This window comes from Juglans microcarpa x Juglans regia, chromosome 1D, assembly GCF_004785595.1.
Source record: "Juglans microcarpa x Juglans regia isolate MS1-56 chromosome 1D, Jm3101_v1.0, whole genome shotgun sequence".
Lineage (NCBI taxonomy): Eukaryota > Viridiplantae > Streptophyta > Magnoliopsida > Fagales > Juglandaceae > Juglans > Juglans microcarpa x Juglans regia.
Genome location: NC_054594.1, coordinates 29883307 through 30027485, shown reverse-complemented (window position 1 = coordinate 30027485; position 144179 = coordinate 29883307). Strand labels below are relative to the sequence as shown.

Genomic DNA, 144179 nt, shown 5'->3' with positions numbered 1-144179 from the left:
TAATTTTTAAAAAACACTTTTGTATGGGCTTTCAAATTTTATGTTTTTTTTCAAAAATTACTATCTAAACTAAATAATTTACTTTTACTTCAATTTTACTAGAAACATAGCAAAAAATAAAACTAAATATAAGCAAGTAACATACTAAAATGCTTCAAAAAATTAGAAAAAAATTAAAACCATCCACACTCATCATCCACATCCATCATCCATCATAATAATATTTCCTTCCAACTATTCCAATAAAAATTTTCTAAGTTCTCCTTTTGACAACGAAAAAACCCAACAACAACAAAACAAATTTTTTGTGTCAACCAAATTAAATGTTCCCTCCAACAACAACAACAAAGACAAATGTTCCCAGCAAATGAATGAAAATAAATTAAATGTTCCAAGTGCCTTCCAACTTCCAAGTTGTGCGCGAAAAAAGGATGATAAGATTACCAACTAAAAACAACAATAACTTTCGAAACAGCTATCAAGAGAAGGGGGAAAGATCATTTAAATAATGATACTCTGCATACCAACTGTCAAGCAGATTTGAGCAATATTTGTAATCCTAAGAGTTTCCATTACTGATGCAAAAACAATGATACCCTGCATACTCAAGCTTAATTAGTATACGCTTAAGAGTAACTAAAAAGAAAGCAAATCACTTTATGGACAACTTTATAGTTCGTAATTCATGTTTAATCACGTGGAACCGTGGCTTTGTTGGTTGAACTTCCTAAATTCTTGGTTATTGCATTTTGAGAGCTTGCATTGTATTGATATTTTAAATAATACAATATGCTCTCTTGAGAACTCTCAGAGAGAGGTGTAACATGGTAGAACTTTTAAAAGCTCCAGGAATCATACACCCGTGTCTACCCTATGTACATGATAGAAATGATATTTTTGAATTAAATCATATAAATATAGATTTATTTGTATCAACAACCCTTTTATGAAAGTTGGTGGCATCTTTTAGGTAGGATGTGTTTCATTCACAAGGTGGAGAATGGAGATTCCATTATCAAGAAAGTAATCTACATGTAGTTTGTTTCTAATCGAGATCTGATCATAGATTATATTTTGAGAGCTTGCATTGTATTGATATTTTAAATAAATAAAAAGATGTTTTAAATAAACAAAAAACTTTTAACATGTTTTCCAACACAAGCACAAGAATTGTCAAGTAAGTCAATGACATATAATTGACTAATAAAACAGAACCTAAGCATAGAATAATCAAAACAAGTTCTATTTGTTTATTTAACAAAAATGATGAAACAAACAGTTTCACAAATGCACCTCAAACCTTAGGAAATATAACAAAGAGTCTAATGGTTCATTAGACTCTTCGATTATGGGAGCCTTGATAGGCTATTGTGGTACTGGTCCTTCTGGGCAAGATGCAGATGTGGATGTCGGAGTGCTTGTACCTTCACAGTTCATGATTTAAGAACTAAAAAAAAAATACAAACAAAATAGACAATTAATATAGCCCCAAAAACACAACACACATATATTAACTCAAATTGAGGTTGTTTTAGTGATTGTGGTCCACATTTCATACACAATCGAGACAAGCTCTGCATCAGTCCAGTACCGACTTGAACTTGAGGGGGAATGATAACATCTCATATTCACGCGTTTAATCTCTCCATCAATCTCTCCATGATGAAGTGCACTAAATGGCTGGATATATTTCCTTTATTCCCTCCCATATTCTCTCTCAATTGTATTTATGTTAGTTTACATTAGTTTCCATTTCAGGTGTATATTCCTTAGTTGTTCATTCTTTCATTAATTGTATATTGTAATCTATAAAATTTATATATATGGCAATATACAAGCCTAGCAATCTGCGGGCATTTACAAATTTTACAATATAATGTTGAAAAAGCATAATCCTGGAATCCCTCGCCCTTTTCTCAATTATTTCTTGGAAACCCAAAACTTTTCCGAGGGAAAATTTCATCAAGTCCAGTCCCAAGGGTGATGGGCTAAAATTTTCGGTCCATCATTTTTTTCGGATTGGACCAGATCGAACATTCATAGGGATTGGATCAAACTGGTAGCTATTGATCCGGACCAATTATTTTTTATTTTTTTCAAATAAATTAATAAAAAAATAATTTAAATTATGAAATTAAAATTAAGTGAATTATTAATGTAGATTATGTAACTAACTCATTAAAAAAATATTTTATATGGTCAATGATAATAAATTAGATAAAATTACATCATTAACTTATATAATTACTATATAAAAATAATATATTAAATTTTTAAAAATATTTTAAAAATATATATAGGAGTTTGGTCTAGTCCGATCCAGTCCAGTCCGATTTGGTCCAAAATTTATAGACCCTAGGACCCGATCGAATTTTTGCAGTCCACAATTTATGTGATCGAGACCGACAAGTCTGGAGTTCGGTTCGGTTTGGTCCAGACTGAACGGTTTGGTCGGTTCGAACCGAACTCCTTACACCCTTACCTCTGTAGTATATCACATTTGTTTGTAAAGCTCAAACTAGCCGAGTCAATGTAGAAGAAAATTGCAAATGTAAAACCACAAACAAAATATTAAAGAAAAGCAAGCCTCCAGTGAATGCATTTTGTGATAAAATCATATCCTGCAAGTTCAAAGCAAGAAAAATCCCATTCGACAATTTCCAAACACAAAGAAAAGAGATCCAGTTCACCGAATCACCAGATGTAACAGCCCACTAGAAATTCATTGGTGGAATTTCTATTGATTTTAGGAACCTCGTGAAAACCCCATAAGTTTTTACGAATCGACCAATCGCGCAGGTTTTAATTTGTCAGCATAGTCAGTGTTATCACTCACTATGATGCTAGCAATACGAGTTTAATTATTTGAGATAATTAGAAGTGTCAGAATGTGTTTTGGTTTACGCCATTAGACTCAGTTGATTATTTAGGATTTTATGGCGCAATAGTCAATTTTCATAATTTCGGACGAACAGCTGTTCGAAATTGTGAAATTATTTTTAGGGATACTTCGGGATTGAATTTCGGTAAGCGATTTTCACTATAGGTTAATATGAATATTTAGGATTTTTCAGCACTAAGTTTATTATGCATTTCTTCGGAGTGAATAGTAACTTCGATAAATGCACCCGGTGCAGTGTTTTTAAAATCATAGTGTGGAATGTCCAAATTAGGTTAGAGAAGTTGTATTTGGACACTTGGCAAGATCTTGGCTACACATAGTGAATGGTATTAGACACTTGGCACAAAGAGAAACCACTAGATAGATTTATGAAGGAAATCAAGGTGTAAGATAATGCCACCTTAGCAAAACTTTGTTTCATCTGTTCAACCAAATTGTGTCAAACCAAAGAGGGTTCAACCCTAAAAAAATCCTAAATGGTTGGAATCCAATTGAAACCCCAAAAGCCTAGTTGAAACCGAAACCCTAAACGATTTCACAAACCCTAAAGTTGGCCTCCAAACCCTTTCTAACCCGATTTCTAGCATTGTGTTTAATCACTTGATTAAATCACTTCCACATGCTATTAATTAATCAAATCCTTGTTATGACATCATTATCCAACCTTTTAAACCTTGAAAATTTGATTGGGCCAAGAAAAATTGGTTTTGAGCTTGATAGCACATCAAACCCTAACCAAACCCCTTTTAAACCCCAAATTGAAGCCTACTTAGTTGGGGCCCACCAAGGCCCACGAAATTGGCCACCTTGGCAAAGATTCTTGGAGAAGTTTCCTCCCCCACATGGAAGACCATCCACTGCCATTGGCTACACCCAATAGTGCCTTGATGTGAAGGAGAAATCCACTCTATCAACCTCCATCTCTCACAACTGCCGCAGGCAATCCATGCCTCTCACTATTCTCCACTTTATGTCACATAGCCAATTCCAATCAAGGGTCTTTCAAGCCCATAACTTCCCCCTATAGGAGTCTAAAGTCGTGCAAGACACACTTCTCTCCATTTTATCACTTCTTTCCCCTGTTCTTAGAGAGAAACCCAAAAACACTCTCTCAGGTAGATTTATGTGTCTTTTTGCGTGGCCATTTTCAATCATTTGTAAGTATTTTATCACGATGACTCCTTCATAAAAGTTGTTCGTCTCAATCCATGCTCATTTGATCGGCCAAAGTATTTTTAACCATGGAGAGGTCATTCTGGGCGTAAAACTAGAGAGTATGATATGTTTTGGAATTTTTGACTAAGCTAATGGACATATCTTGGTCCGAAAATTTTATGGAGTGTTTTTATCATATGTTTATGAATGTTCATTGAGATTTTGTTACATGGATAAAGCTTTCGATGATAGATTTTCTTAGATTTAGAAACTTGAAAACTGGAAGTGGAAAAGCAGTTTTTGTTTTGTGAAAGTTGCAATATTTCGTGGTTTGATCATATTCCAAAGGCTTTGATATTTTTATATGATGATCCTAAGCCTCTTATATACATTTTAGGATGTTATTTTGAAGATATTTAGTATTATTTTTAAAGGTATAATTTTTCTATGCAAGAGGATTTCGGTTAGGCCTAAGATTTGATGTTTTTGGGTTAGATCCATGTTTTATTGAGTTTTAGCCATGTGATTTTAAGTTTGAAGGTTGAATCTTCTTTAGGACACATTTTTAAACTATGAGATGTTTTAGTTTAAAGATCACTTTTGTGTAAGCCATGGATCAAGAGATTGATCAAAGTTAGTGGAGAGAAAAGTTTCTGTTTTGGACTAAGTTTAAAACCAAAAACTCCAAGTGTTATTTTGTGATTTTTGGTGGCTTTTGTTTGATGATTTAAAGCATGGTTAATCTTAGGATGATGTTATGAATGTGTTAGAAGTAAGATTTATTTTTTTGGAATTCTTGGAGATGTTTTTATTAAGGCCAAAACTTGTGATTAAAGGGTTTACTTTTTGTTAAAAAGTTTGGATCTTTTTACAAAAAGTTTGGTGTTGATGATTAGTTTTTCTTAATGGATATTTTAAGTGTATTTTTTTAAACTTAGGATAGGAAGATCCTAGTTACAAAATTTTGGTTTAATCATGGGTTTTGAATATTGAAGAAATTGCAACCAAAATCAAGAGAAATGACCTATGCATGTTTCGGCCATTGTGTGTTTTCCATAGTTGTAAATGGTTTTAAATTTTTCTGAGTTGATATTTGAATCTAGGACAAAATTTATATGAGAAATGTAAATTTTGGTAATTTCTAGAGTTAGAATGTGAAATCCTTAAGTTAGGAGTAAAATGATCATTTTTTCACATGTAGAAGATAAAATGGTAATTTTACTCTAAGTTGTCTCTTTTCACATTTCTAATTGTTAGTAATTAAAGTTCTAACTTTTAGTATACCCTCTTACAGTTCCTCGTATTTCGCGCTTTAATATCGTAAAACACAACGATCGAGGTAAGTTAACTCTTAACTTACTATCAGTTTACGGTGTATGTGTGATGGGTATGGGAACTACAATTTATGTTCGTATGTTGTTATATATGCCATGTCATCACATGTTTATCTATTACATGAATTATGCTGTCAAGAAAATCTTATCTGTTACACAATATATTCTGTCACATGTTACTATCTGTTATAAGTATGTCACATTATGTACGCCATTTGTTACATGTATATCATGTCACATAATATTCACTGTCACATGTTATGCCATGTTACGAAATATTGTCTGTTGCATGTATGCCATGTTATGAAATATTATTTGTTACATTTATGCCTCAAAGTATGTCATGTCTGTCGTCTTACGTTCATGTCACGTTACGCTATGTCAGGACTTCTGTTGTTTATATCACGTCACGTTATGAAATGTCATGTATGTCAGTTAAGTTATTCATGTTAATCACGACCCTAAGCGCTAGGGTGGGGTAATATCCTAGTAGAACTCCTTTGTTTACGCTGGAATGTCTAAATACGTGTGAAATTCTCTAGGTTGATGAAGTACAGTCAATAGGTTGTGAATGGGGCCTAACTAACTGGTTACCGGAGCGCACCAGACATTAACGCCGATGGAGCCACACATTATGTTACGTGTGTCCATAGCAAGTATGGCACAAACAATTCATGGGGCCACAACAACTGTGGAGCATGAAGTATGGGGCCACAACAACTGTGGAGCATACACTACGTGAGACATAACAATTGTGACACGTAGAATACGTAGGGCCACAACAACTGTGAAGTACGTATTAATGCACTCACAGCTGGTATAGACACCTGTGTTGTGATGTGATAATCGGCAGGGACACACGGCTCAAGGGGACCCGTGTAACACTGATATGGTCACTTTATTAATTAAGTCTATTGAATAAGATTCCAAGTTCATGTATTTCACGTTCAAGTCATGTTTCACGTCATGTTATGTTCAAGTTTACGTCCATGTCAAGTTTCAAGTTCATGTCAATCATGATAACCCCAAGAGACAAGAATATATTTCAAGTTCATTTTTATGTCATGTTATGTTCAAGTTCATGTCATGTTCGAGTTCACGTTTACGTTATGTCATGTTCACGTTCACGTTATGTTCCAAGTTCACATTCATGCTATGTTGCTAGTCCATGTCATGTTTTAAGTTCACATATATGCCATGTCACGTCAAGCTAAGTTTCAATTTTAGCTCAAGTTATGTCATTTATGCCATGTTGTGTATCAAGTTATGCTATGCTTAGTTATGACTTTGATTATGCATTCATGCTTTTACTGCCATGCATGCATCATTAACCTGTGTGGAAGTTTCTTGTTAACTTGTTGAGATTTGTAATCAAATCTCACCGTGGTAGTCCCAACTACCATTCCCCTAGAATGGTAGGTGATGTGTCAGGATCAGAGCAGGGAGCAGACACCGGCAGACTGGAGGAGGTTGACTAGACGCTGTAGATGCAACCCGGGGCTTGCAGCCTCCATAGCTAGGTCTTTGGATAGTATTTCGGCATCGTTAGTCGAGTTACGCGAGTTACTCAACGAACTAGCCCAATAGTATATTTTGGCAATGTAATTATGGCTTCGTTGTTTTGAGATTACAGTCTTCTGAGTCCTGTGCTGTAATCGTGGATGTTTTAAGTAAGCATGGTTTATGTTTTAACTATTTGGGATATTATAAGTTTGGTGCATAGTATTGCTAAAAAAAAAAATTATCCGCTGCGAATATTGCATAATGTTATATGCATGTTAGGAATATTGCATCTTATATGTCATGAACGGGGGCAAGTAACCTTGTGTTGCATGTCCCGATGCTTCAGATGTCCATCCGATCCCAAGCGGAATTTGGGGGCGTCACACCAGATCTATCCAAATTTTCATCTCAAAGAATTTGATGGGTAAAAAAAAAATAAAATTAGCACACACCGAAGATGAAGGTTTCATTACAGAGCATTCCAAATAGCCAAATTTTACTGGTTAAAAAAGTTTACCAAAAAATGCTAGCTCCAAAAGGCAAAAGCTCTCTTAAAAGATTTTTTTTTATTTAAAAAAAAAAACCATATTTTAAAAAAAGAGCAGATAAAGCAAAATATAATATCTATTCAAGTATGAGCACCACCAATCCTTTCCTACATGCCCACAGACCACGAGGTTTACATTCATTGTTCACAGATCGGGAAAAGAGAGAGACTTACAGAAAGGTCACCGGCAAGACAGACACGACAGTGAGAGAGAGGCGGCAACCGAAACTTGAAATAGAGTGACATGGCGGCTAGGGTTTCATGGTTTCACATGAGAGAGAGAGAGAGAGAGAGGTCTAAGTAGAGAAAGAAATTGCCTGGGGGGGGGGGATGGCAGAAATCCTATCCTTTAGATGATAGAGAAGATCATGCACGGGTGGAGAGTTTAAACGAAGACTTTATATACTATATAATATATACATATATATATCTGGGTACTAGATTTTAAATCTAGAACCTTGGTTTCATACCCGGACTCGGACCGTGTAGGTCCAAGTTTTACAATGCAAGTTCATGCCCGGATCAAATCCGAGCGAAAAATCATAACCGAAACTTGGTTATCTAGGTTCTAAATTGAGTCCAGAAAAAATCCGGCTTGGATGAACAATCTTAACAGTGATCAGAGGCAATCTAGAAATTAAATAGCATTAGTAGTTTTTGGGGTTCAATGCTGATTAATTTCTTTACAAAAATCTAAAAGGTGAGAAAGATCAAATATTTATGCAAGTTCTTTGTATGGTACGTTTGTATAGATGATTTGGAAGGGAGAATTTAGGTTTGGTCCTATAAAATCTAAATCTATAATTGGGAGTGCTGATGTAATTTCCAGCTATGCTTGCAGCGTGCCCTAACGACTTGCAACTAGAAAGGAAAATTCAAATAACCCAGTGGTGATGCCTTTGATGCTTAAGTTAGAGAGCAATTAACATTTTACAATGATTAATGAATCAATGAATATTTAGTACGTACCTGATAAGCTATTTATAAGAATTGGGATCTTTATAAGAATTAAATAGCTTAGTGGCCAATTTTGTATGTTACCTTTTAGGATGCAACTCGGTTGTTGATAGCATCCATTCGGTGTGGGTTTCTCACTCGATCTTATCTCTAATTCGTATCACGACGAGATATGGTTAATTGTGTTTCCATGTTAATGATGTCTTTCTAGAATTTATCTCTATGAATTAATCCCAATATTAGAGAGATACAAGTATTTGACTTTATCCCTGAACCCATACACTATGTTTGATGTAGTTTTATTCTTTAGTCTAAGACTGTTAAATTGGGCTGGGTTCCGGGTTCCGGCTCGGATTGAACCCGGGTTGGAAAATCTGGACCAATCCGGCCCCGATACGAGTTACAAACCCAGGTATCGGGTATCGGGTTTTAAACCCTGTACCTAGGTCCTTTTACGATTCCTAAACGAACCCCCTCCCCCCCCCCCCCCCGAGTCTGTCTTTCTCGCTCTCTCTCTCTCTCTCTCTCTCTCTCTCCTTTCTCTCTCGTTACGCAGCGTAAAGAAACCCTAAGTCCGTCCGTGCCTCCTCGCCGTTACCCCTTTGCCACCGCCGCATCTTTGTCGCCGCATCTCCATCGTCGTCGACCTTTTCCTAAGTCCCTGCCTCTATTGTGACCCCATGAGTCTGTCTCTCTCACTCTCTCTCTCTCTATCTCTATCTCCCTCTCTCTCTCTCCATTGGATTTCTGGGTTTGGCTTTCCAAGGGAGAAAAGTATCATTTCTGCTTATATATGATCTGGTAGCTGCAAGATAAAAATTGTTGTTCATAATCGTTAGTCTAGGACTCGGCTTGATCTGGGTTTGGGTTGATTTATAAACTGTTAAATCCTAACATTGTCTCACGTGTGGGCTTTCAAATCCTATAATTAATAAATTCCATGGGCATGTAAATTATGAATGCTACCTGAAATAATCCAATGCCTTCCAATTATCAGAGTTTCTGGGTGGTATAACTAGCACATTGCAAGAAGTTTTCTCTAGGCTCCCTCTTGAAAATTAGTTGAAGAGAAAAGTAATTTAAAGCATTTTGAGCTTGAAGAGAATGTGTGTATATATATTTATATATATAGCCTCAAGTAACTTTTTAATTATATAATTAGTAAGATTACTTATACATTTGGAATTATATAAAATCTTGGAAGTGGTATTTGAATAAAAATCTTTGTTGTTTTTATAAAGTCCATCCATCTGAGATACCTCTTTTGTGTCTTGTAGAATAATGTCTATCGATCTGGAATTAGATAATCTACCTGAACCTGGCCATGTTCACCTTGTAATGGGATAGCTGGTGTGGTGCTTTTCTGGGTTATAGAGAGATGTCTGATTAGGGAATAATGAATTAGGTACTGGAGGATGACCATTGTCTCCTCTTTTTGCTTATATGGTGTCATATATCCTTGTTGGCTATGCTCCCTTGTGCCATTGTGCAGGAAATATATGCTATATTTATTTGGGTTATTTTTCTAATACAAGTTGCACAGCTTATGCCAGTTTCTATCAACCAAATGAATTCTTGTCAGTTCCTTAGGCATATATAAACATACTACATACTATATATATTAGACCGATGAAAAAAAAAATTCATTGCTTCTATTTTGTTCTTAGTTTTGCTGCCTTTTGCCAACCTTACTTACTCTAAATTGGTTGGGATTGAACTCTAACCCCAGGAGACAAGAATATATTTCAAGTTCATTAATAGTCCTACTTTAGTCGTCCTCATTCACGTGAATCCCAAGTGACCATGGCCTTTAGTCACCAACTATTCCTTTCTCGCTCACTATGCCAGTGCGTTCATTCATCATTCTAACAAATAAGTTACAATCAATTTCAAATCCCTTCATTTTTAGAATTCATTAAAATAAAAAATTTTAAAACCAAGAGATTTGGATTCAAGAAATTTTAAACCTCTCGATTTAAATCCAAATCCAAGTTTATTAGTTTGAGGCACGATGTTACTCGGAATCTTGGGTCACAGAGAGGGAGTTGCAACATACAAGGAAAGACTCTCAAATAAGACCACATGTTAATGTTAACGTACAATGTGACTTTATGCTTTGTCACGAAGAAACGGAAAAAGTAATTCACTTCATGACTTATCCATTATCCAGAAATAATTTGTATCAATTTTAAATAGATAAGTCTCATATAAATATTTGTTAAAAAATAAAATTTATTTAAAAAAATATAAAAAAATTATCTTTTATTAATAAAATTAATTATTTAAAAAAAAAATTATATAAAACTTATCTATTGAAGACATGAAAGTAACATTCCTCTTGTCATAATACAGATGCTGCTTTTGGGAATGAGTTCTGTTTTACTTGCACTTCCAATCTGAAGTTGACATGGTGAAAAGGACATGATTCCATTCGTACAAGGCAACTTTAACTTTACACAATTGTCTTTGTTTGGCTATTAGAATATTCTCTTAATTATATTAAAAGGATGGGCGGCCATGTTTGGCTCCAAGAAAGTCCACTCAATTATATCAAAACGCATATCATGTTTGACTATAAAGAAATTTCTCTACATTTATGAGTTTGTTACAGTTTCGAGACTTCTCTTTCTAGATAAAAAAATATAAATATTGTAAAGATCTTTAAAAAAAAAAAATAGCTCTTTCAAATGTAAAAGGATCTGTGGCTGCCATATAAGGAAGCCAAAGGCTACCTGTAGACTGACTCGTCAACCTTGAGACACTATGATGATGGCTTGCGAGCCACTGCCACGCAAGCCCATTATAGTGACTTGGTGGCTAACTGCAATCTTAGGTGTTTTTTTCTTTTAATTATTTCTTAAAGCGCATGAACATTCAAACATTCTCTCCCAGTTTGACCATTTTTACAAAATTCTGTTAAAAATGCCTCTCAACGAATTCTTGCTCCTATTCATTAAAATAAAGAAAGAAATGCAAAGAGACTTTACCAATTAATTGCCTGGTTTATTTTTATAAATAATCTTATCTCATTCTATTTTATTTAATTATTATAATTTTCTCATATTTTTATGTAAAATAAAAAAATAATTTAATTTTTTAAATTTTAAAATAAAAATTATATTTTAATAATATTTTATTTAACTTTTAACTTTTATCTTATTTTATCTGTATAATTAAACAAAATGGAGTGAGGCTCTCACGTTCCTTAATAAGAGTGAGAAAAGAACGGATAACTTTATATAAACTTTTCACGTCTACAATATGTGCTTTTACAAGATCTAGATTTATCAGACTTGTATATATTTTTCGAACATTGATGGCAAATCCAATTTTACGAGCTTCCCGCCTTTCAGTCATTGTTTCTTTTTTCATCATCGGAAGCAACTATGCTGCTATTTTTTCAGAATCTGATTCATTCATGGAAAATTAGTCTTCATCTTCAAAGGGCTCTGGGGAATCTGGTTCCAAGGCTTTTCTTTTCTAGTTTCCCTGATTCCTGGGAGTCTTTTCCTTGGACTATCCAAGATGGAAATTGAATTCCTATCATTTGGGTCAGCATAAAGTGCAACGTGCCTGTAATAGAAGCTCTAATTCCTTCTCAGCAATAGCAATGCAAATGATGCGTCCCACTGATTAAGGTGATGCCTCGTACTTGAATTTTTCAGTGCCTATGAACAGGAGAAAACAAAATTCATCATCAGCCTACACAGAAGCACTTCACTAAACAAACAACTAACAATGAAGAAATAAGAGTAGAAAAAAAGAAGTATTAAAACCACCAACAATTAGTGAGACAGAGCTTGTGTAACACCCCGCCTAAAAAACTTCTTAAACCTTGATCTTAATAGCCTTAATCCTAGTTAATTAGGAGTTGAGTTATTTGAGAATAACAATTTTGGATATTTGAGTTGGCAAGAGGATCGTATACTTTGAGTTTAGTAGAATTTGTAGAAGATTCTAGTGCAATGTTGATTTTTGAGGAAAAATAAAATTTAATTTTTGGAACTTGATTGGTTAGTAATATTATTTTGGAGAATTTTTTAGTGCCTTATTAATTTTGAGGATAAGAAGCCAAGAGGCCCATAAGAGAATGACACATGACATATTAGATGATTGCCACATTAATGAGCTAATCAATTTGAGTTAAATTTTTTATGGATTTAGGAAGGCCCAAGATATTGGTTTATTAAGGGTCCAAGCTTTTTTGATATAAAGGCTTAGGAGAGACACTAATGCCTTAGGCCTAACTTGATGGACATAAGACTTTATGCCTCTAATTCACTAAGGAAGTGATGGGCTAAGAATAGGTAATATAAGCCATTGGACCATTAACCCACACTCATGACCCTTTTAAGCCCACAAGGCCCAAAATCTTGTTTTGTTCTATTTCACTCTTCAATTTGAAATCCCAATACACCATACTATGAGTTTCCTTAAGCCCATGTCATAGCCTAAGTACCCAAATTAAGTTTTAAAATTGGTTAAAACCATTAATCAACTTACCCAAGATTAGTGATCTTTAAACTATGTTTTAAAGCTTAATTTTCTTTCGTAATCTTTTTAATCTTTTTGATCTGAAATTTTCTTGTTTTATTACTCAATTACATCACTCTTAGATCATACTAAGACCCTAGATAAATCTCCACACATGTCATTAGAGGAAATGACATATCAAACCTCAAAACTACACCAATTAGCACACATGTGTGCCCTTTGTGTGTTTTGCCCTTAAGTCTAATATTTTGGTTCCTTTTTCTCAAGGGCACTATGGTCTTTAAACATCTCATATGATCCCTTTAAACCCAGACCAAGCCTTGGACAAAATTTGGTTTCAAAAATAAAACAAAAAACCAAAACCGATTGCATCCAAAAGACTAGTTGAGTGGGAACCGAATTGGTTGAGTTTCAACCATCCATCTGCCATGGTTGAGCCACCACCTCATGCCATCTTCAGTACCACCCAATCCCCAAGAGGCCCTCATGGCCATCATGAGTCTTTGACCAGTTTTTCCACCCAAAGAAGGCACCAAAACCGAATAACTTTTGTGCACAACTCCATTCCAGCAACCACCCTCCATTGCATCATCTTATTTGAGCTGCACCTTCATGATCACATGGAAGCCAACCCTCCATCTTCTACCACCTGAAAAAGCCTTCAATAAGTGACCTTACACCTGCACATCAACCTTGAAGAAGAGACAAAGGGATGAATCAAGTGCTATGATCAAATCTGTCCAAGGAAAACCACCTTGAACCCGTCAGTCCCATGGTTTGTTTTTGTTTGTTTTTCTTTTTTTTTTTCTACACCACGACCAGACCAGCTTCTTTAGGCTCAATGTAGCACCTGAATTGATGAGTTCATGGTGATTTTAGGCCACTATTCCCCCTGCACAAGCTGATGAAGGCAATATGAAATTTCAGCACCTTACACCACCACCCAAACCACCCAATCCCAAGGGTTTAGGCCAATGCCTCCCCCCCTTTGGCTGCATATAAAAAGCCCCTTCACCCCCTAATTTCCCCACACCTCTCCTCCATGTCTTCTCTTGAGTCTTGAGAGCATTTCTCCCCTTTAGTGAGCAATAGAGTGAAACCAAGTGAAGTTCTTGAGAGTTCTTGCTTTGGGAGCTTTAAGGGCCACAAAAATTGTAAGTTTTCTTTCCCTAGATCTTAATTCACATGTCAAGTCTTGTTTTCAAGTGTTGGAGTGAATTTGATTGAGTTCAGAAAATATTACCATGCTTAATTCAAAACAAGGTTCATTAAGGATATATTAAGTGTTTAAATTGTCTTAAGTGAAAATTTTAGGTATGACATGTCTTAGCATATTTTGATATGATTTGTTAATGTCTTAGATTGATCATGGAAGTTTTGATTTTTGATTAGAAGCATGTCGTGATAGGTTTTGAATTCTATCTTGTGTTGATCATCAAAACATGCATGGATTTTAAGTAAGTTTGTAATTAAGGCATGAAGTTTGATTATTCCACCTAGGCTTGATGATTAAGCATTTAGAAGACCTTCTGGTTGGGATAAGAACAAAAATACCTATTTTGGCAGAGTTTTGAAAGCATGCCTTTATGATTTACATTAGAAACACTAAGCTTGATAGATGAAGGATTAATGAAGATTAAGGTTTTTAGCCATGATTAAATGTTGGGATGAACTTTCTCACCTAAGATTTAGCCTTTATCATGTCATTAAGGACTATAGTGGTTATTTGTGATTTAAGAAAATTGTGTATGCATGCATTCATAGGGATCAATAGTTGAAAGTACACTTAGGCGTCAACTAGAGTGCATGCCACGGGTTGTGTATGTTTGAGCTAGTTCCACTTTAAATTTTACGATTCTAAGGGATAAATGGTTTTAGAATATGAAAAATATGAGTTAAATTTGAGGTTTGCTTGTAAATAGTGAAAAATTACTTAGTGGCAATTTTTGAGAGTTTAGGGGTATTTTTGTAAATATATATTTTTGAAGTCTTTTGATTATGAAAGTCTTCCGTAGTAGTATAAATCCTAACTTAGTACGAATTTGATTTCAGCCGCAACGATATTTCCAAACTCAGGAAGTTTGTAAATTAGCTTTCTAACTTACTCTTAGATAATTTATTTATGATTCTTGTCTAAACGTCATATTCATATTATAAATGTCATTTTGAGCATGAAATATCATATGATACATCATTGAGCATTTGATTACTTGTTTACATGATATGTGATATTTTCACTATATTTAGCATATTGCATATAAATGTCATTTTCACATGAAAACTTGCTACATATGCACATGCCATGAAATACATTTTTCAAGTATTGCATGAAAATAAATTTTGTCACGATCCCAAAGGCTAGGATGGAGAATTATCCTAGTGGAACTCCTTTGTCCAATTTAGAGTGAGTAAAAATAGAGTGGTAATCCCTGGGTTGACGAAGATCAATCAACGGGCTTTGAATAGGTTCTTTTTAAAGAATGCCGGAGCAAAATCAAATGTTATGACACCTAATGCTGGTGGGTGTATATGTTATGATATTATGATGATGTTATGTTATATTACCAATACATTGAGAACAATGTCTGCAGACAAAGACGCAGTGTCAACATGAGTTGTGTTGTGGTCACCGGCAGGTGCTCACGGTGCATATGGGCCGTGTTGCTACCATACGTATGTTAATGATGACTTTAATAAAGATGAAATGTTATGTTTTTTGAAAGCAATGAGGTATGAAATGTTTTCTTCTGAAATGTCATGTTTTTGAAATGAGAAAGTGAAAATGTTATCTGAAAGAGAAAGTGCATCAAAGTTTTTCTGAAAATGTTGAGGAACCTGGATGGGAGACAAAGACAGTTTTTTTTTTCTACATATCATTGCATGCATCTCATGTTTATCATTAGCCATGCATATATTATCGCTGTGCAAGTTGTTTGTTTAACTTACTGAGACTTTAATTAAATCTCACCCTTGTGGATCCACCCGAAATGATAGAAGTTGTGTCAGGCCCAGTAGAGGAAGAACAAGAAGGACCACTGGATACAGATGGTTGAAGAGGAGCCGGACCATGAGCGAAGACTAGATATAATTTTGATGTTCATAAGCATTGTCTCTTCATACTTCATAGCGTATGAAATAGTTGATCTAACCATGGAACTTGGATTATGTATTTTGTATTAAGGGAATTCCATCCTTAAGTTTGAACTTATGATGATTATTAATGCTATTGGGATGTTTTAGTTCATTCTAGCATGATTTATAACTAATCACCCCTATTCCGATGTGATTATTACATACTGCTAGTTGCATACTAGGATGCATTGCATATTAACTGTCATGAATGAGGGTATATAACCTTGTGTTGCATGTCCCGACGCTCTAAGTCTCTGTTACATCTCAGGCGGGGGTTTGAGGGCGACACAACTTGTCTATCTTGAGATGTGGTACCTAATCTCATCTATCAATACATTTAGGCTCCATTGGTTGTTAAACTCATCTGAGTTAAACTCAGTTCAGTCTAATTTTAAGTTAAGTCTAACATCCAAACACCCAACTCTCAAATTACTAAACTCATCTCAACTCAAAATCTCTTTATATGTAGGACCCACAAACCTTTTTCAATTCAACACTTATTTACACGTAGGACCCATAATCTTTTTCAACTAACCATAAATACATATAAACTCATCTTAACATTCAAACATATTTAAACTCATTTTAAGTGGACCCCTCAAAACTCATTCTAAGTGGACCCCACAAAACTCACTCCACCAGCTCAACTCACTACTATTCTTAAAGAATTCAACTCAGCTCAGCATCCAAATGTAACCTTAGTAAGAGGATTAACAGCCAGGGAGACTAAAATTCTAGTCAACCCCAATGTGAAAGAACTTAACTTACCTCCACATTCAAGTCATAAGTTGTTGCAGTGTATTCATATTGGGAATTTGAGTCTGTTTGGAAATACTTATCGAATGTTGGAAAAATTGACTTTTTTTTATACAAGGGGGGTGGGGGGTTTCAAACCCAACTTTTCCATACTTATGTTCACATCTAACCCAGTTTTCAGTAGCAACCATCTTGTTATGAATTATGAGTTCCATAGATGTAATAATCAGAGAGATCATTTTGCATGTCTGTCTCCAGCAACTGAAGCAAAACTAATACATTTTGCTAAACAGTTGACTATCAATGGGGGGTCAAAATAAAACATGTTGGAAGGGCTCTAATACCACCATAAGGGCTCACAAGGTACCACCCCAAGCCAAGGTCATGGGGGCCCAACAAATCACACCACTTAAGACTCAAATCCCTTTGGCCCATTAAAGCTCAAGCTAGTTTATTAAAGATAAGATCACCCACCTGTTTATCCTAGAGTAATTAGGATATTCACTCATTCAAAATGTGTGGATAACCTGAAAGCTACGGGGTTCCAATTTCAAATAGCGGGCAAGGTAGTTAGTCCGGGTGATCCCAAAACGGCAAGTCCTCTATTTAAAGAACCTAGGTATGCTAATGAAGTCTCTGGAATAATTGGCTCTAAGAAGACTAATATTATTACTGACTTTAAGCGTTGGAGGGGCCCCGTTCAACCCCCCAAACCCTCTTACTCTTTGGTTATAGGAGATCGGGAGTGTGTAGCAGTGAAACACGTCCTCAACGGTTGGAGTCGTCTGTGGGATTTGTTTTCTTACAATTAATGTGCTTTTCACATGCCCATCACAACTCGATTTCAGACAACTAGAGATCCGGAAGAGAAGTCGCAAAACATGGAAGGAAGGCTAGCAGAAATGGAAGAAGTAGTCGAGTCATTACGAAAGGAGAATGAGGTTCAAAAGGCAAAGAACGGGCCATCAGGAGAAGACACGACGCCCAGTCAAGCTGACAAGGTGGAAATGGAGGCTCACAGCGTAGGGCAGGTAAAGCCCCTAAGGAGAACGAGGAGACAAAGAAGATGCATCATGATCTGCGTAGCCTGATGGATAAATACGAGGAAATGACCAAGAAGATAGGAACCTCCTCGTCAGTTGATCAACTGCTGACCAACACCAACTTCCCATACATTTCATAGATCATGGTGGTACCACTTCCATCGAAATTCAAGGTCCTGTTGATAGACTTGTACGACGGTTCCAAGGACTCGATGGAGCACTTTGAGACTTTTAAAGCCCACATGACTCTCCATGGATTCCCAAGGGAGATTGCATGCAGGGATTTTCCTTTGACATTAAAGGGAGCAGCCCGGGGTTGGTTCAGAGCACTACAACCAGGCTCCATTGAGAATTTTGAGGAACTAGGCAAGCAGTTCATCACTCAGTTCATGGCTAGCCGACGGAGGAGGCAGTCAACAACGTACTTATTAACTGTAAAGTAGAGGGAGGATGAGAGTTTGAAGCATATTTGGCATGATTCAATAGGGAAAGAATGACCGCCGATGACCAAGATGAGAAAATCATGTTGGTTGCACTACTCAGGGGAATTTGGCCAAGGAGTCATGTCATGGCTGAATTGGTGAGGAAAACCCCCTTCACTTTGCGAGAATTTATGGGCCGGGCATATTACTTTGTAAATGCGGAGTATACGTTGATCGCCCTCACTCCCAAGTCAGGATGGAAAGAGGAGAGCACATCAAAGGCCCAAAGAAGGTTCGAGAAAATACTTGTGACGCCCCCAGATTCCGCTTGGGATAAGACGGACATCCGAAGCTTCAAGACATGCAACACAAGGTTACCTGCCCCCATTCATGACATATAAGATGCAATGTTCCTAACATGCATATAGCATTATGTCATATTCGTAGCGGATAATTTTTTTCTTAAGTAATATTATGCACTAAACTTATAATATCCCAAATAGTTAAAGCATAATCCATACATACTTAACAAAATAAACATCCACGATTATAGTACGGGTCTTAGAAGACTGTAATCTCAAAACAACGGAGACCTGACTCCATAATTACATTGCCAAAATACACTATTGGGCTAGTTCGTTGAGTAACTCGCGTAACTCGACTAACGATACCGGAATACTATCCAAAGACCTAACTATGGAGGCTGCAAACTCCGTGTTGCGTCTTTGGCGTCTAGTCAACTTCCTCTAGTCTGCTAGTATTTGCTCCCTATTCTGATCCTGACACATTACCTACCATTCGCTGGAATGGTAGTTAGGACTACCACGGTGAGATTTGATTACAAATCTCAACAAGTTAACAGAAAACTTTCACACAGCTTAATGATGCAAGCATGGCAGTAAAAGCATGAATGCATAATCAAAGTCATAAGTAAGCATAGCATAACTTGATACACAACATGGCATAAATGACATAACTTGAACTGAAACTGAAACTTAGCTTGACGTGATATGACATGCATGTGAACTTAAAACATAACATAGACTAGCAACATAGCTTGAACGTTAAGTTGAAACATAACATGGACTTGGAACATAATATGAATGTGAATATACATAATTTGAACATGAACTTGAACATAATATGAACCTGAGCATAACATAACATAAATGTGAACTTGAAACATATCGTGAACGTGAACATAACATAACATGAACTTGAAACATAACGTAAATGTGAACATGACATAACATGAACATGAACGTGAACTTGAAATATAGCATGAACATGAAAATACATAATATGAATGTGAACTTGAACATAACATGAACCTAGACATGACATGACATAAACATGAACTTGAAACATATTCTTGTCTTATGGGGTCACCATGATAGAGTTGTCTTATCTCATAGGGTTACTATGATTACGTATTCTTATCTCATGGGGTTACCATGATTGTGTACTCTTATATCATGGGGTTACCATGATTTAATAATAACCATGAACTGAACAATAATTTAACTGTACGAAGACATACATGAAAGTAAATCAAAAGACATGACGTACTTGACAGAAAATATTTTGTAGCATGACATAACATGTAACAGACAACATTTCATAACATGGCATAACATGTAATAGTGAATATTACGTGACATGGCATACATGTAACAGTGAATATTATGTGACATGGCATAACGTAACATGACATACTTGCAACTTATAGCAATATGTGACAGAATAGATTGTGTAACAGATAAATATGTAATGACAAGGCATAGCATGACATATATAACAACACATGAACATAAACTATAGTTTCCTTACCCATCACGCATACATAGTAAACTGATAGTAAGTTAAAAGCTAACTTACCACGTTCGTCACGTTTTACGAGAATAAAGCACGAAACTCGAGGAACTGAAAATAGTAATTCTAAAAATTAGAAATTTAATCACTAACAATTAGAAGTATGAAAGCAAGCTAACTTAAAGTAAAATTACCATTTTACCAAAAACTTAAAGATTTCATATCCCAACTCCAAAAATTTCTAAAATTTACATTATTTATGTAAATTTTGTCTTAAACTCAAATATCAGCTTAGAAAAATTTAAAATTGTAACACCCCGTATTTTAGTGTATTTTTAATTGAAAAGTTATTTTTATTGATTTAAATATTGATTCTCGTGTTTTAAGTTTATCGGATTTTTCGTTGGTTTATTTTTATGATTTTTAATTTGTGAAAATTATTTTGATATGCTTTCTTAATATTAATTATTGTTATGCATTTAAATTTCTCTTTATTTTAAATTAGTTTATTATTGAATTTAATCATTTTATTTTTATTTAATCACTACGTTTAAATTATTTTATTTGACTTGCTGTTTTGAAATATTTTTCGTTGGATCATTTGTGTGACCCAAGATGTGAGGATTTGACTGCATTTCTTTCCCTCACTTTTTCTTTTTCCTTTTTCCTTTTTTCTTTTCCTCTTTTTCTTTTCTTCTTCTTTTCTTTTCTCCTCATTTTCTTTTTCTCCTCTCTCTCTCTTCTCTCCCGCACACAAGTCCTTCTCTTTCTCCAGTCCGTGCGCTGTCCACCCTACGCTGCCTGTGTGCGTCACCACCCCTCCCATTTTCTTCCCCTCCGACAGGCAACCACCCTCTACGCCGCCACCCACGGCCAACCACCACCACCATTAGTTTTACCGACATCCCTAAGTCCTTCCCTAGTAATCTCAAGTTTTCGTTTGTCCCCTTTCAAAATCTAGCATTTTGAGACCCACGGCCATAGTGCATTTTGTACTGTTACATTGTTGTGCCGTCACTTCTAGCACCTCAGTGATCATTCGAAAGTTATATTATAGCACTGTAAGTATTTTTCCAAAGAACTTTCATGATTTAAATGTATTTTTACACTAACTCATTTTTATTGTAATCTGGTTGGTTGTGCCGGACTGAGTCTATGGAGTAAGGGGGTCAGATGGATTTGAGGATGGAGTTGTGTGTTGTGATTTGTTGGTTGTTGGATAATTTGTCGTTTCATGTACATTGCATACTTGCATGCATGTTCATGTTTGTAAATAAAAACTGAGTTTTCGCATGATGGCATACATGTTCATGTGTACTTTTGAAAACTGGGTTTTCATGTGAGAAATGATTTTTGGGTGTGTGTATCACGACCTCAAGCCGAGATGGGGCATTATCTCGGTCGAGCTCCTCTAGTCACTCGGGAGTAGCATATACAGAGTGACGTCTCTTGGGTTGTCGTTGGGCGACAACGGGATTGGACAGGATGGTAACGCTCTCGTACTGACTCCATGGCTCCTCTACTGGCGGGGGCTAGAGGATGCTTGGCCACGAACGCGTTGGGCGTGGAATTGGGCATCGCTCGTTACGAAGTCACTCGCACGGTCGTTATCCGTGGTGTGACGAAGGGAGCCAGGGTGTGCGGATGATCCCTAGGGGAGATCATGGTGCATAGAGTTAAAATGGATTATTGGGCTATTTTATGAGAAAATAGCGTGTGTTGGATAAAATGATTTTATGTGAACCATTTTCTGGTAAAATTGTGGATTATTGTTTTGGGCCATTTTTAGGAAAAATGGCGGGAAATATTTTTATGGATATGTTTTGGGCCAAATGGGATTTTGGCGTGCGTTGGAAAATATTCATTTTCGAAAAAAATGATGTTTTGGGAATAATGCATATTTCATCGTATGCATGCATAATTGTTGGTTACATTAATTCATTTTTATTCTCGATGGTTGTTTGGATTATACTTACTTGCGGTACCATTTTATGGTAACGCAGGTTTTGATGCAGATGATGCTGAAAGTGAGCCTGAAGATTCGGCTCCGCCGGAGGAGTGATATGGGATCACTCGTTCATGTATTTGGCCCTGTATTATATTTTATTTTGGGATAACTGTATAACTTCTTTTTAAACGTTTTACTTATGTAAATTTGTATAAAATTTCTGGTACTTAGTTGACTTACTTAAATTATCCGTTGCGTTGTTCATTATACATTGTTGCATGTACACACACTTGGCACTATCGTTGGGATGCGTGACCATGTTGTAATCATCCGGACGTCTCGATTCTCAAGTTTCCGTACATGGGGGTCGGGGGCGCCACAAAAACAAATCACAATTATGAAAAACACACTATGACCGAAACATCCATAGCCTTTTCCCCTCAATTTTTGTCACACTTCTTCTAATTTCAAAACTCATGATTAAACCAAATTTTTGCAACAAAAATCTTCCTATCCCAAGTTTAAAAACATACTTAAAAAATTCAACAAGAACTTACTAATCTTCAACCCAAGACCTTTTAGTAAAAAGATCCAAACTTTTTAACTAAAAATAAACCCTTGAATCACAAGTTTTGATCTTATTCAAAACATCTCCAAGAATTCCAAAAAATCAAATCTTACTTCTAACATATTCATAACATCATCCTATGATCAACCATGCTTTAAATGATTAAACAAAAGTCACCAAAAATCACAAAATAACATTTGGAGTTTTTGGTTTTACACTTAGTCCAAAAATATAAACTTTTCTCTCAACTAACTTTGATCAATCCCTTGATCCATGACTTAAAGAGATTTGATCTTCAAACTAAAACATCACATAGTTTAAAAATGTGTCCTAAAGAATATCCAAGCATCAAACTTAAAATAACGTGGCTAAAACTCAATAAAACTTGGATCTAACCAAAAAACATAAAATCTTAGGCCTAACTGAATTTTTCTTGCATAGAAAAATCATATCTTTAAAAATAATATTAAATATCTTCAAAATAAAATCCTAACATGTATATAAGAGGATTAAGATCATCCCATAAAAATATCAAAGCCTTTGGAATAAGATTAGACCACGAAATATTCAAACTTTCACAAAACAAAAACTATTTTTCCACTTCCAGTTTTCAAGTTTTTAAATCTAAGGAAATCTATCATCAAAAGCTTTATTCATGCAACAAAAACTCAATGAAAATTCATAAACATATGCCAACAACACTCCATAAAAGTTTCGGACCAAGATATGTCTATTAGCTTGGTAAAACATTTCAAAACATAACATACTCTCCAGTTTCACTCCCAGAATGACTTTTCCATGGTTAAAAATACTTTTGACCGATCAAATGAGCATGTAATGAGACTAATAAGATATCCAAGAAAACTAAACTTAAAGACAAACAACTTTTATGAATGGTAAAAAATCTCCATGCAAAAAGACTTTGAAACCTATCCGAGAGAGCTCTTTTGAGTTTCTCTCTAAAAACGGGGTGAAGAAGTGATGAAAGGGAGTGAAATGTGTCTTGCACAACTTTAGAGTTTTGGAGTAGGAAGTTATGAGCTTTAATGACCCTTGATTGGAGGTGGCTATGTGACATAAAGTGGAGAATAGTGAAAGGCAAGGACAGCCTATAGTAGCTATGAGAAATAGAGGTTGATGGGAGTGGATTTCTCCTTCACATCAAGGCACTATTGGGTGCAGCCAATGACAGTGGATGGTTTGCCATGTGGGGGAGGAAACTTCTTCAAGAATTTTTGCCAAGGTGGCCAAATTCGTGGGCCTTGGTGTGCTTCAACCAAGTGGGCTTCAGTTTGGGGTTTATAGGGAGCTTGGTTAGGGTTTGAGATGCTATCAAGCCCAAATCTAATTTTTCTTGGCCCAATCAAATTTTCAAGGTTTAAAATGTTGGATAATGATGTCATAAAAATGATTTGATTAATTAATAGCATGCGGAAGAGATTTAATCAAGTAATTAAACACACTGCTAGAAATCAGATTAAAAAGGGTTTGTAGGCCAACTTTAGGGTTTGGGGAAACCGTTTAGGGTTTCAGTTTCAACCAAGCTTTTGGAGTTTCAATTAGATCCCAACCATTTGGGGTTTTGCTAGGATTATAATCCTCTTTGGTCTGGCACAATTTGGTTGATCAAATGAAACAAAACTTTACTTAGGTGGCAAGATTTCACACCTTGATTTCTTTCACAAATCTATCTAATTGTTTCTCTTTGGGCCAAGTGTCTAATACTACTCACTATGTGTGGCTAAGATCTTGCTAAGTGTCCAAATAAAACTTCTCTAACCTAATTTAGACATTCCATACTGTGATTTTGAAAATACTGCACTAGGTGAGCTTATCGAAGTTACTATTCACTCCGAAAAAAATATATAATAAACCTAGCACTGAAAAATCCTAAATATTCATATTAACTTATAGTGAAAATATTTTACCGAAATTCAACCCCGAAGTGCCCCTAAAAATAATTTCACAATTTCAAACAGGTATTTCGTTCGAAATTATGAAAATAGGTTATTGCGCCATAAAATCTTAAATAATCCAACTGAGTCTAATGGCGTAGACCATAACGCATTCTGATACTTCTAACTATCTCAAATAATTAAACTCATATTTCCAGCACCATAGTGAGTGGTAACACTGACTATGTTGACAGACTAAAACATATGCGATTGGTCGATTCGTAAAGACTTGTGGAGTTTTCACAAGGTTCCTAAAGTCAATAGAAATTCCAGTAGTGAATTTCTAGTGGGCTGTTATAATGGTCTAAGGCCGAGAAAGAATAAGTATGAAGGGAAGCGAGAGACGCATGCGGGGTGATACAATAGCAACCATGTACGCTATTCTAGTGTATAGGACAGTGACAAGGTGGAAGGAGCTAGGCGTGATGAGGATCGCGAGCGGCGGACCTAAAAGTATTGTACATAGCACAAGGCGAATGGTCACTGAATTGAGGATTGCCACACACTCAAACAAAAAATTGAGGAGATGAAGGGCAATGGAGAGCTAGAACGCATTGTCGCCAAGAAAGCCTCCCCATCGCGACTTTTAGATGATAGGAGGCATGAGCGTAAGCCTAGACGGAGCGAGAGCCCAAGAGGAGAAAGTCACCTAAGAGGGTGAGGAGATTGCAGGAACCAAGGAATCAACAACCCAAGTAACAAACGGATCGAAGAAACCCACCTCTGGGAGAGATTCGTACCATAGATGGGGGTTATGCGGGGGGTGGACAAACCTCGTCAGCAAGAAAGGCCTATAGATGGGCAAGATATGAGGAAGTATATAACATGGAGAGGCTTGTCAAGCAGGCATGGGTACAAACCTCGCCCCTAATTTCCTTTTGTGATGAGGACTCTCGAAGGATAGTATACCCCACACAATGATGCATTGGTAGTAATAATGCTGGTAGCAAATTACACGACGCAGAGGATATTGATAGATAATGGAGGTTTGACACACATCTTATTTTGGTCAAACTCCTCTGTTCACTTTGGAGTGCTTAAGAATAGAGTGGTAACCCCTGGGTCGACAAAGAACCGTTAGCGCCTTGAATGAATCTTTTTGAAAATGATGCCAGAGCGAGGTAGCATCTAACGCTAGTGGGTGCCATGACTAAGGCAAATAACTCGACGAAGTACTGCCGTGTTATCATGATATGAATATGAATAAGACGTAGTCACCATGGTGAGCGAACCGTTGTTGGTGCAGTAACTAACAAGAACACGAGATGCATAGGGGAGTCGTGACGTGTCCATATGTGTTATGAGAACAAGGCAATGAGCTTACATGATACGGATCATGTGATGTGATATGATATGTCCCGGATCACGTGATTAACAAGATATGAAATGATGACAAAACAATGTTTTTCTGAAAAGTCAAAGAATCTGTCACATGTCTTTTGAAAAAGATCAAGTGCATAAGTCAAGTTTTGGTCACGTCATATGTCAAGTACACGTTCATGCATGCATTCCACGGGTTCCCACTTCTATACTTATGTTAATCATTGTATGTTGTGTGCCCACTTGCTAAGATTTCTCAAAATCTCATTGTGGTAGTTTTCACTACCATTCCCCACCCGGAATTGTAGAAGTTGTGAAAGGTATCCCAGCCTCAAGAGAGTCATGAACCTAGATGGCTCCATGATAGAGGATGAGTATACCGTGAAAGCTCGTCATGAATTTACTGCAGATGTTTTAAAGTACACGGCCCCACTTCTTAGGGAGATTTTAGCTAGCATTAGCGAGACTGAGATTGATGCTACGGTTACCAACCCAACAAAAAACTTAAGATTTTGGTGAAACATGGATCAATTGTCAACTTTCCTTAAGCGAGCCTCTGAATCTACGGCTGAAGCAAATGAAATAGCAAAGAACTTATGACTTCTGGCACCCGAGCTTCAAAAATCACATGGGGTCTTTTGGTGTTTGACTCCTGATGGAGCCATTTTTGGTGAAAAGACATGACTTGAGGTTTACTTTTGTGGAAACAAATATTTTGTTGGTCCAATGTTTTGGGAAAAATGAACACAACCTTTATTTGGGTACTTTTGAAATGAAATCTTTTGACGATGGCAATGTTTGGGTTATGCATAGTTTTACAGTACCATGTGCTAAAGCAAATGCTTTAGGCATTGCCTAGTTTTACACGAACCTTAAATATTCCATTGCATTACTTATTGCATACTGCTAGTATACCTAGGAGCATTGCACATTATCTATCATGTACGAGGGGTATGGAGCCATGTGTTACATGTTCTAGCATTTCAGTCACTGTCCAATCCCAAGTGGGGGGCTGGGGACGCCACAAAAGCCTTAAGAGAGGTCGAGAAGAGATACCCAAAGATAGAGTTGATCGCTTTCGCACTCGTGATGTCAGCATGACAATTACGCCCCTATTTGCAAGCCCACCCCATAAGGGTTATCACCTCCACACCCTTGCAAAAGGTGCTTCAAAGGCCTGACACTTTGGGGTGACTGGTGAAAGGGTCCGTTGAGTTGAGCGAGTATGACATCAACTATGTCCCTAGAACCGTAGTTAAGGGACAAGTCTTGGCCCATTTTGTCGTAGAACTGATGAACTTCCCCGAGGAGACACCAAAGGCACCCGAGAAGGAACCGTGGCTAGTGTAGGTCGATGGTTCATCCTGTCAAGTAGGAGGGGGCTTGGGCGTCTACATGATAACAAATAAAGGCGCATAGTCATTTCATGTGGTCCGACTAAACTTCAAGATGAGGAAGAATGAAGCAGAGTATGAGGCAGTGCTCGTGGATTGGTTGTAGCTGAAATGTTAGGTGGAACGACGGTAGTAACAAAAGTTGACTCCCAGGTAGTGGTTGGCCAAATCACGGGAGAATATTCGGCGAAGGGACCGAAGTTAATAAGGTACCTCCTTCATGTCCAAGAGAAATCCTGTCAGTTCCAGTATTTTCAAATCGAACAAATTCTAGAGGGGACAACTAGAAGGCGGATTGGTTAGCAAGAATGGCATCGATAGGGTAGGAACAAATGCTGTCATGGTAAGCAACCCTCAGGACAGTAGACACAGCGGCCATAGGGGAGGAAGTTTTTCAAATCGAAGGAAACTTGCCAAGATGGGCAGATAACATCATTAAGTACTTAAAAGATGGGGAGCTACCTGCTTCTGGGGAAGAGGCAAGGAAAGTCAGAAATAGGGCAGCTTGATTCATCTTGATAGACGGAACAATGTACAAACAGGGTTTTTCGAGCCCATTACTAAGATGCATATCAAAAAAGGAGGCTGAGTATGTGATGAGGGAGATACACGAAGGTGTTTGTGGAAATCATTTAGGAGGAAGGTCATTGGTGGCAAAAGTCATGAGAGCAGGCTACTATTGGCCCACCGCTTTGCAGGACTCAAAGGAGTTCATAAAAAAGTGTGACCAGCGCCAGCTACATGCACCAATCCGGAGCATGCCCCCTGATGAACTAAAGTCGATAACGGCCCCATGGCCATTTGCTCAATGGGGGATAAATTTGGTCGGCCCTATGCCTCTGAGCAAAGGAGGTACCAAATTCATCATCATCGCCGTCGACTATTACACCAATGGGCAGAAGCTGAGGCCATGGCAATGGTGACTGCTCAAAGTGTGACAAGGTTTATATGGAAGGCAATCGTGTGCAGATTTGGGAAACTGCAAAGCATCATCTTCGACAACGGCAAGCAATTTGATTCGGAGCATTATCCTAGGTGGAGCAATTTGATTCGGACAGTCGAAGCGACCAACAAGACCATAGTGGGGATATTGAAGAAGAAGGTAGGTGAAAAGAAAGGGCGTGGGTAGATGAACTCCCCAAAATCATATGGCATAGAGGACAACACCCAAGACGTCAACAAGATAGACTCCTTTCGTCCTAGCATGCGGAGCCAAAGCCATGATACCTGTAGAAGTAGGGATACCAAGCCATAAGAAGCTCAACTTCGATGTCAATGAAAATGGAAGGAAGCTGGAAGAGCATCTAGACCTATTAGAAGAAAGAAGAGGGAGTGCCAAAATGAGGGTGGCCGCCTACAAAAGGAAGACAGAGTAGTATTTCAACAAAAGAGTAAGACCGAGGTCCTTCAAGGTTCGCGACCTACTGTTAAAGGAGACCGAGGTGACCACCGCAGAAGAAGGGAAGCTGGGCCTAAGATGGGAGGGGCCATAGGTAGTCATAGGTAGTAGTCGCCAGGGAGCCTATCGCCTAAAGGACACACCAGGGTGTGAATTGCCCCACCCATGGAACTCTGAGCATTTGAGGAGATTTTATGTTTAAGATATTTTTATGCCTAAGACATTTTTTATGAAACATTATTCTTACTGAGGGATTTTTGGTAAGCTCAATTATTCATATCATATTCTTTCTTTATTAATCTTGACACTTTAGGGCCCTTGGAATGCCACTCGCCAGAGTTAAGTGGTCGAGCCCAAGATGGGAGGGGCCATACGTAGTCATAGGTAGTAGTCGCCAGGGAGCCTATCGCCTAAAGGACACACCAGGGTGTGAATTGCCCCACCCATGGAACTCTGAGCATTTGAGGAGATTTTATGTTTAAGATATTTTTATGCCTAAGACATTTTTTATGAAACATTATTCTTACTGAGGGAGTTTTGGTAAGCTCAATTATTCATATCATATTCTTTCTTTATTAATCTTGACACTTTAGGGCCCTTGGAATGCCACTTGCCAGAGTTAAGCGGTCGAGCAACTCTCCCGCTACATCTTCTCGCCAAGGTTACACGGTCAAGCAACTCTCTCATTATGCCACTCGCTAGAGTTAAGCGGTCGAGCAACTCTCCCGCTAAACTCCATTTGCCAAGGTTACACAGTTGAGCGACTCTCCCACTATGCCTTCTTGCCAAGGCTACATAGTCGAGCAACTCTCTCATTACGCCACTTGCCAGAGTTAAGCGGTCGAGCAACTCTCCCACTACACTCCACTCACCAAGGTTACACGGTCGAGCAACTCTCCCTCTACACCTTCTTGCCAAGGTTACACGGTCGAGGAACTCTCCCGCCACTCGCCAGACCACACGATTGAATTTCAGATAAGTCAATTTCGTCCTTACTTTTGGTTTCTTTGTTCTTGTTTAACTTGACTCCACATAACTAAGACCAAACCAATTACATTCACACTCCATAAACAATAATGATCATTCTTAGGAACAAAACAAAGGCAAAAATTCATAAACCATAGTTCAAAATATACAATTACTAAGGGGCAGTGCCCGAAATTCAAAAAAACAAACATTCATCTTACTTAATATAAACCATAGTTCAAAATATACAATTACTAAGGGGTAGTGCTCGAAATTCAACAAAACAAAGAAATGCCAAAATAAAACATCAAGGAAGACAAGGAGGAGGGAAGGCGTCCGACATAACGTCTCGTCCAATAGAGTCAAAGTAGTGGTAGGTGGTCGGATTGGCCTTTATCTCTCTTTACTTCAAGTTATAGAGATCTGTCTCGGGATGTGCAAGTAGAAGCTCCTGCAGCTGCTTAATCTTGAGCTTGAAGCCAAGGCCACGTCTCAGATTGCATGAACAGAGTTAATTTGAGGAATAAGGCGATTAATCTGCTCTTGCGAATGGCCCAGCTCCTGATTCAGCTTGGATACTTTTGATTCGAAAGTAGTCAAATTTTTCTTGCAAGTCTCACAACTCTTACTCAACGTCAAGAAGTGGCGATCCTGCTCCTTAAGAAAAATCTTAGTAGCAACCAAATCCTACTCTGCCTTAACTTTCTCACCCTGAGCTATGCTCAGCCGGGTGTTGGCTTCTCTTCATTCTTCCTTGAAGGCAATCAAGCAGGTAATGTAGTCAGCTTTCGCCGCCTGCAATTCCTCCACCTCTTTTTCCACTTCGCTAAAGCGGGCAGCCACTTAGTCTCCCTATTAGCGACAGTAGCCTTGTGCAGTGCAGTTTCCTTCAAAGTGCTCATAAACTCAGATTGGAGAGAGACAATCTAATCCTAAAAAGATGCTTCAACTCAGGAAAGTTCACCAGCCAATTTTTCTTTTTCCGCTCGGACAGAAACAACAGCCCCATGGGCTTTGCCAATGAATGAGCGCATGGAGTCGTTTTCCTCCTCAAGCTCCACATAGTCTTCCACCAGCACAACAACTAACTTGTCAACTCCCTGCAAAAGCCCAATCAGAACAAGGAGATAAAAACCTAATGAAAAGGTAAAATAAAAGAAAAGCGAAACTCACAGGCAAAAGGGTTACTAACTTGAGGACGGTAGGGCAGAAAGCCTCATCATGGCTTAATCTGAAGACCTGAGAAGAGTCACAAGCCGAAAAGAGGAAGCACCATGGTGAGCACTTGGAATCTGAAAAGAGACCCCAACAGCATCTTCTAGGGTAAAAGGCTCATAAATAGTAAGAGGCAAAGGATCAATAGTCGCCTTAATAGACATCCTGGCTATTTGACTTTGGGAACGGCAACATCCTCCCAGACTGGAGACCTGTGGGGCGGGCTAGTTTGACGATCACCGGCAGGAAAGGTTGGAGTAGGATCCCCACCCCCCCTCGAGGAAGTGCTGAAGGGCTGGGAAGGGACTGACACCCTGCTCCCACTGGGGAAAGATAAGTTTGGAAAGAGAAAGGGCAACTCAGGAGTGTCCTCGCCCGAAGCTGTCGAGGCAGCAAGAGAAAGCTCACCGACATCTTCAAGATGAAACAAGGTGCCAAACTCGTGTTGTAAGGATGGAAGACAGTTCACGGGAAGGGCATTAAGGAAGTCCAGGTTCAGAATAGAGACAAGATCATCCCCTTCCAGAGGAGGGGCCCCTTTGGGATTGACTGCTTACCCAGAAGTCTCAACCGCTTTTCCCGAGGGAGCCTCTGACCTCAGGGCCTCTTGGCCTCCAACATGAAGTCTAGTTCAGTGTCTACCTGATCCATGATGTCGTATAATGAACTAGACCGGGGTACTGAAGGGCTCCTTGACCCTCCCTTTTGCTGGCCAGAAGGGGGAAAAGGGACACCCCAGGAAGAGTTAGACGCGTCCGACGACTTGGCCACAGGGCGAGCTTTCTTCTTTTTACCTCCTACCTCTAGAGGTGACCCCCCTTTTTAGGTTCCCCGCCAGCGAGGGGGCACCCAGAAATTCGCGACCAAGCACATGGGCCCAACTAGGTACCATTAAGAATTTGTCAATGTTAGTGGGCGTCAAGAGGGTCAGACCAAATGGACCTAATGTTAGCCATCGCCCGAGATTAAACAAGGTCACACTCAAGGTCAAGGTCACACTCGTCAAGAACGGGTGACCAAGACGCCCGAATGGGGAATTCCTATTGTAAGGCTTCATCTGCTGGAAATTCCCATCCCCTACCCGAAACAAAGAAAAACGTCTTCTACCAATCCTTGGCATGGGAATACTTACGCTCTAATTGCACTAGTTTGCTGCGGGACCTAAAGCTACAAAGGTTCCCATCTAAATGCCTAAACCCATGAAGAGAGAGAACCTCTTGAGCAGTAAGATCAGGATAATCATCACCAGTGGGCTCCAAGACCCACCGCCCTAGAACGCAGTAAGCCATCAAAATACGCCAAGCATTAGGCAACAATTGGGCTGACGCAAGGCCTAAGACGTCACGAATGGGCCGAATGAAGGGCAGGCGGTGCCCTATTGAAAACATAGCCAAATAGAGGACAACAAAGACTGCCATACCTTTGATGTCCATGACTCCATGTTGTTGGCCAGGCAACGACAGCCCCACTAAATCGGGGATATTGAAGTGGTCCCTCACAACATCTTGTTCTCCACAAGAAAGGGTGGAAACCCAGCGGTGGCCCTCGAAGATGGAGCGGGAAGCATCTCCTTCGACATTAGGGTTCGCCGCTGCAGCTTCGCGATAGACAGAAGGCTCACGAGGTCGCAAAGAACCGCCGCCACAAGAAGAGCTTGAGCCTTAGTCTTTTCTAGTAGCCATGGACACGCTGAAAATAGAGGAGACAATGTAGGAAGAAGGAGGAGAAGGCTTGAAGACTCGAAAGGTTTTTAGATGCAGGAAAAGGAAGGGGACATGAAGCTTGTGCAAGAAGGTACGAAGTAAAAGAAATAAAAAACAAGTGGTAGAGAACAATAAATATTGGCGGCTGTTCACAAAGGGGAATGCATATCGACTTTCACAAACATCCTGGGGGAATAATGAAGTAGAACCTCAAATGTTGCCCCAAGAGCAAATCTCACAGCATCACGCATGACAAGGACTCACAGGGTAATCGTGGGGGGACTTTGGCCCAATTCTCAAGGCCCAACACCTGGTGGTCTAAAAAGCCCCTTCGCCTGACACATAATGAGGCTTCGCAGGGTAATTAGAGATGCGTCCCTTAATTCCACTAAAAGGGTTCAACGCCATCTAGTATGAAAGTTCCATCACACTATATGTAATGAGACTTCACAGGATAACTGGAAGGGCTCTAATACCACCATAAGGGCCCGCGGGGTGGAGCCTGGGTCATGGGGCCCAACAGATCATGCCACTTAAGACTCAAACTCCTCTGGCCCATTAAAGCTTAGGCTAGTTTATTAAAGATAAGAACGCCCACCTATTTATCCTGGAGTAATTAGGATATTCACTCATTCAAACCTGAAGGCTCCGGGGTTCGAATTTCAAATAGCAGGGAAGGCAGTTAGTCCGGGTGGTCCGAAAAAGGCATGTCCTATATTTAAAGAACCCTGGTATGCTAATGAAGACTCTGAAATAATTAGCTCTAAGAAGATTGATATTGTTACTGACTTAGGCATCGAAGGGGCCCCTTTCAACCTCCCAAGCCCTCTTACTCTTAGGTTGCTAGAGATTGGGAGTGCGAAGCTGTGAAGCACGTCCATAACACATGTGGTACCATCTTAACGATCAAGATAATGAAGTCTTAACCACTCTTCAGCATCAAAACATCTATTACTCATGTGAGCTGAAATTCCATATATATGGAAGATCTAAGTATACCCATCTAGCATGAAATGGTGAGACAACCCCATGTTTTGGAAGATTCAATGTACATTTGTAAGGTGGAAGATATAACACTAACTGAAAGCGTTAGCAACCTTGGTTCACGCCAGGGACATGAGATTGTGGCTTGAGGAGACCAAAACTATAAAAATAATTTTCTGGGTTTTGTTTTTCAGCTTGTGTAAGCACTTAATTAACTTTCTTTTCAAGTAAATTACACTTTGGACCCCTAAAATACCTTTGCTTTTTGAGACATACAACCTAAATCCCAAAATTAACCATTGATATCCGAAACTACTAAATTTCAGAAATTCCGTTGATTTAAATTTGACTGTTAAGATGGTACCACATATTTTATTTTGTCACATTGATGGTCAACTCTTAGCAAAATGTGCAAATTGCCAAACTTTGATAGTTTAGAATGCCAATTGCAAGTTTTGGTAGTTTAAGGAGCAAATTGAAAAAATGTAGAAGGTAACATGTAAATGTAACCTTGGAGGGAATTTTTTTTATAGGTAAAATCTTTTATTAATATCACTAGAAGAATATATGAAGTCCAAGTATATGAAAACAACCCTAGTTAGAGAGAAAAATTAGATACAAGGAAATTATGAAAACTGAACTCGTAAAATTCTATAGCCTAAAGAAATAATGTATTGAAAAGAGACTTTTAAGTTCCTCTAGCGAACATTCTTTTCCTTCAAATTTTGGTTGTTTATTTTCCTCCAAATGTATCACGGGAGGCATATGGAGACCATCTTTTATATTGCTGTAATTTACGAGACACCATAAAGACTTCCCCAACTAGCAAGATGATGAACCACCTTCTCAGGCATAACCCATGATAATCCAAGCTAACCATTTCACAACTAGAAGAGTGATTGATGAACACCCTTAGCTTATGAATCCTCAGCCCACCATTGCATATTGGTTAGCATACCTTATCCCAATTGGTTAGAACTTTGGTGAAATCTAAACTCTTTCACCTCGTTCACTCTATAAGAATTTGCGTTGGAGCTTCTCAATGCGACTCACTTTGCTGGCCATTAAGGGAACAAGAAGAGAAAGTAAGTGGGCAAATCTAGAAGAGTATTATTGATTAAGGTGGTCCAACCACCTTTTAACAAGTACAACCTCTTCCTACTTGCTAGCCTATGCTCAATCTTCTCGATCACTTTATTCCAAACAGACTTTGCCTTGAAATAGGTGCCCAAGAGAAGGATAAGGTTCTTCATGGACAAAGAACATACCTTGCATCCTAAAAGCCAAGCTCAGTAAATTGTTGACATTTCCCACATGAAAGCTATAATGACTTCTATATTTCAATACCTACTGTACTCAAATCATGCAAATTTTGCATGTTGTGGTTAAAATTCATTGTAAAGAATTTTTACCAAGAGCAGGGGAAATCTAACTGATTCTCATTTTCATCTAGTCATACATGGAAAATTGTCTCCATAAGGTTAAAGTTTTCATACACTAGGCATCAATAACTATTGTCAGAACAGGAAAAAATAGAAGATGTCTAGCATATTGAGAGATATTTTGGAGGCATATTAGGTCCTTCCATGAAAGAGCATAGGCATATTAAGGAGTATGAATCATGATGCATAAGAGCAAAGGAATCTACACAAAGTTAATATATTACCATAATTAGCATAAAAATCAAAAGCATCTTGTTGTCTACCATATCCATTTAGAAACATCCAAGTTTGAAAAAGTTCAAAAATCTAAGCCCTAGTATAAATGACATGTTTCACACCACCGACTACTCAGATGACCTACAACAGATGAGAGGATGACACTAGTTGTCCATGGGAGCTCTGATGCCTAAGTTAGAGAAATATGATCTCAATATGCGTATATAAGCCAAAGTTCAAGCTTAGTGTTACCTTTAGGTGTTAGTTATAGAGGTGTTGAGACATAGATAAGCACTAGTTATCCGTAATAAATGGAGGAGATAACCATCCTGATCTATCGACATTATCATATCACACGATTAAGCTCGTGGGTCACATGGGCTCTTGAACAGTGCGCCCCTAGTCTTGGGCCTATAGGTTGAACCTCTCCACTAGTCGTGGGCTTATAACCAAGGGAATATTCCTTCTAGTTACCACGCTAATTTCCTATGTGCTGGCACAAAGAGAATTAATTTATTTCATGTCCTTTTAATTCGCGTGAAGGAACCTTACCCCGCTGGCTTGGGTTATGGAGGCACCTTACCGTGCTGGTTTAGGTTAGGTAAGCGGCCCATCAGACTTCATTTTCTTCTACCCCATTGAGGATCCACTTTAACTAAGGTGTGGGTCCAAACTTGTCGTCGTACCCTAAAAATATGGCCACTTAACTGTTTGCGCACTTTTATTCTCTCCCATTGAAAAGAATGGTAACTGTCAATGTTGTCACCCGTTTGGCTTCCTAAGAACCTCCTCATCATTACCCTTTCTCCTATTTCATTTTCTTGATTCATTTCCTCTCTCCCATTTGTGTCATATCTCTTCTTGTTTTTTCACATTGTCTCTCATTTTCCTTCTCACACCCTTTGACAACTGAAATTTGCCAAGTCCCCATTCATATTTTACTTGATACTATTTTAATTATTGGATAAATGTTGAGTGTTAGAAGAAAGCCTTAAGGTGTGTTCTATTTTGGACCTTAGAGTTCTAGAATTAGAGAGCCTACAAGAGAAAGAAGAGGAAAAAGCCCATAAAGGCCCATGTGGATTTCGGCCAACTAGGATGGAATTAGGGTTTGGAAGCCCAAAGTTGATTTCTAAGAATTGGTGGAGGCGCCACATGGCATAAGAGGATCACTTTTGGCTCTCTTCTAGAAACTCATCATTTGGAACTTAGGAAAATAGTAAGTGCGACACTTGTCCAGTGTGCATGAGGTTCTAGAAGGAGTGAGTGGAAGAGACAAAAGATGAGGTCATCAGATTAGGGCTTACACGCCCACATGCAAAACCCCATTTCTATAGTTGACACTTGTCAAGCATGAAGAGAGACCTTTGGAGTTCCAAGAAGATCTTACTTGGGAAGAGAGAAAGACATGTTCTAGAAGAATTTTGGAAAAGCAAGAGAGAGAGGGAGGCGATGGCAACAAGCATGGGGAAACTCAAGGGACACCTTGGGAAGGCTAAAGATCACCTTGGGAAGAGCTAGGGATTTTGGCCAACACAAGGGACACACACTCCACTTGCCACATGGCAACCATGCACACATGTATAGTTTCAAGGATGATTTAGGGTTTCGAATTTTACCTTTTTACCTCCAAGTACATTAAACCTAGACAAATGAAGAAGGGCAAAGAGGGAAGAGAGGGTTTCGGTTGGGAGGCCACACGCCACTCGTAGGAAGGGACTTTTGGTTTTCCAAAGCAATCCCATCATAGGGAAGGGGAAGAGACTCTTTTGTCAAGAAGCCAAGTGGCATCCATGCACAAGACCTTTGGCATTTCAAGAAGGGATGGAGACTTCTATATAAGGGCATAGCTGAAAATCATGGAGGTCTTTTGCACAAGCTCTCAACTTTTCTTCTAAGGAGTTTCGGTTCTAGGGTTTCCCACACAACCACACACGTTCACTTGGGAAACTAGGGTTTTTCTTCAAGGAAAGGAAGAACCCGAAATATTCTTCTTGTTTTAAGCACATGAACATGAGGTATAGGGTGAATGAAGGACACGACCACCACTTGGAAGAAAGGCTAGGGTTTTTATCCTTGAGGGTTTCGGATTCTAGGGTTTTTCCATGAGAAAGCATTTTCGAAAACCTTAGACACTCACACTCACCCTTATTTCGAGACTAGGGTTTCTCTAGTCATCTTCTAATATGTCTTAATATATATTTTCAGATTTTGCTACTTTATACATTGGATTTTTGTAAGTAAACTTCTAACTTACTCTTGACAACACTTGTATATATTTCGTGAACTCTTGTTTGTTTATCATTGCTTGAATTTTGTTATCTTGTTATATGTATGCTCAGTTTTGATGAAAGGATGGGATGTTATGTTTTCATGATGGTTTGTTGAATTATATTTCAAATATGCCATGCTAGGGTTTTGGTTTGGACATGTATATGTGCTATGCATGCTTGTTTTGATATATGAATGTGTAGATGTATGAGTATATGTGTTGTGATGATGAAAATCCATGTTTGGAGGACTTGCATGAATCAACCAAGGCTATATACCAAGGGTATACAAATCTGTTTTGTGTTTTGGCAAGTATGATTCGACTATGTTTACATGTATTCATCATATAATTGCATGTTCTAATATTTTCAAACCATATTGTGAGATGCATGTTGCTAATTGGGCTATATGTGTTTTGGTTTTACATGTTGCATGAGTATGATAAAGTGTAGCATCATGTGTTCATGTCTCATGTATATGAGTCTGTGTTTTCAAAAAGAAAAAGGTCAAAGTACATTTTATCACGACCCCAAATGCTAGGATGGGGAAATGCCCTAGTGGAACTCCCTGGCCACTCTGGAGTGCTTAAAGTTAAGTGGAGACCCCTCGGTCAATGAAGTACAGTCGATGGGCCTTGAATGGCTCCTTATGGAAAAGATACCGGAGCAAGGCTGCACCTAAAGCTAGTGAGTGCCATACAGTGAATGTGAAATAAGTAAACTGCCGTAAAAGAATATATTTATGTTATGACGTAGTCACCTCAATCAAGTGGATCGTTGGTTGATGCAGTAACTAGCGAGGAACACACGGTGCATAGGGGAGCCGTAAGGTATCCAACCATGTGAATTATGAAATGAATAAGGCATTTGAGCTCCATGTTATGATGCGATATGATATGCCATGATACGATATGACATGCCATGATATGTTATGTTATGGTATGCCATGATATGTTATGATATGATATGATATGAAATAACATGAAAGAATGTGATATTATCACAATATGATATGTTATGAATGATAAGAATGGCATGATATGTTATAAAATGATAATAATGGTATGATATGTTAGGACAAGAATAAGGACCCAAGCTCAAATGATATGAACATGTGTTAAAATGTCTAAAAGATGAAAATATGTTTTATGAAAAATCTATGTTGAATATGTCAAAGTTTTTACGTCAAGTTTATGTCCATACACTCATTTGTGGTTATATGCTTGTGATATCTACTATATGTTGACTGTTTATTTGTTGAGATTTCTCGAAATCTCACTGTGATAGTTTCTATTACCATTCCCCCACCCGGAATGGTAGAAGTTGTTACAAGTTTAGACGACCATGACAAAACGCAAGAGGACGGTACCCCCGAACATCGAGGAGGTGCCCAAGACCGATGAGAGCTTGACAGTTCCGTCTTTATTGGATATGATAGAGACTGTTGACCGACTCATTGTCGACGCCTTGCAGCTCATTGAAGAGACGAAGAAGTTAAAGAATTGGGACAATGACCAGTTTTTGGAGAAAAGAAAGAAGCTAGATTAAAGAAGTACATTTGGAAAAAAAAAAAGGGACCATGGAAATAGTAGTAGAAAAAGAAATGACTTATGGTTTTTGTGGAAACAGTTTTTGATGGTCCTGTGTTTTAGGAGTCTTTGGGAAACAATTATCTATTTCGGAGTACTTGAATAAAATTTAAACTTTTGGGATGCTCACATTCGATACCATGAATATTATATTACCACCGTGCCTATGTAGTTAAAAGATTTTTCTCTCTTCGAATTATTGCATACCGCTAGATTTATAGGTGCATTGCATCTTATTTGTCATGTACGTGGGGTATGTAGCCTTTAGTTACATGTCACAATGCTTTAGTCACTGTCCAATCCCAAGCGAGGGCTGGGGGCATCACACACCCTCTCTCATTTTCCTTCTCACATCCTCTCTCATGGCTAACCGTGGCTCCTCATGTACCCCTATCCAACCTTCGACCAAGATTCCAACGAGGGCCTCTTCCCACACCGTTGTGGAGTCTTCCGACGACCAAGTCCTTCCATTCTTGGAAGTATTCACTTGGAATTCAACCCTGACTGAGCGGGACCAAACGAAGTTGAGGTCCACCTATCGCATCCCCCATTTTGTATAGCTCTCTATTCCAGAGGGAGGATGCGTTGATAAGGAAGGGTACTCAGGATCTGTTGCCCTCCCGGTTTGTGCCTTAGAGCATGGCTTGCGATTCCCCTTCATTCGCCCAGTTCGCAATGTCTTGGACTTTCTAGGGTTGGCTCCTGCTTAACTTCATTCGATTGTGCGGCGTGTTCTATTGTGCTCGTGCGTGGTCTTTCGCATGACCTTGGAGCCCTTGGGGGAGATGTACCCAGATTGACTGCCAAGGAATTCCTATCTTTTTATTCCGTCAAGGGATTACCCGGTAATATTTGTAGTTTTCGCATTCGTTCACAACGTTTGGTGGCATTTGAGCCCACCACTCTAATGTCAAACAATGGCAAATAAAATTTTTCTTTATTTCTGGCGGAGGCTGGGAATTTCCCGCCTCCAAAAGGCACATTCAAGATTTCCCCATTAGTACGAATTAGGGTAAAGTCCCTAACGACAAAAGTCTCTTGCTAGAGCTAACTGATAAAGAATGCTCTCGCATTGATATAGTCCTCAACAGAGCTAAAGAAAATGATGGTGGTCTAGGGACTGAGCAATTCCTGACCGCTGCCAACATCGATAGGTTTCTTGTGGTGCTTGATCATGCCCACGCCAAGGGGTGTAAACTTAAGGCCATGACACCTCTGACAAAGAGGCGTGCTTCTTTGTCTGCTGAGCATCCCCAAAAATGCCCTTGTCATAGTGAAGGCAGCGAGGGTGAAACTATAGAGCCTACTGCGGAGGTGGAAGTGGAATTAGAAGGGGTCGTGGCTTCTGGTTCTAACGTTGTTGTTGGGAGTGAGGCGCCCGAAGCCTCTCCTGTAATGGTGTTGCCGTCCACATCACTAGGTCTTGACAACCTCAATGGGCTTATAGGGCAAGCCCTTGTTGACCTGGCGATAGCCTTTGATTTGACTTACCTTTGAAGGAATCTGGTTCAGTGGGTACTCCCCCTTTCGAGTTCCCTTCCCTTCTCTCCCTGATTTCGATTTCTAGTGTCGGCGAGATTTCTGCAGATATTTACAACACATTTTCTATGGGCGTGTCTGGGGTGGCCATGCCTGAAGCTATTGCCCCTCAAGTTGGGGGCGCCCAGATCGACGTCAAAGGCAACAACGACGTTGAAACCTGTGGTGGGCAACATTCCATGCCCAGTTCCCTACCAGCAACCGTCTTAGGGGCGGAGAACCCACCCATAGATCCAGAGAGGGTCTCTATTCCCTCCCCTTCCCCCTTTTCTTTTGGCGGTGATGGGGACTCCTCAACTCCTCGGGAGGGGGTGGATCATCCTTGGAAGAGGAGAGAGGAGGGAGAGATAGGGCCAGTCCAGATAGAGTTGGGGGCGGGAGCCCTGGCGACCATGGGGAAAGGGACCAAGCTGAAGGTCGAGGTGCGTTTGTGTCTGAGCTAGAAGTTCCAGCTGCCCCTCTTATGCCTTTAGCATGTTCCTTTTTAGGGGGAACTCAAGTGATGACTGAAGCAAGTGGGGTCGAGGGGGCAGGGCCTAGGTGTAATACCCGAGTCCTATTAAGTTAAATATTAAAATACTTTTAAGTTAAATCTTTTGAGATAAAGACTTTTATAATTTTATTAATTTATTTTAAGATGGGTGTATTTTATTTTACGTGGGTTATTAAATAATTTAAGGGTGTGATTTTTATGATCTTACAAAATTTCTTTCAAACTTTTTAATTTTTAAATTACTCAAGAAATGACCCAAACTCTTTTGATCTCCCCACATATGATCTCCACCATTCATTCCCTAGCTTATGGGACAAGTTTGATTTAAACCCATTGACTTTTCTTCTCCTTAAAACTGTAGCTTCCTCAAGAAGCCAAGTGAATTCCTTTCCTTCTCCTACACGACAGCGTCCAAGGAAAGGCAAGTGAATTCTTTTCCTTATTCCCCTACACCCGTCGGTTCCAAGGCACACAAGAGAGAAAACTTCTCAAGTCTCCTTCCTTCGCACGAGAGACTCTCAGTTCCTCTAGTTCGCTTGTCCTCTCCCTTTTCTTCAAGTCGTCTCTCTCATTTCTTAAACCTAAGTTCTCCACTAAAAATCTCCAAGGAAATCAACCCCCCATTGGATCTTTCGGACTTCTCTTCCTCTTCTCATCTGTCATTCTTTCCGTGGCTTGATAGAGGACTAAAGCAGGTAATTTTCCTTTCGTGAGACTTTCTTGTGATATTAGGTTTTGCTAAGCAAGTTTGTACCTTATAATTGGGGGTTTCGAATTTCTGGGTTAGCTGAGTATTGTGTTGTGTGGTAGTTCCTAGACCAGTTTCTCATTTGCCTTCTCTAGTGATTGATCTAGTGGGTAGTAACCGAAACCCCTATTTTCTGGGCAGACCGAGTGTCTTGAGGTGGCTTTGCCGTGTGTTTCTTATCATTTGAGATGGCATATTTTCTGGTTTAAGTTTGTTAGTCACAAGTAATGAGTATTTTATCTTTTGTGTATATATATACATGAAGAAGCCGTGAGTTATGCCCTGTTTTGGAGTGTTCCAGCCGTGTGTTGCAAGGGAAATTGTAGCCCCTTTCTTGTGATCTCTTGAGTCCAAGCCATGTTTTTAATTATGCTTTTATGTGTTAAATTAACGAAGTTAAGGTTTACAATTTTTAAACATTTCTTTCCTCAAGTTATGGCCTAAGTAAACCACTAAGAGTTTTAAATCTAAACTAGTAAGCTTACTTAGAAATTTTAAGTTGCTAAGAGTTTGTATCTTTTTATTTGTGCTGTGTTTCAGAAAATATATGAGGTTTTTCTTAAGTTTTCTACCACTCTTGTAATATATAATTGTATGGTTGGGTTTTGGTTAAGTGAGAGATGTTTAAGACCATGAATGTACTGAGATTTGCTAGCTGTCCATGTACTAAAGAAATTCTGAAAATATGTTTTGTTTTGGATGCCTAAACAGGCCCACTTTACCCCTTGCTCAACTTCACCCCTTTTTGTTTAATCAAAGATAAACCTTACTATAAAAAACCATTGAAGAATAAGTGACAAAAACCAACCTCTTGTAAGCATTGTCTTTTGTTGGAATCACTTTCCACATGATGTTATAAGCTGTCAAAATGCCCTTTTGATAAAATTTTCAGATTTGGGTGGTACCTCCTTGTTCCTTATCATACTTAAATAAATCCCTACCATCCTATACATTTTAACTTATGATACATACCTATCCCTTGTATAGAGAATAGTAGCCTTTAAAGAGGGACAGCAAGCAAGCTTCATACTTTCATGGGTTTCTTTAAATATTGGAGTGAGGATACTAAGGGTTGACTTAGTGCCATGTGGGTAGCTAATTGTGTTAAGGAAAACACTTTAATTCCAAATTGGAATTTAAGTCAGCGTGTAAGGGTGTCAATTAGTAAAGTTTAAAGTAAGATGGATATTAATGTGTTTATTCCATTTCATTGGATTGGAGTTTATTTTCAAGTTCAAAGGAACTCACTAGTAAAGCTCCCAGGTAAGTAGCTATGACCATGCTTCTTACACCAAGTTCTCTTTATGAAAGAATGTCTCTCTCTTATTGCAAATGCTCTTCTAAAGAAAAGAGTAAATGAATATAGTATGTACAAGCCCTTTCTTGATAGCCCCTGTTAAGCACTCTATTGACTATAATTGTGTGTATAAGTAATGCATGCACTTAGGTTCTAAGTCATGAGGTTTCCATACATGCTCTCTCAATAAACTTATTGATTATTCCTATATGTAGTATAGCATGAAAATGTATCTTTTTTCATAAAAATGCATGTGCATCGAAGTAAGAAAGATGATGAAAATGCTTCGATTGCAAAGGAAAGAAAATGAATGTCTCATGCCTTATGCTTCAAGCGATGCTTTAAATGAGTTTTAAAATGTCCCTATGAACAAATGCTTTAAATGACGCGAAAAAAGTGTTTTAAAATGTTCCTATGAACTGATGCTTTAAATGGCGCGAAGGAACATTTTAAGATGTCCCTATGAACTGATGTTAAATTGTCCCTATGAACTGACGCTTTATGGATGCCATGAAAAATTATGTCTAAGCTCATGCTTTTAAAATGATGCTTTTTCATGAACGCACAGTTAAATGAAAAGATAATGTTTAAGTTCATGCTTTTAAATTACATTTTCCATGAATGAACTGTTAAATGAGGAAAATGACTAAAAGGACTTAAATGAATGAAAGAAATGACTGAATGACTGAATGCTTTAATGTATGAAAATACGTAACGACCATATGAATGAAAAGGGTACCAAAGGAATGGGCATATTGCAATGCCGGGTAAGTAGTACTGGTAGTGCACCCAATGCTACCCCCTGACTGAAAAGGGATTCCCAACCTGTGGCCACGGGTGGAATCCAGGTCCAAAGGAAGACCACTAACCCCAACACACAGGGCGTAATAGTGTGTACCGACCAAAGAAAGTGAAACATGAAAGTATGATTATTTCTTAAAATGTTTATGCATGAAAGCATAGTTATTTCTTAGAATGTTTATGCATGAAAGTATGACTTAATTCTTAAATTGTTATGCATGAAAGCATTGTCAAGAATTAGCTAAAATGTTTATGTATGCATGTTTCAAAAGAAAAGAATAGATGCCTAGTATGTTCACTACATGGTATACTACTTAGTAACTATTCGACTCATTTTTGTTTTAAATGTTTTAAACGTCCAGGTAATGATGAAAAGGCTGGAGAGCAAGGCATTACTACAGAGAGAGAGGCAGACGCTTAGGATCTTCCCTAACGAGAACAATTATGTTTATGGATGATGAGTTATGTTTATGGGTGTTGCTTTTATGTTGGGATGGAGTCTCTTCTTAACTAGAACAACTATGTTTTATGAATGTATGGACTCTAAGAGTCTTTTGGATAAATGTTCAATTAGAATGTCTATCAGGTGATCCCTTTATTAAATGAAAAATTTAGAGTACACGTGTGTCATGTCCATGCCGATCGCATGTTATTAGAAAAAGAAAAAAAAAGGAAGTAAAGAGAGACAAGAGAAAATGAAAGAAAAAGAACAGGCACGTACGTCGCGATCCCGACCTTCCCAGGGCAGGGTTGTGACACCAGGTGTCCTCCTCCTCCCTCTAGGCCCGTGGCAAATATGTCTCAACGCTTGAAGGATTTCTTGTCCCTGGTATCGTCTTGCTTTGTATCTGATCTTCTTCTTTGATTGTTGGTTGTTCTTGCTTGTAATGACTACCTTGTTTGGGCTTTGTACTGTGTAGGGGGTGGACGACCTAGCGGCTTGGATTGTGAGTGATCGTGCCCACTTGGAAAACGAGGTGTGGGATAGGCAAATCCAAGGCTTCTTCTCCAAGAAGGAGAGGGAGCATCTTTTGGCCGAGAAGACTGAGGTTGAGTGTTTATCTAGAACAAGCTGATGGGCACATTCGTGCCTTAGAAGCCGACCTCGAGTCTCTCCGTGAAGAGTCGTGTGAGCTACGGGGCAAATTGCTTCATGCCCAGCCTCTCCAAGCTCACGATAGGTTTGCTCTGCAGCTGGTGGAATTGGAACGGGTGTCTACCAGAGCCCAAGTATCCCACTTGAGTGAGGCGCTAGACTCATCTCGAAAGTCACAGGCAGAGGCTAAGCAGCGCTTCCGGGAGTCTGCCCAGACATTGTCTTCCTCTAAGGAGGAGCCAAAAGAGCTCTCCCTTGAGTTGTTTGAGGTGAAAACGTCACACGTAGAGGAGCATAGGCAGCTCAACCTTCAACTGTACGAGGCAAATGGGAACTGCGTAGGGTTGGAGTCACGGTTTGTCGCCTATAAAAAGAGTTGGGAGGATGTCGACACCCACTTGGATAAGACGACCAAAACAATGGTGCACTTGGACTCCACAGACAAAGAGCAAAAGACAAAGATACATGAGTTGGAGTCTCAACTGGCTTTTGCCAATTGTGAGTTGGTTCATTTGCATCCTCAAGTGGCCGCTGCTAGGGCTGTTAGAGATCGGGCCTTCGGGTACAGCTACTAGTCTTGTGCAAAAATGGCCTTGGCCTGATCTGTAGGAGACAACCGATTTGCCCAACCCGAACAGACACTGGTTCATCAAGTTGTTTCTTACCTTGGCGAAGTAAGTACTCAATGTAGAGAAAACTTTTGTGATCTACTTTCTTAGAATTCTAATGAAACTCAGCTGAAACGACAGATTCGATCTTGCGTCGATCTTCAGCAGATCTTGAACGAGCTACTCGCAAAAACAATCTGTATAGACTTAATACTTGCTTCTACAATCCAGAAAGCTGCAGACCACCGAAGGCTCCCATGGCATCTTAACGCCAAGCTCACAACTGGATGCACTTTTTGCGAGCACAGAGAGCGAGAGAGAGAGAGAGAGAGAGAGAGAAGTGAATAGTTTGGAAATTGGTCCGAGAAATGTCCTCCTGCTGCCCATTTTACTCCAAATCTTCACATATTTTTGCCATTTTGGGTAAGCAGTAGCTCTGGATCTAATTAGGATCATAACTCATTCAAGAGACTCTAGATTTTGATAGGGAATCAGACCCACCAAGAAATCAACAAAGTTTTACAACTTTCTCTGAGAAGAAATCAAACAAGCTACTATTTTCCTGAGCAAAATGACGCCTAGTTACTTATGGAGTGAAGACCCTCTTCTTATTTTGTTGAATATCTCCTTTAAGGTCTCAAAGACTGGTATGAAGTCCCACCCAAAGCCTCTGCTTCCTCCCGAGGTGAAGGTTGTCGATGATCTCAAAGAAACTTAAATAGATCTCAAAGAAAATGATATAGATCATAAGCTTCATCACCAGTGAGGCATCCGACAAGTGCCAGAGGGAGAAGCGACGATCAACGGCAATGATCTGCGGTGGGCTTTGACCACCCTTAGCTTCGAGGACTATGTGGAGCCCCTCAAGGTGTACCTGTAGAGGGAGGGTGGGTTTGGGAGGGGCAGAGTAAGAGGAAGAGGAAGTGGAAGAGGAGGGACGGACGATGTGGGACATGCAGAGTTTGTAGAGGAGCAAGAGAAGGGCGTGAGTCTCTGAAAATGAAATTATGAAGGTGAAGCCGTGAAGGATATGATCGAAAGCAAGAAGAACGAGTTCGACCCGATCCAAAATTTACGGGTCGGGTCGGGTCGTTGTGCAGGCCTAATGGCTACGGGGTTGGGTTGGCTCTCTTAGAGCATTAGCATTGGATTCATCATTTTCATCTTTAAAATTTGATGAAAAGTACATATTTTTCATAAATCCAAAACCTCTCTATCCATAACCCCACATTGGATTCATCAAAATAATAATATAATATTATTTTGTTAATAATAATATTTTTAATTTATTTTTTTTCATATTTTATAATTACACTAACTATATGTTAATTAATAATTTAATTTGATACTTAAATTATTATTTCCCAATTTAAATATATTGTGGCTCAAAATTAGGAAACAATAATTTAAGTAAATAAAATAATGGTTATAGAGTGTGAATAGTGAGTCTTCAAATTTGAAGATGATGGGAAATGTACTGTAGCTAAAAGCTTGACATTTGAGCATATGGTGAATCCAATGCCAGAATTTTACAGCTAAAATCATCAAATTTTGAAGATTTGACTCATTTGGTGAGTCTAATGCTAGTGCTCTTACGAGCCCATTTGTTGATGAACCCTCAGGTCAACCTGGGGAGGCTAGACTTGAGCGATTTCAAACCTGACGCGGCGTCATGCCAATTTGTTGACGCTTTATGGTGCAATACATGGTGGCTAACTATTGGGGTCATGGGGTGTTGTGACCTCCACGCCCATTGATTTGCACCGCGAGTCTTTGGACTCAACACTAGTGGCTAACTGCCTGGGTCGTGGGGTCTTGTGACCTCCACGCTTGTTGATTTGCACCGCGAGTATTAACTCGACACTAGTGGCTAACTATTGGTCTGTACCACGTGTATGGACTCGACATTGGTGACTAAGTGTTGGGATTATGGGGTCTTGTGACCTCCACGCCCACTGATTTGCACCGCGAGTCTTTGGACTCAACACTGGTGGCTAACTGTTGGAGTCGTGGGTCTTGTGACCTCCACACCCGTTGATTTGCATCGCTAGTCTTTGGACTCGACACTGGTGGCTAACTGCTAGGATCAGGGAGTCTTGTGACCTTCACGCCCATTGATTTGCACCGCGAGTATTGACTTGACACTGGTGGCTAACTGTTGGTTTGCACCGCGAGTATTGACTCTACACTTGTGGCTAATTGTTGGGATTGTGGGGTCTTGTGATCTCCACGCCCGTTGATTTGTACCACGAGTATTGACTCGACATTGGTGGCTAATTATTGGGGTCATGGGGTCTTGTGACCGCCTTGCCCATTGATTTGCACTGCGAGTCGTTGACTCAACAGTGGTGGCTAATTGTTGGCAAATGCATGAACTAAACCAGCCGCCTTTATGTACTTGTGTTTTATAAAAAACACAGATTTTGCAAAATATCTAAGCGTAAAACCTCTTCAAATGCTTGCATTCTATGGGTGCTGCAACTCCTTTCCTTGGTTGTCCTTCAGGTGGTAGGAACCCAATCTCCGCCTCTTCCCTCTTTTCTTCAAGCAAGTAGAAGTGTTCCTCAAGTGCCTTATTGTTTTCAGCTTGGTCAAAGTGGCTGGTCCGGTATATGGGCAAGCAACCTTCTACAGGAGTGACTGCTTTGATCCCAAAGGCCAAAGTGAATGGTGTCTCGCTTATTGGGGTCTTCACAGTTGTTGCCCATAGGACTCATGGGGGCTCCTTTGCCCATTCTCCCTTTTTGACGCCGAGCTTCTTTTCTAAAATCTCGAGGAGGGACTTGTTTGTTGACTCCGCTTGTCCATTGGTTTGTGGGCGTCCTGGCGATGCATATTTTACCTGGATGCCCAACTCCCGGCACCATTCTTTGTAATGCTCCAAGTCAAACTGCTTCCCGTTGTCGGAGACTATAATGTTGGGAATGCCAAACCTACACACGATGCTCTTTCAAAGAAATTTGGTGATGGCCTTCGCTGTTATAGTTGCAAGGGGCCTGCTTCTGCCCATTTAGTGAAGTAGTCTACCGCGATGACTATGTGTTTTAACCCGCCCTTCCCTGGTGGAAAAGGATTGACCAGATCAGTCCCCCATTAGGCAAATAGCCATGGGGCAGTAATATAGAGCAGTTTGTCAAGCAGACAGTGTGGAATAGGAGCGTAGACCTGGCAATAAGTGAACTTTTTTGCAAACAGTTTGGTGTTTCTTAAGGCGTTAGGCCAATAGTAGCCCATCTTGAGGGCTTTCCTTGCTAAAGCCTTTCCGCCCAAATGGTTGCCGCAGACACCCTCATGCATTTCTACCAAAACATATTGCGCTTCCTCGGGCGAGATGCACCTTAGCAGAGGGGCAACAAAGCCCTTCTTGTACAGGATTCCCTCAATTTTGACAAATTGCGCCACGCTTCTTCTAACTTTTCTTGATGCCTCCTTCCCTTCCGGCAGTTTACTGATATCTAGGTATTCCAATATTTCCTTAGCCCACTCTAGCCCCGAGGGTGCAATGTGGTTCATCTGTGCTCCGATTGCTGGGATCTCTATCACCCTTCTTTCCACTTCCCACGATAGGTCCATGTCATCCTTTGCAGAGGCAGCTTTGACTAGCCTATCCGTTGTTGCGTTTTCTGCCCTTGGTACTTGCTCAAGATTGAAATAAGTGAGCTGGTCGCGGATTTCCAGCACCCAATCTAGGTACTTTTTCAGTCTTTTCCCATTTCGTGGCGTAAACCCTAGTTACTTGGTTTACCACTATTTGAGAATCGGCTTTGGCTTCGATCTCACTAGCGCCTAGAGCCTTCACAATTGAGAGTCCTGGCTATTATGGCCTCAGACTCAGCTTCATTATTGGTGGTATTGAAAGTAAGCATGACCATGTAGTAGCACACTTAACCTGCCTAGTTAACGATGTTGATCCCTATACCTCCTCCTTTCTAGCAGGCAAATACTTCAACAAACACTATCTGGGGTCGGTTGGGATGCGCTATTTCAATATCCATAGGGAAATCGATGAATTCGGCAGTAAAGTCTACTAAGGCTTGCCCCTTTACTGCACTTCTGGGCACATAGTCGATATCAAACTCATTGAGCTCCGACCAATGTTCTGTAGTATTTTGCCGAGTGGGTGCTTTATCAGCACTTTTATTAGGTGGGCCTGAAAATACGGTCGTAAACTCCTGGCGGCTGTCACTAGCACAAATGCCAAAATTTTCATTTGCAGGTAGTTGATCTCAGCACCTCTTAGCGCACAACTTGTGTAATATACCGGCGCCTGTGTTGTTTCCTCTTCTTTGACTAAGACTGTTGAGACAGCATGAGGCGAAACCGCCAGGTAGACATATAAAATGTCCCCTTGATTGGGTTGTTTTAGCAGAGGTGGGTAGGCCAGATATTGCTTCAGTTCTAGAAGGACCTGTCGCATTCCTCATTCCATGGGTGTACTTTTCGCAAGACCCTAAAGAAAAGAAGACACTTATCTGTGGACCTCGATACGAATATATTCAAGGCGGCTACTCTACTTGCTAGTTGTTGGTCATCGTTAAGGCTTTTTCGCTGAGCCATATTTAAGATGGCATCGATTTTTTTGGTGTCTGCCTCTATACCTCTCTCCGAGACAATAAAATCCAGAAACTTTCACGAGTTGACCCCGAATGCGCACTTAGCTGGGTTCAACTTCATCTTGTATTTGCGTAGCACCGTTGATGGGAACCAAGGTGGGCCTAGTCTTAAAGATCTTTTGCAAGCTCCAGATGGGCCAATTACAAGATCAAGAGTTAAGAAGATCAAGGAAGCAATGCAAGGATTGGTACAATCCACTTGGGACAAGTCTAGCAAGAGCCGAATATTCAAGATGAGCTTGAGAGAAGGAGATCCAGTGATCATCCATGTGATACAAGTTATGGAAGATTGCAACATAAATTAGGGCCTATTATTATGATTATGTAATTGAAGGCCTTGGACTTGTTTATTTCATTATAGGGGCTTATTTTATTAGTTATAGGAATTAGTCTAGAATAATTGGGCTTGAGGATGCTTGACCCACATATGTCTTATTTCTTATGAGCTAGAGTTTTTGGGAAGGGGTTGTATTTTGGCCAAGGGTTTATTTGGAAAGTTACTTTTTAGGAACTAGGGTTTTAGGAGGTACTGTAGCCGAGTTACTGTAGCTACGACACTATTCATCTAGGGGTATTTTTGGAAGAATGGGCTTTATTTTGGTTAAGATTTTAATTAGGTTTTTGTTTAAATACTCTTTGTAGCCTCATGTTAAGAAGTTTATGAAATTTGATGAATTTATTTATTGTGAGTTGAGTTTACTCCTCTAGTTCTTGATTAAATTTTTGAACTTATCAAAGGTAAATCGCAACCTTTGTGACATTCCTCCTTGTAATCTGGGTTTTTGAGACAGGTTCTTCAACGGGTTTAGATTTTAATATAATATAGGTTCTTGAAACGAGTTCTCAACGGGTTTAAGTTCTCCATCCATTGACTTGATTTTAGCTTTCTTGGGTGAGTTTTCAAATTGATTGTGAGTTCAAGGGATTCTATTCCTACGGGTTCATATCAACCGCGAAGGATTCTCTGAGGTCAGCTAGGTGCTAGGTAGGTTCCTTGCTCTTCACTAGTAGGTCTTTGACAAACACCTCCATGGTTTTCCCAATTTGATGTTTGAACATCCGATTGACCAACCTTTGATAGGTTGCCTCAGCGTTCTTCAAACCGAAGGGCATCACTCGGTAAAAATAGAGGCCTTTATCAGTGATGAATCTTTTCTTCTCCTCATCCGCCTTATTCATATGGATCTGATTGTACCCTGTATACGCATCCATGAAGCTCAAAACTTTGTGTCCTGTCATGGCGTCTACGATGATATCGATTTGTGGCAATGGGAATCTGTCTTTCGGGCAAGCTTTGTTGAGGTAAGTGAAGTCTACGTACATTCTCCACTTCCCGTTAGCTTTCTTAACTAGTACTGTGTTGGAGAGCCATTCTGGGTAGTACGTTTCTTTTATAAACCCCGCCGCCAAGAGACAGTCTATCTCCTTAGCTATGGCCACGCACTTCTCCATATCGAATGACCTTCTTTTTTGGTGTACCTTTTTGGCCTCCAGGTTGATGCACAACCTGTGTTCTATGACGACGTTATCAATCCCTGGCATATCTTCGTGGCTCTAAGCGAACACATCTCGATGTTCTATTAGTAACTATTTCAATGCTAGAGATATTCTAGCGGGAGCCTCATCCCAACCCTTGTCGTGGTGTTTGGGCATTTCGGATGTAAGGTTACAATTTCTAGCAGTTCATTTGCTTCAGCCTGCATCAAGTTGTCCTCATCTGTCAATTCCATGTCTTGGCCGACTTCTACCAAGGGCGGGGGTGGCGGCCTTTTGTCCAAACCATTGTTAGCTCCTGAACATAACACTCTCTTGTAAGGATTTATTCTCCGCAAACCTTGCTGATGCCTATTTGCATTGGGAATTTCATTTTCAAGTGGTAGGTAGAGGTGACTATTTTTAAGTCGTTCAGGGTTGGTCTGCCTAATATTACGTTGTATGACGACAGGGCTTTGACCACCTAGAAATCCATCATTGTGGTAACTATGTAGGCACCCTGGCCAACTATGACGGGCAATGCGATGGCACCCATGGGTTGTACAGCTTTTACGGAGAACCCCTTCAGGGGAGATGGCGAAGGGCATAGCCTATTAGAGCTAATGCCTTTGATGAAAGCATCCCAGAATAAAATGTCAGCTGAGCTCTCATTCTCTACTAGGACCCGCCTGGACATGTAGTTGGCTACCAGGAAGGTGATGACCAGGGCGTCGTCATGGGGGTACAAGACCCGTGACAGTCTTCATCTCCAAATGAAATGGTAGGGGTGGTATTTAGTCTGGGGTGTTTGGGAGGCTTGTCCGCCATATACACCTCATGATACCTTGCTCTGCGAGCATGAACCCTCCCTCTATCGTGCGGATTTCCCCAAAAGGAGCTTGGTCTCACTCACGTGGCTACTGAGGGTGTTGTGTCTCTGTTCTCTCTCCTATTTCTGTCTTTTGGGATTTCTACTTCGTCTTGGTCCATGGTTGTGACCCTTTTCTCTCTTGGGCTTGAGATACTTGGCCAACAATTGCTCGAGCTCCCCGCTTCCTGCCAAGCTGGCAACCCACTTTTTCAATGTTGCACAATCTTCTGCCCAGTGAGTGTCTGACTCGTGGTACTTGCAATAACGATGCCCTCTCGCGCGTATGCAGTAATTCGTAGCGGATAATTCTTTTAACTGCATAAGGACGGTGGCAATATAATAATCATAGTACCGAATGTAAGCATCCTAAAAGTTTAAACTTTCATAATTGTACTCCCAAAATAGATAATTGTTTTAAAGACTCCCAAAACACAGGACCATCAAAATACTGTTTCCACAAAAAAACCATAAGTCATGTCCTTGTTCCTACTACTACTTCCGTGGTCCCTTTTTTTTTTTTTTCCTTCTAAGGTACTTCTTTAATCCGGCTTCTCTCTCTTTTTCAAAAAGCAGTCTTTGCCCCTATTCTTTAGCCTCTTCGTCTCTTCTATAAGCCGTAAGGCCTTAGAAATGAGCCGATCGATGTTCTTTATCCTATCCAGTAAAGAGGGCTCCAATGAGCTCTCATTGGTCTTGGGCACCTCCTCGGTGTTTGGGGGTACCTTGGTCCTCTTGCGTTTCGTTATCTAAACCTGTCACAACTTCTACCATTCTGAGTGGGGAATAGTAGTGGAAACTACCACAATGAGATTTCATGAAATCTCAACAAGTAAACAGTCAACATAAAGTAGATATTACAAGCATATACAAGTAAACCACAAATAAAAGCATGGACATGAACTTTGACATAAAACTTTGACATATGCAACATAGACTATTCATAAAACATATTTTCATCTTTTAGACTTCTTAACACATGTTCATATCATTTGAGCTCGAGTTCTTGTTCTTGTCATAACATATCATGCCATTCTTATCATTTCATAACATATCATGCCATTTTTATCATTTCATAACATTTCCATATTGTGATCATATCACATTCTTTCATAATATATCATGGCATAACATAACATATTGTGGCATGTCATATCGTATCATAACATGGAGCTCAAATGCCTCGTTCATTTCATGATTCACATGGATGAATACCTCACAACTCCCCTAAGCACCGTATGTTTCCCACTTGTTACCGCATTAACCAACGATCTACTTGATCAAGGTGATTACATCTTAACATAAACAAATTTTTTTACGGCAGTTCGCTTACTTTGCCTTCACCGATGACATCCACTAACTTTAGGTGAAACATTGCTTCGGTATCCTTTCCTTAAGGAGTCATTCGCGGCCTATTGACTGTACTTCGTTGATCCAGGGTCTCCACTCGACTTTAAACACTCCAAAGTTGACAGAGACTTCCACTAGGGCATTTCCCCATCCTAGCATTTGGGGTCGTGATAAAACGTACTTTGACTCTTTTCATTTTGAATAGACTCTAATGCATGAGATATGAACACATGATGTTACACTTTATCATACTCATGCAACATGTACAACCTGAAACACATATGGTCCAATTCACAATATGCATCTCACAATATGGCTTGAAAACATTAGAACATATAATCATATGATGAATATATGTAAATATAGTTGAATCATACTTGTCCAAACTCAAAACAGGTTCGGATTCCCCTGATATAGCCTTGGCTGAATCATACAAGTCCTCCAAACATAGATTTTCATCATCACAACACATATTCTCATGCTTCTACACATTCATATTTTCAAACAAGTATGTATAGCACGTATATTTGTCAAAACCAAAACCCTAACATGGCATATTCCAAATACACTTCAAAAAATCATCATGAAAACATAGCATCTCATCCTTTCATCAAGACCAAGCATGCATATAACAAGATAACAAGATTCAAGCAATGATAACAAACAAGAGTTTACGAAATATATACAAGCGTCATCAAAATTAAGTTGGAAGTTTACCTACAAAAAATCTGAAGCATTAAAATAGCAATTCTGAAAAATATATGCAAGACATATTAGAAGATGACTAGAGAAACCCTAGTCTTGAAATAAGGGTGAGTGTGAGTGTCTAAGGTTTTTGAAAATGCTTTCCCATGAAAAAACCCTAGAATCTGAAACCCTTAAAGATAAGAAACCCTAGCCTTTCTTCTAAGTGGTGGCCATGGCCTTCATTCCCTCTACACTTCTTGTTCAAGAGCTTGAAACAAAAGAATATTTTTGGGTTCTTCCTTTTCTTGAAGAAAAACCCTAGTTTCTATAGTGAAAGTGTGTGTACATGTGGGAAAACCATAGAACCAAAACTTGTTGGTGATGTTTTCCCTCTTGGCCATGTGTGTATGTACAAGGAATGGTGGAATGATTCTTAACTCCTTGTGTTCTTCCTCTAGCCGAATGGTTGAAGAAGTATTCTTGGTGGTTTTCGAAATGGTGAAGAGAATGGTAGCATTTGGTTGGTGAGAAAGTGTGAGAAAATGTAAGAACCTAGAGAGAAAATAGTAGTAGCTGGAATCCCTTAGAAAAAAAGTTGAAAACTTGAACAAAAGACCTCCCATTTTTTTAGTAATTCCCTTTTATAAAAGTCTCCATCTCTTCTTGAAATGCCAAAGGCTTATGCATGGATGCCACTTGGCACCTAGATAAAAGGGTTTCTTCCACTTTGCTAGGATGGCATTGGAAAACCAAAAGCCTTTCTTGCATGTGGCATGTGGCTTCCTCAAAACTGAAACTCTCTCTTGCTTCACCTTCCCATTATGCCCTTCCTCACTTGTCTAGGTTCAATGTACTTGATGACAAAAGAGTCAAAACACATAGCCCAATCTTCCTTGGAACTCCACCTCGTTTGCATGGTTGCCTTGTGGCAAGTGAGTGTGTGTTGCTTGTGTTGGCCTAAACCCTAGCTCTTCCCTAGGTGATCTTTGGCCTTCCCAAGGTGACCCTTGGCCTTCCCCTAGTTTGAGCTGTCACCCCCTCTCTCCTCGCTTGCCCTTCCAACATTCTTCTAGAACATGTCATTTCCTCTTCCCAAGTAAGTTCTTCTTGGAACTCCAAATGTCTCTTTCTCCATGCTTTCACAAGAATCTCAGAAAAGAGGTCCTTGCATGTGGGTGTGTAAGCCCTAACCTTGATGACCTCATCTTCCACTCACACCTTCCAGAACCTCATGCATGCTGGACAAGTGTCACACTTGCCATTTTCCTAGGTTTCATTCTAGAAAAGATCAAATTGTTCCTCTTGTGCCATGTGATGCCTCTACCAACCTTTAGAAACCACTTTGGGCTTCCAAACCCTAATTTCAACCTAGTTGGCCAAAATCCACATGGGTCTTTTCGGGCTTTTTCTTCTCCTTCCTCTTATGGGCTTCCTAAGTCTAGAACTCTATGGTCCAAAATAAAACATACCTTAAGGCTCTCCTCTAACACTTAACATCTTTTAAGAACTATAATAATCTTCGAATAAAGTCAAGGTTCTCACATCCTCCCTCCCTTAAAAATAGATTTCGTCCTCGAAATCTGCACCGTAATTACTAATGACACAAACAACATGAAAACAACTTTGATCTTTACCTCAAGCACTAGCTATTGTAGAATCTTCAGATGATGATGGGGGTGGTTTGTCATTTTCCTATTCTGTCACCGAATCTTGCGAAAAATAAAATATCACATCTAGATCATAGTCAAAATACATATTCACCCGCATCTCATTCAACTTATGCTCTATCTCGAGTTCGGTGTCTTCGTAGGTTGACCTTCTTCGCGAAAATGAATACGATCCGTAGATGTATCCGAGATCTCAAAGGGCGTATATCTATTTGCGCGGTCTTCAGTGGCGCAACTAGACTCAGCTTCTTGATTAAGTTCGAAAAAAACGTGTTATATTGGCATCCTTCCATACTAACGGGTCGTGTGGGGGTTGTTGCTCTTTATGCGGTAATGCTCGTCTTAGGAAAATGTTTTCGCAGGACTCTGCATCCATCACATGAGTGTGATGATGCTCAAACTTTTCCATCTATTGCCAATCAGCAGCCATCATGCGATCTCTTCTTCAGTTAACAGCACAATCTCCTGAGTCTTGCAACTAAGGGCATCTGCCACTACATTAGCTTTTCTAGGGTGATACTTTATCTCACATTGAAAATCACTTATTGTCTCAATCCACCTTCTCTGTCTCATATTTAAGTTTTTCTGACTAAACAAGTACTTGAGACTCTTACGATCTGTATATATCTCGCACTTTTCTCCATACAAGTAATATCTCCAACCTTTCAATGCAAATACTACTGCAACTAATTCCAAGTCGTGCTTAGGATAATTCTGCTTGTGATCCTTAAGTTGTCGCAAAGCATAAGTGACTATTTGTTCTTCCCGCATCAAGACGCATCCAAATCCCATCTTAGAGGCATCATTGTATACCACGTAAGGCTTGTGCGGTTCAGGCAAAGCCAATATCGGCGCTGTAGTTAACCTCCTTTTTAGCCCTTGAAAGCTTCTTTCACATTCCTCACTTCAAACAAACTTGGCATTCTTCCTAGTCAATGTCGTTATTGGACTAGAGAGTCTAGAAAATCCTTCAACAAACCTACGGTAGTAACCTGCCAAACCAAGGAAACTACGTATCTCATGGACATTCTTCGGTCTTTGCCATTCTGTCACAACCATCTTAGCTGGATCTACTACAACTCTTTCACTAGAGATGACATGACCTAAAAATTTCACTTCTTGGAGCCAAAACTCGCATTTGCTAAGCTTAGCGTAAAGTCGGTGCTTTTACAAAGTCTCCAACACTATCCTTAAGTGTTCTATGTGCTCCTCATCACTTTGAGAGTATCCAATATATAATCTATGCATACTACCATGATACTATCCAAATACTGCTTAAAGATCCGATTCATCAAATCCATGAATGCTGTAGGGGAATTTGTCAATCCAAAAGACATTACTATGAACTGAAAAGAGTCAAAACACATAGCCCAATCTTCCTTGAAACTCCACCTCGTGTGCATTGTTGTGCTGAAAAATATCTGCAAGTGCGCAAAATTGTAACAAGTAGTAAAGTGTTTTTAAAGAAAATGGATGTCGAACCCACATGGATTAATTATGCTATTGAATATTGAAATTTACTAAATTAACTACTATTTGGAAAACTGAAATTTGAAGAATAGATTATCTAAATTAAATTGAAGAAAAGAACATTAAAATTTAGATTTTAAAAATAATAAGAATAGATCTAGAGCGTTTGATTTCATCTAGCAAATCCCACACAATTTATTCTTCCTTGTTATAAAATCCCAATTATCCCAAGTTGATGATAAAAAATCTCTTCACTATTTAATATTTTTTCTTGAACAATACTAAAAATATCTCCAATTAATATTTACATATCTCTATGTGAATTTAACTAATTGGACACTCATTAAGTTATTTGGATTTTTCTTGAAAATCAAACTAATCGCGGTAAAGTATCTCTACTTTCGCTCAACTCATAGTACTTATTCCTAGAGCTTTAATCACAATTCACATCTCGGTCTCATTGTGATTCAATAGATCAAATAATAAATAGTTAGAAAATTGCATGCATTAAGAACAAGGAATAAACACTCGATCATAGAAATATTGAAAATAAAATAACTTAGAATATAAATTGTGTGTTCAATGCTAGACTACATCAAATGTCTAGAAAATAGAATTAGTTCATAATGAAATTAGAAAGAAAAATAATAAAACTAGTGTTTTTTGTTCAAGTTGGTTGATGAAGCATGCGGCTCTCGCCTTTGTCCTCCAGATCCGCCTCCTTGAAAGAAACTTAAATGATAAACTCTAGACTATTGAAATCAAAACTCAAACTCTCCTCCCAATTCATCACACAAGACAGGAATAAATAAATGTCAAAACCCAAATCTAGAAATAAGATAAATGCGGCTACAATCTAATCTAAAGATTTGGAAAATAGTATCTAAAGACAAACATTAACATAAAAGAAATTATCCCGATAATAACATAATTATCTAAAATGGAAAATTCAGTAATAAGCGGCTTGATTTGCAGAGTTCAGGAGGATTTTGTGGTCAGAAGATTGATTGGGAAACTCAGAAGGGTCACACCGGGTAGATGCCGTGTGCTCTAAATATAACTGGTCTCCTCGCCTACCGAGAGGAAAGAGTCCCGACCCTGATGATAAAACCCTTTCGCCAACCTACCAAGTGGTAAGGCTGCTCGCCTTTACTAGTTATTGCCCACAATGTTGTTTAGGTTGGTCTTTTAGTTGGTCTTTTAGACTTGTCGCCCAATCTAATTGCCTGATCTAGTTGCCTGGAGCCTTGCGCCAAGTCTTCTTGCCCAGAAGGTAAAATATCTTGCTTATCGCCTAACTCTTGTCGCCAATTTTGGTCGCGAATTTTGGTCGCACCTTCTGGTCGTTCCTTCTGGTTGCAAGTCTCATTGCCTAAATCTCATCAACTCTCTTTAGATCTCACTGCCACTCATCGGTTTGGATCCATAGTCTCTTCTTTTGTACCAAATGCTCTCTCATTTCGCACTAAATCTTTTCATTCCTTCAAATCCAAGAAAATAAAGATAAATATATAGAAATAAAATAAAATCAATAGTATTGAAGGAAAAATGACAATTTTCATAAATAAAAGAGTAATAAAAATACAAAGAAATACACTTATCAAATACCCCCAAACTTAAGCTTTGTTCGCCCTCAAGCAAAGAAGAAAAGAAATACAATTAAAACAAACATTGGTTTGATTCATAAAATTTATTGCCTCAAAGATTGCCTAAAGTCTATAATTCAAAGGAATTATTCATGATTAATCAAGTCCCAAATGTTAATTCAAAACGCAATTTCACCACATTATCCATTCCCACATTCATGCATACCCATCATTCTCACTTCATCATTAGCTCCCCGAATAGTTTTATGCAAACAAGTAAATAAATAATGAATCTCTATAAACTCCATAGGCTTACTTTTCAAATCATTCTCCACTAATGTAGAACATAAACTATCACCAGGGATCAATAGGTCCTTATTAAGCTTGTAATGTAAGGCTAGGGTGAGAGACTACAAAGAAAAGGTAGGATTCAAACAAAGCAAGAGAATTTAAGTTTGAACACCAACAGAACAAATAGAACATTCTCACTTCTAACATCTCTTCTCAATCATTGTAAATCTCTCAACATACCTCTCATTGTTGTACTTTCAAGTATCTTTCTCTTTGCCCCTCTATTCAGCAGGTCGAATATTTTCTTTTCTTTTTCCTTCTTTTTTTATCATGGAAATATTCCATACTTTCTCGATTGCTTTTGTGGATTACTCTCATCTGCATTTTCTTGTTGGCCACACAGTAGATGAGTTGACTTTTCATACCCTCAAACTTATCATTTTGATAATATGGCTATAATTAACTTTACTTGTAGACCTTCTACCTCTCTTGCCTTTTATGCTCTTGTGAGTCTGTGATTTTGTATAAACTTAGTTCTCTTGAAAAGTAAGGAAATCATTGTTTAAGCTCAAATAGGGTAGGGAATATGAGATTTACAAGAAAGAAAATATAAGGCAAAAATATAATTTAATAAAGCTCAAAGGGGTGACAAGGGATAATGATAATAAACAGGTAAGCTTGAAAGTCTAAATCGGTCCAAAAAAAGGCCTTAATCTTTTCCCAGTAATATTTTGTCTAGGATTTCACCTCAAGTGTAATCAAACAAGTTCTAGAGTATGTTGAGACTATACAAATTTACCAAATTCACATAAAATTTCTCTAGGTATGCAAAACGATTAATGATCATAAGAAGCATTCGTTGAATATAGAAAATATCAAATTAAGTAAGATCAAGTAAAGAGCATTCGTTGAATATAGAAAATATGAAATTAAGTAAGATCAAATAAAGAATTAACAACTAGACTTAAGCAATGGGAATTTTTCCTAAAAGTTATAATCAATTTCAATCATACTCTTATCATAGGCTTTTTATTCATCAAACCATACTATTTTTATCATTATCACCATTATTATTATTATTATTAAATAAATAAAATAATATCCTTTCCCCTCAAACTTAAATATTACATTGTCCTCGATGGGAAAAAAGAAAAAAAAAAACTAAAGCAAAGAATGAGAAGGTAAGAGATGCTCCCCTGATTTCTTTTTCTAGTCTTCCAATTGAATATTTTCCTTGAAGGTGCAGCCGTGTACCCCTTGGAGATCTTCCCAGCCTCTTCGTTCCTTAAATTTGATGGAAGTGGTTTAAGTCCAAACTTGGGTGGTTCCTCAAGTGGTAGCTTGGGAAACTTAGCTCCATAAGTCTCGGTCGCTTATTTGAAAACAAGAATGTACCTCAGAAGGGAATTCCATAGATTTAAATACGGCAAAAGTGACCTAGTCCTCACATACCCTCAAAATGAGTTTCCCTTGCTGGACATCAATTAAAGTTCTCCCTGTCACAAGGAAATGTCGGTCTAGTATCAAAGGGATCCCCTCGTCCTCCTCCATATTGAGTACAACGAAGTCGGTAGGAAGATGAACTTATCAACTTTCACCAGTACTCCTCAATGAGTCATCTCGAGTATTTAATATATCTGTCTGCCAACTGTAGAGAAATGGTGGTCGGCTTTGCTTCTCCAAGACCTAGTTCCTTAGGCGGTAGCTTCTTTTGTAAAATTGCACTGCTCTCCTCGGTCAGCGTTACAGCCTCATACTCCTCCAACTTCTACTTGTTTGATAATATATCCTTAAAAGATTTTGCATATTTAGGCATTTGCTCTAAAACTTCAATGAAAGGAATATTAATATGCAGTTACTTAAATATACTCAAAAATTTAGAGAACTGATTATCAATCTTATTTTCTCTTAATCTTTGCAAAAAAGGAATTGGTAGATCATAAATTGAAGGAGAATAAGTTTCAGATATAAACTCCTTGGATTTCTTGGGTTTTGCAGCCCCTTTATTCTCCTTAGTCATTTCAACTTGTTAGTCAGTCTCATCCCGTTCTGCTTCTTTCACCTCGGACTCAGCTTCCTTCAACTCAAATTCCATATTTTTGGCAGCTTCTGCATCTCACTAGGTATTTAATGTTTGCGGCTGGTCATGTCTGTCCACTTCTCAATGTTATGGCTTTGACATGTTCCTTCGGATTGGTCATAGTGTTGCTCGGTAAAGTCCATATTGTCCTCTCAGTAAGCATGTTTAAGAGCTGACCGATTTGCACCTCAAGATTTCGAATTGAAGCTGAGTTGTTTTGGATCACTATATCGGTCTTTTGCATATACTACATAATCATATCTTCAAGTATCGGCTTCTTCTCTTGTTGTGGAAACTATTAAGGTGGTCTAGCCGGCACTTGGTTATTGCTCTATGAAAAGTTGGGGTGATTTCTCCATCCGAGAATGAACGTGTTTGAATAAGGATTATTTTGACGTTAGAAATTGGACACATAATGGTCTTATTCATAACTCGATTGGCCAAAAGGATTTTCCCACTTTGCAATCTACACTTGAATGATTTCTTATGCAATGATCACAATTAACATTAGTTTGAATAGCATAAACGTTTATCTTACCTAGTTGTTGTGATAAATTTTCCATCTCTGCCACCAATGTGATAATAGCATAGTCTCTTAACGCCTTGTGCTCCTGGTCGACCATATTAAATTTAGATGCGGCAAACTCTTTCTTCTTCTTTTTATTGATCCAACATAAGATTCTTTCAATCTCGTGATCGAAAAGTATATGCTCTAATGATTTAGATCAGGGAATGCACTTTTGATTCCTAAAAACAAAAACCAAACTTAGATCTAATTTAAACCAAATATATATATATATATATATATTTCTTAAACTAAAATAAAATCCAAAGTAATAAAAATCTAGCTAGTATCAATATCAATAACAAATAACTAATGCCCGGCAGCGATGCCAAAAACTTGTCCTGCTGAAAACTATCTGCAAGTGCATAGAATCGTAACAAATAGTAAAGTGTTTTCTAAAGAAAATGGAAGTCGAACCCACAGTGATTAATTATGCTATTGAGTATTGAAATTTACTAAATTAATTACAATTTGGAAAACCAAAATTTGAAGAATAGATTATCTAAATTAAACTGAAGAAAAGAACATTAAAATTTAGATTTTAAAGATAATAAGAATAGATCTAGAGCGTTTGATTTCCTCTAGCAAATCCCACACAATTTATTCTTCCTTGTTATAGAATCTCAATTATCCTAAATTGATGATAAAAATCCATTCACTATTCAATATTTTCTCTCAAACAATAAAAAAAATATCTCCAATTAACAACTTCATATCTCTATGTGAATTTAACTAATTAGAGACTCATTAAGTTCTTTGAATTTTTCTTGAAAATCACACTAATCGCGGTAAAGTATCTCTACTTTCGCTCAACTAATAGTGCTTAATCCTAGTGTTTTAATCACAAATCACCTCTCGGTCTCATTGCGATTCAATAGATCGAATAATAATTAGCTAGAAAATTGCAGGCATTAAAACAAGGAATAAACACTCAATCATAGAAATATTGAAAATAAAATAACTTAGTATATAAATTGTGTGTTCAATGCTAGACTACATCAAAGTTCTAGAAAATAGAATTAGTTCATAAAGAAATTGAAAAGAAAAACAATAAAACTAATGTTCTTCGTTGGAGTTGGTTGATGAAACATGCGACTTTCGCCTCTGCCCTCCAAATCCGCCTCCTTGAAAAAACTTAAATGATAAACTCTGGACTATTAAAATCTAAATTCAGACTCTCATCCCTATTCATCCCATAAGACGGGATTAAATAGATGTCAAAACTCAAATACAGAAACAAGATAAATGCGGCTACAATCTAGCCTAAAGATCTAGAAAATAGTTTCTAAAAATAAATGTTAACATAAAAGAAATTATCCTGATAATAATGGAATTATCTAAAATGGAAGATTTAGTAATAAGCGGCTTGATTTACGGAGTTTGGGGGATTTGGTGGTTAGCAGATTGATTGCAGAACCCGGAAGGGTCCCACCGGGTAGATGCCATGTGCGCTGAATATAACTGGTCTATTCGCCTATCGAGAGGAAAGACTTCCGATCGGGATGATAGAACCCTCTCGTCAACCTACTGAGTGGTAAGGCTACTCGCCTTTACTAGTTATTGTCCACGATGTCGTTTAGGTTAATCTTTTAAGTTGGCGCTTAGACTGGTCGCCCAATCTAGTCGCCCGGAACTTTGTGCTAAGTCTTCTCGCCCAAAAGGTAAAATATCTCGCTTATCGCCTAACTCTTGTCGTCAATTCTGGTCACGCCTTCTGGTCGTGAGTCTCCTCGCTTAAATCTTCTCGACTCTCTTCAAATCTCGCTACCTCTCATCGGTTTGGATCCGTAGTCTCTTATTTTGTACCAAAATGCTCTCATTTCGCACTAAATCTTCTCATTCCTTCAAATCCAAGAAAATAAAATAAAATATATATAGAAATAAAATAAAATCAATAGTATTGAATGAAAAATAACACTTTTAATAAATAAAAGAGTAATAAAAACTACATAAAAATCACACTTATCATGCATGGTTGGCATGTGGCAAGTGAGTGTGTGTTCCTTATGGTGGCCGAAACCCTAGCTCTTCCCTAGGTGATCTCTGGCCTTCCCAAGGCGATCCTTGGCCTTCCACAAGCTTGAGCCGTTGCTCCCTCTCTCCTCTCTTGCTTTTCCAACAACCTTCTAGATTATGTCTTTTCCTCTTTCCAAGTAAGATCTTCTTGGAACTACAATTGTCTATTTCTCCATGCTTTGACAAATGTCAATCTTAGAAAAGGGGTCCTTGCATGTGGGCGTGTAAACCCTAACCCTGATGACCTCATCTTTCACTCACACCTTCTAGAACCTCATGCATGCTCGACAAGTGTCACACCTGCCATTTTCCTAGGTTCCATTCTAGAAAAGATCAACTTGTTTCTCTTCTGCCAACGACTAGGAGAAATGAGATGACTCGATGAGCATCGCATAACCCTAGCTTTAGGGTATAGAATCAACGGCTCATAATTTTGATATAAAGATCCAATGGCCTTAGGCCCTCAATAGCTCCACACGTAATACATACACGCGACTAGGTTGAACTCAGAAATTAAAGTAACTACTAAATTAAATACTAAGTCTATATTTTATTGTAATTTTATTGTTATATTGCTTTTTTATTTTGTTGTTTAACTTTGAACCATATATTTTATGATGGATTATTATTATGTTCATAGTAGTCTAGTATGAACTTATTAATTATTAATAATAGATATTAACACTAAATATGTATATTAGGTTGTAGTTTATATAATCTTATGAATTCAATATTACTATTGATTAATCTTATATAAATAATAAGATTAATAACTAGTAATATGCTAAAGTTTTTTTTTTAATAAATAGTAATATTGTAAAGTCTTTAATAGTACTTCATAGAATGATAGAATAAGTAGTAAGTTATAGGTTAATAAGTTATATATATTGTATTATATATGTATAAATATATACGAGTAAAGTTGACGAGTCGAGTCGAGCTTCATACAATTTTATTCACGAATACTATTCGAGTCAATCAAGATTTATACGAGTTTGTATCATTTAATACTTATGATTGTATCATTTGGACGGACAGAGAAATTTGATTCTTTGGCATGAAAAATGGACCTGGAAGTAAGATGGTAAAAACAGCGGGATAATAGTGAAAAGCAGAATGCGTGTATGGGAGAAAGGGATTTACGCGTGCACATTGAAGGCTTTACTTCCATTCTCTTCAATCATTTCCTCACGCTTTTTCTTCTTTCACTAGTACTGCCCACCATTTCTCCATCTAACAGGTAAATTTTCCCACAATACCGGAATCAATTTTCTCGGAAAAAATCCCATTAACGGGTTTAGCCCAAAAAAAAATTTGGTGAAGAAAAGTGATTCGTGGGTGCTGAAAAACTGTCTGGAAGAATACGAACATAGTATTTACACACTTAACGCATTATTGATAGTAAAAGAGAAATGATATACGTCGGCCACAGTTTAGTATGAATAATGACAAGATTATTATCATATTATACTCATCTACTATTCTTTTTGTATTTAATTTTTTTTATTTTTTATTTTACCTAATGATTAAGAAAGTGAGTATTAGTAAAATTATATATTTTTTTAATTTTTTCTTAATGATTGAGGATATTAAAAAAATGATAAAAAAATAAAACAAATTTGAAATACACTTGAGTAGTAGATGGGTAGTAATAAGATAGTAACCCTATCACTATCCATTTAGTATTCACTTCTACGTCTCACACTTATATATATATATATATATTTTTTTTATAAAGTGTGGAGTGTTTTTTATAGAGTATAAAATATGAGATAATGAATAGTGAGTGATACAAAGAAGTTTTCCAAAACTAATATATATTCGCGAGGGAGAGAAGGGGGGCGCTATCGAAGAGCATTCATATCCGATTCCCTAAAATTTTTCCTCAATTTTAGCTAAACAGGATACTTCTTATAATTTTATCTTAAATTTTACTCATTTTTAAAAAACCTTTTACATCTCATTCCTTATCATTTCTCTATTCTATTAAAATAATATTCTTCTATTATTTCTTTATTATTTTTTTCTCTCACTTCTATTTACAAACTTAACAACTCAATATTTTTTCTTATGTTTTGAACTATTACTATAGTGAATATTTTAAACAAAAATTTAAATTATTTTTTTACAGGTTTGATAATATTTTTAAAATTATTATTTTTATGTTTTAGTAATTATTTAAATTATTTTTAAAAATATTATTTAAAACTATAATAAATATGAATATAAAAGAAAATATAATTGATTAGAAGAAGAATGTATTTTATTTATTAGAATAAAATATTAATAAAAGATGATTTAGGAGATGAATAGTAATTTTTTATATTTAGAGAATTACTGTTCATCTCTTAAACCAAAATTCTAAAAGAGAGAATGAGATGGAAGAGAGTTTTTGAGTTTTTCCCCTGTAATTTAGGGATAAGAGTAATATGGGGATGCTCTAAGTGACAAAATCCGGTTTAAGCCCGAGCCGGATCGGATGGGTTATTAAATCCGAGAAAAAATCCTACGAGTCCGACGTCCACATAACTAGACACGCGTCGCAATATCATGGTTTTGACTTGCTTGTTTGACTTTTCCTTCGTAACAAAGCCAATAGTTTCTTGGCACGTCAACGTCTTGAGACCCACATATTGAGAGCCTGAAACCCTGCACTCTCTCTCTGGGTTTCGAAGCCTAAATTCCCTCTCTCTCTGCCATCGAACCAGGATCCTCGAAAGCTTTCAGTAAGATTAATCGAATTTATTATTATTTTTTATTAATGAATGTTGTTTCGGTTTATCTTTGGAGACTTTTTGTGATATTTAGATTATTTTTCTTTTTTTTTGTATTTTTGGCTGTTAATTAATACCTGCTATAGAACCCGAGCAAATTGAACCACTTCGTCAATTTCTTATTTTCTGTGTTTTAATTAACCGTCTGTTTGTTTGCCAACATAACATAGAAATGGGAAACTAGCCGAAATGATGGTGTATTTCTGTTTTTGGCGTTCAGGCCAAAGTTTCGTATTTGAAATCCTCCCCCTGCCCCTCCATTTTTTTACGGCAATTATAGATATAAAATTAAGCTTTGATCTTGTTTGGTCTTTTCGATTATATAATTCAAGTGGGATCTCGGGAAAGTCGACTTAACTCTAGGACAAGAAAAAAGTGTATTAAGTCTTGAGGTGAATAAAGGTGAGCTTAGACTGTGCAGACAAGTATGGCAGGTTTTTTTTTTTCGCTTTTGTTTTTTCATGAACAGGTGAAAAGGCATGAAGTCCCACTTATTTACATGTTCTTTCCTCATTCTTCCTGGCTTACCTGTGAGGGAGCTAGTTTGTGTCTTTGCTTGTGAAATCTCACTTGGGTGTGGAACAATCATAACAAGTTTTCTTACTGCAGTGGAGTTTGGTATTGATGGCAATGCCAATGGTGAGGTGGTTGGAAGTTCTGCTGAGGTGGAGGATCATAGGGTTGGTGATGAAAATGAAACTGGTGGAAGTTCTGTTGAAGGGGCATTCCAACAGGATCAGGATGATAAAATGAATGGAATAGATGTAGTTCCTACTGCAGTTCCTTCAGTATCAATGGTCCCGGCAGATGAGCCCTATGTGGGTCAGGAGTTTGAATCTGAAGCAGCTGCACATGCATTTTATAATGCATTTGCCACACGGGTGGGATTCGTCATCCGTGTAAGCAAACTTTCTCGATCAAGGCGTGATGGATCTGCTATTGGTCGGGCACTTGTTTGTAACAAGGAGGGTTATAGAATGCCTGACAAGCGTGAAAAGATCGTGAGACAAAGGGCAGAGACAAGGGTCGGTTGTAGGGCAATGATTTTGGTGAGGAAAGTAAGTTCTGGTAAATGGATTGTTACAAAGTTCGTAAAGGAGCATACGCATCCATTGACACCTGGGAAAGGTCGAAGAGATTGCATTTATGATCAATTTCCGGTCAGTCTTCATTCCTTAAAATATTTGGAATATTTTTTGTTATGCTCTGGTTTCTATTATTTAATCATTTGTGCCGTAGGCAGACCAACTTTTATTGTCGGTGTCATTGACTATTTTCAAGGGAGATGTAACCATCCTGCAATTATTTTTTTGATAAAAGAGATAGAAAATATAAGTAACTAAAATGAGATTATTTATACTCCATTTAGTTCTTTGATTGAAGCTGTTGACGTATATTTTCAGAAGGAAGGTGCTTAGCATGACATAAGAAATTAATTGGACAAACAGAAAGGAAGAAATGCATCTGACTGTGGAAATCTATTCAGAGGTAGGAACTTGGGCCAGGGAATTCGCATTTGAGTTCTCTAAGTTGGGATTTGCTCTCTTGGTTAAGAACTTGATATTTTCATTACCTGATATAAACCATAGATAGAGTCAACTATTCAAGAAGAGAGCTCAGCAATCTTAATATGATAAATAATAGCATCAAGGACCATGCATGGTTTGACTAGCGACCTAGCTTACATAATTTTTCTGACCTGTGACTGATGTCTAAACTTGGACATGTGACTTTCCAGTGGTTGCAACTAGGACTCTCTTGCACCAACTAATACTGAAGAACATATGCCAAGATCATCCCGCTTAATATCTCACATCCTATATTATTCTGTTTTGAAAGTTCAACAGTCAAAGTTATTTCTAGATAACCTGAAAGAAACCTTAGACATATCACATGCCTACTGGGATTGGAGAAAATCTGCTTCTTTTGCATTATATGGGAAATTCCCTTAAGTTTTGCAGCTATGTTCTGTGTATTTTGCGCCACTAGTTGAAAGAGGATTCATGGGGCTAACTTCGGTCAGTAGGAATAGCCCGTCTGGGGTTGGCAGACTTGGTAGTAAGCACGGTTGGCAATAAGCTGGTACTGGTTTCATTCTTTCTATTCAAAAAAATCTAGACTTAGTTGAGTTGGATGTAGTTTGTTTGATTTGTTTTTGCTATAAGCAAGTTTTGAGTTGGCAATCAGGTGGTGTTGGAATATTGGGGAATGTGATGATAACCAAGACAATAGATGCAAATTGAGAGTTGTTGTGCTCCTGCTCAGACAGTCATGAAGGATGAAAATTTGGGGGAAGATTTTGTAAGAATAACTTGATGAGAGAAGTGAGAAGTATGGTGATCCTGTCCTAGCAATATGTGCAGTAAGACGATCTGTGGTCAATGTTGGAAATTCCCACGGAAACTTCTGTGGAATTACTATTCCAGTTATGGCAGTTCAACGTGATGATAAATGATTGAGGCACTCATATGCTATGCTGGCCTTATTTTTCTAATTAGCTTAATGATTACACTTTTATAGAATCTGGAAATTTGCTGGAGTAGAATTAAATGAAGTTCTCATTAGATGACATGTTTTCTATGGTGATTGGCATGCTTGTGTCCAGTGACAAATGGTGGGTTCGAGTCAATTTTTACTTGGTTTAGGTATTTCTTATATTAAGATCCCCCTGACAGTTAAGCATATTAATTATAATTTATTGTTGAGTTGCAATTTAATTTCATAAGAATTTCCTCTTAAATTTTGTAGTGTCTGGAACGCAATTTGAGAAGATCAGAGTAGGCCTTTCATTTGTAATTAGGCATACTTTTTTCTTTTTCTTTATCGGTATAACTAGGCATACTTATAACATATAGAATTAAGTTTTTTTATCTTGTTTAGAACTTCTAAAATGTATGGCGTGCTCAATTTATATTTTCAACTTCTTTTATTTGTATTCGTTGCATTTTTCAAATTTCTTTTTGGTATGATTGCAATGTGATGGAATAGCTGGATCTGGCTTTACATTTCCTTGATGAGATCATCTATTTTAGTAAATGAAAGTGCTAGGGTTTTTAATGGTTTAAGTGGCCTGAGACAGGGAGTCTCTTGTACCCTTTTCAGTTCATTTTGGTGAGGAAATGCTTAGTAGTTGACTGTTAAATAGAGCAGTGGGATGGAAATTGAATTTTTAGGCTTGCGAGGGAGGGTTCAGGAGCAGCTGAAGATATCTCACTAGATCGATTTAGCCTACTCTGTTGTGCTGATATTGACCAGCTTAGTTATAAAAGACGTATACCATTGTGTTTTAAGGCTGTCTTTGTCTTTGGTTTGGAAATTAATTTGAGAAATTGTGAGCTTTAGGAGGCTGTTAGAGTTAAGGATTTGATTGTTATTGGGTTGCAAAGTGCGATTCTGCTGTGTGACACATGGAACTGCTCTCTCAAACTACCAAAAAGTTATCATACATAAAAGTAAATTTCCGATTATGTGGATTTCAAACTCATAGGTAATGCCATGTGGAATTCCTCCACATTTTGAAGATATGCATTCGAATTGCCACTTAAAAAGGGCTTGATTAGTGGTTTTAGCCATATTGGGTATGAGTTTGAATTCCACCTTGGTGATAGGCATTTGTGTCCCTCTAATCAAGCCTTTTTTAAGAAAATGGATGTGAAGATATGGAGGAGAGCAAGATCATTTTTGGAGAGGGAACCCTTAGGAGTTGGCTCAAGTGGTAAAGGCCTTGGTCTTGGTGGTATGCTCCCTCGTGGTCTAAGGTTTGAATCCTCTTGGGTGCAAACAATTTTCAGGGGCCATCTGACTTGGGGAACTTCCCCTTGAATTACCCAAGGTGCACTTGTGGGAAACTCCTTGCTAAGGGCCTGTGTACCCTCTGGATTAGTGGAGACTTTGTTCTCAGACACTCGGTGCCAATAAAAAGAAATTAGGGAGGAATTATTGGCCAAAGTTTCGTTATAGATGAAAATAAAGAAATTGGAAATAAGAGGAAAATGGGTTTTAGTTTTAGTCAAATCCCAAAAGCAGAAGGAAAAGAAACCACTCAAAAATATGTTTAGATAGAAGAGTTCAAATAAAACAAGCTCTAGACATATCTGTCATTCTCATTTCCCTGACTTCTTTTGTTTGTGCTTCCACCTGGTGAAGAGTACTAGGTTTAATTGGGAGACCACGTGAGACTATATTCATTGGATACAATGCGTCCAGATTCCCTGTATGAGATTGAATGCCAGATACTAGAAACATGTTATTATCTATAAATGGAAAATAATTTATAAGAAAGAGAAGGGGGAATGCAAGAGAAGAGGAGGAAATTCTTGATAATAATATAATAATAGAGCAATAAGCATAAAAGAAGCTACAAAAATGATGAAATGGATTTTTGGCATGGAAAGATCAAATTGGATCTTCAAATGTTTGGATACATAATAAATCTTGCTAGTTATTGGTGAAAAGTGGTTGAACCCTAGTTACCTATCAGATTTAAATGAATTCTCACTTCTCATTTTGCATTAGAGTTTCAAGGTTGTCTTCATAAATCATCATTGCTAATTGGGTTACAGCTAGGGTTTTGGAAAGAATCTTATGCAGCTGTCAACGTGATGCCATGTTCATTCTACATGGTCTTGCATTGAAGTGGGCCCCTGTGCAAAGCATTGGTGAGTTGAAAGGGAGTAAGCAATGTCATGTACATATGTATATGTGGGTGTAGATTAGGTGTGCATATCTCTATATATGCTTTGATGTATGTGTAATTATGTATGGGTATGGGTAGCAAGCTTATATTTATAGTTTTCTCAACATATTAGAAACAAAAGACTCCTCGTGTGGCTTTTTGGGCAATGTTTCTGAGACCTAATCGAAATCCTTTTGAAAAACAATTATGGGCTTTTGCAAATGTCTGCTAAATTGGGATTCCTAGTGAAGGCCGGCATCATACTGGCCAAGAAGTTTGTTGAAACTAGTAACTAATTTAAAAGAATTTATTATAAATAAAAAGACTTTGCATGAGCTGAGGAAAGACAAACTGAAAGAATATCAACTTCTTCTGTATACTCCCTTTGTACATGGGCTATGCCTATTTTAAAAAAAAAAAAAGAATATTGGTTGAGATGTTTTCATGTTGTGCAAAATGGAACACTGAATGCACCAGTCAAGAAGTGATTTAGTTTAAATTTGGATTGCCACCACAAGTAGAGGAGAAGGGACATGGCTTGAACTGGTTGTGTCAGAATATATTTGATTAATTGGCTTGTTTGGATTTTGATGGTTGTCTTGCATTGAATTAATGTTCTTATGATGTGATGGATATAGAGTCATGGTTATAGCAAGGGAATATATTACTTATTATTTGGGTAACCTTCATTTTCTTTTCCAAGAACCATTTTCATGGGAATTTTTCAGAACCAAGCAATGACAATTATTTTGCAGATTAGAGCCATTGATTATTACATTTAGAATTATGCAAATAAGGTAAGCATCATGGACATTGAAAACTGAGGTCTAATATTGAAGCTGTTGTTTATGACTAATGCTTTTATTGCCACCATGTTATCTTTACTCCTTTTAACTACTGTACCCATTCAATGTGTGGCTAATTATGGAATAATCTGAAGGTAATTTTTTTCGATTGACAAATAGAGTTATGTAGGAAAGACCTGGAAGTGTCTAAACCCTTTTACACTTCCAAATTACATAAATTTATTGACATGACTTTTCAGATTACTTTAAATACAAATTACCAAATTTATGGATATTCAATAATAATATTTGAGGAAAACTAAGAAAGAATGAAATTGTGAGGTGGCCCAATAGAAGCAAAAGAACATGCTTCGAAAATTATATATGTAATAGATTCTATAAGGACTTATTTTCTGGGATGAAGAACGGAAGTTGATTTTATTGAGTTTAGTTGGGTTTCTGTTCTGCATGTTGAACCATATTCTTTGTTTCACAATGCATGTAAAAAATGTATGCGCATGTAATAGTTATCTCAGTGATATTGGGACTTTTTTCTCTAATTTGCTTTAAAGGCTCTTCATAAGGTTACTGGTTTAACTTAACTTCTGCAGAGTGGGATTTGCATTCGATACCTTAGTGTTCATATATAGAGTGATGCTAGCCTTGTGATTCACTTCAATAGATGTTGCTCTGAGTTTCTGAATTGTCATTTATGGTACTTTTCAAACCTTATAAAAAAATTTATGGCACTTTTAAGTTACTTTAGGCTTAAAGGGTTTTTTGTAAATCTTAATTTTCCTAGAAATTGGATATGTGTGGTGGAGCATCTTAAGGTAGTTATAGTAGTTATTTAAAAGACATAAAAGGGGGGATGAATGTAAAGTAGGATCTTTGATATGGAAGACATTACATAACGCATATCTTTGTCTTGCCTTTGATATATAAGTGAAATCTTCAATATTGAAGACATTGACATTGTTTATTATACAGGCCAACTCAAGAACATAGGCATTAGAACCATCACCATGTCTATTTAATATATGTTTTTTTGATGGAGATTTTGTAGCAGTCTTCTTTTCAATAATGATAGGAGAAACTATTACATTCATATTTGTAGGCATATAGTTTCCATCACTAATGGACTAGGGATTCGGGACTTTAACCATAAAGCCAAACTGAATAACTAGTGAAACCCATGAATTAAATCCATTAGCAATAATAATTCAGTAACAAGATAAAATCCTACTAAGACAGTCAATTACACAAGTTCCCACGTAAGCTTCTGTCATCTTAAGATAAGGACAAATTAGGCCCCGTCTGGATAGTGAGATGAGATGAGATGGTTTTAGGTAAAAGTTGAAAGTTAATTAAAATATTGTTAGAATATTATTTTTTAATATTATTATTGTTTTGAGATTTGAAAAAGTTGAATTGTTTATTATATTTTGTGTGAAATTTGATAAAGTTGTAATGATGAGATGAGATGAGATGGGATAAGATGAAGCCGTTTCTATATCCAAACGGAGCCTTAAAGTTTGCCCCTTGAAATCAAATTTTTGTTTTTATTACATAAAGTGAGCCTGAGTTTGTTGAAAGGTGACTCTTGCAAACATTACATTGAGGTGTTGTGTACTTTTTTCTTGCGTTTGCCTACACTGGCTTGAAAATCCAAGGTAATAGGAATTCCTAATTAGTTATCTCACTGGGATTTGTGACATTTTATGATATTTGTGACATTTTATGGTATTTCTACCCTTGAAGGCACAAATCCATGCATGGGATGGAGTTCTTGTTCCAATTGGGAGTAGGAATTGGAGATAATGGTAAAAATTGTAGTTAAAAAGTTGAATCACTTACCAAAGATGTTGGAACTCATTGAATCATGAATACAAATCACTAGTTTTGAATGCAATGAACAGCATGGCTTGCTCTGAATGATGCATGCTTGATGAAATAATTGTATTTACTCCTCATGTTCAACCATGTCTTCTCCATCTTTCAACTGGAAGGCACTAGGGTTAATTGAACATAGACTCACCTTTTTTTATTTTGTTTTTACAGAATGAACACGATAAGATTCGGGAACTATCCCAGCAGCTGGCCTTAGAGAAAAAGAGAGCTGCAACCTATAAAAGGCATCTGGAAATGATATTTGAGCACATCGAGGAACACAATGAGAGCTTGTCAAAGAAGATCCAATACATAGTAGATAATGTCAAGGAGATGGAGACCAAAGAGCAGCAAAACCAAAGATAGTTCAAGCAATTAAGCTTTTCTTTTTTGTTTTTGATGAAACAAAAATCAACTAGTAGTATGGAAGTTACTGCTGGATGAAAGCATGCGTTGCCTAGTTGCAGAATCACGTGCTTCCATCCAGTTTTTAGATATCTATTTAGTTTGTAGCTTGGCATGTTTGGCTCAATTAGAGTAGTCGTGTAAGTATTATCCTTTTTCTGGAACAATTATATATTGGTAGAAGAAATCAGGTGAGTTGATGTATAGTCCTTGAAGCCTGTCCTTCTGAAGTTGTTGCCAACAATACAATTATTGGGGGGCATCGCATCGGGTCGTTCCTCAGGGAGTTTGATTCATTTCATTATGTTTCATGTAATATGTTTTGTATAGCAATTTAAATAATAATATATCTTGATTTTATATTTTGAGATATTAAATAAGTTTATGAAAATCTTTCATTTTAGTTTATTATGTGACAGTAAAATATTTTCTAGGAGTCTCCAAACTATCATTCAATCGGAAAAAGCATTCACCAGATTGAATGGAAATACTACAAAATCCGCACAAGCATTCAGATTTTCATATTCACCAAACTGTCAATGTTGTCATCATTTCACAAGCACTCACTAAAATTGGGCTTTCGGCTTCATAAAACTGTCCAAACAGCTAGTTTACCAAACCGTATTTAACAAACTCTACAAATGTGAGAAAACTTTACTTCGAACCATGGATAATGTCTAGGATTTCTTTCACTACGAGGCATCACTCCCATCGTCTAACTTGCTTTAATCACAAGGTACGATAGGCGACATAATGCATGCATTGCTACGTATACATGTCGATTTATAGTTTCAACCAAATGTTGAAATAGGTTAGCTACATTTCGTTGAACCACATCATGTTCGACGGTGTAGCAAAACATTCCTAAGGCTTCCTCATCGATGACCTTTTGTAACGAATCACGCAAGGCCACATCTTTACGTAACTGATCGCATAAGGCCCGAAATGCACATGCCTCCATTCGGAACATCTCGTAACAGTTATCAGGATGTCCATTTAAGACTGCGATGATGTACTCCCTTCCACGCAAACCAATATTCTGTTGTGGCCTGGGCATAGGAGGTTGGACACGAGATTGTTGCTCCTCCATTATCATGTTCAGAAGGCTCACCTCTTCGTTCATAACATCACAACTTCTCCATGCATCCCATTCTGCCCATTTATTTTCGTCAAATGTATTTGATGCGTTACTACTAGAGCTCTCCTCGCGCGCCTCATTCTCCTTGGTGTTTACCTCATCCTTCCACTAGCTATCATTGTCCATGAAGTGCTTTTAAAAACAATGTAGCAAACATTAAATCAGACTTAGTATATGTATTTGTAATACTAGAAATAAAAGGAATTCATATTTTTATGAACCTAGCAAGTACTTTTATTAAAACCAAGCCAATATTTGAGTCTCGCCAGTGGGTATCATTAACCACCGGTCTCCCCTCTCTGTCTATGGAGTTGGTCTGGGAGTTTTACTCGAACATTCATGTCATCTCACCCGATGGTTCCTTTGAAGTCAGTATTCGGAACATCTAATTTCGAGTCAGTCTGAGCATATTAGCTGATTTGCTTAACACCCCTCGTGTTATTGAGGTCCCATATCCCTCTGATAGCACCTCTGGTCCAAGCAACCCTGTTATCCACACACTCTTGTGTGGATATGAGGTTAGTTGGGATGGTCGGACACTGCTTCCTACCAAAAAATTCTCCCCTGACTATCTCCTTCTTAGTAAAGTCGTCCTCACTAACCTTTACCCAACTATCCATTATAGTGATATTGGCTTTGACAGAGCCATTTTGTTTTATGCCCTGTTCAATGACATTCTCATCGATCTTGGAAGTGATCTTTGCAAGGTCATTCTAGAGTCTTATCAGTTCAACAAAATTTGTACGAGATTGCCTTTTGTGAGTCTTGTCACTCGCATTATGATGTTTCACTCTTTCCTATTCCAGAGATAAAGCCTAAAATCCCACTTATGGCTCCTATTGGTCGTAAGACCATTCAGCTGAATCGTGTGCACATTTGCCCATTCCCACTTGATGATGAGGATCATACACCCAGTTTGCAGCCGTCTCGTGCTAGGCTATCAGATTCTCAGCCATCTAACTGGACACCATCCATCCTTGCACCAGATTCAAATGAACCGGGAACACAAATGGTACTTGATTCCTTGAGCCGCATCCATACTTATCTTTACCACATCAATAGTCGCATTGATAGTCGTCTTAATCACGTCGTTGTTGGTCTTGTGCACATCGATACTCAGCTCGATAGTCTGGAAGGTCATGTACATCACATCGAGGATCATCTAGATACTCGCATTGATAGCGTGGATGCTCATGTAGATGGCTTATATACTCATCTTGAGCGCATGGATACTCGTTGTGAGAGTCTTGAACAATTTTGAGGAAACTTTACTAAAAAGCAATTCTAATGATGATGGCCCTGTGGGTAACATTGGTCACGCTACGCAACCTCCTCCCGATGGTGGTCATTGAGCCTTGATCCTTTTTTTATTTTTATTTTTTTTAATCTATCATAGGATACAATTGGGTAGGACTAGGTTGTAAAGGAAAAACATGGAATTTTTTGTGGCACACATGATTCGTACTCCTTTTTATTTTATCAAACTCAAGTAATGATTTGTACTCCTTATGAATATTTTCTTGATGACTTCCATGCATGTCATGTCCTTCTCATGCCTATACTTGTTCTTGCTTTTGCTTCTTCAATTCATGTGTTTGGTCTGTCATCACTATGTTTGAGGTTTGCTAGTGTGCATTGCTATCTGTAGGTGTTTTTAACGAAATGTTGCTCCTCGTCAATAATGCTTTTCTTACAGACATATATTTTTACAATTATTATTATTTTGGGATTTGAATAACATTTTAGTGGTTTCAATAAGCATAATTTTTTATTATATATTGTGTGGAAAATTGAATATATGTAATGACGAGATACAAACTGCTAAGCTCAGAAACATGTTAACTCAGGTTGTTGAGCTCAAAATGGCCTTTGGATACAAGATCCAGAGAGTTCACTCAAATTCGTAGCACCGCATTTTGGAGTATATCAAAGTGGCCACTTAGGGTATCGAAACGATATACCAAACTCTCACAGAGAGTATCCATGCGCTAAAGATGAGTATATGCTTCATCTACACAAGCATCCACACGATCAATGTGAATATCTAGATAATCCTTGATGCGATATACATGACCTTCCAGAATATCAAGCCGAGTATCGATGCGCTCAAGACCAGCAACGATGTGATCAAGACGACTATCAATATGGTCAAGACGATTTTGGATGCAGCTCAAAGAATCAAGTACCATTTGTATTCCTGGCTCATTCGGATTTGGTGCAAGGGTGGATGGTGTTGAGCTAGATGGTTGCGAACCTGATGGCCTAGCATGGGATGGCTGCGAGCTGGGTGCATGATCCTCATCATCAAAAGGGAATAGGCGAATGTGCGCACGACTTAGCTGATGGTCTTAGGACCAATAGGAGCCTTCAGAGGGATTCTAGGCTTTGTCTCTGGAATAGGAACAGAGTGAAACATCACAATGCAAGTGACAAGACTTGCAAAAGGCAATCTCGTCGGAATTTTGTTGGACATATAAGACTTTAGAATGACCCAACAAAGATGACTTTCCAGATCGATGGGAACGCCATTGATCAGTGCATAAAGCAGAATCGCTCCGTCAAGGACGATATCACTGTGATTGACAGTTGAGTAAAGGTTTGTAAGGACGACCCTACTAAGAAGGAGATAGTTAGGGAAAAAATTATTGGTAGCAAGAGGTGTCCAACCATCCCAACTAACCTCATATCCATACAAGAGGGTGTGGATAACAGGGTTGTTAGAATCAGAGGTGATGGCATAGGGATATGAGGGGCATTAAGCAAATTAGCTAACATGCCCAGACTGACTTAGAATTGGATATTCCAGAAACTGATGTTAAAGGAACCATCGGGTGAGATGAAATAAATGTTTGAGTAAAACTCCCAGACCAACTCCACAGATGGAAGGGGAGACCGGTGGTTAATTATACCCACTGGCGAGACTCAAATATATGAGGCAGTATAGTCTTTTGAAACTCACCTAGGGAGATCTCACGCTCAATAATGGGAGTGCACTTGGAAAAGTTTTCAGTGTAGAGTTGTTTTACCCGACCATTATGGAACATAGATTAGGCGAGAGCAGAAAGATTTGTCCGGCCTTGCACCCATCGCATGGTATTTGTCTATAGGTATAATAAAGAGAATTAGACATTGAGGTGAATTAATGTGAATGACCCCAATGTATAGGGTGATATTCAACAAATACTTGAAACACACTGATTGTGTGAGTGAGTGAGTGAGAGCCCAAAACAATAGCAAAATTACAGTGTTTTTTCCATCACTATCGAGACTATAAACATGTATATATAAAAATATTAGTACGACATTTATAAAATCCGACCATGTGATGTCATTCATTAAAAGTAAAAAATACAAATATTATTAATACCATCTAATACGGGTAGATTCCCATAACACTCATATAGTTTATAAATTATGTATCAATGAATATGCATTGTAAATAAAAATTTTCATTAAACTTGATAATTCCTTGGTTTCTCAAATGTCAGTTGAAAGACCAGTATAGGAGCATCAAACGTTTATGCTCGAATGAGTAATTTTTGAGGTGTTTCCTTTCAAAAAAATAAAAGAAAGTAGTTATTTTCAATCCATTACTGTCATATATGTCCGAGATGCATGACTTGATTGGGTAAACATTATGGGTAAAATTTAAGGCCAATACAAAACAAACCCGAAATGCATGACTCATTTGGGCATTTTATCGAGCACTTGGTGTTCAGTCAATACATGACAAAAATATATCATAATGCTGGATGCAAAAACATAAATTTCAGTCCCGAAAATGCTTGTATTTCAATGCGTTTGATGAAAAATCGAAATACCCAAACTTCCCCAACCTGTCAAATTACAAATCCCTAATTTCTAACAATGTGCAAAATGGAAGAGGAATTGAAGAAGGCTTACTGTGAGTGGAAGAGGATTTTGCTACACTTTTAGGGGGAATGACGCATGTTCAAGGTGAGAAATGGAAGGAAAAATGAAAGTGCGGAAAACGTACAGAGGAGGAATATGGGATGAAGGCAACAAGATAGGAAATAACCAACTCACTCGAGCGGGTTTTAAATGCTACAAGCAAAATTATTCGCGCCTCATGCACCCGCTCAAGCAAGACCTCACTGTCTAGAGCTAACTACGAGCGAGTGCTAAGTCCATTGGACGTTTTACAAATTTTAATTTCCTCCAACAATTGTTGGTACTTTTTTACTAGTAATGAAATAATATATAAATCAATAATAGAATAAAATGTGGCCATCAACCATATGAATTTTATTAGTCATTATTCAATTTTGTTTTTATAAATTTAGAGTAATTAATTTTTTTTTATAGTGGGTGGAATATTTTTTTTTGTTCTAATTTTTTTACATGCATCGAGGAAAATAATGTTTGATTTATCTTCTTTCTTAATGAAGAAAATAATAAAATAATTATTCAATCATTACAATAACTTTCTAATCATTGGTGAGCCACATACATTTTTCAACTTCTCATAAAAAGTATTAAACTCATCTTAACATCTAAACTCATTTTAGATGAGCCCCATATAACGTTCACCACTACTCAGCTCACTACTATTCATAAAGAACTAAGCTCAGTTAAACTCAATTCAACATCCAAATACAATTTTACTCTGTATCCGCTAATAGAGACCAAAAGACTTCTTTTTAATAATCCTTCGGGTGAGTTTGGATGTTGAAGTGAGTTGAGTTAAGTTGAGTTGAGATGATAAAATATTGTTAGAATATTATTTTTTAATATTATTATTATTTTAGAATTTGAAAAAGTTGAATTGTTTATTATTATATTTTGTGTTGGGATTTGAAAAAGTTATAATGATGAGTTGAGATGAGTTGAGAGTAGTTCATGATCCAAACGAAGCCTTCATCTCACTCAAAGCTTCTGACACGTGACGTATTGGTGGGAAAAGAAGGTAAACCTTGGGCAGTGTAGAGAAAAAATGAAAGAAAAAGAAAAAGAAAAGATGTGTGGTAAAGCATAAGGTTATCATTTCCCTTAACGGATGAGTTTGATGCCTTTTAGGTCTACTTGATCACTTTTCTCTTTGAGCTACAGCACAAGTCTTTTCTCTTACCCCAGACGATGCCGAGGCATCAGAGGACGGGGTCACAGGTACGCTAGAGGCACCACACTAAGAGAGAAGCTGCTTGGGAACACGAGGATGACATGAGTGACAAATATCCCTACCTGCTCATTCTCGAGGACGAAATTTCTTTCAGGAGAGATTTGTAACATATGGATTTCCAAATTAGGGCATTAAAATAGTTTTAATCTATTTATTTAATTTTAGTCTAATTATTATTCATTTATTAAACATTTTTTTTTATTATTTATCAAATAGGATTAGTATTTTTTTAAAGGATAAATTTAGGTAATTTATCAATTTAGATTTTTGCTAAGTTTTTAATTATTAAACATTTTAATTCGAATATTGTTATTATTAATTGATAAATGTAGTAAAATTCAGATTGAAATGTTCCTTATTTAAATTATCAATTTATTTCTTTTACAAAGTTTCAAATCCTACTCCGTTGACCGAGTCACTGTCGAAGTAAACTACTGATCTTCGTATAGAGTTCTTCCGCTTATTAGAACCTTGGCCTTTGACCGAGTTTCATCCTCCAGTGATCGACTTCAAGTTGAACTCGTCCAACCATTCCTCTCGTCTATATATATCCCTTCTCCTTTGCAAAATTGAAAACATAACACCATAGTCTCTCCTTGCTTCAACCCATGTTGCACCTCAAGCCAACATTCCCTACACATACAGCCACTCCACCGTCGACCACCACAGTGAACGCTGGAATCTTCCTCCCTTTCACGTAGGTTTTTCAGGTTGACAGTTCTCTCTCTCTCTCTCTCTCTCTCTCTCTTCCAGCAGCTTGTGCTGCTGGTCACCTTCCACCACTAGATCCACCGTTGCGAGATCAATCTCCTATCTTAGTAAGCCTCTTCTCTATCGCCCACATATTTCTATGCTTCTCGGTTTTCTTCGTTCCTCCAGGGGAGGCTCTATTTCTCAGCAAATAAAAAGGTTTCCTTTAGGCTTTTAGCCCTTGTCAATTATACTCATAGGTAGCTTTTTAGTATATAGAAATTGCCACTAAAACTTTTTAATATTTTTTACCAAAAATGACCATAATCCTACTTGGGATGGACTGACTCGCACGGGCATTGTTTTAATTGAGTTATTTAAGTCAGCCACCTCTTATTTTAATTATTTAGTTGGGCTTAATTAATATTATACAGATTTATGATGCTTTAGATCCACGAAAGATTTAACTCTTTTAGAATTTAAAATGAGAAGACTAGATTATTAGGAAAAACAGGTCACTTAGTAGTTCAGAGCTAAATTTCTAAATATGAATTTAATTAGAAATTTACATAAGTTGCTTATTTTATAGGTATTCAGTTTCGATCCATAAATATTAGATTTAGCGCTATAAGGTAAAATAGCTTGATCATAAATTAGGATTAGTATATGTTAACTAGTTATATATATTATTATTAAAGCCAATTTCTTTCAAAGTCAGTATTTACGTACCACGCATGTTATGATATTTGCAAGCACAACATTCATCATGTTTCATTCTACATATTATAGTTATGTATGTATTATGCATCTCATACATCTCACGTTGGATAAGACATGTAAGCTATCTTAAAATCAAGTGCAAGATAATATCATATCAGTATAACCAAATGACCATTTAGATGCATGGTACCAATGCAATTTCAGGGTAGGCGTGCAAGTCACAAACTCAAGCATGGTCCACCATAGTATGCCAGAGTAATGCACAGTCGGCTTCCTTTAGTTTCAACAATGCTACAGACAACCGTCGGGTTACAACGATTGGGTAATTAGCTAATGTGGCATAATCAGCCGATATATTTATTGAAAAGAAAAGGCAGACGAAACAGGAAGGAAGAATTTGGATTTTCATTTCACACACACACAGAGAACTAAAACCAATCTCGTTTACTCTCTGCATCGTCGTCGTCTTTGGGTCTCCCGTGTGTGAATCAAAGTTATGTTCCCTCACTATGTCGTATCTGTGTCTGTCTCTATTTGAAAGGTTTTATGAATTTTTTTTGTGGTCCATCTCTGTTCGACCAGTTTGACAAAGAAGAAGGTAGATTCAGATGTGAGCGTGAAGAATTGGTAGATCGATTTTGTTATTTTTGGAGCTTTGTGTTGTATCCATGGCTTGCTTCAGGTAATATCCAAATGATCAACTTACCAATATGGATTATCGATACTCGTCGTTTTGTAGCTTCATGTTTTTGGTCAGGTATTGATGGTTTTGGGTCTCGATTTGAAAACCCATTTGTTGTTGAGTTTATATTTTGGTTGTATTTGGGCATTTGAAGGCGAGATTTGCATGTGGATTTTTGGCTGTTGAGGTTATATTTTAGTTGTTCTTTTATCAACTTTCTTGGGGGTGAAGTGTGTGGATTTGGCTTAATTGGATGTTGAGTTGCCGAGTTGGTGGTGGTTGGAAGTTTGAGAAATTGTGGTCTAATTGTGCACTTTGGCATTAGGTTCAGGATCAAGATGTTGGCATCTGTTACTTCTATACATGCTTGAAATTTAATATGTGCAATTAGGCTTGTTTTGTTTAGAATTATAAAAACTTAATATGTGGAATTAGGCTTGTTGAGTTGCCGAGTTGGTGGTGGTCGCTTTTAGAATTTTGTTTTGCAAGTCAATCTCTCATTTGAGGCATCAAATACTTCATGTGTTGTTGAATTCATATATAGATTTAGGGACTTTGTGGCACCCATGGCTGCATGGTTGCATAATTGATTGTTAGTCAATGGTTTATTTCTGAAATTTAATAACATGAGTTGTTATACTACCAATATATAGCTCTCATTCGGATTCTCAATATGAAAAAAGGAGAAGAACACTCATCTCTACTTACACCGTCTAGCTTAAATCCTCCAACTGCTCCAAACCTTTTAAATTACATGCACGGTTGGCATGGACTAGTGCCTGCATGGTCATCGGATTTTATGCCATATCCAAATGGCAACTAATATCCAAGCTACATTCAGGTGGTGATGCAACTTTGATCATGTATTTTTTTATAACTTTATATTTTTCTAGAAGTTTAATTGCTTTCATTTTTGTGCTTTAAACAAAATGCTGGTTACCATTTTCAGTATGGGATGGGACCTCTAATTCCTCTCATCACTACAAGCTTTGTAACGAGCTCAAGAGTTCGTACAGAGGATACATCCAATTGTAGGGAAATTGAAACGTGTACTTCCTCTAGAGTCAATGAGAAAAGTAAAGAGGATGGCAGTGTCGGGACACCTGAGTGTGTCCAAGTAGATGGTGGTGATGACATTGAGGTTCCAAAGTCGGAGATGAAATTTAATTCTTTTGAAGAATTATTGAGCTATTGTAAGCAATATGGTAAGAAATGCGGGTTTGGATGATGACAAAAAGGAGTGAGAAGGCAGACGATGAGATTGTTAGATATGTCACCTTGCTTGTGCTCGCGGTGGGAAGGCTCGGAATAAATCGTTGAATGTTGCCAAACCACGTCCAACAGGAAAGACATAATGTAAGGCAAAGATTAATGCCTTAAAAGTTGGGAAAAATGTGCGGTTGACAACAATTCATAATATTCATAATGACCTCTCTTCTCCATCACATCCGCCCTCTTACGGAGCTCAATCTCTCTCTTCTCAATATCGCGAAATCTCTTCTCGACCTCTTTCTTCTTCCTTAATAGTTCATTTTCTATTTCTTGTAGATCCAGTTCTAGGTATTGATCACTATTTGTCCACTTGAAATACTTGCAGTATGGTAATCCCTGATATTTGCAAACATATATAAAAAATGTTAGATGTACGTAATATTAATCAAGTTATTAAACATGTTATATTACAAGTCATGTAGTTACCTTTGTGTTGTACTTTGGACACCCTAAGAATGGTCCTTTTGAATTTCTCGCAATATTTGAATATCTCAGTGTGACTTTAACATCACAGAAGCAAAATGGTTGACCCAACTTAAGTTAGCGAAGGATGAAGAAGTCATTAATGATGATGATGACATCTGGATGAAAGACCACATAAATGTGCAAGTAAGCAGTGTAACCAAAGTAATGTTTGGAAGGCTTGAATGAGGCACAAATTTTAAAGGCACTAGAAGACCTCGTGAGGCATCTCTTAAAGCTCGATGGTGCTGCCATTGATATATATATATATATATATATATATATATATATACACTCATATATATAGATACATAAATATATATATATATATATACATATTTGAAACGTTTCTAAGCTTAGTTAGGAGTAGGCCATGGCGATAACACTGAAAACTGAAAAAGGAGTCCAATATAAATTTCAAAGTGCTTTATCCTGATCTAGAACGTTGCACTAGTGACCACTATACTATTTCTTTTATTTTTAAAATATATTATGGAAAACTCAAATACATGTCACTTTTTTGGTCACAGAAGAAAGACCTTATGTATTACATTGCCATCGAATTGATGTCTCTTTTAGAGGAAAGGAAGTGATGGTGATTTCATGCAATATTAATTGGTCCAGTTGTGATGCATGAAAATGCACCATATATGCCAACAAACATCATATATAGACCAACAAGTATTGATTAACTTACATTCAAATGCTTGGCCTCATTGAAAACTTAGAGATCCCAGGACCCAATATTCATTATAGCTAGACCAAAATATTGTTAAAGCTACCATTAGTGTAGGCTTATATATTAAGCAAGCATTGCCCACAACTATATATATATATATATATATATATATTTAAATATATATTAATATGATGATCAAAATCATGGCCTTCATGGTGCATAATATAATATAATACATAGAAAGGATAATTAATTGAGTTTGGATCGCTTGAATAACTAATGTATGCAATTGGTGGTTAACTTAAAGAGAGCTAGCAATTAATAATTAAGAAAGAAAAGTTTACTCTTCAAAGGAGGGTGGGACAGAGCTAGAAAAGGAGTCCAATATAAATTTCGAAGTGCTTTATCCTAAGTTTACTCTTTGAAGTTTATGATTTCATGAATGCCAGGTGGATCCAAAGGGCAGATCAATTTTTGTCCTAAAGTTGTTATATTGGTAGAGACATATATGTCTCCAACTAGGCCCTAACTATAGGCCCTAAACCATACTGCATACTACTAAAGATGCAGTGAGCATTCTTTGATATTTTTTTATACAATTTTACATCTGTTTTGATTGGTATGCGATAAGAATGTTTTGACTAGGACGGAGTAGAAGCTAAAATAAACAGGAACCAATACCCCTGCATCTAACACCCCTGTAAATGGTAACAGTAGTTACAAATGACTGATGTTTCTAGGAAAGAGAAAGAAGTTGCCAGTAGCCCGCCAATTGTTTAGTAAATTCAACAGCTAGCTCCAGCCTTAATTCCCAGATTGTTCTATTGATATAATATTTCCCAAATCAGGCATAATCAATTTGTCGAATTTTCTGTTCGAAAAATTTATTTATGAGTTCTACTGGCAATACTTGACTTGTTAAAACTAAGTAAATTTGCAAGGGTTTGAACTTTTGACAAATGTGAGTACACATCCTTGAAATGGAGCATATACAATATTATAAGTAAATCTGCAAGGTTTTGAGCTCATGTTATTGCTATATTATAAAATCTCCATCGAAACTAGTTACCTCAAGGCTTTCGTGTGTGTGAGCTTCCTTCTGATTCAAGTGAGGTCGAAATGTTTTCTATTGCTGAAATTGAAATCACTTCCTTCCATTTCGTATGAGTGTCTCTGTGAGCTAAATTCATGTGTGTGAGCTTCCTTCCGTTTCGTGATGGTCTCCATCGCGGTTTCAGGAAGGGATGTCGATGGTATTAGGGTTAGGGAGAAGGGAGAAGGATCAACCCGTCGAATTCATCTAAGTAACGGTGTGCTTTGACAAACACACATCATTTCACTAAGTCCCATCTCCCTCATTTGGGAAACTGATTTTCGAGTTTCTCTTAAATGAAACACACTGTTTTATTAAGATGAGTTGGTGTTTACCCACCGGTTGCATGAGCCAATTACATTCCGAATTTTTCTTTCAGTTTCTTTTATGTTTTTAGAGTAATTATACATACAACCGTAAAGTGCGTAAATGCCGCGTAATCATTTTGAAAAAAAGTGGGGTCCACTATTTAAAAATTATTATTTTTTCATGTTAGTCCCATGTTTTATTTATTTTTTTCAAAGCGATTACGCGACGGTTACACAATTCATGGTTGCAAATATTTTTTTCTCATATTTTTAAACCACTCCAAGTAAGCATGATGATAAGAACGAGCAGGCAGACAAGGATTAGATAGAGCAATTAATAAAATTTCAGACTTTATAGAATAAACTATTTTTTTATGACATAAATTTTATTCAATTTATTTTATTTAATATTGTTTGGAGACATGTTTTTATTAAATAATTGTTTTTATGAAATAAATGTAAATTTTTATTTTATTAGAAAAATGAGATCTCTTGCCGATATATTTTTATGAAAACACGTGACATCTCCATCTCTACAGTAAGGGGTGTTACAATATGAGACACATAAAAAATTATTTATAAAAAAGAAAATCATTAACCTTAACGGATTAAGCTAGCAAAAACATTTGCATTCATCTACAAATCTGCAGGACGGTGGGAAATTTTTTAAAACCCAACCAAATGGCTCATACGGTAATGGGGGAGTTTGACTTTTCCTCTATTTTCCTCATAAACCCAGGATGGAGTTAATATTTTACTGATGTGATGCTATATATTATTTTGCAAGATTCATATTGCATGATTTATTTCCACAAAACAGAAACAATGCAGTAAAATAAGATAGCTATATCTCAGGAAACTATCAACAATTTAAAGAAACTATGGAAGTTTTTTTTATAGGTAAAAAGTGGCATTTGCGGCTACTTTTATTTCCGGCGACGTAAATATTGTCGCGAAAAAGCTATTTTACTATTTGGGTTTAATTTTTGTGTCAACCAAAAAAATCGCTGGAATAATTGGATATTTCCAGCAATTTTTACATGCCAGAAACGTTATGGCCAAAAATAAACTTTTTTTTTTTGTAATTTTGGTATCGTTGTAATAAGTTTTTCACCGTTACAATTTATATTTGTGGCGATTATTAATTGCCAAAATTGAGTTCGCCGCAAAATATATTTACTTTATCGAATTTGAATTTTTACGGCGACTTATATGTCGTCGTAATAAGTTTGTCTACAGTAAAATCCACTAAATTTACCCCTCCTTATTTTCCTTACATTTCCCAATTTTCCCTCTCTCTCTCTCTCTCTCTCTTTCACGGGTTCTCCACGGGGGTTTCCGATTGCATAGGTCGCCGTCTTCTCGCCGACGCCGGTGAGTTTCTCTTTGAAATTTTTAGGCTCCATTGATCTCTCTCTCTGTAACTCTCGCTTGTGAGCCCCCCCTACATACGCCCTGAATGCATGTAAATATTGCTTCAGATTTCTTGTTTGTTTGGCCGACGTTGACGAATTAGGGTTAAGGAAATATAGGAAGTAGCATAGTAAGTAAGTAAGTAATGCGCTGGAATGTAGAGGTCGAGTTTCCAGCTTTGCCATGGAATGAGTAGTAGGCTTTAAAGTCGAAACCTTTCCTTTAAGGTGATTAGAGATGGTTGTAATTATGAATGTATAAATTGTTGGGGGTGGTGGCCTTTCAGCCGTGGATGATCTCTTGACAAACGAATTCCATTCAAATTGATATACGAAGAATAAAAGATATTTCATTTGAGACTTCAAACATATTCACAAAAACATTTCTGATTTTGTTTTGCACATAATTTCGCTACCAAGGGATGTCCAATAAACAATGTGTTATTGACCTCATATGTTTTCATTTCATGAATTGGGACAAGATCCAGACGATTAATATGCCACGTCTCTCATGATCGGAGATATACAATAAGAAGTATTTGATTCTCTCGTAGCACTTGCACTTATTTTATTGAAGAGTGTTGGCAGCTAGCCCATGCCAGATTTTGCTTTCGATCGGGATTCGTCACTATATATATCTCCATAGAAATGTATCTTCATTTTTTTTTTTAACGTGAGTTTAAAGTGTACTATTATCCCATTACGTTTGCATTGGTACTGAATGACGATGTTTTGAATGATACTTGTATTCTGATCTCTATATTCCTTATCTTTAAGGGCATGCATGCCAATACACACATGAGGAATAGGTCTCAGTGCTGCTTCTTTTTTTCTGTGAATTTGTTCTATGGCGTTACGAACTATGGCACATGATGCATGCCTTTTTGTCCTAATTCAAATTTGTAAGGTTTTGGCCATTTTAGCTGGCCAGCAATGAAGCGCCCTAGCTAGCTTGGCTGATCTTTTATTTGAGTAGTGTAGCAATGAGATATTTGAACATTAATTATTAATGTTCCATTAACAAAGTTTGGAATGATTAAAACGTAGGACCAAATTAATTAAGCTATAGAATAGGTTCAATATTTTAAAATATGAACTATATATTAAAAAAAAAATGCTTCATCAAGGAGGAGGAGCATGACTAGTCCCAGAAAAGGTATTCAAGTAGAATCATTTACAGCATGCCTAAAGATAAATAAATAAATGTGTGTGAACATCTTTCAATGCAAGGAATTATAGGTGCAGTACTTTTATTAGCTAGTCAAAAGGTTGCTGCAAATAAAAATCACCAAGCCCATTTATATGAATTAACCTTGCCTAATTGAAGGATTTAAGAACAATTTATAAATAAACAAAGTAAATTAATGCATCCTCTCTTCTTCCTGATCTTCTCATCCCCATGTAATTCTCTGTCTCTAGCTTCTCAATTATTATGTTCCTTAATTTTCACCAAGTTTTCTCATTTTGATCAGTATATAGAAGGTTAATTTGTCATTGTTCGGGTTATGCTAGCTATAGGTACTGCTGAAAACAGTACTTTTCTCTGTTTTGGATACAAATACAACCACCAGCTCATGATTCTTAGATCGTTGTGTTCTTTGATTGATCTAGTGAGTTTATCAAAGTTGTTGGAGTACTTATAGTAGTGTAGTGGACGAATTTGTGCTTAGAGCAATCTCGCTAGTTTTGTTAATTACTTTCTAATATTTCAGTGATCTTGGTATTTGTAGCAATTGATAGGATAATTAAATTGAACATTTAAACTGGTCATATTCATTTTTAACACCCACTAACCCATCTCGAATTATATAATATTTGCGTATGTACCATTAAATTTTTAGAGTTATTGATTCTTTAAATCTGGAATGCAGTGGATTGAATATGCATGAAATTCCTGAAAATTGACATTTTACTGGCCAAATATACTTCATCCTACATTTTTCTATTCTTACTTACATTTGCTAGTGCTACATGATATATCTTAAGTGGCTCACGTTTAAGAAGTTGATATATGAAACCACTTAAAATGTATCGTATCAATAAGTCTGACCAGAGATCAAAATAGTCTGAGATGAAAGTAGTATTGTTGACTTCGAAATACACAATATTTGAAAACTTAACATTAAAAAAATACGAATAGCAGAATTTTTTATCACTTGATATAGTTTTAGGCAATGGTTATGGCATATAAAATAATCGCTGGAGCTGAACCAGCAGCCTGGGCCAAAAATGTATGCCATGAAGATCTAATCGTAACAATATTCACTCCATCGGCAAGATGCGCATTCATGCATTTTTTTTTTTTAAAGAGTCAAACCCATGTCCAATAGTGGCCCCTACCCCATATTAATAAAGAAACCCCTCAGGAAAACCGTATAACAATAAACCACTTGAATGTAAAGTAATAAACAAAGAAACATCCAAACCCAAGTGAAACTAAAAACATAATCCTCAAAATGCAAACCTGAATCTGAGGACAAACAAGAAACAAGACCTGAACCCACTCGACGCCAACCATTAATACCTCAAAGAAGGAAGACCTAATTTATCCACCTTTAAAATACCTTTTAGCTTCCCTAGAACATCATCAAAATCAATCCACGTACCAGACTGATGGTTCGAAGTCAGACGAGCAAGAAAATCAGCTCCTGAATTTCCTTCTCTATAAACATGACAGATCTTGACCTGCAAAGTAGACAAGATCTCTTGGATTTCATCCCAATAGTCATCAAGATACCATATGCCATATCTACCTCTTGCCAACCAATTAACTACAAGTAAAGAATCAAACTCAATCTCAATTCTTTGCAAACCCAACTCTTTGCAATGTTTCAACCCATAATAAAGGGATAATAGATCTGATTCATTATTAGAGTCATGAGCCAACTCCTTAGCAAAAGCCAACCTCAAATAGCCCCGATCATCCCAAATAAGACCACCCGCCCCCATGCAACCTGGATTGCCCAACGAACTCCCATCAACATTCAACTTAAACCACCCCTGTTCGGTTTACACCACTTAACCAAACAAATCGGACTGCGTAAAGGAGCTTTAACCAGAATTGAGAATGCCTCCAATATACAAGCGTCACCATTTTCCAATTTTTTACTCGGCCTCAGACGTAATCATATCCATGCAATTGAAGCTTTAATAGCACTCCACAACGACTGCACAAAAACATGTTTCCCTTCCATGCGAGCCTTACAGTGCCACACCCAAAGAGACCACATTAATATAATTGGAATCAAACCAATCAACGTACCTTTTTGAGATGAATGTGAGGCCTGTCTAAACCACAGCTCCATAGTATTCTTCCAAGGCCTGGAAGGGTCATAAGGCATCCCCAAACTCAAAGCTGCCTTGCACCAGATTTCTGCAGCTAGCAATCCTGTGGCCAAGACGTGATCTTGATTTTCCAGACAACCCCGCACACAGCATTCACATTTAGAAACCATGGGAATGCCCAACTCTTTAATACGCGCATCCACACTTAGGAAAAAATTTAAAGCCTTCCACATAGTAACAGAATACTTCTTTGGAAGCGCTGAGTGCCAAATCCAACTAGCCCATTCAGATTTTGGAGCCCTGACACGAATACATTCCCAAGTCGATTTCGAGGAACAATTACCATCCAAACTCGGTTTCCAAATTAGAATATCTTCCTCGTCTTTATGCTCACCTAAACATGTCAAGATTTCCTCAAGTTTAGATTCCCCCACTAGTCTTCTTAAAAGATCCACATCCCACCCATTATGAATTCGACACTCCCTAATTGTGAGAAGAGGAAGATCCGAGATCTCATAGAGTCTATAATAGAACATGATGGCAACCAGTTATCTCTCCAGAAGGAGACTCGACCATCCCTTACCTTACACACGGAATTACACAATACCTTAGGTAGCACCCCTACTATTCGCTTCCAGAATAAAGAGCCCTTATTCTCAAACAAAGAGACATGCCTCTCCTTGACATATTTTTCCATAAAGAAATTAACCCAAACAGAGTCTTGAGTTAGAAGCTTCCATGCAAACTTCATAAAGAGCGACACCTGCACATCTTCAAATTTCTGTAGATCCATACCCCCTTCAAGAATCGGAGCACATACTCTAGCCCAAGAAACCCACTTCTTTTTCGGTTTACGATTGTAGGAGCCCCAAAAAAATTACTCATGAGCCAATTAAGACTTGCCACCATAGCCTTAGGAGCATGCAACACATAAAAGAGATAGATTGGTATACTTGACACAATGTGCCTCAACAACAAAATGCGAGCACCAGACGATAGGAACTTCGTTTGCCATCCATCAAGCTAGCTCTGAATCCAATGCATAAGCCCATCAAAATGCATCACTTTCAGCCATCTTGAAATCAACGGCGCACCTAAATATTTCACCCGAATGGAGCCCTCTGAAAAAGAAGTAATCCTCAAGGCACTCCTTTTTTGAGCACTCGAAAAATGCTTAGGGAAAAAAATAGAAGACTTCTCTATACTCACAACCTGACCCAACCAATATCCTCCTACTGCGCAAAGACATTCCTGATAACACGAAGAGAGTGTTTCCCACCATTAGCAGACACCACAATGTCATCCGCATACAATAAATGGGAGATAAGAGGAGCACCCCCAGGGTGAGAAAATGAACTAATCATCCCATTGCCAAATTTGTGCTTTAACAATCTAGATAAAAGTTCTTCCACAAGAATAAATAAATATGGAGATAAAGGATCTCTCTGCCTCAAGCCACGCCCACTGGGGAAGAAACCTTTTATTGTAACATTCATAACCACAGAGAACCATAGAGTGCAAATACATTGTTTGATCAACTCACAAAACCGAGAGCCAAAACCAAAAGAGGACAAGACCTGTAATAAGAAATCACAATCAACACTATCATATGCCTTAGTCATATCCACTTTAATTACGACATTGCCACCACGAACCCGCTTATTCAACAAATGAATCATCTCTTGAGCCAACGTAACATTCTCAAAGATGCTTCTTCTAGGTAAAAATGCCCCCTGCTCCAGGGAAATAAGCTTATGTAAAATAGGTGACAGTCTACGAACTAGGATTTTGGAGGATACCTTGTAAATCACGGAGCACATGCTAATGGGTCTAAATTTGTCAAACCCAGTTCGGTTTGACACTTTTGGAAGAAGTACAATATAAGAAGCCGAATAGAATCTGGGTAGAGGGGCTACACTAAAAAACTCCCGAACTGTAGCCACCACATCAGTCTCCACAATATCCCAACATGAACAGTAGAACCCAGACCCAAACCTGTCTGGGCCTGGACTATTATTAGTCGGAATAGAAAACATAGCCTCTTTCACCCTTGGATTGAAGGGAGCTGAAGAAGAAAGTTGTTTTCCTCTTCTATAACTATATTCTGCACAAACAAAGAAAATTCTGGAGGGGGCCCTCCTTGGTCTTGCCTTTAGAGAGTCACTCTAGAAACCCACAACCCCATCATGGATATAGCCTCCAAGGAGGATAAACAAGAACCGTCATAGAGTCGCATTTCCTACACAAACGGCTTATTCACAGAAGCAAATGTTTTAAAAAACTGAGCGGAGGCCTCGCCCTTCTCCATCCACCTGAGTTTGGCCTGTTGCGATAATCGAGTCTCCTCTCTAAGAAGCCACACCGCCAATTCTTCCTTGGCTTTTAATAATTCTGTCTGAACCTCTTTAGAAAAGCTAGCTTGCAATTGACGATCAATACTTTCTATCCGCTTCTCCAACTCACTAATATGCTTCTCCGTATGCCCAAAAACTCTACGATTCCAATCTTTCAAAACCATTTTCAAGTTTTTTAATTTAGTAGCTAGACAGAACAGCCCCACATCAGCAACTGGAGCCTGCCAAGAGCCTCGCACCACCTCTCTAAAATTCTCATGAGCCACCCACATTTGTTGGAACTTAAACGATGATGGGCCATATCTACGTGCTTAAGACTTTAAAGCAAAGGACATTGGAGCATGGCCCGAAGTCGAGCGAGGCAAATAATTACACAAAGCATCTGGAATTAAATTAATAGCCAAAGGGTTCATGAGACATCGGTCCAGTTTCAACCAGCTTCTAGCCAAACCATGTTGCATTACACCAAGAAAACTTGGCCCCCATTGACTTCATTTTAGTTAACCCACAAACCTCAATAAAATCATTAAATTCATCCATTGCCATTCTCGACCGGGGTCTCCCACCCCTACGTTCATCATCCCCACGAATACTATTGAAATCACCAAGACAGAGCCAAGGAATATCTTGCACAACTTCCAACTGTAACAAACTCCAAAGATCACGCCTCTCAATATGATTACATTTTGCATAGACCACAAAAACCACAAAAGAATGAAAGGCATGCTTCAGCAAGACCGACACATGCTTACCACTAAATTGACTAATTGAGACCTCTAAACCATATTTCCATAACAACCATAATTTCCCACCAACATTTTGATTAGAAAAGCCATAATCGAACTTCGACCAATTTTTCAAAACATCCAACTAACTTACATCAACAAACAGTTCAACTATCATAATGAAATTAACTTGAAACTTCCTTACCAACTTACATAGATGTCTCCGCGGAGATCGAATACCATGTATATTCCAAAAGAGAGGATTACAAATCATAAATTCATCTGAGTAGGCGTGCTAGGAACCTGAGATGAGCTTCTGAGAGTTCGACTACCCTTACTTACATTTTTTTCAGCTATAACATCCCCATCCGACGGATACTCTTTATCTTTACATAAGTGCTCTACCCAATCTTCATCGGGTTTTGAGAGACAATCCTCAATTGTTCCCTCAGGTGGAAAAGCCACCCTCTCCACTGGAGGTGCCATTGCGAAAGCACCCAACCTTCCATCTTCCACATAGTCAAGTAAAGCCCCATCCGCTGTGTAATGCCCGTCCTTGTAGTGGGACTTTTTGTAAAATATTTTGATAAAGGACGACGGGAATTACCGTCCGATTTAAAACTTTTTACTTGCATACCCAGGGTGCAAGACTCTACGTTTATAAAATAAAAAGTGTTTTTGCAATAAAAGAGGTTTACAGTGGAAAACATTAATCTTACAATAAAAGGGTCCCTCGTACGATTAAAACTCATGCCTAGACTTTCGTGCTCTTCCCCATGGCCATGTCTGTCCTGATGCGTACTTCTCATTCCGTCCTTGTGAGGAGGGGAGGGACATGCATAAAAACTAAAATGAGTCGAAGACTCGTAAGCATTACTTCATACAGTTAAAATATAACAACATAGATTTTCATTCATGCATTCATCATTCGTACATACTATACGTACGTGCGTGCGGGCATACGTGCGTTCATTGAAAACGTCACTAGACAGGGTTTTCCTTTGAAAACGGACTTTCTTTTCATAAAACGTTTCCCCCATCAGTGCCTTCATTTCTGCAAGAATGCGGTGCATTCTTGTATAAGTGCGTTCATTCGAAAACATCATTGGACGGGGTTTTCTTTCAGTAAAACGTTTCCCCCGTCAGTGCCTTCATTTCTTAAAAGTTCGTGCATTTATGCGTTACGTGCGTACATGCATACATACATACATACACCCATTATTTCTTATCACTTTCATAGGCCAGTACACACTATTACGCCCCGTGTATTGGGGTTAGCGGTCTTCCTTTTGACCCGAACTCTGCCTGTGGCCACGGGTTGGGAATCCCTTTTTAGCCAGGGGGCAGCACTGGGTGCACTACCAGTACTACTTACCCGGCATTGCAATCTGCCCATTCATTGGTACCCTTTTCATTCATTCATGTGGCCGTTACGTATCTTCACACATTTCATACCTTTCTTTGCTTTTCATTCTTTCATTCATGTCAGCTCTAAAGAGCTGGAGCTTTCATTCATTCATGCCAGCTCTAAAGAGCTGGAGCTTTCATTCAGTTCTTTCTTTCATTTAACAGTCCTTTCATGAGAAAACACTCATTTACGATTCAGTTCATGAAAAAACATTCATTTTCATGAGAAAACATTTCTTTTCATGAGAAAACATCGTTTGGGTCGTAAGCCCGAAAATCATCTTTCCTTTTTCGGTTCATTTCAGTCCTATCCTTCATTTAACAGTTCGTTCGTGGAAAACATCATTTAAAAACATACATGGCTTAAACGTCAGTTTTCGTGGCATCCACAAGCAGCACCTTGAACGTCATCTTTCATGGCACCCATGAGCATCACCTCATGGTGCACATGAAAGCGTCGGTTCGTAGGATCCATAAAAGCGTTAGTTTCATGCTTTTTGTGTATTTTCATCAGTTCGTGGCTTTTCTTAGAAAATACATACAATAGATACAGCGTATAGTCATCCATTCACATGCGTACAATTAATACTTTCGTTGCGTAAAAAGGGGCTGCCAAGGAGGGGTCGTACATACTTATACCTTTAACAATTAGCCTTTTCTTTCGTAAAACGTCTTTCGTGTTTTTTCTTAAAGCATCGTGAATAAAAGCATTTCGTTTTCGTTTCTTTATATATTTTAGAAAGACTCTAGAAGAGTATGAATGTAACACTTACCTGGACTCCATGCTACTTGCATATCATGCAGTCCATTCATGTGCGTGTCAGATGGTAACCTACATGCATACACATAACCTTAACGTCATTCTCTATCTAATGCATAATCAACTTAAACTAGAAATAGAACTACGCTTTACTTAGAACACTCTCTTTCTATCCTGTGCACTTACGTACCCTTACTATGTTAAACCCTTCGGGAACCACTACGGTCACCACATCTTCCAACTCAAGGTCTTGCCTCGAGTGCTCATCCACTAAAGTGAACCTATGATTAACCTTAGGATTAAGACACTAAGACCTTCGTCTTACTCTTCTTACTAACCACATTCGACGCATGATTCCGACCGATAGAATCACGCATCTCAATCCTAACAATACACCCGTCACTACCTTCATGCACCTTAGCCCATACTAAATCCTCATTCCCATTCAAACAAGCCACATGGCTCTAAGCCAACTCTGAGGCTTAAGCACTGTGTAACTTTGCTCATGACAGATTACCCATTACATATGGTGAATCCGTCCGGCACATGTGTCTAACCAGATTACACATCTACCTTACACCCTTTATCACCTAAGATCAACATATGACACGTTGATCACTTGCTTGGAGGGACAAGGGTCATACTCTGATACCAACCTTCTTTTAACCCGGTTAGCATGACTCTTCATGCTATCCATCCCTTTTAACAGTTCATCCCAACACTTAACATGACAAGGCTCCATTCACAACCACGCCTCATGTCATGTCATATAGCTCGAGACTACATCCGAGCTACACCATGACCTTGTCACGTCACCTGACATCCCGCTATATCATTTCTTACATCAACCCTTAACTCATCACGAGTACGATTCCTCATGTACTCCTGTCACATTGTGACATCTCGTCACGATCCTGCTACGCCATTTCTACAATAACTCTTCACCCATCATAAGCATGACTTATGATGGGTACTCTTATACTTGCTCTGTTACTTCACGCATATTCCTAGCCATAAGTCCATTACGGTGACACTTGTCACTTCAGACTACAGGTTGCACCATAACTACTTCGAGACATTGTTCCAAAATTTTCGATACTATTCACCACGTTCTATACCCATCAACCACAACTATCCTTATCTCTGCGACACGCCACAAGGAGTGTCGCTGCCTCGTGGAGTACATTCCACGTATACTCCCTTTTCACATGCTACAACCTATCATCAATATGGCATATCCGCCATATGATGCATAACTCTGCCACATGGAGTACACTCTGTGTGTACTCCCTTCATACACTATGCCATATCACCACTATGGTATACCCGTAATATGGTGCATCACTCTACCACATGGAGTACACTTCACGCGTATTCCATTCACACACGTTATGCCACATCACCATTATGGCATACCCGCCATATGGTGCATCACTCCACTACATAGAGTACACTCCACGTGTACTCTCTTCACATACGTTATGCCACACAGAGTACACTCCACGTGTACTCTTCCCATTCCACAATATGCCAGGAGGGCATATTTTACATATACTCTCCTTATTCCACACTACGTCACATCACCATTATGGCATACCTGCCATATGGTGTGTCACTCCACTACATAAAGTACACTTCACGTATACTCCCTTTTCACATGCTACAACCTATCATCAATATGGCATACCCGCCATACGATGCATCACTCCACCACATGGAGTACACTTCACGTATACTCCCTTTTCACATGCTACAACCTATCATCAATATAGCATACCCGCCATACGATGCATCACTCCACCACATGGAGTACACTTCTCGTGTACTCCCTTCATATACGTTACGCCACATCACCATTATGGCATACCCGCCATATGGTGCATCACTCCACCACATAGAGTACACTCCACGTGTACTCACTTTCCACACGCTACAACCTATCATCAATATGGCATACCCGCCATACGATGCATCACTCTACCACATGGAGTACACTCCGCGTATACTCCCTTCATACACACTATGCCACATCACCACTATGGCATACCCGCCATACGGTGCATCACTCCACCACATAGAGTACACTCCACGTGTACTCTCTTCACACACGTTATGCCACACAGAGTACACTCCTTGTATACTCCATTTCCACGCGCTACAACCTGTCATCAATATGGCATACCCGCCATACGATGCATCACTCTACCACATGGAGTACACTCTGCGTATATTCCCTTCATACACACTATGCCACATCACCACTATGGTATTCCCGCCATATGGTGCGTCACTCCACCACATGGAGTACACTTTATGTATACTCCCTTCATACACACTACGACCTATAACCATTATGGCATACTTGCCATATGGTGCATCTCTCCACCACATAGAGTACACTCCACGTGTACTCTCTTCACACACGTTACACCACATCACCATGATGGCATACCCGCCATATGGTGTGTCACTCCACCACATGGAGTACACTATTTACACACCACGCCATACAGAGTACTCTACGTGTACTCTTCCCATTCCACAATATGCCAGGTAACATATACTCCCACACTATGCCACACACAGTGTACACTCAGCGTGTACTGTTCCCACTCCACATGCCATGACACCAATACAACACATACTCCGCAACCACACTACACCGCACAGTCCACAACACTGCACGGCACAATCCCCAACTACGCTCCACACTTCATAACGCACTGTACCGATAAGCCCAATACTTCACTACACAGAATGCCTAACACTTCACCACACAGAATGCCCAACACTTTACAGCACAACATATCTCCATACAACAATTCCACTAATACTAACAGCACAGTCCACAACTTAGTCAACTAATTAACATCTAATATAAATAACGAGGGATAGAGGGTTATACCATCGACGGGATAACCTGTGCGTTGCTCGCTGATCGTCATAGCCGATGATGTTAGAAAGGTCGTACGTGGTGGCTAACCCACGTACGTTGACTGTTTGGGCGTTTGGATAGCTAAGTGTGGTCTTGGAAGGGCTCGTGAAGACCTTGTGATGGTGGAAAGGAGCGTAACATGGCGGATCTAGCCGTGTACAGTGGCGATCAGTCACGCGCAGTGACTGTCCATCACGTGCAGTGGTTACCCACCACATAAAGTGGTGGTTCGGGACCTTGGGTTCAGCTAAGGGAGGTGCGGTGGAACTTATGGTGGCATCGAGGTGGCGCCATGGTGGCTCACGACGGCGGTTCTAGGCCACAAAGTGGATGAGAAGCCGTGGGAGAGTGAGACAGAGTGTGCGTGCATGGGTGGCAGATCGGGACCATGGGAGGTTGGGTTGGCTTGGTGGTGGCCTGAGGAGGCTCATGAGGGTGGTTACCTGCCGTGGGTGGCGGTGCACAGTGGTGGAGGGTGTGAAACTCGTGCATGAAGGAGGGAGAGAGCCCGTGCGTGAAGAAGGGGCTACTGGCCATGGGTCACGTGGAGGAGGAAGAGGAGGAGCTATGGTGGCCACGGGAGGCACTTGGTGGCCATGGGTGCCCCGCACGGCGGCGCTAGAGGTCGCGCACGGTGAAGCCGTGTGTGGGTCTCTTCATGCATGCGACGGGGAAGGTGGCTGCATGGAGGGGGCCAAGCTCGCTGGAGAGTGATGGCCGGCGGTAGAGGAAGCTGTCGTGGAGGTGGTGGCGCTGGAGGACAGCGCACACCGGCGCTACGTGCATCAAGCCCATTCGGGCTTTGCACTTCTGTAAGGGAGAGAAATAGGGGAGCGTGAGAGAGAGGAGCTGGGCTGGTTGAGCTCACCGGAGTGAGGTGGTGCCTGTGGTGAGGGCTGCCGATGCACGGCGGTGCTGGGCTGAGGCATGGAGCATTCGGTGAGGGAGAGAGGCCGCGTATCACGTATGCTGGGTAGAGGGAGGAGAGATAGAGAGCTGGGGAAAAGTGAGGAAGAAAGAGAGAGGGTCTGGGTTTATAATCCAGTCTCTTCGTCTTGGGGTCTTCAAAACGATCTAACATTGAGATATTAAAACACTGATTTGAAAATGCGTAAACTTTAACTTAATTAAAAGCACTTAGAAGAATTAAGGTAGAATATTATTTAAACTAACTTTAGTTTGTAAAATAATATTCTTCATCATTACTGAATGATGAAGTCTTATTTAATATATTTAAAAGGATGAAACCATTTAATTAATTAAAGCTTTCAACATAATTTAAATCTCATAATATTTTAAATAGTTGAAATCATTTTAATAATATTATTAAAATGATTTCTGACAATTATATTATTTTTGGAGCTCTTCAAAAATATTATAATTATCGTATTTAAAATCAAGCTTAGTTCAATAATATTGGAAATACTCCTTATAAATATTTCCAGTACATTTAAAACACTGGGCGTGCCTTAGAAGTCACATAATATCTTTTGAAACACGCCATCGTGGTTCGGCACGCATGACGAGGCTCGCAGTGGTTATATGGAAAGGGCAGACAGATCACACAATCTTTGCCCTCGGGATTTGCTTACGTCACAAAGACGGAACGTACGTCAGAAAAGAGAAGCATACGTAAGAAGGAAGGACCAGGGTATTACACGCTGTCACTTGCACAACTAACTTGTATGTTCCTATCATCCCATATGGCACCACCTTCTCCACAACTAGATTGACAACCACTATACCAGACTCGATATTATGAATGCGTTGCTAGCATCCAAAACCTTCTGCTTCCAACATTACGACTAGTTCCTCATGGGTTCCTCCCGAATTCTACACTGTCAATGAGCTTGGACCAGCCCCAGATACATCCACCTTTCCAGCCACCAAAGCATCCACAACAGGGTTCTTAAGCGGCAAATCACTAACCTGCATATCCAATCCGTTGCTTAAAACTTGGTCCTCTTCCATCGAAATCTGATTATCACCCTTTATTTCGGACGATCTAAGGCCAGCCAAGTCTTTTTCCACACTTCCCTCCATTCCCACATCAGTAATAGCATTGATCACAAGCACATCAGGAGACCGAGAATCCTCCATCATTATCATCAACGGTAACGACGTCTCCTTTGGCACATCAGCATGTATCATAGCCCCTTCCATATTTTTGTCATCCGCAACAGTTCTCGGCTTCCACTTATTCACTACCTTCTCTGCTTCCTTAGCAATTTCTTTCCTCTTACGATCAACAACATTACCGCCACCCTCCGTCCATTTGCAGGTCTTTGAGTTATGCCCCTGAATGCAACATTTAGAACAAAAAGAAGGGAGTGTCTCATACTCCACCTCAATATAAAAACTTGAAGCATGTTGCGGATTAACAATGCAAATTCCCTGTATGGGCTCCTTTGCCGCATCTAGTTCCAAACAAACCCAAGCCCCATCTGTTCTCGTCGCACACTTCGTGGCATTATCATGTGGCAGGATTCGACCCAACGGTGCAGTGATATTCATAAAAAATGACTCGTAGTAATAGTTTGGTGGTAGTCCAAGGAGGAAAACCCACACTGACACGAAGGAAGGCTACGATTCCTCATCAAAATCAGTGTGACAAAGGAACCAATGGTAAGGAACCCCATCTACATCAGTAGCTTCCCTCGACATTGCCTTCACAAAATCAGTCTCGCTGATGAGTTGCATGAACACGTTCTGAGGTTTCCTCATAGCTGAAACCATCGGTTGCAAGTTTAATCCCTAGCAATTTCGGATGAACACGCTGATGGCACCAAGGGACGGACGTTGCCTAAGAAACTTGAGGACCATCGAATATCTAAATAGAGCAGCAGGTTTTTCAATTTCCTCCTTGGAAAACAGAACACAAATCTGTCCATCAATGGTTTTGGCAGGGCGGTGCGGGACCTCAATCTCAGGAAGTGGTAGTGGCGTGCACGCCACCATGTCCACAAAAGTGAGCTGCCGACCAGCCGTCGCTGATGGCCCAAGAGGAGCCCCGGTCGCTGTCATGCGGCATGAACCCTAGCAGAGCATATTTTAGGCGAAAAGAGTAATATCGGGATGACGATAGCAACATGCACATGCATGCAGGCATATATGGACCCGCCACTTAATTTTGTGGTCATTCACTTAATTAAACCCCCAATTTTCATACACTAGTATGACCACGACAAGAGATATGGTTTTTGAGACAAAACATTGTCTCAGAAAACCCCAATTTTGTCCCAAATTAGTTTTGTAAACGAAAAAAATTGTCTCTAGAAGACCGTCTCAAAAGGTTTTTGGAGACTAAATTGTCTCCAAAAATCACTTTTAAGGACGAAATTTGACAAAACCAATCGAAACTGTTCAAACAAGAGTTTTTTTTTACACGAACCAATTTCATCTCAAAAAATTGTTCGAATAGAATACTTTTCAGTTCGAACCGACCCGTCCATTCGAACAAGTAACCATATTTGATCCTGTTCGAACGAACGGAGTGTTCGAACCAATAAATTTTGTTCGAATGACTTTTGTTTGAATATAAATTATGTCCGTTCAAACAGACATTTTATTTTTTGAAATTATGTTTGTTTGAACAATTTCGAAGAAATATTTTATTGTTCGAATGTCTGTACGGACTGTATTTCTCGCTTGTTGTTCGAATTGGTTATTTTCTATTCGAATGGGTTCGTTTTTGTTCGAATGGATTTATAAATGGTAATTTACCATTCGAATTGGTTATTTACAGTTCGAACGGTATTAATCATACAGAACATAATTTAATTAATTACAATACTATACTAGTATTACAGAAATTTCAAACATCATTTGTTCAAATGTTTTGGAACATAATAATAGAGAAGACAATAAAAGAAAAAATAATTTTTAAGATTGTGGTGGTGGTATAGAGTTTTGGGACATAATTGATTGCAACTGTTCAAGTATAGCTTTTTGTACCTCCGTTCCCAGTCTCCTCTGCATGTTCTCTTAGTATTGCTTCCTTCAATTCCTTAGTCTTGTCCTCATTCGATTTGGCTCGAGAAGAGGATGATGATGTTGAGGATGGTTTCACGCAACATCCTAAACACCTCAAATATCCAAAACGTGATCCAAGAACTTGAGAAAGGATCTGTACATCATTGACAAATGATGCATCAGATGGATCCGCATCAGTTTCCTTAAAACATATCATCTTGTCCTACAAATATAAAAGCATTAAAGTTAGTATAAGTAGCAAAAAAATTATGTGACAATAGAATTAAATAAACATAAAATTACATAATTTGTCTTTGCTTTGGGACTGGCCCAAACACCATCATGATTTTTATGTGCTTTAGTGTACAATTGGGTCATATCATAGTCAGCAAGATTTTCTTCTTTTTGCAAAAGGAAAATCTATATTAAAACTTAAGTAAAAAAAAGTGTATTATATGTTAATATTTAATGGAGACTAAAATAACTTATCATTTTGTTAGACAAACGATGAAAAGATTGAGAACCCGCATGATGGTTTATCGTTAAATTTGATCTATTTTCTTTGTTCACAGTACTCCGTTGCTAAAAAAAATATATTACTCTATATGTTTAATACATCTATCATATACTATTAAAAAAAGATGGCAGCGAAATTACCTGATAAGTAGAATCTTCAAAAATATGACAAACATTCTCTCATTCGTTTGGTGGAATTGTTTGAAATGGATTTTGGTGCGCCTCTATTGTAGTACTGAATTCTTATCGTGTGCATGGCATCGACATTTGTACCTTCGGAATGCAATCGACATCAGTTCCTCAACCGTTAATCGATCCTCTCATCAGCCAAAATTAAGCTCAAACTCATCATTTCAAAAATTATAAACAATTAGTATATGGAATCAACCTTTCAAATCACAAATACATTGCAAAATTACATTACTAATCACCAATATTATAAATATTTTATAAGCATTAAACTTTAATTTAAGTATTAACAATTGGTATGTTATATTATATTTTAAGTTTCCATTTTAATTTAAGTGCAAAATATTTTGTAATAATTCTTAAGTAATTTATATTTTAAGTATAATTTTTATATATCTTATTAGTTTTTTAAGTAAAATCTTGCACTTAAAATCTTATTAGTATGTTCAAACAGGATTCTGTTCAAACAAGATTATGTTCGGACAGGATCCCGTTCAAACGAACATTATAGCGTTTGAATGGAACAAGCCTAGATTCCAGGCACGAAATAAAGACAAAACATTTACCACAAAACACAATTTTATAAACACAATCTTATAAGATGCATATTGGTTGACAACCCATTTTAAATGGGATTGCACAAACACAAATATACCAAAAATCTTAACATAGTTAATTAAAAACTATAAATTATCAAAAATCTAAAAATTATAAATATTACCTCAAATTTAAGCAATCCAAACAAAATATGTCTACAATACCTACATAAGCATAAAACACATTATGAGAAAATCCTAAATCATGTGCAATAAACTAACATTAATGAAACTTGAAATACAAAAAAAAAAAAAAATAGAAAAAAAAGTAATACCTCTTATAAACCTCTCATCTCTCTCAAGAATCCATTCCCTCTCACTAAGTCTGTTCCTCTCTCTCTCTCTCCATAACACTCTCTCTCACACACAAAATCGTCTGTCCTACTCTGCCTCCAAAGAAATCTAACTTCATTGTAAAAATGAACTGGAGGTTGAGGTATTTGAATTTGTGAAGTCTTGTTCGAACTAGAGATTTACGCATTTGAACATGAAAATTTTGAATAGGCACCAAATCTGCTACGATTTAATTCACGTTTGAATATGTAATATTGTCGTTCAAACTAATAAATCAGAATATTCTTTGGCATATTCTTCAAATGTAGAGAAGCTCAAAGGGTATTTTCGTAATACAATTCGACCAGTGCGTTCGAATGAAGAATTTTTACGTTTGAATAAACTAACATTTAGAATATTTGGCGCGAAGTTTCCCTCCAAACATATTCCACGAGATAAATCCGTTCGAACGGTTCGTTATTAGGTTCGAACTAATAATAGTATTATTATACTTATAAGTAATTTCCTATAATTTTAATAATCTATTGTATAAAATATTTTAATTTTATATAGTATATAATATATATATATATATATATATATATATATACTATAGTAACTATATGTAATCTAATTTTGCACTATATATTATATAACTTGTTACTTTGTTATATAAAATATAATAAGTATAGTTATCATAACTTATAATAGTATGTACTAGTAACTATAGTTAATGTTATATTATTATATAACTTCTATGAGTATAGTCATCATAACTTATAATAGCTATAGCATTAGCTATATAGTAACTATATAATAATTACACTATAGTAGCTATATAACTAATAAGAACCATATATATAACTTATTTATATATATTAATTATATTAACTTGTACAGTTACCATAACTTATATATAGTAGCTATATAATTAAGCCATTGCAATTATACTAAGTACTTAGTATCTTATTGGTAATAGAATAAATATATTTACAAATAATATACTAAATATATTGAACAAAAGTATTACAATACTATTATTAGTTTTATTTTTATACTTTTGTAATATGAGTATTATTATATATTACTATTAGTAATATAATTAGAAATATATTACTATAACAATTGTTCGAATGGATATTTATCCAATTCGAACAAGACGCCACAGTCATTATATACCCAGTTCGAATATAATGAAACAAATCACTCCAATTTGAACCAACAGCAATCGAGAGCAAAGATTTCGCCCCTTATCTCCACCTTGAAAACTACCAATCAACCGCCCTAGCAACCCCACATTTGAACTTCTAAGAGGTATGGGTCAAGTCTCTACATCTATTGTTTGGTTTTATGTCCGAATGGGTTGTGTTTGGGGGTGTATGTATTTCGAATCTGAAATCCCCCATTTTGGTGTATTCCGTAGAAATAACATCAAAATAATCGGTAGAAAAGATTGGGCTTCACTCCTTAATCATTTCTACCGATTAAAACAAAGGATAACATCTAGATTGAGTTTTTTCGTTCGGGGCTGAGTCGACTCAGCCATGGCTGTCTGGCTTGTTCCCGTTTGAACGAACGCTCAGTTGTCAAATAGATTTATTTCGGTTCGAACAAAATAAATTTGTTCGAATGAATAGAACAGTCCATTTGAATAGATTTTACTAGTTCAAATAGAATATGTTCTGTTCGAACTAATTATTTCAAATCAGTTCAATATAGTATAATTCTTCAATAATATAATTTAAATATTATGATTAATTATATTCTTACTTTCCTTGTAGTTAAACAGTATACTATTGCCATCCAACGGAAGAAAATGTGTGAGAGATCAGCCCAGCCAAAGTAGTGGAGCAGCTCATGCTCAGGAGACGAGACCTATACTTGTCGAGTGTGAGATCATTTTGTCTGACTTCTCCGATCTTTCATGGGAAGGACGGAGTATACAATCCATCTTCACCGAGCACAAATGGATACCGATCTGTTAGTAGTAGGGGACTGCATATCCAAAGATGATCAATGAGTTTTATCGTGCCATGGGAAAGGATAGCGTTGATGCTCTATTCTACACCTTATCGGTCCAGGGAGTGAATATTATTTTCTCTCCTAACATTATTATTGAGTTTCTTGACATCTCACGCGTGGGCGATGCATATCCTGCAGCGGCTACACGGGAACTAGTGGCTGCTCCATCTGATTCCGACACACCGACCGCATCCTCTATGCTAGCCCCAAATGTAGAGTCAAATGCTAGTTCAGATGGTAGTGCAGATGAGGATCTACCAGATGATGGTCTCACAAATGATCAGGTGTGTCAGCTTATGCAAGACCCTTTGGCTCCTCCGCATTCGATCGAAGTCACGCTATTCCAGTCGAAGTAGTCTACGATTTGCACTACCGATATCCAACCTCCTACTCTGATCGGGGGTTACAGTGTCTGTGACTGAGTCGAGGTCGCCACAGATGGTGCCCCTTAACAAGATCACATTCAGAAAGAGCAATGGGCCCTTGCGGAAGACTGCACTAGAATAGCCTGGTGCCACGCTGACAAATCCAGCTTCTAGTAGTACTGTCGCTGTTGAGAGACAGTCTCCTGGGGCTATTTTGGATCAAGTACGAGCTCTGTTTGTAAAGTTCGTTGAGCCCATCATGGAGAAGCTTAGAGATCTGGAAAAACGCATTATAATGTTACAAGAGGATGTTGATCTACAAAGCAAATATTGATCGTTTTAGTTATTATTTTACTTTTTTATGATGTATTGAACATTATATATTTGTGATGTAATTAATGTATAGTTTTTATTTTTCGTGTTTGCTACCTTGTTTATTTTTTTCATTTTACTTGTCGTTCATGATAATATAAAAAATGATACTATATTTAAAGTTATATTTATATAAATTTAATATAAAAGAAATCACTATAAAGTATTAAAATTAATTAAATAAAATTAATTTATGAGTTTATAAATATTTTAACTCACCGCAAATCATAATATATAATATATACACATTTTTATACTTTGAAAATGATAACAAATTAATGGAAAAAATATTTATTACTTTAATGGAAAAAATATATGCATAAATTAATGATGATAAACAAATTAATGGAAAAACTGTTTGTTCGAACAAAGAAATTTAAGTTCGAACGGTTATTAACTTTTTGCAGAAAAAATAAATTAATTTCCCGCCAATATTATTATTTGAACAAATTATATACTGTTCAAACAGATATTAATTTCATGTTCGAATATATTTTGTTCTGTTTGAACGGTTTTTCTTTTTTTAGACGATTTTATTCGTCACAAAATATCTTGTTTGAATGGATATTTATCCGTTCGAACGAATTTAGTAGCTCAGGCATTTTTGGAGACGTCTCAAAAATGACTTTTAGGGATGAAATTTAATTCGTCTCTAACAAATTTTGTTCCTAAAAGTCAAATCTCTTGTAGTGGACGTCTTCCAACCCTGCATTGCCACATCAAAATAGAATATATATATATATATATTTATAAATATATATATATATATATATATATATATCTCTACTACTCCATTAACAAATGAAAGCTCCTGAGTGAAAATTGTATCCATAGTATGCATGTTGTGTGGCATATATTGTTAAAAGTTACAAGCTTTTGTGGTGTTTGGAGACGTAGAAGAGTTCATTAGTCCGGGGGGCTTAATTAAAAGAAATCCATCCATGGTTGGTGCTTAATTTTCATTATATCGAACAATGGGCTTTCTGGAGTTTGGAATTTCACTAGAGTTGGCTTTTGGATTGTGGAGGTTTTTGGCATATTGCTGCTGACAAGCTCACCCCAAAGCTCACTATAAGAGATTTGACTTTTATGAACGAAATTTGCTAGGAATGAAATTTAATTCGTCCCTAAAAGTCATTTTTTGAGACAAAATGTCTTTAAAAAAACCTGAGCTACTAAATTGGTTTGAATGGATAAATATCCATTCGAACAAGATATTTTGTGACGAACAAAAGCGTCTCAAAAGAGAAAAACTATTCGAACAGAACAAAATAGATTCGAACATGGAATTAATATTTGCTTGAACAGTATGTAATTTGTTCAAATTATAATATTGGCGGCAAATTAATTTAATAACCGTTCAAACTTAAATTTTTTTGTTCGAATGTATATTTTTTCCACTAATTTGTTTATCATCATTAAATTTGTACATATATTTTTTCCATTAAAGTAATAAAAAATTTTTCCATTAATTTGTTATCATTTTCAAAATATAAAAATGTGTATATATTATTATATATTATGATTTGTGGTGAGTTCAAATATTTATAAATTAATAAATTAATTTTATGTAATTAATTTCAAAACTTTATAGTGATTGTTTTTATGTTAGATTTATATAAATATAACTTTAAAGATAATATCATTTTTTATTTTATCATGAATGACAAGTAAAATGAAAAAAATAAACAAGGTAGCAAACACGAAAAATAAAAATCATACATTAATTATATCCCAAATATATAATATTCAATACAATATAGAAAAGTAAAATAATAACTAAAGCGATCAATATTTGCTAAGTAGATCAACATCCACTTGTAACATTTTAATACAACCTTCCAGATCTCTAAGTTTCTCCATGATGGACTCAACGAACTCTACAAACAAAGCTCGTACCTGATCCAAAGTAGCCCCAGGAGGCTGTCTCTCAACAGCAGTAGTACTATTAGAAGCTGGATTTGTTGGTGTGGCACTAGGTTGTTCTGGTGCAGTCTTCTACAAGTGTAAATGGTAGACTACCACCACTGGAATAGCATGACTCCGATTGAATGTGAAGGAAGAAATACAATGCCAGATCAATGGGGTCTCCCCGTGCTATACGCAGCAAAAATCTAGCTCGATAGATCCCGAAATCAATCTTGGATTTTTTCAGATCGATGTTATAGCCAACAATCAAATTAAGCATTTCGAAAAATGCTATACAATCGACTTGCTCCTATCATATGGAGGAGCCGAAGGGTCTCGCACCAATTGACATACCTAATCATCTGTGTCACCATCATCAGGTAGATCATCATCCTCACTACCATCCGAAGTAGCATCCGACTCTACATTTGGGGCTAGCGTGGAGGATGCGGCCGGTGTGTCGAAATCAGATGATGCAGCCGTTGGTCCCCTTGTAGCCACTACAGGATATGTGTCGCCCACGCGTGGGATGTCAAGGAACTCAGCAATAATGTGATGAGAGATTAATACTCACTCCCCGGACCGATAAGATGTACAACAGAGCATCAACACTATCCTCTCCCATGGCACGGTAAAACTCACCGACCATCTCCAGATATGCAATCCCCTGCTGCTGACAGATTGATATCCCATCCCTACTCGGTAAAGATAGATTGTATGCTCCGTCCCTGTCATGAAAGATCGGAGAAATCAGACAAAATGATCTCACGCTCGACAAGTATAAGCCTCGTCTTCTGAGCATGAACTGCTTCATTACTTTGGTCGAGCTGATCTCTCGCACATTTTCTTCCGCTGGATGTCATTAGTATAATGTTTAACCACAATGAAAGTAAGAATATAATTAACCATAATATTTAAATTATATTATTGAAAAATTATACTATATTGAATTGATTTGAAATAATTAATTTGAACATAATATATTTTGCTCTAACTAGTAAAATCTACTCGAATGAACTATTCTATTCATTCGAACGAATTTATTTTGTTCAAATCAAAATAAATCTGTTTGGCAGCTGAGGGTTCGAACGGACAAGAGTTCGTTCGAACGGGAACAAGCCAAACAGCCATGGTTGAGTCGACTCAAACCCGAACGAAAAAACTCAATCTAGATGTTGTCATTTGTTTTAATCGGAAGAAATGATTAATGAGTGAAGCCCAATCATTTCTACCTATTATTTTGATGTTATTTCTAAGGAATACACCAAAATGGGGGATTTCAGATTCAAAATCCATAGCCCCCCCCCCCCCTTCCCACAAAAAAAAATACAACCCATTCGAACATAAAAGCAAACAATAGATGTGGGGTTTCTACGGCAGTTGAGTGGCAGTTTTCGCAACGGAGATAAAGGGCGAAATCGTTGCTCTCGACGGCTGCTGGTTCGAATTGGAGTGATTTGTTTCATTGTATTCAAACTGGATATATAATGATTGGGGTTTGAATTGGATAAATATTCATTTGAACAGTTATTATACTAAAATATTTCTAATTATATTACTGATAGTAATATATAATAATACTAATATTACAAAGTACAAAAGTATAAAAATAAAAACTAATAATAGTATTATAATACTTTTATTTAATATATTTTGTGTATTATTTGTAAATATATTTATTCTATTACCTATAACATACTAGGTACTTAGTATAATTACAATGGCTTAATTATATAGCTACTATATATAAGTTATGATAACTATACTCGTATAGTTTATATAACATTATAACACTAACTATAGTTACTAGTTACTATTATAAGTTATGTAAATCACTAATGACAAAAAAACTGGTGGGATCACTATCTTTCACATGAACAAATGACACAAAAATTAACAGCATATAAATATGATGAAAACATGCAAGTGATTAAAACAAAAAACAATTTACTATTAGAAGATGCTATAAATACTTTAATATACGCATTAACTAAACACTTTGTTGGTGATCATGTTCAATGCAAAGAAACAACCAGTGATCTATTGATTAATTTAAAATGTCCTCAATTATCTGATTTTCATTGCTATAAAGATGTATTTCTGACTAAGGTTATGATCAGAAATGATTCCCAACAACCACACTAGAAGGAAAAATTCATAGCCGGACTTCCATATTACTTCGCCCAAAATGTATGAGACTCATTAGTAAAATCATATGGTACTATCGACTTTCATAATCTCACATATGGTGATATAATAACTACTATTAATAGAACTGGTTTAACTGTATGCAACGATTTAAGATTAAAAAAATAAATGGAGAAAAAAAAAAGAAATTTGCTAAAAAAGAATTAGGTATCTTTTGTGAGCAGTTTGGTTATACCTCATTATTAGCCCATTCAAGAAGACACAAAAAGGGAAAAAGAATTTATACGAATTATCCTAACAAAAAACGAAAATATAAAAAACCTTATAAAAGGACAAAAGATAAAAAAAATATATAATAAACCAATAAAAAATCCCAAAAAGACTAATAAAAAGAAAAAAAAAAACAAATTGTTTGTTATAAATAAGGAAAAGTTGGACATTTTAAATCGAATTATAAAGTCAAACAACAAATTAATGAACTAGACATATCTGATACATTAAAAGAAAAATTATTAGATATCTTTATAATACATTCAAGTGAAGAGGAAGAAAGCTCTTCAGATGAAGAAGAAATCTCTTCAAAAGAAGAATAAATATATCAATTAAAAGAATAAATTTTTTCATAACAATCTTCTGATAGTGAATCAGAAGAAGATGAAGTACAAGTCTGCAATTGTTTCGATAAGAATAATTGTATTTGTAATAAAACCATTAATATACTTTCAAAATAAGAAGATATTATATTAGAATTAATAGACAAAATCAATGATCCTCAAGAAAAAAAAGACTGCTTAGAAAAATTAAAAGATACTTTTAATAGTCAAAACACTTCAGTAACATTTTCAGCACCTTACAATTTTTCAGAAATAGTAGGAAGGTTCAAAAGAGAAAAACAAGAAATTACAGTGCAAGATATATTAATGATGACTAAATATCATATATATCAGTGAAGACAAGCGGCAATAGAATACAATGAAGCTGATTGTAACTTCCTAAGAAACGAAATTAAAAGTGTAAGAAATCATTTGAGGATTCTTGCTTTGTGAAAAAAAAAAACAGAGTAAGAAATCACTGATACAGATTTTTACAAAGATAACCCATAGCAAAAGAGAATGAAGTATATTGGAAAACTTGTGTTGGTAAGCCATGAAAATTCGTTGGCCAGCCCATCCATACTGAAAGGTTTTGAATGGGTTGAAAGGCTTTAAGGGTGGTCCCGGTGGTGTTCTCTCAAGTTCTTAATTTACTTATTTCTCTTTGGATATAGGAAATCTTTGTTTAAAGACCTGTCTCAATGAATTCTTTATTCAAACCTAATGAATCTATTACTAGTATTCTTATAGAACCTGATAATATCAATTAAGAAGATTACAGTATAATAGATATAGAAAAAAATCTACAAGATTGGACAATTCCTAATATTCCAGAAAACCAAATACACAAACATTATACTTTTTCTTCTAAATTATCATTTATTACAAATTATACAATCAAAACAATAGAAAAAACTATTAGTTTAGATAATGATTATGAATCGTTACAACTATTAACAAAAGAAGTCAATATATCATCAATATTTTTATCAGTATTTTTACCTTCTATTGTATTATTGTGTTTTTTAATCGATGAAGACAATATTTGAGTATTTCTTTGATTGAACTTGATGGCTTCAAAAAAAACTTGGGAAACACCACCGGGACCACCCTTAAAGCCTTTCAGCATGAATGGGCTAACCAACGGATTTTCATGGCTTACCAACACAAGCGTTCTAATATAATTCATTCTCTTTTGCTATGAGTTATCTTTGTAAAAATATATATCAGTGATTTCTTTTTTTTTTTTTTCACAAAACAAGAATCTTCAAATGATTTCTTACACTTTTAATTTCATTTCTTAGGAAGTTGCAGTCAACTTCATAGTATTCTATTGCCGCTTGTCTACTCTGATATACATGATATTTAGTCATCATTAATGTATCTTGCACTGTAATTTTTTATTTTTCTGTTTTGAACTTTCCTACTATTTTCGAAAAAATTTAAGGTGCTGAATATGTTACTGAAGTGTTTTGACTATTAAAAGTATCTTTTTCATTTTTCTAAGTAATTTTTTCTTTCTTGAGGATCATTGATTTTGTCTATTAATTCAAATATAATATCTTCTTGTTTTGAAAATACATTAATGGTTTTATTACAAATACAATTATTCTTATCGAAACAATTGCAGACTTGTACTTCATCTTCTTCAAATTCACTATTAGAAGATTGTTCTGAAAAACTTTATTCTTTTAATTAATATATTTCTTCTTCTTCTGAAGAGCTTTCTTCATCTTTACTTGAATGTATTATAAAGATGTCTAATAATTTTTCTTTTAATGTATCAGATATGTCTAGTTCATTAATTTGTTATTTGACTTTACAATTCGATTTATAATGTCCAACATTTCTGCATTTATAACAAACAATTTATTTTTTCTTTTTATTAGTCTTTTTAGGATTTTTTATTGGTTTATTATATATTTGTTTATCTTTTATCTTTTTATAGGTTTTTTATATGAAAAATTCTATTTGCAGTCCACACTTGGGGACTGTATGTGCAGGCCCTCTATTAAATGAGAAAAAATTCAATTTAAGCTGGATATTTTTGTAATTTTAAAAAGTTTTAAAGATAAAATGGCCTAAGCTTGCATTGAATTCCCCAAATGGGGACTGTACGTAGTATTGCTCTTTTTATATTTTCGTTTTTTGTTAGAATAATTTTTAGAATAATTCTTATAAATTATTTTTCTCTTTTTGTGTCTTCTTGAAGGGTCTAGTAATGGTGTATAACCAAACTGCTCACAAAAGCTACCTAATTTTTTTTTAGGAAATTTCTTTTTTTTCTCAATTTTCTTTTTTAATCTTAAATCGTTGCATATCATTAAACCAGTTCTATTAATAGTAGTTATTATATCACCATATGTGAGATTATGAAAATCGATAATACTATCTGATTTTACTAATGATTCTCGTACCTTTTGGGCTAAGTAATATCGAAGTCTGGCTATGAACTTTTCCTTCCAATATTGCTATTGGTAATCATTTTTTATCATAACTTTAGTCAGAAATGCATCTTTATAGCAACGAAAATCAGATAATTGAGGACATTTTAAATTAATCAATAGATCACTGGTTCTTTCTTTGAACTGAACAGGATCACCAACAAAGTGTTTAATTAATGCATATATTAAAGTATTTACAGCATCTTCTAATGGTAAACCATTTTCTATTTTAATCACTTGCATGTTTTCATCATATTTATATGCAGTTAATTTATCTCAAGCCAATGGAACAAAATTAAACATAAATTATAAATTATCTAATGCACATATTTGTAATAATAAAATTTATTTTAAAACAACATTTATTCTAGTAAAAAATATTAATACCAGAGTTATGATAAGTATACTCATACAAGTTATATAATAATATAATACTAAGTAAGTTATAAGTACTATATATTAATAAGTACTATATTAACTATTAGACCAAAAGTATATTATATATTATCAATTATAATATAAAATAGTTGTGCCTATTGCTGGTTAGTGTGCGTGGAAAACTTACTCGAGATGTTTGTACAACTCTCACAGAATTAAGGTTTTTTTTTGAGACATTTGTAGTAAAAGTTGAAAGTTGAAAGTTGATGCATTATTAAAAATAAAAACTGACATTGCAGTAATATTGTGCAAATTGGAGAATTTGTACCCGCTTCATTCTTTGATGTAACTGTTCATTTGGTCGTGCGCCTACCAGGTGAGACTTTAGTCGCTGACCTGGTTCAGTATATATGGATGTATCCTATTGAACGATTTTTGAGAAAATTTAAGCGATCTGTGGGGAATAAAGCTCGTCCAGAAGATTCGATTGCAGAGTCATATATTGATAATGAGTAGTATACCTTTTGTTCAATTTATTTTCATGGGGTTGATACTAGATTTACAAGACCAGACCGAAATTATGAAGGTAGACGAGAGATGAGAGTCTCATTGATATTTACTGTGTTTTTCCAGAACGTACGTCCCATAGGCGCACAAGGGGCTACGACCTATGTGGGCGAGAGTTTGAAAGAGCTCGATGGTATGTCTTGAATAACTATGTAAAAATTGACAACAACTTGAGGTTAGTGATGATTCTCTAAATCAATATTATCTTTAAGTCCATGTATAATAATATAGTATGACTTCAGACAAATTAACCATTCACATGAACATGCGCAGCAAACATATACAACTACTTCGCACAAATGGTGTAACTGACGTAGAAAAGACGTAAGAAGAAGAATTTGCCTCGTGGCTTGAACATACAGTATTATTATAAAGCCTCATTTTATAATACGAACTTCATACCACTAAACTCCATTTTTTTTCTATATAATAAAATGTATTGATGTATGTTGTATCAAAATGTGGTGAAAAGTTAGAAGAAATCTCACCAGAATTATATGCTCTGGCATATGGTCCATCCAAGCGGGCCATCCCGTACTTAAGATGTTTGGTGTATGGATATAGATTTCACACAACTGACAGAGAACGATTTGGGAAAACTCAAAATTATGAAGTCGTAGTCGAAGGAAGCCATGGAGATGATAACATTGACTTCTACAGAATTGTGGAAGATATCATAGCGTTGAAGTACGTGGAGGGATATATGGTCTGATTATTTAAATGTCATTGGTGGGATATCTCAAATCCTAGGTTGGGAGTGCATAACGATGATTATTTTATGAATGTCAATACATCTCACACATGGTAGAGGACGATCCTTTCATTCTCGTTTGCCAAGTGAATCAAGTTTTTTATTTAGATGATCCGGAGTATGGAAACTCATCACGGGTAGTGGATAAGTTTGCACCAAGAAATGTATATGATTACATTCTAGAGGCAAATGAACCACATGAAGAAGTTGATAGTCCAGCAAATGAAAAAGCATATCAAGAAAATGAAGTAGGCATCAATCTATTTATTGATCTAAGCCAATATCATATGGTCCCATTGCGTAGAGAATATGTTCAACCCGAATTAATTGCAAGTGAAATATCGGAAGAAGATGAATCAACTGAAGTATCTAGTGAGGATGAGGGCAACTGGTCTAGCAAAATGGATAGTGAATGAATTTCAAACATGAGTTTTTGTAAGTATTATTCTTATAAATATCCGTAACATTTGTTTGAATAATAATTTGTTACAATTTCAAATAGATATGCCTTTCAAATGCAAAGCAACACGTGTGTCATCCTCATCCATTACTAACTCCTCTTGTGGTTCACCAGCCATGAATAGTGAGCCAACATCACTAGACCCAAAACAAGGTATTTTATCAAATTAAATACTACATTTTATGATCAATTTAAGTAATATATCTATAAAATAATTTAATTTAATTAAAATACATACTTTAATTAATGTATATATAGCTATTGTAAGCTAGCACCGAGGTAGAGGCACTACGAGGGGTGTTTGCATAGAGAAAGTAAGAAAAGTGAGTAAAATCAAAGTTGATATTCCTGATGATCATACCGATGGCTTCGGAGATTCGACAGTGTGGATTGCTTCTTATGTTGGTACGCTTACTCGCACGTATGCACCAATTGCTACATCCTCTTGGTCTAAAGTTCCCCAAGATGTGAAAGACCACATCAAAAAGCGTTGCTTGGTAATAAGCTACATATCAAGCAACTAAGTATATAACATATTACTTTCAAGTTACTTTGTATTTATACTAATTGTTTATAATTTTTTATTTGATGAGTTTGAGCTTAATTTTGGCCGATGAGAGGATCGATTAATGGTTGAGGAACTGATGTCAAATGCATTCCGAATGTACAAAGGTCGATATCATGCACACTATAAGAAATTCAGTACTATAATAGAGGCGTGGCAAAATCCATTCCAAGCAATTCCACCAAACGAATGGGAAAATATTTGTAATATGTTTTAAGATCCTACTTATCAGGTAATTTCGTTGCTATCTTTTTTTAACAATATATGATAGATGTATTAAACATATAGACTAATATATTTTTTTTATCAATGGAGTACTATGAATAAAGCAAATAGATCAAATTTAACGATACATCATCATGTGGGTTCTCAATCTTTTCATCTTTTGTCTAACAAAATGGTAAGTTATTTTAGTCCCTATTAAATATTAACGTATAATACATTTTTTTATTTAAGTTCTAATATTGATTTTACTTTTGCAGAAAGAAGAAAGTCCCGCTAACTATGATCTGACCCAATTGTATATTAAAGCACATAAAAATCGTGATGGTGTTTGGGTCAGTCTCGAAGCAGAGGCAAATTATGTAAGTTTAAGTTTCTTTAATTTAATTGTCACATAATATTTTTGTTACTTATACTAACTTTAATATTTTTATTTTTGTGGGACAAGATGATATCTCTTAAGGAAACTGTGGCAGATCCATCTGATACATCATCTGTCAACAATGTTCTTTCTCAAGTTCTTGGATCACGTTCTGAATATTTGAGGGGCTTAGGACGTTGTGTGAAGCCATCCTCAACATCATCCTCTTCTCGAGCTAGATCGAATGACGACAAGGCTAAGTAATTGGAGGAAACAACACTTGAAATAAAACGATTGAGATCCAAGGAAAAAGAATTGCTAACCTGATTAGATCAAGCAGCGGATCTTAAGGCAAAAGTAGAAGAGAACATGCAAAGGAGACTAGGGACGGAGGTACCAAAAGCTGTTCTTGAATAGATGCAGTCAATTATGTCCTAAAACTCTACACCACCACCACAATCTTAACATTTATTTTTTATTTTATTGTCTTTTCTATTATTATGTTCCAAAATATTTGAACAATTGATGTTTGAAATTTGTGTAATACTAGTATGGTATTTTTAATTAATTAAATTCTATTATGTATGATTAATACCGTTCAAATGGTAAATTACCATTTATAAATCCATTCGAATAAAAACGGTCACATTCCAATAGAAAATAACCAATTCAAACGGCAAACGCAAAATACAGTCCGTACGGACGTTCGAACAAGAAAATATTTCTTCGAACAACATTAATTTTCAAAGCACCGTTTGAACGGACATAATTTCACAAAATAAAATGTCTATTCAAACGGACATAATTTATATTCGAACATAAGTCATTTAAACAAAATTTATTGGTTTGAACACACCATTTGTTCAAACCGGATCAAATATGGTTATTTGTTCGAATGGACGGGTCGGTTCAAACTGAAAAATATTTCATTAAAACAATTTTTTGAGATGAAATTGGTTCGTTTAAAAAAAAACTCCCGTTCGAATAGTTTTGACTGGTTCCTCCAAATTTCATCCCTAAAAGTGATTTTTTGAGACAAAAATTGAATTTCATCTCCAAAAACCTTTTGAAACATTCTTTTAGAGACGAAAATAGAGACGACAATTTTTCATCTCCAAAACTTGTTAGGGACGAAATTGGAGTTTTTTGAGACAAAATGTTTTGTCTCAAAAAACCATCTCTTGTAGTGGCTTTATGTGTGCAGTTCTCATGGGCCACCCCACCCAGATAGTATTTTTATTGTGAAATTTCATGAATTGCGTGACACTACGAATTAGCCGAAAGCCAGTGTTTCGTGATTAAACAATATCATCTTTGTGATTTTGAAGTTTCCTTACACTGGTGTTCTATATATTTTAATTCTTTGCGATGATATAGTGGGCAGAGTGTTAATGGTAGTTTATTGTTTGGAAGAGTTTGGAGCTTGGATTTTAGTCCAACAAAAATATCCAAAATGAATACCCGACACTTCTTTCCACCTTACTGAAGTGGGATTTCATTTCCATCAAATCCTCCAGCAGGAGAAGATCGTATGGTGTGGGCAACTGACACAGGCCTACTCGTGCTCTACCTTCTTCGTCCTTGGTAAGGATGGCAATGAGGATCTCCAGAGCAAGGTGGTTCTCTTTCTTAATAAGAGTATTCCACTACCAGAATGGATCAAGATCTGATCTTGGCTCTAATCCTTTCAATACAAGCACTTGGATGTTGATGGAGTTTATAGCTTTGGTGGCTCAAATAAGCATCACAACATTTACTATAGCCATTTCCAAAAAGGAAAAAAGCCAATTTGGCCAATGAGAATATGGATTGTTGGTTATAATATTGGTTGTGTTCTTAGTCTGCTGCTACTCTACGGCCGCTACTAGCATCATCTCAATCATAGAGATGGTTTCGACCTTTCTGATGTGGAACAGTAGAGGGGCAACAAATAATCTAAGTATGCTAGCTTTACATACAATTCGCCCCTTCACCTTCTATGATTCATTTATATTTTTCTCTTAAACAAAACCATCGGTTTCCATGCGCTGTACTGATAGTGACAGCTGGTCTGGTGGGATCATTACAAAGATTTGTGAGCTAGTTATAAAACATCATGCAACTGTTATTGAGGATAAGTCTTTGATTTTGTTCATCAGGTGGGATTATTGAGAAATTATGCAAACAACTTAGTAGTGATGAACCCATAGTGACATGATTAAAAGCCTCAAGTTATAAGAAATAATTTCAAATCAATTCGATAATGGTTGGTGGTCACTATATTTTGTACTAGGCCACCTTAGAGTTTTAATCGTATTGGCAGCTATATTTAAATGATGAAAAACAAGAAAAAAAAACTCATGAATTGCCTGCTTTTAATTTTTTTTCATACACAAACAAGTTTCCATAAATTTAGTGGAAGTGGTACAGAGTTTCTGACAACTCAAGAGCTTTTCGAAGCCTTTTAATTAATTTCTGCAATGGATACAGGATCTCACATCTAATGAAACAATGCCGAACGTCACTAGAATTGTTCTTTGCAATATGGTTTGTTATGGGTAATGTTTGGGTATTCGACTCTCAATTTGGGTCATTTCATCGAGTCTTAAAACTGCACGTGCTCTGTATCTCCTTGCTGGCTTGGAATGCAATCTGCTACTCTTTTTCATTCCAACTATTTTTGCTACTATGTTGTTGCATGCCATTAATTAGCAGCCTTGTCAGATACAACATGAACACGGAGTCATGTTAGAGCCTTGCACTGATACTCATTGCAATCCCGACCTTGCAAATGAAGATCCAGTAAGTCTCATTTCAACTTACACTTATAGATAAGCTAATATCTTTCATAGGACAGAACAAATTTAGCAGATTCTAAGTCAAAAGAATATATTGGCATGTTGAAGGTTGAAGTGCTGATGAGATTGTTGTATTTTCTTTGTGTTTGTCGTGGGAATGAAAGGAATGTTGCATTTGCCTAGCCAAGTACAACGACAAGGAAGAATTGAGGCAGTTGCCGTGCTCCCATGTGTTCCACCTCAAGTGTGTAGATCAATGGCTCCAAATTATATCTTGTTGTGATCTTTGTAAACAAGAACAAGAGAGGTAGAAAGCAACATTATCACCACAAGTTTTTTTTTTTGCCGAACTTCACTATATATATATATATATTTTTTTTTTTTTTTTTTTTGGAAAGCACGTTTTTTGTGGGAGTTGCTCACAACACGGCCTTCACTAGTTTCTTTCACTTTTTCATGTTAAGTTTATGTGGTGTCAAGGATTTTGATCTGGAAGGCCATAACAAATACTTGTCATTGTGTTCTTTCTTCTTCCTCAAGATGCTTGGTATGGTGTTAAGGTCAGAAAAGTGCATAAAGGGATTATATTTATTTTCCATTTATGCTTTACAAAGGGATTGTATAACATAGATGATGTGGACAGATATTGCCCAATGTTCCATGGTAAAAAGAATGCCTCCTTCATCAGAAATCTCTTGGTTCCCTGATGGGCATTATTCTCATAAGGACTGTACAATATAATCTCTCTAATTGTAATACTCTAAACTAAAGTATAATCATATATAAATAATTGTATCCTTTTAGTGTGATTGCATGAATAATTTTGGTTGTCCAGTTTTTTTGGCAAGTACACCACCTAGAAGTTTGTTTATATTGCATGCTATATATGCCAATAACTGGAAGAGGTAGAGGTCGATCACACGGCGTGAGCTACGGTCGAGGGAAATGCAATGATGAAGTTTGGAATAAACTACCCATTGCTACCATGGATCTTAGAGATGACACATTCTCAAGCTCAGATGACTCAACCGAGCCACTTGATGTCATCCCGAGCACAGAACCAAATGACATGCCAGTAGTTGATTCACCACTAAGCACAAATCCATCTGGTATTAACCTAATTTATATTTATATTGTTTTACAATTTGGATATTATTTTACATTTTGTTTTACGTTATATGTTTAACATGTTGATTAGTTTAATTATTGAACTATGATGACATTTTCACTCTTGGAAACAACTTAGTACCACTTAGCCAAAAGCATGGGTGAGGAGCAGCAAAGAGCATAGAGTTCGAAAACGTGCAAAAGCATGGAAAGATACTCTTGAGGATAAAGGACAGTGAAACTGTGCCTTGTTGTGAAAAAGCCACCTTGTTTACTACAAGGGTTACCTGGTTGGTCAAGCACCATGTAGATATGAGTCATGCTAGCTGCACGACGTTCTTGCTAATGAGAATGAAGAATTGATTACACACGCGTTCAGATAGAAGTAGGAGAATGCAATACATGTTCAAATAGAGTAGATGAAAGTCTAGCGTTGGTAATGTAAGACTCGGGGCTGGGAGATTATAATTAATACTCTTGATGTTTGTCTGTAGGCTAAATTCATCCTCGATTGAACCAAGAAGAACCAACGTGATACGGTTACGAAGACACTACGCAAATGGTTTAATCATATTCACTATGATTTACATAGAACCTACAAGCAATACGAGAGCAATGAAGAAGCACTTGCGAATGTACCACCATTGGTGACACTAGCTATTTGGGTAAAGTTATGTGCTCGATATTCAAGCGAAGACTTTAAGGTAAGTTGGCAGTTGTATACTTAATTAACATGCTGTGGAATTTTTTGATAAAATAGTCACCTGTATTAAATGTTAGTTAGGATGGTTAGTTTTTTGTTAAAATAGTCAATTGTATCCACTTATGTTTTTAGTCATATAATCCTCTTGACACCTCTACATTCAATGGATGTATATCATGTCCTGTGTGACTACAACGGATGTCTGAACGAAATAAAAGTAATAGGGAGAAGCAACAAAACAATCACACGACTGGACGAAGGTCATTTGTGCTGCTAATGGAGATGAGGGTAAGTTTCCATTTGGGTTGCAAGATGCACATCAACTGTATGTAGCATTATTATTTTTTTGTGCTAATTGATATGTTAGGCTTCTTCAAAGTTGTGTATTTCCTTTGTGTTCTCTATACATCAATGACTAATGTAATTACTTGCACATTTAGTTATGAAAAAAAAAAAACCAAAAAACACTCAACAATCGTTATTGTTTGTACTTTGTAAATCTAATCCCAACAATTAATTTGATAGTGTGAATTAGAGATTTCACGTAGATTTGAGTTCTCCATTGTGAACGCTAGCTACTTGTACTCCTTTAATTTGTACTCCATAATGGTGTTCATATATTCAATCTAAGCTGGTGTGTAATTTACTTTATTTGCAGTCTGGGAATGAGAAGAATTTGGTTTATTTCTTTAAAGAAGTCAGGTGGTCAAAGAAGAATGACAAATTCGTGACTTCCATGATGGAAGAGAAATATGTGAGTGTTAAAGTAAAATCCTATGATGTTCAAGATAAACTGATGTCCATATTTTTAGTGCTAAGTACATTTTACGAGTAGCTAACCTGTGTGACATTTTCCAATGGTTGATAGAATGAGTTGGTAGCTAAGATGGTAGAGCTGGAGCCTGAGAAGCAGACTAAGGAGGCTGCAACAACAATATTTAAGGAAGTTTTGGGCCACAGGCCAAGGTATGTATGGGGTCTCGACGAGATGGTTATTCCCGAGTCATCTAGACAATCAACTAATGCCCAAATAGCATAATCAACTAAACATACAGAAAAAAGTGAGAAAGAAGCTGCACATTATAAGGCTCTACATGATGACTTACGAGCAAATGACATGCTAGTAATGAAGAAACAAGGTGAGTACGACAAGTTTATGGAGAGATATGAGTTAGAGAGGCAGACCCAGGGAGTCTCATACAGAGACTCAGGGACCTGCATAGCCGATTAGTAAATTTGGGGGTAATAATTTTTTGTGAATTTTGGTAAGAATATGAAAATTAAAATAATATAGCAACAAAATGTCTCTCATATCTCTAGAACCTCCTCTTTTGTACATCAGTTACTAGTGTGGGATAGGTAGTATATTTTTTGGTTGTGGGGATATTTTGTAGCTTCTATCTTGCGATGTACGTTGCTCTTGCCACCAACATGCACGTTGGAAGTTCTTGGTCATCAATGTACAGTGAAATTGCTACAAGGTAAATTATCAGTACATACGTAGCCTTTTAATAATATTATTAGTACATGACTATTCTGTAGATTTTCATGTATTCTTGTTATTACATTGTTGTTTTTTATATATCTTTCAACATCTATATAGATCAAGAAAAAATAACTTGTTTCTTCATTATTCTCTTAATTTTTTCTGCTTTGTCAATGGAGTTGCTGAATGCGAGATATCATAGAGGAAATCACCTTGGGTGAGTGCAGCGGACTTGGTATTTACCAATTCCAATCAGCACAAATTATGTACTTCTCATATAAAAAATCATAAATGCATATGGTTTTTCACTTGTATAACCCTCATCTTTTTTGTGCATATTTTGTTTGGCAGGATCAAATTGCAAAGTGTTGGATTTTGATCACATTGGATACTGTGATTTTGGAAGCTAGCTTTATAACACTACAACAGAATGTGTGTTTTGTGACAGAGAAAACTGTCACAAAAAAATGGCAAACCGTCACTAAACATATTTGGTGACGGTTTGAAACCGTCACCATGACCGTCACCTAAAGTGCGTCACAGAAAACATTTGGTGACTGTTTACTGTTCAACCGTCACAAAAAATATTTTTAGTGACAGTTGGAAGTGTTCCGTTCGGTACAACGTTCGAACGTTCCTTTTTTTGTGACGGTTATGAACTGTCACAGAAAATCACGTTCGGACGTTATACCCGACCGATTGGCGTTCAAATGAGAGAAGTTGACGTTCGTTGGATATCGTGTTCGAACGTATAAAATTTACGTTCGAATGTTAATGCGTCCGAACGTTAATTATATTAAACGTTCGAATATTTGATCGAACGTAAACGTAAATGTTCAAACGTAGCGCGTTTAATGTTCGGACGTTATTTCGAATGTAAATGAAGGAGCGTCCGAATGCAAGTTCTTTGTTCGAACGTTAGTTGCTTTACCGTTCGAACGGTTTGTTCGTTTTAACGTGAGTACGTTCGAACGATTCAATTGTATTTACGTTCGAACGTTTGTTACAGTGTGAACCAACGTTCGAACGATTTTTATTTACATTCGAACGTACAGATCAGAAATACTAATTTCATAAAATTTAAAAACATAATACCAATTGTATCATATTACATACCCAATTAACAAGTAACAATGTCTTACAAAAGTACAAAATTAGATATTAAAACTAGTCAGAAATATTGATAAAATTTATTTCTTCTTTTTCCCTCGCCCACGGGGATTCTGTTGCAACGACATAACACGTTCCATTTGCACCATCATCTCCCGTTGCACTTGCTCTTGCACTTCATTGCGTATTCTTTCATCCTGGTCTCTCTGTTGGTCCTGCAAACGCGTCTCTAAATGAGATTGTCGTTCTAAGAGAGACTCTAACTCTTGTTGTCTCGACCTCATATACTCATTCTCACGCCGTGCAGCTTCTAAATCTGCCGTAAGATTATTAATTTGTGAAGCCGATGAGGTTGAGGAGGATGAACATTTATGCTTGATAGATCGTCCCAAACCTCTTGCCATACTAGCCTGCGGCCCGAGCACTTGCGTGAATATGTCTATGTCACTAGGAGAGGATTCCTCAGAAGCCGACTGCATCTCCAACATTTTGCTCTGCAATTTAAAAGGTAATAATCGTAAATAATTAGTAACGTATTAAAAGAAATAAACTATTAAAATATTATATAAATAATTTATTTAACAAAATTAACACTGCTTACATAATTATCTGCAGCGACAGGATCCATCCACTCACTATGCTCATTAGTGTGAGCAGCAGCATAGACATGAATGAGGAAAAAGTTTTCAGGATCATCACGTTTCTAACAAAGCGAGAATATTAGCAATTTTAAAAAGATAATATTAGTACTTATCAGAAATAATATCAGGAAAATAAATGAATTATATAATTTTTTAATTACCATTTTTTCAGCGAGACGGTGGAATGACCTTGAACCGGCACGATGGTGGACAGTCAGAACGGATCTATTCTGTGCATTTGTAGAACTCAAGTGCTACAAAATATATTAAAAATGTTAATTGTAATATATATACATATAATATATAAAACGAATATGAATGTAAATAATTAAAAGATATAAATGTAAAATACCTGATAATCTGGAGATGCGAAAAGATCACAGCACTTTCTCCAATCATCTAACTTCATCTGCTGAAAAGGAGACTGCGCAGCCTCTTCCAACGTCTCAAACTTCTTGAAGTGGTCATGACATCGTCCTTTGTGACGTCGGAATAGTGTAGCCATCAACTCATTCACGGTTCTCAAATCCTCGCTACGGTCAAAGTCGAGGTCGAATTCATCCTAATAAGGGAATCAGGTAAAAAATATAATATATTAATCTAGGTGAAAAAAATGTACTGAAAAGTAAACTCACCAGCACACGACTTCGAATGTGCTCCTTAATCTCTATCGGAACATCTCGCCATGAGCGCACATAAAATGGAGCATAAGCTCGAACTACTGTGCCAATATAGGAGGAAAGCGCTGCTGCACTATCATCCACTCCTCCAGTGGAATTATCAGGAATTGTGATCTTCAGTTTACCATGCCTTCTATTTTTTTCAAGAGAGATTCCACGTGTATAGCCACGACCGCGACGTGCAGATGCATCAACTACATGATAATAGATATACTATAATTATAATTATATAGTTATTGAGAAAAAAATATTAACTATATATATAATTATCAACGACAATATTTCCTTACTGGTAGGTGTCGACTGGCTGTTGTTCTCTTCTGTGTTAGCTTCATCTTCAGGAACGGATTCCTCGAGTGGGAAGTCCTCAATGGGTTCAGGACTTGGACTTGGCGGAGGCACATTTCTTCGTTGTCGTTTTGGCGGCATTCTTGAAAATAATTAATTATATCAAAGAAAATTAATTAGAAGAAATTATGAAAATTCAAGATATTTTAGTCACCTTTATGAATAAAATATTTAGTACTTTTATTCTTCAGATGAATTTTCCATGCTTGCTTCAGAATCTCCATCAATAACATCTTCATCATCATCATGCACCTCTTCTTCATCATCTTTATCCACCTCCTGCCCGGATTCTGATTCGTCTTCATCTTCTGACTCGTCTTCTTCTTCCTCCTCACTGACTTGAATTGAATGATCATTTAATACAGACGGGTCGAGATGTACGGGTGGGACATCATCTCTACACAAGGGGAGCAACTCGAGTGCACCGAGGTCAACAAACAAATTAATACCCTCTCCATCTTCCTGGTATGCCTCAACAATCGGAGTGTCATCTTCATCCCCACTATTCTCGTAATCTGCACCCGTTCCTGCTTCATATATATTTCGAGGAACAAATTTTTGTACGACTCGCCAAGTTATCTCCCCACTATCTTCATCAGCACTTTTCATTGGATCAATCAAGTAATAGACTTGGGTAGCTTGACAAGCCAATACAAATGGATCATCTTCGTACCATTTAGATGCAGTATTGACACTCGTAAAGTGATTATCCCTATGTATCGAAACCCGACCACCGCCTAGATCCCACCAATCACATTTAAAGACATATGTTACAGACCCACCCAGATATTTCAATCCGATAATATCACGTATGACACCATAATAGTCAATATCATCTGTTCCATGACTCCCCTCGACTAACACACCACAATTTTGAGTCTTTCTATTACGTTCACGGTCCAAAGTATGGAATCTATAACCTCGAACCGTGCATGCAGTATATCGAAGTGCTCTATTTGAGGGACCACGGGATCACGAGCACGTTGTTCCAAAATCTATAAATTGAAATAGTATATATTTATTATTTCATTATCCAGAGTTAAACATTTCACAATATAACATATATATAATTTTAGTTCATACACGTTCTTCAAACCATCCGGGAAATTCTTCCTCGTGTCTTGCCTCTATATTTTCTACGCCTTCCGTCCTAAGTTTGTCCATGTGGTCACTGTTATAACATGTTGCAAAAGAAGTATATTTTGAGCACAACAATTCTAATTAATTTAAAGAAAACTATAATTATTCAAAGAAATGAAATGACATACCTAAGATAATCATCAATCTCTCGGCAGTTATTTAGCACATACCACCGAACTTTACCCAACTCTCCATCAATTAAATCGTAACCTGTTTGTGCACCCAAGGGTCGTACATTCTGGGAAAACACTGATAGCTCACGAGGAGGCGGAGTAGCAAGATCAGCATTTCGCTCTTGACGATTAAATCGTGTCTCAACACCACGAAGATATAGAGAGCAAAATGTTAACCATTCATCGTGTATATAGGCCTCTGCTATTGAACCCCCAACTTTGGCTTTATTCCCAACAGTGCGCTTCAATCGACCCAAATATCTTTCAACTGAATACATCCAACGGAACTGCACCGGTCCACCCAGAAGTACCTCTCGCGGTAAATGTATTGCTAAATGGACCATGACATCAAAAAATGATGGTGGAAAGATCTGCTTGAATTTACATAGTATAGTAGCAATGTCTTCTTCCAATTTCGACAACACATCTCGATTTACTACCCGAGCGCACAAATCCTTGAAAAACATACATAGTTCAGATATGGCCACACGTACATTAGATGTAAGCTTCTCACGAATTCCCACAGGTAATAACTTCTGCAAAAATACGTGACAATCATGACTTTTCAATCCATTGATTTTCCAATCATCAGGACTCACGCATCTACCAATATTTGAAGCATAACCATCTGGCAACTTCACACCTTGCAACCATTTGCAGAAATCCATCCTCTCCTCCCTCGTCATCGTAAAACATGCATGCGGCATGACCACCCTGTTGCCTTCCACCCGCAAATGCAGATTATGTTTAATTCTCATTCTCTCAAGATCTTTCCTCGTCTTGATCGTGTCTTTCGTCTTTTTGTTAATACTCATCAATGTACCCAGTATATTATCACAAATATTCTTCTCTATGTGCATTACATCCAAACTATGTCGCAACTTGCATGACGACCAATACGGCAAGTCAAAAAAAATACTACGCTTTGTCCAATTCAATTCTTGTACGGCTCGTTTTCTCTTGTTCTTTCCCCGACCTTTGCCAAAATTGTTCGCTCTAACATGTTGCAGTTGTTCCACTATCTCTTCTCCAGACAACTCTTTTGGTGCAATCCTATCCTCTACTCTTCCATCAAACTTGGCACATTCTCTTCTCCATGCATGATTTGCTGGTAAATAACGTCGATGACCCATGAAACACAACTTCTGAGAAAATTTTAGCCACTCACTAGCAGTTTCTTTATTACACGTCGGACAGGCTAACTTCCCTTTCGTACTCCAGCCGGAAAGATTCCCATACGCCGGAAAATCATTTATGGTCCACATTACCGCAGCATGCATCTGAAAAGATGTCGACTTAGATGCATCATAAGTTCTAACCCCTGTTTCTCATAACTCTTTCAGCTCTTCAATCAACGGCTGCATGAATACGTCAATATCATTCCCAGGTGATCTAGGGCCAGGGATGAGTAAAGTTAACAAAAAGTTTGGCGCCTTCATGCACCTCCATGGTGGAAGATTGTACGGAATCAATACCACGGGCCAAGTGCTATAACTTGTACTCATATTCCCAAAAGGGTTGAATCCATCGGTTGTGAGTCCCAGGCGCACGTTCCGAGCTTCTAACCCGAACTCTGGATACTGATTATCGAAAGACTGCCACGCAAGTGAATCAGCTGGATGCCTCATATACCCGTCATTCTTAACTCTTTTCTCCTCGTGCCACCTCATATCATGAGCTGTTTTCTTACACATATATAGTCTTTGCAACCTAGGTTTCAAGGAAAAATACCGCAACACCTTAACCGGGACGTTTTTCTTACCTTTCCACCTCGACTCTCCACATACAGGACATGCTTGTTTCTCCTTGTTCTCCTTCCAGAACAATACACAATCATTCTTGCATGCATGTATGGACTTGTACTCAAATCCTAATCCCTTTCTCAAGTGCTTCGCTTCATAAAAGTTCTTAGGCAATGCAGACCCTTCGGGAAGAACCTCGTTAAATAAGTCCAATACCATGTTTATTGCTTTCGTCGACATCCCACACAATGATTTAATGTGAAGCAACCGCACAATAAACGACATTTTGGAATGTTTTGTACAACCTGGGTAAAGCTCGCGCTTTGCATCTTCCCACAGTGAAGGGAAATTATCACAATCAGTCCCTGATCCACCAGTTGAGGCATTGTCGTTAACCTCATCCATAAACATCCCAGCTCCAATGTCACCCAACATCTCCTCCATCTCATCGTGCTCATAATCATCATCCATGTGCCGCAAATAATTGTGATGATCGACCAATACATCTGCTGACCCTTCATACGACTCACCATGCAGTACCCATCGCGTATATCCCAGATCCATACCGTTCACAAATATATGACGCTCTACTTCATCCAATCCTATCGCACACAAATTTTTACACCCTCGACATGGACACTTAATGTAACCACGACTATCAGCAGAAGCCCGTGCAAAATCAATGAAAGTTCTTACTCCACATGCATAGGGTACGTAATCCTTTCCAAGTCTATCGTCCAGACGCATCCAATTTTTGTCCATTTCTAAAAACATCTATATATTAATAACACGTACATTGAAAATTCACATGCATGTCATGCTCCAATTGTCATTACTTTTTTGATAAGGTAGTTGGTCCTATCCCATTCCATATTGCACAAATCTCGTCACTCTACTAATTTCTACGTTAGTAGAAATTTCGGCAGCACCTCCCCATAATTCTCCAAGTATACATGTTCAAATATCGGGATTATGACCCTACGAACAGTATACCCGAAGAACAATAGAAGAAGACACCGAAACTTCATATTAAACGTGGAAAGTAGCAAGTAACAAAAATGTGCAATACAGATAATATAATCTCAAACTGTCCACACTGGACAATTCAGGAATCAATGGACACATAAATGTACACTGATTCCCAAACGGGTCTAAGGGTATTTATGCAATGTCACACACATCTAGCAGTATAATCATACAACAATATCTCCATATTGTTAAACTAAAGAGGGATGGAAGATTATGTGACCCTACGTTTCGTGTCTTGTACACAACGATGGAGAATGATCTTAAAGAAATGTTTAAAAATTGGTCTAATTACTTAACCGTCACAAACTGTCCGACCTCGACTGTCCTCTCAAGGCCGAAGAGACTATGACAGTCAAGCAATTAGACCAAAATTTACAGATTATAATTGTTATAAATAATTTTAAAGGTTATTATATAATTTTAATTATTATCATTCCACAATTATAATCTTAATTGTTATACTTAATTGAGTGAGTTATTTACTTATATAGACAATAAGTATATAATTTTTATATAAGAATATATTTGATCCTTATTTCCTTTCTCTTTAGTTTATAATAAATAAGTATATTTACATATTCAAACTCTACTTATTTAGTAGTTTCAAGACTTTTTTATTGAAGAGTATTTTAAAGGTTATATTATAATTTTAATTATTATCATTCTTAAAATATAATTTAAATTGTTATACTTAAATTGTAAAAGAAGTATAATATTATTTTAAATATTATAATTCTTAAAGAGTTAGTTTTATTTGTTATTACTTATTTTTAAATATTATTATAAATATTTAATTATCATTCTTAAATTTCAATGGTTATACAATAATTTTAATTATTATAATTCTTAAAGAGTTACTTTTATTTGTTATTACTTAATTTGAAATATTATTATCACAATTTTTCAAATCCATATCACAAAAACACATTGTATAAATATCATAAAATTCAAATAAAGACAAGAAATAAAAATCTTTTCTTACCAAACTCAACTCTCTCTAACTTTCTAACTCAACTCTCTCTCTCTCTCTGTGTTGCGCGCACGAGAGAAGAAAAAATGATCCGCTTCCTCCCGTGCGCGTACTGATTAAGTTCTAAAATTATTAGTTTAAACGTTCGAACGTTTAAGTTTTACGTCTGAACGTTATTTGCTAAAATTATTAGTTTAAACGTTCGGACATTTAAGTTGTACGTCCGAACGTTATAAGCTAAAATTTCCCCCGCTCATAGCGTTCGGACGTTTACACTACACGTTCGAACATACCCTTCTTATTTATAACATAAAATCTAGCGGGAAAGTTCCCGCACTTTCCTCATATATGTTCGAATGTATCACAATTTTTCGTTCGAACGTTCGTAAATTTACAGATAAACGTTCGGACATTTAACTTAAACGTCCGAACGTACATTTCATCAAAGTCTCTCCATATTTGAGCGGGAAGTTTCCCGCACTAATTTACCCAACGTTCGAACGTTAACATATTTGGTGTTCGGATGTACATAATTTTCTGGTGATTTTCATCAAATAACGTTCGAACGTATAGTCTAAACGTCCGAACGTCTGAATAATCACACAGATACCTTAATCGAGCGGGAAATTTCCCGCTCTTATTTTAACGTTCAAACGTTAACTTGAAACGTTCGAACGTACGATTCCTACTATACTAACTTATTGCTTATTTGTAATAATGTAAATATATTCAAACGTCATTCACAAATAATAATTTAAATATTTAAAGTCCATATCACAACATATTCATAATAACTCACAATATACTCACAAAATAACATGCCACATGTATTAACATATTTTTAAAGTTGAGTAAGTAATAAACATGTATTAACAAAGCCTAATGAAAATATATTTCTAATAAGAAACACAATATTTCAAATTCATATCATAACATATTTACAAAAACTCACAAACTATTTACAAACTATACAAATAATAATCACAATATTTCAAGAGTAAGCATTAAATCACAACAATATATTGATAAAGTTTAGAAATATACCTAGCACTCACAATATCCTCTTACAAATCAAAATCTTCCAACTTCCCAAAACAAGCAATCCTTCAAATAAATACAACACTAACTTATTAGAAATATTCTATAACAAAAACACATTGTATAAATATCATAAAATTCAAATAAAGACAAGAAATAAAAATTTTTTCTTATCAAAACTCAACTCTCTCTAACTCTCTAACTCAACTCTCTCTCTCTCTCTCTCTCTCTCTCTCTCTCTGTTGCACCCACGGGAGAAGAAGAAATGATCCGCTTCCTCCCGTGCGCGTACTGATTAATACCGTAAATTATTAGTTTAAACGTTCGAACGTTTAAGTTGTACGTCTGAACGTTATTTGCTAAAATTATTCCCGCTCATAACGTTCGGACGTTTACAGTACACGTTCGAACGTACCCTTCTTATTTATAACATAAAATCTAGCGGGAAAGTTCCCGCACTTTCCTCATATATGTTCGAATGTATCACAATTTTTCGTTCGAACGTTCGTAAATTTACAGATAAACGTTCGAACATTTAACTTAAACGTCCGAACGTACATTTTATCAAATTGTTACCATATTTGAGCGGGAAGTTTCTCGCACTAATTTACCCAACGTTCGAACGTTAACATATTTGGTGTTCGGATGTACATAATTTTCTGGTGATTTTCATCAAATAACGTTCGAACGTATAGTCTAAACGTCCGAACGTCTGAATAATCACACAGATACCTTAATCGAGCGGGAAATTTCCCGCTCTTATTTTAACGTTCAAACGTTAACTTGAAACGTTCGGACGTACGATTCCTACTATACTAACTTATTGCTTATTTGTAATAATGTAAATATATTCAAACGCCATTCACAAATAATAATTTAAATATTTAAAGTCCATATCACAACATATTCATAATAACTCACAATATACTCACAAAATAACATGCCACATGTATTAACATATTTTTAAAGTTGAGTAAGTAATAAACATGTATTAACAAAGCCTAATGAAAATATATTTCTAATAAGAAACACAATATTTCAAATTCATATCATAACATATTTACAAAAACTCACAAACTATTTACAAACTATACAAATAATAATCACAATATTTCAAGAGTAAGCATAAAATCACAACAATATATTGATAAAGTTTAGAAATATACCTAGCACTCACAATATCCTCTTACAAATCAAAATCTTCCAACTTCCCAAAACAAGCAATCCTTCAAATAAATACAACACTAACTTATTAGAAATATTCTATAACAAAAACACATTGTATAAATATCATAAAATTCAAATAAAGACAAGAAATAAAAATTTTTTCTTATCAAAACTCAACTCTCTCTAACTCTCTAACTCAACTCTCTCTCACACTAACTCTCTCTCTCTCTCTCTCTCTCTCTCTCTCTCTCTGTTGCGCCCACGGGAGAAGAAGAAATGATCCGCTTCCTCCCGTGCGCGTACTGATTAATACCGTAAATTATTAGTTTAAACGTTCGAACGTTTAAGTTGTACGTCCGAACGTTATTTGCTAAAATTATTCCCGCTCATAACGTTCGGACGTTTACAGTACACGTTCGAACGTACCCTTCTTATTTATAACATAAAATCTAGCGGGAAAGTTCCCGCACTTTCCTCATATATGTTCGAATGTATCACAATTTTTCGTTCGAACGTTCGTAAATTTACAGATAAACGTTCGAACATTTAACTTAAACGTCCGAACGTACATTTTATCAAATTGTTACCATATTTGAGCGGGAAATTTCCTGCACTAATTTAACTAACGTTCGAACGTTAACACATTTGGTGTTCGGATGTACATAATTTTCTGGTGATTTTCATCAAATAACGTTCGAACGTATAGTCTAAACGTCCGAACGTCTGAATAATCACATAGATACCTTAATCGAGCGGGAAATTTCCAGCTCTTATTTTAACGTTCGAACGTTAACTTGAAACGTTCGAACGTACGATTCCTGCTATACTAACTTATAATATAATATATATACTACATTTTATATATATATTTATAACTATATAATATATTGTATAGTATGATAGCATAATATTTTAAATGAGAACATAAATGTATATAATATATAAATTATACCATATATATAAATCAATAATATATATTAAATTGTTACTTATTAAATTCTTTATTATATACTAACTTCTAATATAATATATATACTACATTTTATATATATATTTATAACTATATACTACATTTATAGTATGATAGCATAATACTTTAAATGAGAACATAAATGTAACTAATATATAAACTATACCATATATATAAATCAATAATATATATTAAATTGTTATTTATTAAATTCTTTATTATATACTAACTTATAATATAATATGTCTACTATATTTTATATATCTATAACTATATACTACATTGTATAGTATGATAGCATAATATTTTCAATGAGAACATAAATGTATATAATATATAAATTATACCATATATATAAATCAATAATATATATTAAATTGTTACTTATTAAATTCTTTATTATATAATAACTTATAATATAATATTTATACTACATTTTATATATCTATTTATAACTATATACTACTTATTAAATCATCAATAAACACCATAAGCTCATAAACTATTCACAAAATTCACAAACAATAATCACAATTATTTCAAGAGTAAGCATAAAATCACAACAATATGTATAAACATATTGCTAAACTTTAGAAATATAACAAGCACTCACAAAAAAACCAATAATTTAATTGTCAATAATATTATATAACATCCTAATATATAACATAAACATTTATAATATAATATTAAATTGAAAAACGTTCGAACGTAATAATAAGTACGTTCGAATGTTCTGTGTATATAAGGCCAAAACCGAACGTCGAAACGACATTTCCAATACGTATCATCGTCGTTTCCTAGCACGCCGCCACGCCTCCTTCATCGCCGCCGTCAACTCCGCCACAATCGTCACTGAAGGTAGGCATTCATCTTTTATTCAAGTAACATGTATTTTATTGAGATTTGGATTGAGTTTTGTTTAAAACCGGATAAATGGTTGCCGGATTTTCAACTTCATTTTTCGGCCACCACGGCTAGTCATTGGCCGAATAGTCACCGTAGAAATGTTTCTTGAAGTGTATACTTCATTTGCACGGTGACATTTCGGTATTTAGAACTGTGTAGAGAAATTTTTGAGATTTCAATAATGGCTGAGTCGACTCAGCCATTCTGCGTCGAAACGTTCGAACGTTTCACCAAGACGTTCGAACGTACGACGTTTAAATTACAGAGCCGTTACGGCTTCCACGTTCGAACGTTTAATTATAACATCCGAACGTAATGATTTTCTACATTATTCATGCTTCGACGTTCGGACGTTCATATTTATGTTCACACGTAAAACAAATACGTTCGAACGTATTTGTTTTAACGTCCGAACGTACGTCAGCCAATATTTATTTACTGCTTATGTTCGAACGTACGTTGTTACATTCGAACGTATTTGTTTTACGTTCGAATGTAAATATATTGACATTATTTTACGTGCGAACGTATAAATAAACATCCAAACGTTTTATCTTTAACGTTCGAACGTTAAAGATAAAACGTTCGAACGTTACGGCAGAGCATCTTAAAATTAATACAAAAAAATGCATTATTGTAAATAATTTTTTTTTCCTTTTATATTTTCAGGATATGGCTCTTCCACTGCATACTAGGAAACGAGGGAGGGAAGGAGCCACGTCGGACACTGCCCGTATCGGAGCTCGTACTGTTATGGTAGAGCGAGAGGTCTTAATTAATGAGTTCGACGAACTCTATTGGCAGCAGAGGCTGGGGAAATATCTGCACATTGAGGGGGAAGGTATACCCCTTAATGGTTCAAGAATTCTATATGGGAATGTGTGACATGCCTCAGGATGCATCCTCTCACACCGTGACTGTACGCGGTGTTTCCATTGAGGTATCAGCAGATGTCATCGGCGAGCACCTTGGGATTCGTCGAGGAGTGGAGACATTTGCACACTCGACACCCCGTGAGGATGTAGGCATTTCTACATCATCTACTGGTCGGGGATGTGAGCCAGCATCAGCCAGAGATGCAGGCCAGTCAGAGGCTGAGGATACTGGCGTCGAGGCTCGGGATGATGACCGAGACGAGGATTTCTACATCCTCACCGGGAGGGATCGCATGCAGATCGAGCGGAAGAACGCCTTCAACCAGAACCATCTGCTGCATTTCTTCCGCATGTTGCACCTTATTGTTGCAACAAATGTCGATCCTGTAACTCATAAAACCACATTTAGTCGGCTTCGGGCACAATTTTTTATACGAGTGGCACGTGGAGATCCTATAGATTTGCCATTGCACATCTTTTAGAGGATCCGTTACGAGGCGAGCATCGTCTCCACGGATAATCTCCCATATGGTGTCCTCATCAGCCGACTATTACTTGCACGGGGAGTGCCGACCCAACCAGAGGAGCGGTTCAAAGATCAAATGAGCCCCCTCGACATGACCACGCATCGACGTAGCATTGGACAGGCGAGGGGACGTCAGCCACCCCCTGTAGGGAATCTAGTTCCTCCGACGCAGCCTGAGCCAGGTCATGTCGGGAGTAGTAGTTAGCATACGCCGAGTACGTCTGCAGGAGATGTGCGGCCTGCTTGGGTTGATGCGGTCATCTCACAGCTGACTGCGCATATCGATCATAAGATCGATCGATCGCTCGAGGCTATATCGGCGTCTGTTGCCGAACTCACCCATCGTGTAACTATCCTTAACGACAAGGTTGATACCTTGACTGAGGAGGTACGGAGTTCGACTTTTGCGGATAACGTTATCATCTGACTATTAATATCAAATTTTGCGAAAAATATTATTGAATATTTCTATCGTTTTTTAATTTCAATTTTTAATCTTCTTTGATGATATATTTTTCAACTTTAATACTAAATCACTATATTTCAAATATATATAAATCAATAATATATATTTATATATTACAAAGTGTGTATATATAAATATATACAATTCAATTTTTTAGACTTGTTCACAAATTATGCACAATAAAAACCACATAATTTTTAAATTAAAGTCATTTAATTTAAATTTACAATGAACGTTCGAATGTTATTACTTAACGTTCGAACATTGATACAAACATTTTACGTTCGAACGCATATTTCCCATACGTTGGAACGTAAAAAAATCTCATTCTATCTTTAGTGACGGTTTGCAGAAACTGTCACAGAAAATATCTTTTAGTGACGGTCTAGGGACTGTCACAATTTCCTAACCGTCACTAAAAAACAATTGTGTTGTAGTGTAACAGACTAAAGAGCTAGCGTACGTAGAAATATGTTAGTCTTCTGAATCATGTAAAAGGTAGCTTCAATTTCAAGTGAGACCCTTGTATTAATTGTCAGAGAGTTTTTACGTGTTCTATATATGTACATAATATATACATAGTTGGTTATTTTATTTAGAGATGCAAAGAAAAAAGTAGAGATGCTATCTTTTAATGCAGATAAAAATAAAACGCTACAAATATATTATTGGGTATTGTTGTCCTATGTTAGTCTACATATATATATATATATATGTATATTTAGAGAGAGATCACATCGAGAAATATAGATAATTCCTATTGCAAAACTTCAATAATGTTGTACACGCATTTTGTGGAGGGATAATGATTATGGTTTGTGATCGGCGTATGATAATGTGTTGATCGTGATCATTCACTAGATTGTGGCCAAGTTTTGCTAGAATTGTGGTTGTACATATATGATCTCTTATATTATATATAGAGAAACATAGGTTTTAATTTCCAGATCGACCTTAATTAATCATTAGGCATGTGTTGCAGCATATTACAGAATATATAAGTGAGTTGAATCATGTAGAGCTAGCTAGCTGATATTAAGCTTTGTACGTATTTTGAGAAGAATGTTGAATTATAATCCAAATGGAAGGTGGCCCCACTTAATAACTTATATATATATATATATATATGACTTCTAAAAAGGGCACAGTTGGTGTTTTATATTTTGTGGGGTGATTGCCATGTGTGAAATATTGATGGTTACAATTTTGAGTACTGTAATTTTTATTCATAGAGGTTACAACTTTGAGTCTTCTAATTTTTATTTTTTTTATGACTTTGTTGTTGAAAACTTTTTTACATTTCACAAAATGAGTGGGTACGTGGTTACTCTTGTATTGAATAAAATAATTGAATTTGAACACAATGGAAGGAAAAATAATGCACGAGTTTTGAACTCGTTATTTATATATAGATGATTATGAATTGAATGACTTGTAACTCGGGCCTTGAATATTATGTTTTTGCATAAGTATATTGCATTTCTTTATAGTTGTATTCAAGCACTTGAAGTAAAACCAGTGAACCAAATTCAGTTCTTCCCATACTCGTTGGAATATGGTGGTTAGAAAGAAAAACACTTGTAATGAAGAAGCTGGTGCATTCATGAAGACAACTTGTTAGACATTTATAGTTAGAACGAAAAACACTTGTAAATTTATATTCCATTGTGATATGTTGGATGGTATTGTGTAAAACTTGGTCTTAAATCCTGGTGAATTTCAAATATCACTAAAACAAAGTTGAGCTTTTGGGACGAAATTATTTAGGGACGAAAAATTGATGACTTTACAAAATCGTTCAAAAGGTCAAATAACCGTTCGAACAATATATTTTGTAATAAATTAAATCATCTGAAAAAGTTTTTTCCATTCGAACGGAAAAAAAATACGTTCGAACAGTAAAATCTTTGCATGAAAGTAATATATTATGGAAGGAAAAGTTCATAACCGTTCGAACGATAATTTATTGTGTTTGGCCAGAACATATTTAGGGGCAAATCCTAGAGGAAAGGTTTCTAAACCGTTCAAACGGAATATATTTAGTTAGAACTCAAGCACCACATTTATACATTCGTAAATATAATATTAATCTCAATACAAAACTCAAAATATAAAAAATATATATCATATATACAAATTCATTAATTAATTTTATATAATTAATTTTAAAATATTTTAATAATTTTTTTATGTTAAATAAGATTTTTAGTTAAATAAATATTATCAGCCATACACCACATAATATAAATCAATAATTACTCTAAAAAAATAATATTTAATTTACAACAAAATCAAATTATCAAAACACCATATATACTGTTCATAACTATAACAAAAAAAAGTATAAATAAAAAATAGAAACTACTGTGATGCGAGGTCTTTACACACATCATCGACTGTAGCTAATTATCTCTCTACCTGTGCCAATTGAGTACTGAGAAAGACCTGAATTGCATTATTAGCATTAATTTCTATAAGTAACTCATTAACCTCTGTACGTAACCTAGAGACGGTAGCCATAATCTCTGTACTCAACTCAGACATGGCAATATGTACTGCAACAATCACTGCTAATGTGTGTACGCCGATCTCAGCACGCAGTATGTCGGCCATCTCCTTACAAGTAGATGTGTGATGCCTTGCCTGTGTAGATGTCTCACCAACCGATACTCCAATATTTCTTTGCTGCGCATCTCTCTAAATATCAATCCTGTCATGAACAACTCCACAAAAACGAAATCTCGAGTATCCCATGCTCCGTGATAGGGTGGTGCTGTTGATTAGTCCCATCAACTCCCGATAACGCTCAGTAGGTTTTGGCATGACCCCGACATGTAGCAAAAATCGAGTGATGAGAATCCCAAATGGCAGTATATCTATCGTAATGATCCAAGCTTCTGATCGAATCTTCTCAAATATATAACCCATGAGGTTGATCAGAATGCCAAGAGCAACTCGTATAAAAAATCTAGCTCAATCCACGCCGACCTCGATTTTGTACTGCTGAGGGTCAATATTGTTGGCGATGATCAAATTCATGATCTTGAAGAAAAAAGATAAATCTGTCTGTCTAATACTCTTTGTTCCATCGAACACTGGAGCATCTGGACCAATAATCAAGTCTCTGACCTCATGATTAGTAAGTGTGTCGATCTCATTTGTGTAAATTGGTCCCTCGTCCTGAGACATCCCTGCATCACCTAAAGGACAGACTCTCTAGGCGGTAGGTTCGGATAGGCATTGAGAAGTCTAGGAATTTGGAGATATACAGCGAGTCCGTTCGCTGATATTCACATATATGCGCAATCAGATGTAAATTTATCCAAATGTAGCATTTTTAATTTATTAGCCAGCAATTAACTATTACGAAATAAACAAAAATCAGGAAAAATACAACCATGACAAAATACAAGCAAACTAACTAGGTTTAAAAAAAAAACACATTTACGACAAAAATAACTCGCCGAAAACATTTTAGAGGTGAGTAAACACAACACCACAAATGTCTTCCAGCACTTGTTGACTCAATGAGACATTATTCGCGACGAGTGTATTATCGCTACAAATAATGGACTTCGTATTTCTGGCAAAAGTCAAATATCGCCAGTAATGTGTACCGAGTTTTACCGACGACTTAAATTCGTTGGAAGTAATATATTTCCAGAGATATTAATCGCCGAAAATATACTTTAGCAACTAGTAGATCTATTTTGACAAACCCTTTACCAGCAATCATGTATGACATTTCTGACAAGAATTATCTTCAGAGATGTGTAGTATTTCTGTACGTTTGTAAAAATTGACACAAAATGTCTTACTTGACTCTTTAGAAGTAGCGAGGTGTGGGCAAATATATTTAACTGGAATTACTTAATATCAGAGATGTTGGGTGAGGGTAAGTTGAAAACGTAAGGTTATCATTCACTACAACACAATTGCTTTTTAGTGACGGTTGGGAAATTGTGACAGTCCCTAGACCGTCACTAAAAGGCATTTTCTGTGACAGTTTCTGGAAACTGTCACTAAAGATAGAATGAGATTTTTTTACGTTCCAACGTATGGGAAATATGTGTTCGAACGTTACATATACGTTCGAACGTTATGTCTGTTTACGTTTGAACGTAAAATGTTTTGGCGCAACCGTTCGAATGTTATTAATTTTACGTTCGAACGTAAAATGTTTGCACCAATGTTCGAACGTTAAGTAATAACATTCGAACGTTCATTGTAAATTTAAATTAAATGACTTTAATTTAAAAATTATGTGATTTTTATTGTGCATAATTTGTGAACAAGTCTAAAAAATTGAATTGTATATATTTATATATACACTTTGTAATATATAAATATATATTATTGATTTATATATATTTGAAATGCAGTGATTTAGTATTAAAGTTGAAAAATATAACATCAAAGAAAATTAAAAATTGAAATTAAAAAACGATAGAAATATTCAATAATATTTTTCGTTACAAATATTAAAAATAAAATACAAAATTTGATAGAATGTAGTAAACAACAGTCAGATGATAACGTTATCAACAAAAGTCAAACTCCGTACCTCCTCAGTCAAGGTATCAACCTTGTCTTTGAGGATAGTTACACGATGGGTGAGTTCGGCAACAGACGCCGATATAGCCTCCAGCGATCGATCGATCTTATGATCGATATGTGCAGTCAGCTGTGAGATGACCGCATCAACCCAAGCAGGCCGCACATCTCCGGCAGATGTACTCGATTTATGCTGACTACTACTCTTGACATGACCTGGCTCAGGCTGCGTCGAAGGAACTAGATCCTCTACAGGGGGTGGCTGACGTCCCCTTGCCTGTCCAATGCTATGTCGATGCATGGTCATGTCGAGGGGCTCATCTGATCTTTGACCCGCTCCTCTGGCTGGGTCGACACTCCCCATACAAGTAATAGTCGGCTGATGAGGACACCATATGAGAGATTATTCGTGGAGACGATGCTCACCTCGTAACGGATCCTCTGAAAGATGTGCAATGGCAAATCTATAGGATCTCCACGTGCCACTCGTATCAAAAATTGTGCCCGAAGCCGACTAAATGTGGTTTTATGAGCCACAGGATCGACATTTGTTGCAACAATAAGGTGTAACATGTGAAAAAAATACAGCAGATGGTTCTGGTTGAAGGCGTTCTTCCGCTCGATCTGCATGCGATCCCTCCCGGTGAGGATGTAGAAATCCTCGTCTCGGTCATCATCCCGAGCCTCGACGCCAGTATCCTCAGCCTTTGACTGGCCTGCATCTCTGGCTGATGCTGGCTCACATCCCCGGCCAATAGATGATGTAAAAGTGCCTACATCCTCACGGGGTGTCGAGTGTGCAAATGTCTCCACTCCTCGACGAATCCCAAGGTGCTCGCCGATGACATCTGCTGATACTCAACGGAAACACCGCGTACAGTCACTGTGTGAGAGGATGCATCCTGAGGCATGTCACACATCCCCATATAGAATTCTTGAACCATTGAGGGGTATACCTTCCCCCTCAATGTGCAGATATTTCCCCAGCCTCTACTGAGGAAAACATCTCTCAGATTCGTCTGCTGCCAACAGAGTTCGTCGAACTCATTAATTAAGACCTCTCGCTCTACCATAACAGTACGAGCTCCGATACGGGCAGTGTCCGACGTGGCTCCTTCCCTCCCTCGTTTCCTAGTATGCAGTGGAAGAGCCATATCCTGAAAATAGAAAAGGAAAAAAAAATTATTTACAATAATGAATT

General features: G+C 37.1%; 1 protein-coding gene, 4 long non-coding RNA genes and 1 pseudogene across 8 annotated transcripts; all 6 read left to right on the top strand.

The window, feature by feature from the left end:
• Positions 1-38168: 38168 nt before the first annotated feature.
• LOC121254766 lies at positions 38169-43240 on the top strand. The gene is made up of 3 exons (XR_005938712.1): positions 38169-38181; positions 40928-40932; positions 42347-43240. It is a non-coding gene; the product is annotated as an uncharacterized LOC121254766 (long non-coding RNA).
• Positions 43241-66734: 23494 nt separating this feature from the next.
• On the top strand, positions 66735-75165 carry LOC121254745 (protein FAR1-RELATED SEQUENCE 5-like). 4 transcript variants are annotated; one of them, XR_005938708.1, is made up of 5 exons: positions 66735-67000; positions 67658-68208; positions 71611-71706; positions 73120-73223; positions 74570-74707. XR_005938708.1 is itself a non-coding variant. In XM_041154900.1 (4 exons), coding segments are annotated over exons 1-3 (624 nt in total). In that variant the 5' UTR covers positions 66736-66999; the 3' UTR covers positions 71683-71706; positions 74570-74707. The 4 variants fall into 4 exon arrangements, 2 of the variants coding, with proteins under 2 accessions (XP_041010834.1, XP_041010827.1); XR_005938709.1 differs by lacking the exon at positions 71611-71706 and having other exon boundaries at positions 66736-67000; XM_041154900.1 differs by lacking the exon at positions 73120-73223 and having other exon boundaries at positions 66736-67000.
• A 9621-nt stretch (positions 75166-84786) lies between these two features.
• LOC121254738 lies at positions 84787-85387 on the top strand. Its single transcript, XR_005938704.1, has 2 exons — positions 84787-84820; positions 85268-85387. It is a non-coding gene; the product is annotated as an uncharacterized LOC121254738 (long non-coding RNA).
• Positions 85388-120115: 34728 nt separating this feature from the next.
• Positions 120116-121298, top strand: LOC121246506 (annotated as a pseudogene).
• Positions 121299-122155: 857 nt separating this feature from the next.
• Positions 122156-122659, top strand: LOC121254732. Its single transcript, XR_005938700.1, has 2 exons — positions 122156-122453; positions 122591-122659. It is a non-coding gene; the product is annotated as an uncharacterized LOC121254732 (long non-coding RNA).
• Positions 122660-123828: 1169 nt separating this feature from the next.
• LOC121254726 lies at positions 123829-124598 on the top strand. Its single transcript, XR_005938698.1, has 2 exons — positions 123829-123908; positions 124023-124598. It is a non-coding gene; the product is annotated as an uncharacterized LOC121254726 (long non-coding RNA).
• Positions 124599-144179: the final 19581 nt, after the last annotated feature.

Bases quoted from the DNA above. Each gene is read 5' to 3' on its own strand.
- LOC121254745 (XM_041154893.1), top strand. The intron at 68,209-74,569 runs GTCAGTCTTCAT...TTGTTTTTACAG, and splicing joins GCATTTATGATCAATTTCCG to AATGAACACGATAAGATTCG.